Source organism: Salvelinus sp. IW2-2015, unplaced genomic scaffold (genome assembly GCF_002910315.2).
Source record: "Salvelinus sp. IW2-2015 unplaced genomic scaffold, ASM291031v2 Un_scaffold2531, whole genome shotgun sequence".
Classification (NCBI taxonomy): Eukaryota; Metazoa; Chordata; class Actinopteri; order Salmoniformes; family Salmonidae; genus Salvelinus; species Salvelinus sp. IW2-2015.
The window spans coordinates 41,044-144,662 of NW_019943844.1; the positions used below are offsets into that span (position 1 = coordinate 41,044).

Sequence of the window (103,619 nt, forward strand, 5' to 3'; positions counted from 1 at the left end):
GGATCGACCCGCCACATTCCACTGAAAAGGCAGCGCGGCGAAATTCAAAAAATAATCCCGATCGGTTTGATGTGCTTTCACACATTAACAAGTCCAATCAGCAAGATGAAAGATAAACATCTTGTGACTCCGCCCAACATGTCGATTTGTTTGAAATGTTTACAGGCGAAACACCACGCTATATTTATGTTAGCTTTCACCACCGAAGATACAAAAAACACAGACATTTCTTATCTAAGCACAGGTGCTTGCACAAAACCAACCAAGAGCTAGAGCCAAAACCAACCAAACTAGACGCAGAAACAACTTCATCAGATGACGGTCTTATAACATGTTATAACAATAAATTAGTGTTTGTTCAAAATGTGCATATTTCAGGTATATAATCATAGTTTTAACATTGCAAGTACAATACAAATAGCACCGAAGGCAGCTAGAAAAATTAAAAACACCAACGATGAAAATCTAAATACTCATCTAAAACATTTAAAAATCATGTGTAACAGCAATGAAAGACAATCTACTAATTTGATTTATAAAGAATCTGTGACAAGCCAATATTTCAGATTTTTTAAGTGCTTTTACCAGCGAAAACACAATATAGCATATATTAGCGTTACCAATAGCAAAGAACCAACAACCCCTTTATCAGCAGCAAAAGTTAGTCTGCAACAAAAAACAGCAAAAGATGCATATAATTTTTCCACTACCTGCACAAGCTTCATCAGATGAGCAGTCCTATAGACAATCCAGGGGTTTTATACAATACACTTATGTTTGTTCGAAACTGGTGCATAGTTTAGAGCTAGAAATCCGTGGTGAGTACATATGTGAAAAGACGTAGCAACTTTTTTCCAGAATCGCGGATATATTTCTGACCTCACCTATTCTGACCAAATATACTCATCATAAAGCTTTAGCTAAAAAATCAGTGTTGTACAGCAAATGAAGTAAGATATGATGTCATAATACACCCCTCTGATAATCAAGTGATATTTAGAATGTCTGAGTAGTTCTATCTGATGTCATAATACACCCCTCTGATAGTGATACATTTGCTCCATTGTTTCCATGTCAGTTGGTTTCCCACTCTGATGATTTATATCTAACAGAGGGGCTTTAAAGGAATAGCATGGTGACATCTTAGTGGGGCTTGAAATAAATAGGATTATTAATCATAAACTCCTACAGATACAATACACTGCAGCTTTGACATCAAGAAGAGAATGGGCTGATGGGTGGTGGTGCTACTCTATAGGTAAGGCTGTTCAATATGAATGTTCAATACACACAATAGGTTGATCAGTAGCCAGTTAGCTAGCTGCTACAGTCCAATATGAATGTTCAATACACACAATAGGTTGAGCAGTAGCCAGTTAGCTAGCTGCTATGTCTTTAGCAACACAGCTCGCTAACACAGCTCGCTCTCGCTGACAACAAAGTCAAAATGCCCTCCAGGCCTGGTGGTGACAGCAGCACTACAACCACTGTTTACCGGAGCTTCCTGAGGGATAATAATTAGGCTGGAGTTTAGAGACAGCAGCCTACCACCCTGCATCCCACTGCTGGCTGGCTTCTCCAACTAAGCAGGTTGGTCCTGGTTGATCCCTGGATGGGAGAGCAGATTCTGCTGTGGTGTTTGAGGGCCAGTAGGAGGCACCCTTTCCTCTGGTCTAAAGAAATATCCCGGGCAGTGATTGGTTGACATTGCCCTGTGAAGTTTGCTGTCTTTTGGATGTTAATAAACATGTGTCATGACTCTCTGTGGTCACTAAAGATCCCATTGTGCTTATTGTAAGAGTAGGGGTGTTAGCCCTGGTGTCCTGGCTTAGTTCCCAATCTGAACATCACTGTCACCTAATCATCCCCAGCTTACAATTGGCTCATTCAACCCCTCTCCCCTGTAACTATTCCCCAGGTATTTTCTGTAAATGAGACTGTTCTCAGTTGAGTTACCAGCTTAAATANCTAGATCGGATTCTATCTCTTAGATAAAGATTGCTGTTGAAAAGAACAAGATGTACTTGTCTTGCTGGTGTTATTTACCACATGACAAGCAGATCGTTTCCATAGGAGACAGTTATAATCTTAAACAGACAACATAAACTCAGTAAATGATTGATTACCATCTTGAGGATTTAGCTAGTCACAGACAAGGCTGTGCCTCCCAACTCAAATCATAGCTTACATTTCAGAAATGGATTTCTCAATGGGATGTAGCCTATACAGTTGAAGTCAGAAGTTTACATACACTTAGGTTGGAGTCATTAAAATTAGTTTTTCAACCACTACACAAATTTCTTGTTAAAAAACTATAGTTTTGGCAAGTCGGTTAGGACATCTACTTTGTGCATGACACAAGTAATTTTTCCAACAATTGTTTACAGACAGATTATTTCACTTATAATTCACTGTATCACAATTCCAGTGGGTCAGAAGTTTACATACACTAAGTTGACTGTGCCTTTAAACAGCTTGGAAAATTCCAGAAAATGATGTCATGGCTTTCGAAGCTTCTGATAGGCTAATTGACATAATTTGAGTCAATTGGAAGTGTACCTTTGGATGTATTTCAAGGCCTACCTTCAAACTCAGTGCCTCTTTGCTTGACATCATGGGAAAATAAAAACAAATCAGCCAAGACCACAAGTCTGGTTCATCCTTGGGAGCAATTTCCAAATGCCTGAAGGTACCACATTCATCTGTACAAACAGTACTATGCAAGTATAAACACTATGGGACCACGCAGCCGTCATACCYCTCAGGAAGGTGCGAAAAGTGCAAATCAATCCCAGAACAGCAGCAAAGGACCTTGTGAAGATGCTGGAGGAAACGGGTATAAAAGTATCTATATCCACAGTAGAACGAGTCCTATATCGACATAACCTGAAAGGCCGCTCAGAAAGGAAGAAGCCACTGCTCCAAAACCGCCATAAAAAGCCAGACGGCGGTTTGCAACTGCACGTGGGGACAAAGATTGTACTTTTTGGAGAAATGTCCTCTGGTCTGATGAAACAAAAATAGAAATGTTTGGCTATAATGACCATTGTTATGTTTGGAGGGGAAATGGGGAGGCTTGCAAGCCGAAGAACACCATCCCAACCGTGAAGCATAGGGTGGCAGCATTATGTTGTGGGGGTGCTTTGCTGCAGGAGGGACAGGTGCACTTCACAAAATAGATGGCATCATGAGAATGGAAAATGATGTGGATATATTGAAGCAACAAATGGGTCTTCCAAGTGGACAATGACCCCAAGCATACTTCCAAAGTTGTAGCAAATGGCTTAAGGACAACAAAGTCAAGGTATTGGAGTGGCCATCACAAAGCCCTGACCTCAATCCTATAGAACATTTTGCACAGAACTGAAAAAGTGTGTGCGAGCAAGGAGGCCTACAAACCTGACTCAGTTCCACCAGCTCTGTCAGGAGGAATGGGCCAAAATTCACCCAACTTATTGTGGGAAGCTTGTGGAAGGCTACCCTAAACGTTTGACCCAAGTTAAACAATTTGAAGGCAATGCTACCAAATACTAATTGAGTGTATGTAAACTTCTGACCCATTGGGAATGTGATGAAAGAAATAAAAGCTGAAATAAATCATTCTCTACTATTTTTCTGACATTTCACATTCTTAAAATAAAGTGGTGATCCTAACTGACCTAAAACAGGGAATTTTTACTAGGATTCAATGTCAGGAATTGTGAAAAACTGAGTTTAAATGTATTTGGCTAAGGTGTATGTAAACTTCCGACTTCAACTGTACCTAGTATGTCTATGTTGAACGGGTGTTTTTGTTAACCTCAAAAACATGATTCTTATGTATTTGTGACCGGAACAAATGTAATATGTCAGGAATTTAATCTTATGAGCATGTATCAATCAATTATGCCATGTTTGACTGCTTGGGGCTGTTTGGTCCACAGTACCCCTGCCGCTTGATATGAATTAGTCATGTCTGAGTAATTCAAGGCCTCTGTGTTCTCTTGTCTGCTAATTTTGGGCCCTGTTCAAATACTTTGATGCAGCCCATCCTCCCTTAATTTTTTTATTTAACCTTTACTCCTTCCTCTTAGTAATCCCTGATATCACAAGACTTGATAGGTGAAGGCTATGTGATATAATCCTTGCTGATGCAGTGTTGCTAATCAGTTAGTTTATCAGTGATTACTTTAAGGAAGGAAAATATTTCATTTCAAACGGGGCCTTGGTCCCTAGACTGAAGCTGTCCATCCCTGGTCATGCAAGGTAAATTGACAGGATATACACCAAGCTTCCTTCTATCTATGGCCCGAGGATAAAACATTTCACAAGACTGGATGGTGGTTCTCGGGCTGGTGTCAGTGCATTATGACAAATAATTACAAAACTATTCACTCTCAATTTTAAGTGACTCGCTGTGACAATTGAAACCTGATGTACTGCTCAGTGTCTGTGACCAGGGTCCTACAACCGGGATTTTGGGAAAACTTTCAATAAATTCCCTGGTTAACTGAATTTTTCAGCCCAAGGTGTGACCCCTTGCTAATGCCAGTAAAATGTATTGTCTATAGATGGATTGGCCTGTAATAAACGTGTAATTATTACTAAAATGAAAATATATACATATAATGTACAGTTCATAGTTATATATTGTTTTTAAAATGTTTTTTCCTTAAAATAATAAATGTATCTTGTAAACTTGTCTATCTCTACAAAATGTTATTTTTCTTGCATCGACCCCCAGCCCCCCCTCCCCAGGAGTACCCAACATGTTTTTGTTGTTTACGGAAAGACTCGGCGTATCTGTTTAGTACATGTGGCATTGATTTGCTTTAACAGAGGAAAAATAACCCTACCGACAACATTCTTAGCATATTTATCTGGAAGACCATTGTTTGAAACGTGACCTAATAACAAAGTCTAGCCCTAGTGCCTGTCCGCTGATTTAATAAGTGTCAGTTCGCTGATAAACAAGGAAGCTGATGCCTCAGAACCTTTTCCTCCATCCCCCTCTCTCCCTCTCCTCTGACTAATCTACCCCTGCCACAGTGTCTTGTTATTGCCACCCCCTTGCTCCTCCTCCTCTTCCCATGGCCTCCCTCCTTCCTCTCTTCTTTGAAGTAGGCTCTCCTTCCTTTTGATATCTGATCCCTCAACCAGCCTGAAACTCATATGTCTGTCTTTGTTGTATCTCAGAGAGCCTGATCGAATACATTGAAATGCTACCTTCCTTAGGTACTTGTCACTGAATTGACAAGGTTGGATTGCAAACACGTGACAGGGAGGGAACCTTGCCTTCTCACAATACGATCATTTCTGGATCACCTGAAGAAAGGGAGGAGAAAGGATGTGTTTACCCTTTCTGGACACTCATACATGGTGGGGGTCTTTATAAAGACCAATGTCTCATCCTTTTGTGTTGGACATTTGTCAGGCAAAAACCTATATTGGCATATGTTTTCCCTAGGTCCAAATTGTATTAGGAGTTARTTGACACTCCAGAGTWCATTACATAATCATGTAGCTGCCCATGTGATCTGCAGGTCTGCCCTGTGAGAGGTCACATCTCCTGACCTTTTCTCAGTGATGATAAGGAAGTAAGTGCTGAACATTGTCCCTCACCTAATCATTAAAGGGCTAGTGCAGTCAAAAACTAGTTTTTTTGGTGTTTTACATATATTTCCAAGCTGAAGTTGGAATAATACTGTCAAAATTTGGATAATGCCCTTTTAGTGAAAGAGCTGTTTGAAAATACTGCAAAAAAATTCAGCCTGTTTTGGTGGGATGGAGCTTTGGCCTTTCCATGGTGACGTCACCATGTGGTAAATTAGTTAATAGACAAATCAAAATCAAACGTTATTTGTCACATGCGCCAAATACGACAAGTGTAAACCTTACTGTGAAATGCTTACTTACAAGCCCTTAACCAACAGTGTAGTTCAAGAAAGAATTAAGAAAATATTTACCAAATAAACTAAAGTAAAAAATAAAAAGTAACACAAAATAACAAAAACAAGGCTATATACAGGGGGTACCGGTACTGAGTCTATGTGCGGGGGTACAGGTTAGTTGAGGTAATTTGTACATGTAGGGAGGGGTGAAGTGACTATTCATAGATAATAAACAGCAAGAAGCAACAATGTACAAAACAAATGGAGGGGGTCAGAACTTTTTGAGGATCTGGGGACCCATGCCATATCTTTTCAGTCTCGTGAGGGGGAAAAGGTGTTGTCGTGCCCTCTTCACAACTGTCTTGGTGTGTTTGGACCATGATAGTTTGTTGGTGATGTGGACACCAAGGAACTTGAAACTCTCGACCCGCTCCACTACAGCCCCGTCGATGTTAATGGGGGCCTATTTGGCCCGCCTTTTCCTGTAGTCCACGATCAGCTCCTTTGTCTTGCTCACATTGAGGGAGAGGTTGTTGTCCTGGCACCACACTGCCAGGTCTCTGACCTCCTTATAGGCTGTCTCAWCGTTGTCGGTGATCAGGCCTACCACTGTTGTGTCYTCAGCAAACTTAATGATGGTGTTGGAGTRGTGCTTGGCCAKGCAGTCGTGGGTGAACAGGGAGTACAGYAGGGGACTAAGTACACACCCRTYAYGGGCCCCAGTGTTGAGGATCAGTGTGGCAGAGGGAGATGTTTAGTCCCAGGGTCCTTAGCTTAGTGATGAGCTTTGTGGGCACTATGGTGTTGAACACTGAGCTGTAGTCAATGAACAGCATTCTCAAATAGGTGTTCCTTTTGTCCAGGTGGGAAAGGGCATTGTGGAGTGCAATTGGGGCAGTATGCGAATTGGAGTAGGTCTTGGGTATCCGGGAGGATGCTGTTGTTGTGAGCTATGACAAGCCTTTAAACACTTCATGGCTACCAATGTGGGTGCTACGGGTTGTAATCATTTAGGCAGGTTACCTTCGCTTCCTGGGCAGGGGCTATGGTGGTCTGCTTGAAACATGTAGGTATTACAGACTTGGTCAGGAGAGGTTGAAAATGTCAGTGAAGACACTTGCCAGTTGGTCTGTGCATGCTTTGAGTACACGTCCTCGTAATCCGTCTGGTCCCGTGGCTTTGTGAATGTTGACCTGCTTAAAGGTCTTGCTCACATTGGCTATCGAGAGCGTTATCATACAGTCATCCAGAACAGTGGTGCTCTCGTGCTTGCTTCAGTGTTGCTTGCCTCGAAGTGAGCATAAAAGGCATTTAGCTCGTCTGGTAGTCTTGCGTCACTGGCAGCTCGCGTCTGCGTTTACCTTTGTAGTCCGTAATAGTTTCAAGTCCTCCACATCCGACGAGCGTCAGAGCCGGTGTAGTAGGATTCAATCTTAACAAGAAAGAATCAATAAGAAAGAGAGTTCCAAACTTTTTGCCAATAACAGCAGTTTTTAAAAAACTCCACCCCACTCAGACCACTCCCAGACAGTCCAAGCAAAATTCTTGTTTGTGAAATGACTCTTTGCTAAAAAGTTATTTTAGTTGTTTTCAATTAAAATTATCAAAATAATTCCAAATCAAATTTATTTGTCACATACACATGGTTAGCAGATGTTAATGCGAGTGTGCGAAATGCTTGTGCTTCTGTTCCGACAATGCAGTAATAACCAACAAGTAATCTAACCTAACAATTCCACAACTACTACCTTATACACACAAGTGTAAAGGGATAAAGAATCATAAAGATATATGAATGTGATTGGTACAGAACGCATAGCAAGATGCAGTAGATGGTATAGAGTACAGTATATACATATGAGATGAGTAATGTAGGGTATATAACATAAAGTGGCATTTAAAGTGGCTATGATACATGTATTACATAAAGATGGCAAGACGCAGTAGATGATATAGAGTACAGATATATCATATACATATGAGATGAGTAATGTAGGGTATGTAAACATTATATTAAGTGGCATTGTTTAAAGTGGCTAGTGGATACATTTTTACATAATTTCCATCAGATTCCCATTATTAAAGTGGCTGGAGTTGAGTCAGTATGTTGGCAGCGGCCACTAAAAGTTAGTGGTGGCTGTTTAACACTCTGATGGCCTCGAGAATAGAAGCTGTTTTTCAGTCTCTCGGTCCCTGCTTTGATGCACCTGTACTGACCTCACCTTCTGGATGATAGCGGGTGAACAGGCAGTGGCTCGGGTGGTTGTTGTCCTTGATGATCTTTATGGCCTTCCTGTGACATCGGGTGGTGTAGGTGTCCTGGAGGCAGGTAGTTTGCCCCGGTGATGCGTTGTGCAGACCTCACTACCCTCTGGAGAGCCTTACGGTTGTGGGCGGAGCAGTTGCCGTACCAGGCGGTGATACAGCCGACAGATGCTCTAGATTGTGCATCTGTAGAAGTTTGTGAGTGCTTTTGTGACAAGCCGAATTCTTTCAGCCTCCTGAGGTTGAAGAAGCGCCGCTGCGCCTTCTTCACAAACGCTGTCTGTGTGGGTGGACCAATTCAGTTTGTTCCGTGATGTGTTCACCGAGGAACTTAAAACTTTCCACCTTCTCCACTACTGTCCCGTCGATGTGGATAGGGGGGTGCTCCCTCTGCTGTTTCCTGAAGTCCACAATCATCTCCTTTGTTTTGTTGACGTTGAGTGTGAGGTTATTTTCCTGACACCACACTCCAAGGGCCCTCACCTCCTCCTGTAGGCCGTCTCGTCGTTGTTGATAATCAAGCCTACCACATGTAGTGTCGTCCGCAAACTTGATGATTAAGTAAACTTGATGATCACAGTAAAGGTACTTAATATACTAATCTCATATGTATATACTGTATTCTATTCTACTGTATTTTAGTCAATGCCACTCCACATTGCTCATCAAATATTATATATTTCTTAATTCATTATTTTACTTTAGATTTGTGTGTATTGTTGAGATTGTTAGATACTACTGCACTGTTGAGCTGGCACGCCGACTCCAATAAAATCTGCTACAAATGTGTATGTGACCAATAAAATTTGATTTGATTTAAATTATTACCCAGGAATGATTTGATATTGAGAATAACGGCTGCTTGAACCTTTAATAAAAACATACAGTAACCCTTTTCCAGGCAGTTATGGGAAAGAAACCAAGTTCTACTATATTGGCCAAAACAACCTCAGATGTTGTGTACAATGAAAGTGGCTTGTTATCGTGTCTTTGGTTGTGTGGCTTCTTTCTGGGTTCAAAAGTTCCTTACAAAATGGCGAAAGTGAGGACGTGTTTATTTATAACAAAAAGTTTGCGTCACTTCCTGTACCACCACCTCCTTTGTCTGTGCCCCAGGTTTCGGTACGCAAGGCTGGTTATTTATTTATTTCCTTTTTATTTGGAGGATATATTTTCATATATATCCATTACTTTTTCATTTATTGAATGACAGTCGACTCTGAAATATTTATGCCTAAAAGCAAAGCGCCAAAAATGGATGACCTGGACTACAGTAAGTATTTCTACGCTAACGCTTCGCTTATAACACACTCAGCTAGCCAGCTAGTTATAACAGCAGGTATTTCACTACACAATTAGAGCATAGTTGTCACTAAACAATATTAACGTTGTCTGCATTATAATGTACTGCATGGTTGTCATCTTTGTTTGTTATACAATGTTTCTCATATGAGAGTCCCATACAACCGCAGTCAACGTAAACTAATAAAACAGTACTGGCTACCGTTAGCTCGCTAGTTAGCAAACTAGCTAACTCTTTTTAGGCTTACTGGGTAACTAGTTGTAGTTAACTATTTGTAGTTTGACCACTCATCCAAATAGCTAGCTAACGTTATTCATTACGTATTAGTTACTATTTCATGTTAAACCTACCCACTGTCCGTCAATAATCAAAACATTGAATAACTTAGCTAGTTCGTTAGTTATTCACCTCATTCTGAGGGGCGGGGTAACGGGGTTGTTGTTGACTTGCAGATGTCATTTAGCATCCTAAACACATGAACCTGATCGCGGCCTGGTCACTCTACCGAGGTAGTACTGTGGTTTGCAGCAATACTGTCGCCTCTATTTTTGAACTCCAGTCCAGGCTGGGGACCCAAAGGACAGCACATCGTTGTTCCAGCACTAACACACCTGACCTGATACAACTAATTAGATAGTGGCTTGATAATTAGTCTAAACAGGTGTGTTAGTGCTGTGTTAGYAAAAAAATCTATCCTCTGAGCGAAGAAGCTACAAAAATCAGCGCAGCACTGATAACACACCTAATCCATTTAGTTACTTTAGTTGAAAACATCTGAAGATTGACAGTAGCTAGAGAGAAGTGTCATTTGGAATTAATACTTTTTTTAAAACAAATTGTCCTGCATAGTTCACATATGCAGCACCAACAGTAAACATATTTGTTTTATGCAGATCTCTTATCTCTGTCCCCAACTAGTATTTGTCATGTCTAACCACTCCCACTGTCACATTAGAGATTGTCAGGATTCCATGGAATGTTTCAGAGTGAAAGCCCTGCAGCCAGTTTTTCGGCTTATTTGATTTTGAACTTGTTTTTCTTATCTACAGTACTTCTGTTCCGTGTGGATAGGCTACTTCTGTGCAAGACTAGTTGGTTTTCTGAGCTCTGAACTTTTCTTTATCGATGAATAGGCTGTAAGGTTGAGTGCTCCAGTATATCAAGGCTGCAATGAGAAGCACGTCATCAACCGCCTGATTTTCCACACGTTTCCATTTGACTAGACAAGRGAAATGGAGGAATTAGGTACAGGTCAGTGAGTGGAGAAACAAGCAAGAATAGAGAGGGGAGAGACAGYGGAAATTGAACAATGGTTTGGAACATGGGATTGGATATGACTAGTTTTGTGTTTTGGAAAACATGMTTTTTACTCAAACTTCTTATTGTTTTCAGTAAGAAACTCAAAGCATCTTGGAAATGCACAGTAGCAAACAGACTTTGAATACTGTCATGTTTCAGGTCAATTTTAACTTAGTTCTCTCTGTCCCCACCATTTTCCCATTCTCTCCCATTTCCATGCTCCCTGTTTTTCTATCCCCATCCATCTCTTTATTCTCTCACCCCTCTTCTCCCTCCTTTCCTACAGTCCCGGTAGACCTGAGTCCAGAGGAGCGCTCTGAGCTGGAGGACATCCGTCGGAGGAAGGGAGCTCTGCTGCAGGAGATCCAGAGGCTCAGAGATGAGCTCAGAGAGGCCATCATAGAGGTGGAGGGACTGGAGACCAGCACAGAGGGCAGGTGAGAAAAACACACAGATTGTTCCCCTGAATATTTCAGTTCCATTATTCAGTGTGTAGCACAGTCCCTCCCCCCTGGTGTATCTGAAGTTGAATTATAATGGGATGATTAGAGAGAGTCCATGTGACAGCRGTGTTTCCCAAAATAACTTCCTATGCATTCAGGTTACCTCTGCATTTACTCAATATTGCATCTATGGKAATTTCACTTTTWAYMTTWWMMWAAAAATATATAGCTTCCTATTGGCTTCTTCGACTATTCTCCTCTCCKRGGCAACTTCCCCAGGTCATAGCTGCAAATGAGATTGTGTRTTCAGTCAATTTAGCATTTCTAAGAGCTATTTTAGTGTGACTTCCCCACTCTGTCCCCTCCATTACCCTCTAACTGTATGTATAATTGATGGAGAGGTATTGTGTTGAATGAGATCCACTCCTTGTCTTTCCTCCCTGCAGTAAAACTCTACAGAAGAACAGGCATGTGGCCATGGGAAGGAAGAAGTTTAACATGGACCCCAAAAAGGTGAAAAGGGGACATGGAATGGATACATAAATCTGATCAGCTTCACTCTACACCCCCCGCCCCCCCCAACCCCTCTCTTTTACTGTCTGTCTTCTCATCAACCTCTTGAGCGTTTACTCTCTTTTGATTGTAGATTACCCTCTCTCTCGTGTGTGTGTTGTGTGTGTAGGGTATTGTGTTCCTGGTGGATGAGTTGCTCAGACACACTCAAGAGGATGTTGCCCAGTTCCTGTACAAAGGAGAGGGACTCACAAGACTGCTATAGGAGACTACCTGGGAGAGAGGTAACCATTCCCTCTCTCCACTGCTATTTTTTCTTGTTATTGTTGGGCTGAACAGCATCAGAAGTCTACGTTCCTCTTCTCTCCTGTAGGGAGGACTTTAATCTCAAGGTTCTGCAGGCTTTGTTGACCTTCATGAGTTCACTGATCTCAACCTGGTCCAGGCTCTCGGTAAGCTGGGGTGTCCTCTATGATAAGCTCTGACATTTAATAAAAAACAGTACATCAATTTCAAATTCTAGAGGATAAAAACACTACATCAGCATCTTTGTTACCATGGCAGCCAGTGCTCTCTCTCTGACCTTTTGACCTCTGACCTTTGGTTGACCCCTGCAGGCAGTTCCTGTGGAGTTTCCGTCTGCCTGGCGAGGCTCAGAAGATTGACAGGATGATGGAGGCCTTTGCCCAGAGATACTGTCACTGCAACCCTGGGTCTTTCAGAGCACTGGTACACCCACTTACCGTCGTTTATACACCGAGGTCTATTAGCCACTTCTCTCCTATCTTCCGCTCTCTCCTCAGATACGTGCTATGTGCTGTCGTTTGCTATCATCATGCTGAACACCAGCCTCCACAACCCCAACGTGAGAGACAAGCCTGGATTGGACCGCTTCATCTCCATGAACAGAGGCATCAACGAGGGGTGGAGACCTGCCAGAGGACCTGCTCAGAGTGAGTGAGGGAGGGGAACCTAGGAGCATTGGGAGGGGCTAGGGGAGTTCTGTGGAAGTGAGGTGTCGTTGGCTCTTGACTGAGTGATTGTTCATCTTTTTTCATCAGTTTGGAGGGGTTCAGAATGAAGCTCTAGTTCAGATAAAATATCAGTTGTTATAGTGAATCTCCCTGCTGTTTGTCTCTCAATGGAAAGAAAGGATAATCATGCAATATGCATTCAACGAAACTGTCTTTCGCATTTAACCCAACCCCTCTGAATGTTTCTGTCTACCACAGAATCTTTATGACAGCATCAAGAACGAGCCTTCAAGATCCCGAGATGATGGGAACGACCTGACACACACCTTCTTCAACCCCGACAGAGAGGGCTGGCTCCTCAAACTAGGTGAGGTGGCCGTGGCAACGCCGGGTGGTGGAGGGGGTACTGCGCTTCTCTCTGCCGATCACCTCAAGGTAGTTTCAAAACCAAATATGGATTATTTGGATGGCTTAAAACATATTAACTTCTGTAATGTCTGTAACCTCCTGATCGCCCCAGGGTTTTTGGATAGTGAGCGTAAACTTGTGTGCTCTTCTCCTAAGGCTTTGTGCTGTTATTGCCTGCTTCCTTCTCCTCTCAGGTTTACACTAAAGATAATGATACACCGCCAATGTTCTAGGAATATTGCCAGACTTGTTGTCCAGCAATGTTGCCTAAAACATCGTCCATGTTATTGATCTTAAGACTGCCATTGCATGATGGTAAATAGACAGAATTGTCCAATCTGAGGGAGCTGCCCTTGGATTCTCAATAAGATCGTTTGTGTTTCTCCACTATGTTAAGTTAGGATTGGCCACAGTAAACTGATCCTAGATATTGTGTCTATGAGCGACTTCTACATGGAGCTTCCCTCAGTACTCACTCTTTGCATCATGGCAGTCTGAACCGTCTTCTCTTGCATGGTGGGGTCTGTGATCTGTTTGTCACTAATATCTCTGCCGTCTTCTCCCTCCCTCCGAAACCTCTGGTCCTGTTGTCTCTGCTTCTCCCTGTGATTTCCACACTCTGCTGCTGCGCTGTTTCTCAGGAGTATGTACTGGGAGAATGGGTCCATGAGAGACAATATCATTCTCTATGGAACCAAAACGGCCAACCGGCAGTATAGAAGAAAAGTTATTGTCCACATATGCCTTTGACAAACATTAGGTGTCACATATTACCGTGTGAGATGATATGCCATACAAAGGCACAGTAACATTGGACAGTAAGGCTATACAAGCCGTCTGAATAGCTGTAATATCCTGAAGGTGATGTGTAGTAATGGAATATTTACTTCAGTATGTGGAGCAGTCAATGGAATGAATTTCTCCAGTCCAGTTGGTATTCTGCTAACCTCCAGATACACCCTGTCTCATGCCTCTATTGGTCTGTTTGTATTTCAGGAGGACGGGTGAAGACCTGGAAAAGAAGATGGTTCATTCTCACAGACAACTGCCTTTACTACTTTGAGTATACTACAGTAAGTCAACATTATATGCTCAAGTGCCACTGTAGAGCAATGTGATGGAAATGTAATCAGTACAGGAGAGAATATAAACAAAATTGAACGTGGATCATGTTCTGTACTACAGTGTGTATAATTTGTGTGTCAGGATAAGGAGCCCAGAGGTATCATTCCCCTAGAGAACCTGAGTATCCGGAGGTTTTGCCCAGGAAACCTGTGAGTCTTATCAATACATTTAGAATGTCAACATAGGACATGATCACTGCACCATTTCTCCTGACTCCTGCTCTTCCCTCCCAGAACTGCTTTGAGCTGTACATCCCCAACAACCGTGGTCAGCTGATCAAGGCCTGTAAAGCGGAGGCAGACGGCAGAGTGGTTGGGGAACCACAACGTGGTACCGCATCTCTGCCCCCACACCTGAGGAAAAGACGAATGGATCACCACATCAAGTACGTAGGGAGGGAGGCAGGCATGAAGGGAGAGTAGGGTGTATGATGGATACATTTAGAAATGCACATTCTTCTATTCTGTTTCTTCCATCCCTCTCTCCAGCTCTGCGGTCAGCGTGGACCCCTTCTATGAGATGCTGGCTGCCAGGAAGAAACGCATATCTTTAAAGAAGAATGAGGAACAACCGTAGAACATTCCCTTCTTCCTCTCTCCTCATCCCTCCTCCACCCTCTTCATCTCTCATTCCAACATGGGACACAAGCCTTTTCTTCCTCCCTAGATTCATTCCATTCCTCACTTTTCCCCTCTTTCTTTCTTTGTGAGGAGGACTTGTTGCTATCCTGTTTAAGAGACTGGCCAGCACAAAACGGCAGTTCAGGAGTTCACCACTCATCCACTACTGTCTGTTGCTGCTAGCTTCTGATCTGTACCTACCACACTACGAAGTGTCCACTACTACCCTACATACTGCACAGTTAGTTGACTCACTCAAAGCCCCCTTCCGTCCTACACCTCTCCTCCTCACTTCTTTTCCGTGACGTTGAAGTGAACTGTGAAATAAATATGTATTTTATTCAGGGTAGCAAGCAGGGCAACGAACCTTCCATCACAAACAGGCTGCAACTCATCAGTCTGAAGTGACTTCCTCCCATCTGTAACTGATCTAACATTGGGGCAACGGACCAGTGTGTTTCCAACGTCCAGTTTTACCGGTCACTGTGTGAGGACAGAATGCCCGGCGGCTGAGGAAGCCACTTTACCTGTAAGATGCAGCCCTAGTTGTCTGCTGTGTGTACTCTAACTTCTTGGCTCCAGGTTAGCATGTCTCTATGCAGCATTATCAAAGTCCCACTTTAATACTGTAGCCTCTGAAGGAGATGACGCTGGCCTTACTGCTTAGCCTTAGACCATAACAAAATGTCATTCATTGTTAAATTTGTTATGGATCAACCGGGAAATGTTCCCAGAAACTGACCAATAAGGCAACAATTGGCATGAACATAAAGGACGACTCATTGTCAATGACCCTGGTGTTTTCCTTCACACAGACTGTTAATAAACTCCCTCCATGACAGACACGTTAAACTGTTAGACCCACCTCATATAATACGCTACAGTGGGTTTTAAAATTACAAGCGGCAGCTTATTACAATGTTTATACTTTTTTTTTTGTAAAATACTTGTTAGATATTGTTACAAACACACAGATTTAATTTATTGTTTATTGTTTGTTTCATTTTTTGTTTTGTAAGATGCTATGTGGAACTGCATGTGGGAGATGAGAGGTTAATCTCTCCATTACACACAGATGGAACCAGACTGATTCCGTTGTTTAGTTTTGGCGTTTGCATTTGAGAAAGATTGTTAGTGTTCCCTGTTGACACAATAGAATCAACCTCCAATTGGAACATTTAGATTATTCAGGACAGGAGAGTGATGACATCACAAAACATTTTGGATATAAATGTTTAGTATAGAACAGGCATGGTTCTGTGTGGTATGGAACAGGGAATCTTGTCAGTTCTATGCATTCTATTTCTATCTGTACTGTTGATAATGTTGCACCGTCCGGAAGGAACTTCTATTACCCTCTAAGAGCCTGAATGAATGAGGCTCACTGAAGCACAAACATGTGTCCCAGACGCCTGTAATGGCTTTCTTTCAACCATAACCAACATGGATATGTGAAAGGGCTGGATAGGTGTCCTTCATACTGATGCCCATCCAATCCTGTCAGATCTGTGATCTAAAAGGAAAGCAAGCTATGGGTGGTTATTGGGACATCACCCTATGATAAGTCTGAAACGYCCTGTCTAATATGAGAACTGAAATGATGGTTCTGAAGTTGAATCATCAGTCAAGCCAGGAAAAGGCATCKGATTCCTCTTAATGTGATTGAATTGAAAAGGACAACAAACATGGAGCACTAATATATCTTTCAATATTATGTAATWGCTGAAATATTCAAATGTATTGAATGAATAACAATGTTAAGGATACATGTCTAATGATACATTATGCCTGGATTGACTCGTAGATATTTMCATTAGTTGTTTGTCWTTGGATTAACYTTTCATTAGACTGAATATGGAAAATGCAGAATTAGGATTGTCTGCTGCACTTTATCAATATTTAAGCATTATACAGGCTTTAAAGAGCTGTACCTTTTAGATTGGCAATACTAACTGCATCTGTAGTAGCCTCCAGTGGTGGCCAGGCTGTCCTGCATCATCCTCACTGGTTGTGATGAAGGCTTTACAAATCCATATTTTGATCACTTCRAGCTCTGACAACTACAGAAGTTTTACTAAATGTTGTTTACATAGGAAAGTCTAGGTACAAAAAAATGATCTCTTAGTCTTCTCTAGTTATTCTCTGAGTGTTTGGTGTGACAGACACACAGCAGTGAGCCAACCTACAGGCAGGGCTGCTGTACACTACACGATACTGAATCACAGTAGACCTATCTGGGTATTCTTGAAGTGCAAAGTTGCCAAAATGGAGTTGGGATGTCACACTGTTCCAACTCAACAAAGAGACATACTTTTGTGAGAAAGGACACTAAATTAATACTTCTGTCCCCCAGACCCCAACAAAACTACTTCTGTCCCCCAGACCCCACCACCACTACTTCCTGGGATAGTGTTTGATTTAGTATTTATTTATTTTTGTTTTACAGCAATTTAAAGATGGATAGGTCATCTGTGCTATATGTAGCAAAAACAAAACCACGGTACACGGGTGCCAGTCAACTGTTGTGAAACAATAAAAAGTGAACTGAGACAATACTCCTGTGTGTTTGAGTGATTATTATTTGACTTAGTTTACAGATGTCGGCAGATCAAATTCTAAATGTTTTTGTTACAGTGAACGGTATTCCCCAGACCTTTTTTTCCATTGTGACTAGGGTTGCAAAATTCTGGGAACTTTCAATAAATTCCCTGGTTTTCCCAAAATTCCAGTTGGAGATTTCCCATTATAAGCAGGAAATCCACCCAGGATTTGTGGAAAACCAAGGAATTTATTGAAAGTTCCTGGAATTTTGCAACCCCAATTGTTACCCACTTATAGCCCAAGTGTTTGCGTGACCCATAGAGAATGACTAGGGCCCAAAAGGTCGTTTTAGCATGGGCGGCACCATTTTGAAGTAGTCAACTGGGTGGGACTTTCTATGGGTTAAGGAAGGATCACATGATTCCATCTGGGTAATCAGGTGGGATCAGCCAATGAATTATACTCGTGAGCAAGCATTCCATAACTGCAGGTGACAGTAAATCGCCAACCTTGGCTTTATATCTGTTTTAACAACACAGTACAGGTGGCAGTGTGGACACTCAGTTTGTTTGCCAATAGGCAGAAGAAAATGGACTGCTTCAAAATGGAGATGGCTTCAATGGCGCTGTCCATGCTCTCACAGACGTAATGGGACAGATTCAATGATGCGAGGTTGATCTAAATCTATGGTGTGACCCACCAAATATAGACAACCCTACAACCCAGACCAAATCCAGCCATGACCCATGACAAGCTGGCCATGGCCCAATTGGGTCTTGACCCACCGTTTAGGAATCAGTGACTGGGACAGTCTGGCCTATCTCCTGAGTGATGCTGGTACTCAAAGGAGATTGCATGTTCCAACAAGGAAGGGCAGGAAGAGACATTAGGGCACGTGTCAAAATCATTCCACGGAGGGCCAAGTGTCTGCGGGTTTTCACTCCTCTCTTGTACTTGATTGATGAATTAAGGTCACTAATTAGTAAGGAACTTCCCCTCACCCTGTTGTCTAAGACTTAATTGAAAGGAAAAAACAAAAACCCGCAGACATTAGGCCCTCCATGGAATGAGTTTGACACCTGCATTACGTGGAGCAAGATCTTCAGGCTTAAATGTGTGGTCTAAGTTCACACCTGAGCTGTGAGTGCGTGCATACCATCATGGATAACAAGGTAAAATGGGGTCAATCAAGCAAATCTCCACTGTATAGGTCACAGGAGATTGGTGGCACCTTAATTTGGGAGGACGGACTTGTTGTAATGGCTGGAGCGGCATGAGTAGACTAGTATCAAACACATCAAACACATAGTTTGATACCATTCCATTCGCTCCGTTCCAGCCATTATTATGAGCCATCCTCCCCTCAGCAGCCCTCCACTGGTATAGGCCACCCCATCTCTAGTGCTGCCTGCCCTGATGTGGTGACCTGTGGGTACTGTAGTGTGGCCACATTGGGTTGCTGAGAGATTGTTTGTGTGTGATGGGTGTTAGTAGCAGGCTATCAGCAGTGAGGAAAGCAGACAGGTCAAACAAGACATCAGGTGCAGTCTGAGGTCAGAATGGGATTCAAGAACATAAATTGATTAGTAAATAAACAGAAACATCAAGGTTTTTATTTACAAATAGTATCAAATCGTTTCTGATAAGTGTGCAGTATTCACACAGACAACGTCTACTGATAGAAACACAGCCAGATCAAACATTTCCAAAGCRACAATGCTATTACAGCAAATGTTATATTAGCCTAATATAACATTTGAATAAAAAAGGAATTTGAGAAATGTTTTYTAAATTTGGCCATCAAACAACAACACGATTTCAAATAAAAAGGTACATACATTGACAAATAAAGTAGTACAAATGAACACACACTTCTGTTCAATATCACTAAATAACAAGAACTCAATTTCAATGGAACGTTCTTACCTGCTAAATACAAAGTGCATTGTAAATTAAYTCGTAAATCTGTTGCTTGTCTGATTCTTGGTCTAGGGGTGAAACTTGACTCCTACATTAAAAAGAGAGGTAAAGAGAAATGTGGGGTAACTCCCTTACATTTTCACTCCCCTACGTAGCATAATTCATAATACATTAAATCAAGCTTTAAAATGTGTTGTATGTATACTGAACAAAACTATGAACTCAACATGTAAAGTGTTGGTCCCATGTTTCATGAGCTGAAATAAAAGATCCCAGAAATGTTCCATACGCACAAAAAGCTTATTTTTCTCAAATTTTGTACACAAATTTGTTTACATTCCTGTTAGTGAGCATTTCTCCTTTGCCAAGATAATCCATCCACCTGACAGGTGTGGCATATCAAGAAGTTGATTAAACAGCATGATCATTACACAGGTGCACCTTGTGCTGGGGACAATAAAAGGCCACTCTAAAATGTACAGTTTTGTCACAACACAATGCCACAGATGTCTCAAGTTTTGAGGGAGCATGCAATTGGCATGCTGACTGCAGGAATGTCCAACAGAGCTGTTGCCAGAGAATTTAATGTTAGTTTCTCTACCATAAGTCGCTGAGGGCTGAGGAGTATTTCTGTCTGAAATAAAGCCCTTTTGTGGGGAAAAACTCATTCTGATTGGCTGTGCTTGGCTCCCCAGTGGGCGGACCTGACTCCCAAGTCCCTGCGCCCCTGCTCAGTCATGTGAAATCCATAGATTAGAGCGTAATGAATTTATTTCAATTGACTGACTTCCTTATATACACTGTAACTCAGTAAAATCTTTGAAATTGTTGCATGTTGCATTTATATTTTTGTTCAGTATACATATAAAGACTCATAAAGCACATTTCTTTGCTGGGAATTCATGTCTCAGGTAAATCATTGAAACATTTTTCTGAAATCAAAACAATAACACAAAGCTAGAATCCTGAATTGAAACAATAACAAAGGTCACCCCACCTCTGTTTTGGTATAAAGCTGAGATATGGGCCTGGAGAAATGTAACCACTCTTAAATTCATAGACAGAGCTGTGGATGCAAAGACTGACCACCCATGACATCAACATTATCAGTTTTAATGTTTGGAGGCTATACAGTGTTCGTTTACATTTACATTGTTTACAAATATTAGAGTAAAACAAGCTTATATTTTGGGTTCTGATATGGTATGACATTTGAACTAAGCTCATGATTCATTTCTAAGTTATATTCTTCAAGAATCAATGGGTATATATCATTAATTTATAAGTCCAAAAATGGATGTAACAACTAAGGACTCCGGCTTTAAGAAAATGTACTTAATGTACTTATATCACAGGAAAACAGGGGAAAAAATTTAAAGACTAAACAAATGAATTAGCCTAACTTTTCTTTGGTTTCTTTGGTATAGTAGCTGTATGTTTCAATGAATCTTCTTTCAAAGAGAATCCATTGGTCAACCTCACTCTCTCCTACTTATGTAACCACTTTCAAAGTCAATTATACCGTCCCACTATAAGGATGTGTACTATAACAACAATATCTAMTGATCTTTATCAACTATATGACAATATGTCATATTATCCTTGTTGTGACATTAAAACAGCAGTAACATTTTAGTAACACTAATAAAGGGTCAAATAGAAGCTAGAAAAATAGATACATATACAGTGCCTTCAGAAAGTATTCACACCACTTGACTTATTCTACATTTGTTGTGTTACAGCCTGAATAAAACATTGATTACATTTAGATTTTTTGTCACTGGCCTACACACAATACCCAATAATGTCAAATTAATAAAAAATGAAAATCTGAAATGTCTTAAGTCAATAAATAGTCAACCCCTTTGTTATGGCAAGTTAAAATAAGTTCAGGAGTACAATTTTGCTTAAAAAGTCACATAAGTTGCATGGACTTTATTGTGTGCAATAAAAGTGTTTAACATTATTGTTTAAATGACTACCGCATCTCTGTTCCCGACACAAACAATTATCTGTAAGGTCCCTCACAGTTAAGCAGTGAATTTGGCTGTGACAGGAGAAAATTGAGGATGGATCAACAACATTGTAGTTACACCACAATGCAAATCTAATTGACAGTGAAAAGAAGGAAGCCTGTACAGAATACAGATATTCCAAACATTCCAAACTCTTTGGAACACGGCACTAAAGTAATACTGCAAAAAATGTTGCAAAGCAATTAACTTGTTGTCCTGAATATAAAGTGTTATGTTTGGAGCAAATCCAATACAGAACATTACTGAGTACCACTCTCCATATTTTCAAGCACAGGGGTGGCTGCATCATGTTATGGGTATGCTTGTAATCGTTAAGGACTGGGGAGTTTTTCAGGATTAAAAATAAATGGAATAGATCTAAGCACAGGCAAAATCCTAGAGGAAAACTTGTTTCAGTCTGCTTTCCAACAGACACTGGGAGGTTAATTCACATTTCAGCAGGACAATAACCTAAAACACAAGACCAAATCTACACTGGAGTTGCTTACCAAGCAGATGTGAATGTTCCTGAGTGGTCAAGTTATGGTTTTGACTTAACTCTACTTGAAAATCTATGGTAAGACCTGAAAATGGTTGTCTATGATCAACAACCAATTTGACAAAGCTTGAAGAATTGTAAAATATTGCGCAATCCAGGTCTGGAAAGCTCTTAGAGACTTACCCAGAAAGACTCATAGCTGTAATCACTACCAAAGTTGCTTCTACAAAGAATTAACTCAGGGGTGTAAATACTTGTGTAAATGGTTATTTCTGTATATTATTTTCTATACATTTGCAAAAATGTCTAAAAACATGTTTTCACTTTGTCATTATGAGGTATTATGTGTAGATGGGTGAACATTTGTTATAATTTAATACATTTAGAATTCAGGCTGTAACACAACAAAATGTGGAATAAGTCCAGGGGTATGAATACTTTCTGAAGGCACTGTATATATAGTCCATTTCATTATCAAAACATTTTAATTCCATAATAGTCATAACACAGTCTCTGGGAATGGAGGTCTTCAGTCTTTCAGAATAAAAGGAAGGCATAGTTTTAGTCAGGTGGTAATATTAAGTGGAGTGGATCCTCTATCCCGTGTGATCTCATAGTCACTCTGGATCGGAAAAAAATCCTTCTTCGATAGGAGCACTTTTAAGTATGTGTGTGATATGGATCCATTTGTAATGTCATAATAGTTGGTTGCCCTTAGTGACAGGGGTCAAATGGGTACTTGGTGACCCCTCCGTGGAGCTCCACCACGTTCTCGGACCAGGTGATGACGTCCCCGCTGAGGTGGCTGTTGCAGGAGGCCAGGCTGTAGATGTCATGGGCTGTGAGGACATTAGCCCACATCTGGAGGTCAGAGATGTCCCCCATAAACGCCTGCGTGGCGTCGAAACGACCTCCCAGAGTGTCCTGGAGGAGAGAGACAAGGTCATGTTAGGCTCATTCTAAAGTTAGGATTTGGACTTAAGAAAGGAGCCATAAATGCATTTAAACTAAATAATGGGGTTTGTTTGTGGCTAGCTTTGGATCACAGGATGCTGCTGAGGGAAGGACGGCTCATAATAATGTCCGGAACAGAGCTAATGGAATGGCATCGAATGAAAACCATGTGTTTGATGTATTTGATACCATTCCACCTATTCTGCTCCAGCCATTACCATGAGCCTGTCCTCCCCAACCTCCTGTGCTTTGTATGTATGGTGTGTAGTAGTAGGTGGTAGTCTGCCTTCGTTATATGACAAAACCTATCTGCTGCTCTAAATGAGACATGGTCCGGGTTCAGAGGTCAGAGGATTACACAGTAATGACTCTGACCTTAACCCCAACCACGACCACTGTTTCTGAGAGAAAGCCCATGCTAGTGAAGTGACTGCTTTTGTGGTTGGTTAAGGGCAAGCGCACAACAGTCCCTCTGCTTGGGCTGCGTTTACACTGGTAGCCCAATTCTGATCTTTTGCCCAATTATTGTAAATAGCTGAAAAGACCAATTAGTGGTAAAAAAAAGATCAGAATTGGTGTGCCTGTGTAAATATAGCCTTAGAGTTCTAGACAGCCGTGGCGTGATACATAAAGGGAGGCTATAGTAGGATAAGGGACTCAGTCAATAATAGGTGAATTTATGTGCTGAGGAGGGAAGGAAGGAAGGGAAAGGGGATACCTAGTCAGTTGCACAACTGAATGCATTCAACTGAAATGTGGCTTCCGCATTTAACCCAACCCCTCTGAATCAGAGAAGTGTGGTGGGCTGCCTCAATCAACGTCCACTGCATAGGCGCCCGGGGAGCAGTTTGTTGTTGGGGGTTAATGAGTGAGGTCGCAGGGAAAATGGCTTAGTGTGCACTTTTCTTGTCTTGTGTAATGCATTAGCCTTTTATAGACACTCAACAACCAACTGAAAGAATTTGAAGATTACCTGTTCCTGTCCGAGGATGAAGACCCCTCCAGGTTTGATGGGATGCCATGCGGACAGGTTCTCCCCAGAGCCCCTCTTCACCCCGTCCTGGTACGCCTCCCACTCACCGTCCCTCGTCGACCACGTCACGCACACATGGTGCCACTTCCCATCGCTGATAGAAAGGGGCAGAGTCACTGCCTGGGGGGAAGGGAGGAGAGTAGGGATTGAGTACCACCAAGTCGACAGCACAAGGAGATAACTTGTGTGTTTCCTGTAGTAAACAGGTAAAGATTTGTACTACTTGATGACTTGATGTTGGTAGTAAATAAGTGGTCAAAACACTACAGGCAGACAACACCGGCTTTTCGTGACCACAAAAGACAAGACAGGAAGTAGTTGGCTGTTGTTAGCTAGCTACTGTTTTTGAAAATTCTGAATGTAATTCTCTTCCGTCCTTCGTCATCCTGTCTTTCATAGTTAGCCCTTATGCTGGCACCAGTTCCTTTAAGTTTTATGAATACTTTCATGTCGTTGTTCAGCCGTTTATATAACTTTTTAGGAAATGAAAAAGGATCAGGAGAAATTCAGTAGTGATCAGTAGTGACACTACACGCACAAATGGCAGTAGAAATTCATTAGGCATAAAGCAGTAGGCTTTGTGTAGTAATTCAGTAGTGAACATGTAGGAATTGTGTAGGTATGTGTAGGTTTAAAGTAGTAAATACCCAAAAGTTCAGAAGTTACACAGAAGTCATTAAGGGAGAATTATATAGTGATTTCAATAGGAAATGTGCATTGTTCACCAGTGATGAAAGGTCCCAATTTGTCACACATTTACTATTTAAATGACTACATAAATCACTACTGGTTTACAACACATCTCAATAGCAATCAAATAGTAAAATCAGTAGGGTTGTGTAGATCTTGTGTAGTATTGCTGAGTAGTAACTCTGTAGTATTTTTTCATGAGGGCTGAGACCAAGGTTGTGAATTACTGGGGGGGTCTCTAAATTATGCAAATTACCTACTCTCCTGTTTGTTTAAAATGTAGTGGTAAATATGTTTTACAGTGGTAAATATGTAAATAAATGCTTACAAATGAAACAAATACCCTCACCTCTCTGTCATGGTTTAAACCATTTATTTATATGTGGCAGCACTGTCACTCAGTAGTGCTGACTTTCGGCCTAAGGTGAGTTCCTTTACGCATAGATTTTTCTTTGTACTTCCTAATTTTCGCCATTTGTTTGCCATGCGTCCTTGATAAAAAATAGCCTTTATTCCAATCATTAGATTTATCCGTTGATTTATCATTGTTTGCGTTTGTCAGTCAGCTGTTTAGAGCGCTCATTCGTTGTTTTTCAGGTGCGCGTGGGTACTGGTGTTCTCTGTGACCGATGGTAAAAACAGATTCATGTTGGATATTCAACAGATATTTGCCTGTCGTTTTCCTTACGTCCACCAACAGCAGTTAGGGACCATCAACATAGTGACAAATCACATTTTTCAAATTTCAATAGCTCTTTAACCATTTCTCCTAAAACTTCAAAACGGGTTGTAGCTAACTCCATGGCATAGACACACATTGCACACACTTTTTTTTTGTCGGTTTACATCTCACACTATTTAAAATGATTTATTTTAATTTCTTTATTTTAACATCAAACAAGGTTTATAATGTACACTCAGTGGGCCTACACATTGCTCACCCTTTTGTTTGTCCATTTGCATCTCATGAGATTTCGAGAATATTTTAAAGATTCAAATTTCAATAGCTTCTCTTAGTCTTATGACCTACAACCTTCAAACTACTTTCAGAATATCCACCGAATAGCCTTATATGTAGCACAACCTTTTGTTTGTCCATTTTCATCTCACACAATTTATACATTTTCTCACATACATTTTCAATGTTTTTCAATGTTTCTAATTTCAATAGCTCCTTGGTCATGTGACCTACAACCCTCAAACTACTTTCAGAACATTCAGTCACTAGCCTTATATATTGCACACCCGTTAGTTCATCCATTTTCATCTCAGGTGATTTTAAATGAATTGTTCTGTTTTTCATTGTTTCAAATGTCAATAGCTCTCTGGTCATGTGACCTACAACCCTCAATCTGCTGTCAGAATATCCACTGAGTAGCCTTAAATGTAGCACTACCTTTCGTTTGTCCATTTTAATCTCACACAATTTTACATTAATTTGTAATGTTTTTCAATGTTTCTAATTTCAATAGCTCCTAGGTCATGTGACTTACTGGACTCAAACAAGGTTCAGAATGTACACTCAGTGGGCCTACACATTGCACACCCTTTAGTTTGTCCATTTTCATCTCACTCGATTTTACATGAATTTATTTACATTTAAAATGTCAATAGCTCCTTGGTCATGTGACCTACTAGACTCAAGCAAGGTTCAGAATGTCCACTGACTATCCTTCTATGTTGCACACCCATTGGTTTGTACATTTTCATCTCACACGTTTTTTGATTCATTTTGTAAACTTTAGAATTTCAATAGCTCCTTGGTCATGAGACCTACTGTCCCCAACCAAGGTTCAGAATGTCTACTGACTACCCTTCTATATTGCACACTCTTTAGTTGGTCACTTTTCATCTCAGGTGATCTGACATGAATGTTTCAAACTTTCTAATTTCAATAGCTGTTACGGGATTTTTGTGTTTAATGACTAAAATATGTATACATTTGTCTTAGAATTATAACTAAACAGAATACTACTATATTACTGTAAGAATGAATCTTATTATAATCATAATGTTGAATGTTATGTGTTCCTTGTTAGAAAGAATGGGTTTATCTTCAGACAGGCTAGAATGATGTCTCTACCCAGGGAGGGGAAAGACCTTGGGTTGGTTGTAGATAGTTTAACAGGTGGCAGACAGTAATGAGAACTGTACTGTACTGCCATTGTATCCGAGAGGAGGATGGACATTAAAACCTATGACATCATCTTTATTATATAACCTGATGTAAAATGTATTATGATCAGTACTCTCGAGAATAAACGCTATTGATTGATTGATTTTAAGACTGGTTTCTGTCCATTTAATGCTGATAATTATCTTACAAATTCTTATCTATGGGCAGAGTGTTTTAATTGAATTGGTTGATAAACTGGAATCTAAATTCCTTTAACAATAGCTCCTTGGCCATGTGACCTACAACCCTCAAACTACTTTCAGAATATCCACCGAATAGCCTTATATGTAGCATAACCTTTCGTTTGTCCATTTTCATCTCACACGATTTTACATTAATTGCCTGCTCTGCTCCCCAGAAGGACAGTGTCACTCACACCTATTCACTTGGGCCTTCTCCCTGGGGCCTTCCTGAACTCCAGGCAGGCCCCCATTGACCTGGTGACCTCTGACTCGAGGCTTCTAGGCCTACACTCCCTGCCCGCCTGCCTGCCCTCTCCCTGGGTCTGAGAGTGTATAGCTTACTCCCTGGAACTACAGACCTCCAGGCCTCCACACCTACTCTCCCTACCCAGTCAACACCCCTCTCACTAGGCATCACCCATCACCGCGTCACGGCCGGGGCTCAGCCATCTCCATAACCTTGCTCACCAGGCGAACTGGGACACCCACACTTAAGCACCCCTCCCCGGACACTAAGACGTCATATTCCCGCTGTCAGGAACCATGTGCACCTGGTAACCTGAAATAGGCCCTGTGCACCTGGTAACCCGAAACATGCTCTATGCACCTGGTGACCTGCCCGCGTTTTTCCACTCAGAGACTAAGTCCCCACTCCAACCTCCATGGCCCCCAAGTCCGGCCGCCCCTGCTCAAACTCTGAGTGCCCACCGCCTTGATGGAGGCCTCCTCGTGCACCTGGTGACCCTTTGACTTCCACAGCGAGTCCCAACCTGACTCACAGTCCCACCAGAGGACGAGCCTGGCCGGATGGGCGACCACCACCTAGCCCCCTACCTATCCAGAGCCCCATGTCAATGTCTTACGCCTTCTACCTGCCTGCCTGGGCTCTCTCACACTCTGTGTCTGGCCTCTGGTCCCTGGCCCTTCTGTGTGCACCTGGTAACCTGTAAGTAAAGAAGGGGTATGGTGGAGGAAAATGCTTTCCGTCCCCAACAAAAGCTTGGATCGAGGGCTGACTTTCAATAGATTGCAGCGAGTGAGCTGCTCTACTACGTACGAAACCCTGACCCAGAATCAGGTCGTCTACAAGTGATTTAGCACCAGGTTTCCCACAAAATGCTGTGCGCATCAGGAGAGGGGTGGCAACTCATCCGGCCGCACTCCAACCCCGTCACGAACGGCTCTACTCACCTGCCAAAAGAGGCAGGCTATCCTGGGCCATCCGAAGATCTGTGGTGCTACGGTATCGTTACGTTTAGGGGGGATTCTGATTTAGACTCCGCTTCGAATTTAGTGAGCGTGGGTGAGACCTCCCCATCTACAATGTGGGGTATCCCGCACTCAGGCAAGCCTGAGGCCTGGTAGTGTCAGCTAATGGTAAGGCACATGCCATCTCCACATGCTCTCCTCCCACATAGAATGTGTAGAGTTCTGCACCCAGGCAGACCTGAGACCTGGCAGTGTCCATAACCGCTAAGCACATTCCATCTCCATTTAGTGTTCCACTGTTAGCGGGTCCAGCCGAAGCCAGCGTTCGATTCAAACCTTTGCGGTTTACAGTTAGCTAAGTATACGGGGGACGTGTGTTTAAATGTTTCACCATAGCCGCTCTGTGATCAGACTGATGCGAGTAGTACACTTTCATCAGCCTTCTCCCAGGACTTAACTCCCTCATCCCAGCCAAAGCCAGGGATGCGTTCGAGATGTCATTCTCTGATTGGCTTCCTGTCAGGGTCAGAATTTGTTTACAAGAGCCCCGCAGCAAATCATAGAGTTTGGTGGAACCGCCCTCACATTATCATGCTTGACCGAAAGCCCCATATTCCAGGACCGACTACCGCCTTCCGTTAACGATCAACAGCCGTCACCATCTGCAGGACTCTCTTTGTGTACGGACTAGTACCGAGGTAACTCCCGTTTGGCTTGCATCGTTAGCGACACCTGAAAACAGGTGACATACAGGGAGGGATTGGAAGAGCCCTGCTAGAAGGCTACTTCGTTATCTCCCTTACTAAGGCTAAGGACTCTTTCAGAGAGTCATTGTTACTCCTGCCGTTTACTCATGCTTCATTGAATTTCTTCACTGTGACATTCAGAGCACTGGGCAGAAATCACATCACGTCAACAGCCACCTCGGGCCTTCGAAATGCTTTGTTTTAATTAAACAGTCGCATTCCCCTGGTCCGCACCAGTTCTAAGTCAGCTGCTAGGCGCCAGCCGATGCAACCCGCCGGAGACCCAGCGTGAATAGGGCCGGCGAGCGACGTAGCTGGGGAGATAACAGACACCACCCGACGAAGCCCCGCACACAGCCCTTTGCACGAGAGACCGCGAGATGGGCCGCATAACGAACTTCCAACGGTGGCGAGAGGAGGGCGACGGAGCGACTGCTCCCACAGCCGCAGCTTGAACCCAACTTCGCACCCCAGCCCGACCGACCCAGCCCTTAGAGCCAATCCTTATCCCGAAGTTACGGATCTGACTTGCCGACTTCCCTTACCTACATTGTTTTAACATGCCAGAGGCTGTTCACCTTGAAGACCTGCTGCGGATGTGGGTACGGCCCGGCGTGAGATTTACACCCTCTCCCCCGGATTTTCAAGGGCCAGCGAGAGCTCACAGGACGCCGCCGGAACCGCAACACTTTCCAGGGCTTGGGCCCATCTCTTGGGTCGATCCCATTCCAGGGCGTCTTGCCCTTCACAAAGAAAAGAGAACTCTCCCCGGGGCTCCCGCCAGCTTCTCCGGGATCGGTCGCGTTACCGCACTGGACGCCTCGCGGCGCCCATCTCCGCCAGTCTGTGGACATTCTGAAAGTAGTTTGAGGTCAGTAGGTAACAAATTAGAAAGTTTGAAAAATGTATGCAAAATCTTGTGAGACGAAAATGACAAACTAAAGGGTGTGCAATGTGTAGGCTCACCGAGTGTACATTCTGAACCTTGTTTGAGGTCAGTAGGTCACATGACCAAGGAGCTATTGAAATGAGAAAGTTTGAGACATTTATGTAAAATCGAGCGAGAGGAAAATAGATAAACTAAAGGGTGTGCAATGTGTAGGGCCACTGAATGTAGATTCTGAAAAAAGTTTGTACTTTGTTTATGCTCCCTAACTAATTCAACTAGGAATACAAAATGCTGTTCACATCTCCACGTTTATGAGCTTTGGAAAGCGAATTAATATCCAAATCGTGAAAATAAGACATGTGCAATGTTGTGCACAATTTTTCCAACATCATGATACTTATTTGGAGTTTGTGGCTCAAGTGGTTTGAAAGCTTTTGAGGTTTGGAAGCACGAATATCCGTTGAATATCCAACTTGAAACTGTCTTTACCTCGGTTTCTCTGTGCCATCCGTGGCCAAAAGTAGTAGACCATTTATTTCGCTTTATTATTTTCTATCAATATTTGTTTTCTTTCCTGGATCAGCTGATGATGGTAGACAATATCACTAGACAACTAGTCTCCAGCTAGACACCAATGTGCATCCAATCCGTCCAACAAGTAGGCTATACGTTAATGACAGTAGGCCTACAAGGTGACTCTTTGGTTAGAAGAGGATAAATGATTAACGTTCAATGTTCTAATTCAATTGTTAAATGCTTAATAATGATAAATAACACTGTCATCATTTTCATCAATGTAAGGACAGAAAGGAAGTATTTTATGTCACACGATCTGTGAAGACTCCAAGCATTAACTCATTAACTATTGACTAACTCATGAACAAGGGTGTAAAACATGTTTGATTTATTTAACTCATGTATTATCTTGGATGTAGGCTACCTGTTCTGTGTGTGTTCGTGTTGCCTCTGCTGAGAGGGTCGGCTACCAGAAGTGATGTAAGCCTACTGGAAGGAAAACGCAACTGAATGTATAGGGAGCATTACTTTTTTTTGTGTGACCGGCAATAAAAAAAATAAAAAAACACTACATAATTGTCTACCGGTAGATCTATTTGAAGTTCATGGTAATAGGCTTACACATTGTAGCCTAGTCTGGTAAGTTGACCGTGTGTTAGAATGACCAGACCATCCTGTTTATCAGGTGTCCAGACTTGTCAGGCTACAAAAAAGGTCCATTTGTCAGCAAGAAGCATCAATTAATGGAGGCCTAATCAATGGCAATGGCTGAATTTCATTAGGCACACTTCTTGGTGTTTTGTAACACATGTCCATTTCCATTCATCAACTGGCGCCAGTATACAGTTGAAATCGGAAGTTTACATACACTTAGGTTGGAGTCATTAAAATGTATTTTTCAACAACTCCACAAATTTCTTGTTAACAAACTATAGTTTTGGCATGTCAGTTAGGACATCTACTTTGTGTACAGATATGTTTTCTAACAATTGTTTACAGACAGATTATTTCACTTATATTTCACTGTATCACAATTCCAGTGGGTCAGAAGTTTACATACACTAAGTTGACTGTGCCTTTAAACAGCTTGGGAAATTCCAGAAAATGATGTCATGGCTTTAGAAGCTTCTGATAGGCTAATTTAGATCATTTTAGTAAATTGGAGGTGTACCTGCCTACCTTCAAACGCAGTGCCTCTATGCTTGACATCATGGGAAAATCAAAAGAAATCAGCCAAGAACTCAGAAGGAAAATTGCAGACCTCCACAAGTCTGGTTCATCCTTGGGACCAATTTCCAAACACCTGAAGGTTCCACGTTCATCTGTACAAACAATAGTACACAAGTATAAACACCATGGGACCGCGCAGCCGTCATACCGCTCAGGAAGGAGACGCGTTCTGTCTCCTGGAGATGAACGTACTTTGGTGCGAAAAGTGCAAATCAATCCCAGAACAACAGCAAAGGACCTTGTGAAGATGCTGGAGGAAACAGGTACAAAAATATCTATATCAACAGTAAAACAAGTCCTATATCGACATAACCTGAAAGGCCGCTCAGCAAGGAAGAAGCCACTGCTCCAAAACCGCCATAAAAAAGCCAGACTATGGTTTGCAACTGTACATGGGGACAAAGATCGTAATTTTTGGAGAAATGTCCTCTGGTCTGATGAAACAAAAATATAACTGTTTGGCCATAATGACCATCGTTATGTTTGGAGGAAAAAGCGGGAGGCTTGCAAGCCAAAGAACACCATCCCAACTGTGAAGCACAGGGGTGGCAGCATCATGTTGTGGGGGTGCTTTGATGCAGGAGGGTGTGGTGCACTTCACAAAGTAGATGGCATCATGAGGATGGAAAATTATGTGGATATATTGACGCAACATCTCAAGACATCAGTCAGGAAGTTAAAGCTTGGTCGCAAATGGGTCTTCCAAATGGACAATGACCCCAAACATACTTCCAAAGTTGTGGCAAAATGGCTTCAGGACAACAAAGTCAAGGTATTGGAGTGGCCATCACAAAGCCCTGACCTCAATCCTATAGAAAATTTGTGGGCAGAACTGAAAAAGCGTGTTTGAGCAGGAGGCCTACAAACCTGACTCAGTTACATCAGCTCTGTCAGGAGGAATGGGCCAAATTCACCCAACTTATTGTGGGAAGCTTGTGGAAGGCTACGAAACGTTTAACCCAAGTTAAACAATTTAAGGGCAATGCTACCAAATACTAATTGAGTGTATGTAAACTTCTGACTGGGAATGTGATGAAAGAAATAAAAGCTGAAAGAAATAATTCTCTACTATTATTCTGACATTTCACATTCTTAAAATAAAGTGGTGATCCTAACTGACCTAAGACAGGGAATTTTTACTAGGATTAAATGTCAGGAATTGTGAAAAACTGAGTTTAAATGCATTTGGCTAAGGTGTATGGAAACTTCTGACTTCAACTGTACATGCAGTTTGGATGCTGGAATTATTTTGGAGTGGATGAACATGCATAGGTAGCCTACATTTAGAAGTGATTTGTTTGACAATCAGATGAAAATATCATGACTGGTTGTGTTAATGTCACATTAAAAGGTAATACATTTTTTACAGTTTAAATGATGTCTATTATTAGTCCCATAAAAAATAAAAATCTAAATTGATAGAGACCCACGAAAGTCATGGTGTAATTCACACTCTGGCTGAGACTCTCTCCACCTGCTGTCTAAGTAAGCTGCTCTCTGACGTCATCGTCACGCCATTAAGACGGATCACTGGTGTCAGAAAGTCCATTCGGTTAACCTTCGGAGTTACAATGCTCTTCAGTGTAGCCTAGTTATTATATACTGAGCATCTGAGCTACTGAGTCCAACAGGCCTTCTGGGCTAATCCTTTGGCTACAGAGACATGGCTTACATGGCTTTTATTCTCACAGCTGAAGTGTTAAAGCCAAGAGCGTTATATATCATGCACTCTGGCCATGTCCGAATACCCATTCTAGCGTACTATACTGAACAAAAATATAAACACAACATGCAACAATTTTAATTATTTTACTGATTTACAGTTCATGTAAGGAAATCAGTCAATTGAAATGAATTCATTAGGCCCTAATCTATGGATTTCACAACTGGGAATACAGATATGCATCTGTTGGTCACAGATACCTTTAAAAAAAAAGTATGGGTGTGGAGTAGAAAACCAGTCAGTATCTGGTGTGACCACCATTTGCCTCATCCAGTGCGACACATCTCCTTCGCATAGAGTTGATCAGACAGTTGATTGTGGCCTTGTGGAATGTTGTCCCACTCCTCTTCAATGGCTGTGCGAAGTTGCTGAATATTGGCAGGAATTGGAACACGCTGTCGTAAACGTCGTTGCAGAGCATCCCAAACATGCTCAATGGGTGACATGTCTGTTGAGTATGCAGGCCATGGAAGAACTGGGACATTTTCAGCTACCAGGAATTGTATACAGATCCTTGGCGGCGGATGAATGGCACGACAATGGGCCTCAGGATCTCGTCATGGTATCTCTGTGCATTCAAATTGCCATTAATAAAATGCAATTGTGTTTGTTGTCTGTAGCTTCTGCCTGCCCATACCATGACCCCACCACCACCATGGGGCACTCTGTTCACAACGTTGACATCAGAAAACCGCTCGCCCACACGATGTCATACATGAGGTCTGTGGTTGTGAGGCCGGTTGGAGGTACTGCCAAATTCTTTAAAACAATGTTGGAGGCGGCTTATGGTAGAGAAATGAACATTCAATTATCTGGCAACAGCTCAGGTGGACTATCCTGCAGTCAGCATGCCAATTGCATGCTCCCTCTAAACTTGAGACATCTGTGGCATTGTGTTGTGTGACAAAACTGCACATTTTAGAGTGGCCTTTTATTGGCCCTAGCACAAGGCGCACCTGTGTAATGATCATGCTGTTTAATCAGCTTCTTGTTAAGCTATACCTGTCAGGTGGATGGATGATCTTGGCAAAGGAAAAATTCTCACTAACAGGGATGTAAACAAATTTCTGCACAAAAGTTGAGAGAAATAAGCTTTTTATGAGTATGGAAAATGTATGGGTATCTTTTATTTCAGCTCATGAAACATGGGACCAACACTTTACACGTTGCGTTTATATTTTTGTTTAGTGTAAATAGTATGCAGAAAAAAATACAGTTTTATAAATAGACTGACATTTCAAAAATAGACTCCCACAATTCGTTAATTTTGGTACAGCACGTCAATTTCTCTGATTATCAGCTGTTGTCAAACACGTTGGAAAAGATGAAAAGACGAGTGAATTCCACTAGACCAAAGCCGAAATGAGTATGCAGTTTAGGTCTGTAATACACTAGTATGGGTATTCAGACATGGCCACTCTCTACTCAACCCTTTCTCTCCCCGTCTCACCTTATCATCCACCAGCAGCTCCATGGGGTTGTTGCCCCACTCGATCAGCACCAGTTCGTTGGCCTGTCCTGGTACAGAGTAGGAGAAAGGGGTCCCCAGCCCGGGGCCTGCGCCCCCCTTTATCCACAGACACAGGGTGAGGGCAAAGATCTCGTGGAGGAGGGTCGTCTTCACCTTCCCGTACATGTAGTTGGTTCTCATGGGGAAGCCGATCTGGAAGGCATCAGGGGTCTTGGTCTTCTTCCTGCTGTTGGTACCTGTGTGGTGCAGGTTATTCAGTAGAGAGTCCAGTTTGTTGTTGGAGTGCAGGCCAGCCTTGGGCCCTGGTATGCGAAAACCCGTTCTCTGCAGGTAACCATGGCTATCTGCCTCATTGTCGTGTTGCCCATCATCATGGTGATCATCGGGGTGGTCGTCATGGTGACTGTCGTCGTGATGCCCGTCATTGTCATGGTGATTGTCATGGTGACTGTCATCGTGATGCCCGTCATCGTCGTGATCTTCATGGTGCCCGTCATCGTGGTGATCGCTGTCGTCATGGGGATTGGGGCTGCTGCTGAGGGCAGCAGCGGTGTGGTGCATCTGCTGCTCCAGAGCACTGATCTTCCTCTGGAGGAGCTCCTTCAGAGAGCTGGAGTAGYTGGTGGAGGTGTTCCGTGACTGCTGGGGAGGYAGACACAAACACTACCCTTATTTACTGTTGACTACAGTACGTACATTCTTTTTTTATTATGGTTGAGATTGAGAAACAGATTGAGAGATAAGTGAGAAAAGTATTGCTATTTGACAGTTTCTACATCGTTGACTTGTGGTCTCTCTGTGGGACRGTGWCGATAGACAGATGYCACGGGCAGCAGAGGGTACAGATCTGAGATCAGTGTCAATTATCKTGATCTCCACTTACAGCCTGATAATCAGGCCACAAACCTGGACGACAAAGCCTGGATTACGAGAGAAAGCAAGAGAGAGAGAACAGGTAGGAATGATGTGCCCTGCCCAGCTCCATCCAGCTACACTAATTTTACCCATCTACCAAGCTAACCTAACTCTCTCTACCAATCTTAAACTTGCCCAGCTAGCTCTGCCCTGCTCATCTCAAACCCACCCAACCATACCAAACCCTACCAAGCGTACTCAAGCAGAATCCATTTAAACCGTCAGTGCTCAATAACCTTGTCTAGTGTGCCCATTTTGACTTAGACAGGGTGATCATCCAACCCCTAAAGCCACTTCACTGTCAGGCCAGGACCGGTTATGCCAGGGATGCCAGTCTCTCTCTGTGCCAAGACTGTTCTGCTCCAGACAGTCAGACAGGGCTGGCAGTGTAGCAGAGGAAAGGGACAATGGTGATCCTTGATTGTTTTTACAAATAAAGGATTTTGATGCCAGGAAACAAGAAAACTCTTTCTGCCTGTGGCAGATGGTGTCTCGCATGGCAGGGTGGTACTTTCATGTGATTAACTGATTAACAGATGTTATTATCCCGAGCTCTTATTCAGCTTGATTTGTTTATTTGACCAAACAATCCAATGACATGTGCATCACCTGACCTGAGACAAGACAAGGAAGGGAAACGTGGAAACACATTATACCCCACTTCTTCTCTCTCTCCCTCTCTTTCTCGCATTATAATATAGTAATCTGCCATTTAGCAGATGCTTTTATCCAAAACAATTTAAAGTAATCCCTTAATCCTGATTTTAGTCTCTGTCTCTCATCCCTCTGTCATTCTTTTATCTCTTTCCTCATGACCCCATCCTATCTCCATTATCGATTTTCTGTACTAAACGGAACTCTCTCTCACCTGCAGGTTATCCATTCTCTCTTTAAGGGCCTGCAGCATCCTGCCCAGTTCCTCCGGCGATTTTGATGATATCATATCCTCTGGTGTTGCGTGTTTATCCTTCCCCCTGTTGTTATGCCCACTYTCCYACCGGTGCCCRCCATTCCCAGGGTAGTGTCCGGCTGCATCCAAGGCATGGTTGTTGTTTCCATGGTGYCCCTGCTGGTTGCCATGGTGACCYTTGTCAGCGTAAGGCAGATGGCTGACAGCCCCTCCGTGATGAGATGGAGGTRCATGGTGGTCGTTGTGAGCCCCGATGCCCGGCCCAGAGCCCTCACACAGGGTGAGCTTGGCGGTCAGCTCCCTGATGGTCTCTCTCATATCCAGGATGGTCTCTTTCTGCTGCACCAGGCTCTCTCTCAGGTGTAAAATAGTGGTTTTAGCCTCCTCTGTCATTCCCCACCAGCCATTATTGRTCGGGGGCCCTACAGGAGGCGCGTGGTGCCCTGCCCCGCTAGGCCCCATGACTGGCCCCCCAGAGGGGAAGCAGGCAGGGTCGGTATCGGCAGGGACGGGAATYCAGATGAACCGCGGGTGGCCTCCATAGTCAGGCCCTGGCATGGCAGAGGTAGGGGAGATGAAGAGGAGGATGGTGGAGAGGATGAATGTTTGTAACGGRGAYGGTTTAGAGATYCACTTGTGTCCCATTTTCAGCACTCTTTGAGTATGGTTTGAGGTTGAAGAAATAGACTCCATTTTAAAATGTCTGATGTGAGTAAGTTTARCTCTTTTGAATTAAAAGCAGCATGTCCCAGAAAAGCTATATTCCAATAGCTCTGTGCTCTGATACCTCTGAAAGTGTCTTATTTTATGGTGTGGGAGAACCAGGGCTGTTGTGGAAAGCACCTGCAAGAAAAGTATGAGGTTTAGAATGCAGCTGAGTAACTTTTGGTCTAGGACAGCACACAAAGTAGCAGGGACCGGTAGTTCCCCTTCTATTGCTGTGGATGCTGTTTGGAAGACTACAAGGCTGCAGTTGTAGGTGTGGAAGCCAGTACTGTACTCTAGGCAGGGCCGTGCACAGATCTTTGGTGGTCTCAAAGTGAGAAAAAGGGCGCCCCCCTCCAAAATGACCGTCATTCCATTTTTATTTTTCTACTGCTCCTGTAGCCAAATTCTCCATGATTTGTTTTAACATAGGCTTTACTTTTCTACCAAAACACACTCACTCATCATACATTGTAGACTAAGCCAGCTCAAAGATGAAAGGAAGTTAGTTAATTATCTTGCTAGAACCACTACCGCGGTCTATATAGTATCTGATAATCGCTGATGTAGACTAGATGGATCAGCTAGTTAGCTAGACTTTGCTGTCAAAACAAGCTAGTCTTTACTTGATTTAAATTTGTTCTGCTAACAAACAGTCAAACTGCAGTCGCCCCCTGCCCTGTCCCTGACCGTGATGCAACACATGCTACTAACCTACAACTGGCGGTACTCATTGTAAACCGATAGGCAATTCGTTGCATTTGAAGTTACAAGAGAGAGAATAGACTAAATCAAATAAAAAGTCATTGTTTTTTTGTTTTTTTACACGCACGTGCCTGACTGTAGTGCAGTATTCCATCTGCAGGGTTGATGCATTAATTGGCTTTTGAGAGATTAATCAAGGGATTGGCCTGGAATAAAACAAAATCACAGAGTACCGATAGCACGCACACCAGATCATTATAACAAAAACACCAAAAAATAAGTAAATCAGTAAGAAATAAAGTGAGCATCTAAGCCTTCACATTATTAAGAATAGAGTATGTTCTGTAATTATAATGTCGTTTTTACTGGCTGCTTAAGAAATCTCTTGATGATCACTCACACCTTGTCATGCATGTTCAAGCGTCTGCTGCTCTTACTTCTATGACCAGCCCGATCGACAGTTTTCTATTGAGGCGTTACGGTCTACCATAGCAGTCAGACACTCCTAATCACATCTAATCACCATTGGATGTATTTTTTATGTACCGTAAATAAAGATGTGTGGGCACGTGGGGTGACAGCTAAAACCGTGATGGRCACCTGTCGCTCCCAATCCAGACATTGTTTGACCCTGTTCAACTGCAGAGTTCAACTGACAGTCATTCATATGGCCATAAAGAGAGAGAGAGATAATATCTAATATAATATAAGCTTGAAGATGAGGTTTGTGCCTTGATCGCTGTGTAGTTGCGGATGTGAAATGCTTAGCTACGTTGCGGTGTAGTAGCGGCTCAATGGTTTCAATCAGTTTACGTTCACTCGCTTTGAGACCTTGGGTTTGAGTAGTGGTTCCCCTTGCTCTGCAAGCGGACCGGGCTTGTGGAGCGTATGGTACGATGCTTCGTGCGGTGGGCGTTGTTGATGTGTGCAGAGGGTCCCTGCGTCGCGCCCCGGGTCGGGTGAGGGGCGTGCTACGTTTACTGTAACATTGATGCTGTTGCCCGGCATCATTGGTTGCTGCGGAAAAGGAGGGTCGAAAGGGGGGTGAGTGTACCGGATGTGATGGGCTAGCTCGTTAGCGGTGGTGCGCGCTAGATAGCGTTTCGATTGGTTACGTCTTCGCATTGAGACCTTTAGTTGAGTAGTGGTTCCTTGCTCTGCAGGGCCGCGGCTTTTGTGGAGCGATGCGGTACGTGCTTCGGTGGGTGTCAATTGTTGATGTTGCAGAGGGTTCTGGTTCGCGCCCGGGTCGGGTGTCGGGCGGACGCCTAAAGCTCATACTGTTACATAGTGCTAGGGCAAACAAAACAGTGTACACCAGGGGCGGCCCGGAGGCTTTGGGCACATGGCTTGGGGAGCGCATTGTCGAGCACACACAACCCTGTTTCACGCATCTCCATTCTGCTTTGGCTTTTCGCCTACCCTTTATTCTTTTACAGATCTTCTATTAACCTAATTACACTTACTTTTAGGCTTACAGAGTCGGAGAGCAGAAAGTTTTCTTCTGTTGTGCTGTGTGTGTGTGCTGTGTGTGTGTGTGTGTGTGTGTGTGTGCTGTGTGTGTGTGTGTGCTGTGTGGGTGTGGTCTGTTTGTTGTGTGTGTTGTGGTGTGTTGTGTGTCGTGTGATGGTGTGTGGTGTGTGTGTGTTCGTGTGTGTGTGTTGTGTGCTGTGGGAGGGGAGCGCTTAACTTTATGTCGGCTCGGGCACCATTGGGTAAGTGTGCTTGCCGTCGTGATTACTGTACATTAAGTGATTGGGACATTTCATATTTAGAAGGGTTGACACGCAAAACCTGATATTGCTTCATGGTGGGCTCATTGTTTGGCATTAAGTATTGAGTTTACGCCGAAGGACCCCGAGGCATGGACATATCCCCCATTTTCAGGTTGGCGTTGTCCTTTTCCAATCTATTGAGGGCTTTAAAATTTGATTCCAGTCATCTCCTAGATGAAACAATTGACCAATCCTGGCCTCTCACGCCCAAACCAGAGTATATCTGCTTCACGGGAGTTATATCTTGAGTTGAATTTCACTAGACAGGTTTACAAAGTTTGTAGATGACCCCTCGGTCAGTCAGAATGTAATGACAGAGACCCATAGAAACGCTTGTAGTAATGGATAGAAAGCATCACCTTGGAGAGAAATACACCTGTATCTAACATCTAACTGAACTTGAAATAATCAAATTCATTTTGGAATGAAAGTCAATAAATCCAACCTGAATGGTCATAATCTACACATTGTTGAACAGAAAGAAAGTGTCCTTACCTGAGAACCTGTGTGTCCTGCTCCTGTTCCGCTGGTCAGTTAGTTAATCCACCTCACCACATACACTGATCAGATTGTGAGATTTACTCTAGGGGAGTGTGTTAACACATAACACATCTCTCTCTCTCTCGGCTCACCCCAACCTTTCCACAGTCTCTTTCTCTGTAGGCTATACTACATGCTGCAGGGTTGGGATCAATTCCATTTAGATTCTGTCAATTCTGGAAAGTTCATACCAGGAATTGAAAAGGCAATTTAATTTAATTAGTCAATATGGATTTTCAATTGAGAAATTGAATTACGATTAATTTAGTGAACTTTTGTAGTTGAAATGAAAATAACCCCAACAACACTGGTGTTGGTAATACATTGCATTATGCTCAGAAGACACCTGCTGCATTTTTCATTTCCCGCTGTCAACTTTACAGATTGTCAATCCTTGAAATTGACCATGTACTCATCCACAAACACTAACACATACACACACACTCTACTATCTTCACTGCCACACGGGGTGGTTAACCTACATCTTAACAGGATAATTGGCCTGATTAATCTGCCTGTATACTCCAGGCAGTCTGACTGGCAGCCTATAGCCTATAGCCCAGCCCTGTCCAGCACAGAGCCTTCAGACCAACAGATGGCTGCTCATATTCAGGTCAATTAGAGGAACACGCTCAGCACACACAAACAAGACTCAGGCAAAGGCCAGATATACACTCAAACCAAATAAAATCCAGTGGTGTAAAGTACTTAAGTAAAAATACTTTAAAGTACTACTTACAGTACCAGTCAAAAGTTTGGACAAGGGTTTTTCTTCATTTTACTATTTTCTAAACTGTAGAATAATAGTGAAGACATAAAACCTATGAAATAACAGATATGGAATCATGTAGTAACCAAAAAAGGGATTCTTCAAAGTAGCCACCGTTTGCCCTAATGACAGCTTTGCACACTCTTGGCATTCTCTCAACCAGATTCACCTGGAATGCTTTTCCAACAGTCTTGAAGGAGTTCCCACATATGCTGAGCACTTGTTGGCTGCTTTTCCTTCACTCTGCGGTCCAACTCATACCAAACCATCTCAATTGGGTTGAGGTCAGGTGATTGTGGAGGCTAGGTCATCTGATGCAGTACTTCATCACTTAACCAGCATGGCTACCACAGCATTCTGCAGCGATACGCCATCCCATCTGGTTTGGGCTTAGTGGGACTATAATTTGTTTTTCAACAGGACAGTGACCCAACACACCTCCAGGCTGTGTAGGGCTATTTGACAAAGGAGAGTTATGGAGTGCTGCATCAGATGACCTGGCCTCAGCATATGTGGGAACTCCTTCAAGACTGTTAGAAAAGCATTCCAGGTGAAGCTTGTTGAGAGAATGCCAAGAGTGTGCAAAGCTGTCATCGAGGCAAAGGGTGGCTATTTGAAGAAAAAAAATTGATTATGATTTATTTAACACTTTTGGGGTTACTACATGATTCCATATGTGTTATTTCATAGTTTGATGTCTTCACTGTTTTTCTACAATGTATAAAATAGTCAAAACAAAGAAAAACCCTTTAATGAGTAGGTGTTCTAAAACTTTTGACCGGTAGTGTATAAAAAAAAAATATATATATAGTATTATATATATATATATATATATAGAACAAGTATTTGATACACTGACAATTTTGCAGGTTTTCCTACTTACAAAGCATGTAGAGGTCTGTAATTTTTATCATAGGTACACTTCAACTGTGAGAGAAGGAATCTAAAACAAAAATCCAGAAAATCACATTGTATGATTTTTAAGTAATTAATTTGCATTTTATTGCATGACATAAGTATTTGATACATCAGAAAAGCAGAACTGATATTTGGTACAGAACCTTTGTTTGCAATTACAGAGATCATACGTTTCCTGTAGTTCTTGACAGGGTTTTGCACACACTTGCAGCAGGGATTTTGGCCCTCTCCATTACAGACTTCCCAGATCCTTCAGGTTTCGGGGCTGTCGCTGGGCAATACGGACTTTCGGCTCCCTCCAAAGTTTTCTATTGGGTTCAGGTCTGGAGACTGGCTAGGCGACTCCAGGACCTTGAGATGCTTCACGGAGCCACTCCTTAGTTGCCCTGGCTGTGTGTTTCGGGTCGTTGTCATGCTGGAAACGAGCCGACCCATCTTCAATGCTCTTACTGAGGAAGGAGGTTGTTGGTCAAGATCTCGGATACTGGCCCATCCATCCTCCCTCATAGGTGCAGTCGTCCTGTCCCTTTGCAGAAAGCATCCCAAAGAATGATGTTTCCATCTCATGCTTCACGTTGGGATGGTGTTCTTGGGTTGTCCTATCCTTCTATTCCAACACGGCGAGTGGAGTTTAGAGCAAAAAGCTCTATTTTTGGTCTCATCAGACCACATGACCTTCTCCCATTCCTCTCTGGATCATCCAAATGGTCATTGGCAACTTCAGACGGGCACTGGACATCGCTGGCTTGAGCAGGGGGACTTGGGCGCTGGAGGATTTTAATCCATGACGGCGTAGTGTGTTACTAATGGTTTTCTTTGAGACTGTGGTCCCAGCTTCTTCAGGTCATTTGACCAGGTCCTGCCGTGTATTTCTGGTGATCCTCACATTCTCATCGATCATTGATGCCCACGAGTGAGATCTTGCATGGAGCCCAGACGAGGGTGATTGACCGTCATCTTGAATTCTTCATTTTCTAATATTGTGCCAACAGTTGTTGCCTTCTCACAAGCTGCTTGGCTATTGTCCTGTAGCCCATCCAGCCTTGTACGTCTACAATTTATCCTGATGTCTACACAGCTCTCTGGTCTTGGCATTGTGGAGAGGTTGGGCGTCTGTTTGATTGAGTGTGTGGCAGGTGTCTTTTATCCAGTAATGAGTTTCAACAGGTGCGTATACAGGTTGAGTGGAGAAAAGGAGGGCTTCTTAAGAAAACTAACGGTCTGTGAGAGCGGAATTCTTACTGGTTTGGTAGGTGGTCAAATACTTCTGTCATGCAATAAATGAAATTAATTACTTAAAAAATCATACAATGTGATTTTTCTGGATTTTTGTTTTCGATTCGCTCTCCACAGTTGAAGTGTACTATGCATAAAAATGACAGACCTCTCATGCTTTGTAAGTAGGAAAACCTGCAAAATCGCAGTGTACAAATACTTGTTCTCCCACTGTATATATATATATATATATATATATGAGCAGTTTTCATCAAGGATTCTCTCTGTACTTTGGCTCCGTTATCTTTCCTCATCGGACTAGTCTCCAGTCCTTCCGCTGAAAACATCACCCACAGCATGATTCTGACCACACATGCTTCAGCCGTAAGGGTTGGTGGTCAGGTTTTCTCCAGACGTGACGCTTGGCAGTTCAGGAAGAGTTCAATCTTGGTTTCATCAGACCAGAGAATCTTGTTTTTCATGGTCTGAGAGTTCTTTAGGTGCCTTTTGGCAAACTCCAAGCGGACTGTCATGTGCCTTTTACTGAGGAGTAGCTTCCGTCTGGCCACTCTACCATAAAGGCCTGATTGGTGGAGTGCTGCAGAGATGGTTGTCCTTCTGGAAGGTTCTCCCATCTCCACAGAGGAACTCTGGAGCTCTGTCAGAGTGACCATCAGGTTCTTGGTCACCTCCCTGACCAAGGCCCTTCTCACTCAATTGCTTAGTTTGACCGGGCTACCAGCTCTAGGAAGAGTCTTGGTGGATCCAAACTTCTTCCATTTTAAGAATGATGGAGGCCACTGTGTTCTTGGGGATCTTCAATGCTGCAGACATTTTTTGGTACCCTTCCCCAGATCTGTGCCTCGACAGGATCCTGTCTCGGAGCTCTACGGACAATTCCTTTAACCTCATGGCTTGGTTTTTGCTCTGACATGCACTGTCAACTGTGAGCCCTTATATAGACAGGTGTGTGCCTTTCCAAATCATGTCCAATCAATTAAATTTACCATAGATGGACTCCAATTAAGTTGTAGAAACATCTCAAGGATGATCAATGGAAACAGGATGCACCTGAGCTCAATTTCGAGTTTCCTAGTAAAGGATCTGAATACTTATGTAAATAAGGAATTTCTTTCTTTTTTTTTTTTTTCGCTATGGGTATTGTGTGTAGATTGATGAGGGAAAAAATGTATTCATATGTTTTAGAATAAGGCTGTAATGTAACAAAATGTGGAAAATGTCAAGGGTTCTGAATACTTTCCAAATGCACTGTAGTTAAATACGACTGTCTATACACTCAACTAGCTGGCCATGTTTAACTCTTGGTCTTCAACTAATCTCTTGTGGACAGACTAAACACAAACTGTGCATCTGACCAAATTACGCAAGATTTTAGCTCTGTGTTAACCGAGATTAGTCTTCAACAAGTAAACATTTATTAGAGTTCTAACTGATGATGATGTTGACGTCCTGACTGCCACGACTGTTGTCATTCACTGGAATACATAATGGAGTAGAATTGAACTATAATGGTAATTAATCATAGAATTGGAGAGGTGCTTTAATCAAACTGAGTTCACATTTCACATATCCAAGAGAGACCAAGGTTGAATTGTATCTAATAATTACAGAGTTTATTCCACATGAAAGTAGAATTCTGTAGATGCCTTACTATATAAGATGCCATCTGGTCAGGCCAGCTGGCGTTGAGACACCGTGCCAGCACTCACACTTAATCATATCCCATTTGATCAGATTAGGCAGATTGAAGCAGAATCCCTCTCTGAGAGGTGGTGAACAACCTGGTTAGCTTTTATTATCCTCCAACACATGGTACACTCAGGGTGACTGTTCAGGAAATACCTCACACTCTGCACTGTCACAGACAGACAAAGACATACACACTGCACTGTTACACAGACACACACGACATTGCACTGTAACAGGCACACACGACACTGCACTGTCACAGAGGACTGTAACCGAAAAAGAGAGAGACACACACCTATAAGCACATGACATCAATTCTGCCATAGAACATCATGAGAATTCTGGAACACCATGACAATTCTGCCATAGAACATCATGAGAATTCTGGAACACCATGACAATTCTGCCATAAAATATCCCTGGTGGAATTTTGTCATAGAACTTCGTACATATAACCCAATGAGTCAATCCCAGTGTGAAGCGATAAGTCACTGTGATCTCCTTACATAATGAGAGATGAATGCCTGGTTACATACTTACAGATACTCAACGTCAACAAAACAAAGGAGATGATTGTGGACTGCAGGAAACAGCAGAGGGAGCACCCCCATATCCACATCGACGGGACAGTAGTGGAGAAGGTGGAAAGTTTTAAGTTTCTCGGCGTACACATCACGGACAAACTGAAATGGTCCACCCACACAGACAGCGTGGTGAAGAAGGCGCAACAGTGCCTCTTCAACCTCAGGAGGCTGAAGTAATTTGGCTTGTCACCAAAAACACTCACAAACTTTTACAGATGCACAATCGAGAGCATCCTGTCAGGCTGTATCACCGCCTGGAACGGCAACTGCTTCGCCCACAACCATAAGGCTCACCAGAGGGTAGTGAGGTCTGCACAACGCATCACCGGGGGCAAACTACCTGCCCTCCAGGACACCTACACCACCCGATGTCACAGGAAGGCCAAAAAGATCATCAAGGACAACAACCACCCGAGCCACTGCCTGTTCACCCCGCTATCATTCAGAAGGCGAGGTCAGTACAGGTGCATCAAAGCTGGGACCGAGAGACTGAAAAACAGCTTCTATCGCAAGGCCATCAGACTGTTAAACAGCCATCACTAACATTGAGTGGCTGCGGCCAACATACTGACTCAAATCTCTAGCCACTTTAATAATTAAAAATTGGATGTAATAAATGTATCACTAGTCACTTTAAACAATGCCACTTTATATAATGTGTACATACCTTACTTTACTCATCTCATATGTATATACTGTACTCTATACCATCTACTGCATCTTGCCTATGCCGTTCGGCCATCGCTCATCCATATATTTATATGTACTTATTCTTATTCATTCCTTTACACTTGTGTGTAAAAGGTAGTTGTTGTGAAATTGTTAGATTACTTGTTAGATATTACTGCATGGTCGGAACCCAGAAGCACAAGCATTTCGCTACACTCGCATTAACATCTGCTAACCATGTGTATGTGACCAATAAATTTGGATTTAATTTGATTTGAGACAGTAGGTGACATTGACCTGTAAGTCAAATTCACAATCTGAGGCCTGTGTGGTATTTATAGTGTCTGAGGTGCTACATTTGGCCCTGTGTTTGTTTTGGTCTTCTTTACCCTCCACCTTATAATAACAGACTGTTAGATCATGTCCTTCGATACAACTCTCACCCCGGGTCAGGCATACTGGTGATTGTGTGATATAATGAGTATTTAGTATTWMMWWRKCCTGCTAAAGCAGCAGCTACTCTTCCTGGGGTCCACACAAAACATGAAACATGACATAATACAGAACATTAATAGACAAGAACAGCTCAAGGACAGAAGTACCACTGCTAAAACTGCTTCTCTAAGCCAGCCCTGGTATCCTGATCTCACAGCACCAGTGTTCTGTAAACACCAGAGAGAATCTCACAACATCAGGAAGTTAGAGGATACGATAACAGCAACCATTGCTGTCCTTGGTCCATGTGCCTTCAGCAGTCTGATGCCAATATTATCAACAAATAGGAACGTTGAGTCTAACATTTTAGTCGAAGATACTCAACAGCACCGACAGACACTGGCAGAATRATGTGTTTACCATCCGTGTCCTTGGTCCTTCTGTCTGACGTCAACACTATGCATGATCATGTGATGCCTAGCTGCTGTTGAATGTAAACACAACATACAGTAAGAAACCCAGAATGGAAATGCAATAATCATGTGGAGTCCCCCCCTGCTTTGGTTTGAACATTGACCCCCCCCTCTCTAAATGTGTCTTTATAATAATTGACTGTTTGATCCAAGATACCTGAGATTGGCCTTAGGTGCACATTTGACACACTGGGACATTGTCCAGGAAAACAGCTCTAGGTGACCCACATCTAGCGTCACACGCGGTAGACTTCCTTCAAGTTCCAAGAGAGAAGTCAGCCTCAGTAGAACGTGACACTGATGCAGCGGATGTGTGCGATCAGGATGTGACCGAGAGAGGGACAGAGGGAGACATAATAATTCCGAGCTAGTAAGAGCTAGATAGAGAGAGAGACATACTCAGACCCACAAAGAATTCAAAAACAAATCCAATTTTGATAAACTCCCATATCTATTGGGTGAAATACCACAGTGTGCCATCACAGCAGCGAGATTTGTGACCTGTTGCCACAAGAAAAGGGCAACCAATGAAGAACAAACACCATTGTAAATACAACCCATATTTATGTTTATTTATTTTCCCTTTTGTACTTAAACTATTTGCACATCTTTACAACACTGTACTGTATATAGCCATATTATGACATTTCAAATGTCTCTATTCCTTTGGAACCTTGGTGAGTGTAATATTTACTGTTCGTTTTATATTGTTTATTTCACTTTTGTTTATGATCTATTTCACTTGCTTTGGCAATGTAAACATATGTTTCCCATGCCAAGAAAGCCCTTTGAACTGAATTGAATAAGAAACAGACAGAGAAAGAAAGACTGTGAGAGACCTCGAGAGAAAGAGAGATCTAGATGAGTTATTCTGGTGTTTATTAGGCCAGTAGTGCTGCCGTTTGTCAATATGTTGTGCGTCAATCAGTCTTAAAGTAGGCCTGAGGAAGTGAACAGAGACAAACCGCTTTACAGCTCAGATACAAGGTGCCAGGGCACCGGCTCACGAGACCAGACAATCAACCACCTATACTAGCAGGCCAACACCTCCATAGAGCTAGACCTAATGACACAGAACCACAAACCCAGTTTCACATCTATTCCCACTGTAGTTACCAAATGGACCAATTCATGAGCAGCTTCTGTTCTGCTTGTTGCACTGCACTGATTATCGTCACACAACTGCCATCTGTTGGTCAGTGGTAGCTACTACAACKCAATTAAACTGACCCAAAGCTATATGTTTAACCCTAACCCTAGCCTCAACCACAACCCTAACACTCCTAACACTAACCCTAATCCTAACCCATTTTGGCATAACCATAACCCTAATCTTGGCATAATGATTCACTTTTTTTTACCATGGATTTCACTCAAGGAATTACCTCCTGAGGGCAGCACAAGGAAATGGGATCCCTCCCCTAGCCTTGCATAACCCTAACTCTAACCATAATCTTGGCATAACCCTAACACTAACCTTTGCTTTAGACTGATCTTCAACCCTGGCTCAACCCCTTGACATACCAAACTGATGAATCACCTGAAAAGTATTGAATGTTTTTGTTAAAAAAATATATTTTTTAGCCAAATATGTTTTACTCCTATTGATTTATCACTCTCACCCAAAAACATGTTTAAAGTAATAGGCTATAGGCAACATATTTAATATTATGTGATTAATAAACCAAAGGGCTACTGCCCACTTAAGAGAATGAATGGAGGGAATGTGAGAAGGGGGTGGCGGATGTAGGCCAATGATACGTGACTGCGGGGTCTGCCATCCTTGCTTTAAAAAGTTTCAAGTCATTATTCTCTCTACCGCTATTCAGCCCGGGTCCCGTTTGCTCATTGTTATTCTGCCCGAGTGAGTGAGTGAGTGAAGGAGAGGGAGAAAGAGAGGGATAGTGAGCGAGAGAGAGCGTGAACGAGAGTGAGGACATTGTGAGAGAAAGGGAGAGTGATAAAGAGAGACAGAGTGGTAAAGAGAGACAGAGAACGGAAGAGAACTGAGGCTTCTAACCGTAGGGAGTTTGATGCAGCGGTCAGGGGGTTAATTCGCGGTGAATTTTCTGTCCGGGGTGTGCGCGTGAAGGCATGTTGCTAATCCGCTCAACAGTGAGTAGAGGTACAGAACAGCACCAAAAGTCTGACGCCGATTTGTGTGAGTAAAAATTAAAAAAGGGAGAGAGAGAGAGCGAAGGCGGGGGGGAGATTGAGATTTAGTGCGCTGCTGGGTGAACAACCCCCCACTAACGAAGGGGAAAGCAGTAGAAGAAAAGAAAAAAAAAGACAAACGGCGTTTCGGTCATCTGTTTTTTTTTTCAACAATGAGCTCAGAAAAGGTACAATTCCACTTTGTATCAACTATTTTGCTGCTTATCTAACTTTGAATGAATTGCGGTGAGTTTTATATGTAGGCCTAGAGATCAACAGGTGTTGCTGAATGAGGCTTTTGACTGGTGATACTGATTTGCTTCGAGAGTAATGTCTCTCATTTCGTCCACTTTRACYTCTCGATAATTCGTTTAACTTGGTTTAGAGAGGATGTCTCGTATTTTAGTTATGTATGCCAATAAGAGTCAAAGTGATAAACACAACCTCACATCCTCCAATCTGTTTATAATGTTCCTGTTTCACAGACATTTGTTTGTGACATTTGTTTCACCTATGATGTTACATCTCTGTCACATTTGTAATTGTTGCCAAAACCAGTGGAATCACTTAACTGTTGACAAGCTCTGCAGGAGTTTTTCAGTTGTTGACGTTATGTAGGCCTAGTAGCTGTTTCTGAAACATCTTTGGCAACAAAATGTAAAAATTGTATTTCAATACCTATATTACAAAAGCTGTTTCAGGTCATTTGTGTTTTAGTACATTGATTATAGTTTTGCTGTGTAATTCTATATTTGGCTATGTTGTCATTGCATATGAAAATTGGTTCCCAATTGACCAACCTGGTTTGAATAAGAAATTAATAAATAAATAAATTGGACCTTGAGAATGTGCCTCCATCTGCAGAGTAACTTTTCAGTTTACCAAACCCCAATCCTAACCATCAGGACATAAAAAGCATAACTGATTGTAGATCAGCTCTCGTGGGGAACCAGAGGTAGTGTGTTGAGTTGGCTAGAAAGAAGTCCTGGGTTTTTAATTGAACCTCTATTTATCTAGGCAAGTCAGTTAAGAACAAATTCTTATTTACAATGACAGCCTACCAGGGAACAGTGGGTTAATAACTGCCTTGTTCAGGGGCAGAAAGACCGATTTTTACCTTGTCAGCTCTGGATTCGATCCAGCAACTTTTTCGGTTACTGGCCCAATGCTCCAACCACTAGGCTACCCGACACCCCCCAAAAAATTGTTTCTGCCCGGTCAACAATAGGATATTGATCAAGGAAATTCTTCATTGGATTTCTTCAGATATTGATAAGTTCTTTGTGCACTTCTGCTTACTCCAGTCTCCTTTTCTCCTCACACAACACCTGATTTACTTACCAAAAGGCACATCTCAATAGGTGGTCCAGATATGACATGACACAAGTGGGGTGTGGGCCTTTCCTCTTTGGTTCTCTATTGCTCCTCTACTGTTCCTCAAACAAGGGGGGAGTCCAATGACATCACCTCAGACCAACCCTTACAGGAAAAACCACATGAATTTCACGTGATCACATGTGAATTGTGAAGTTAATGCGATAACGTGTGACAACATGGAAAGCAATATGTGATAACATGAAACTATGCATGTGAAAACGTGATCACATTTGAAGTTTTCCAAAAACACATTTTCACATGATTTCATATGTGAAATTTCACTTGAAATCAAGATTTTACACGTTTTTTTCTGTAAGGGTAACTCCTTGAATGCCCTACTCCTTGACGTTTGGAGTTGTGTCTAAAAAAACTAAACAATTTTGCTCCCCAAAAATGACCCTCAAGTGTGTGTACATTACTGTATTTATACTTGGGATATTCAACAGGAAAACGTCAAATTGCTAGAGGACATCTTTAACATAAGCTCAGAGCCTCCTTGAACATTGGTAACAATGCAAAAAGTCCATAGGAGGTCGATTGTACTGTACAGAGCTGTAACCCATACATCTGTGGAATCAAATGATATCATCAGGTCTATTCAACAGCAGCCTGACCGCTCAGTGTTACCCAACACATGTCTGTCTACCCAATGACCATCCACTGACATCAACAAGTGAGCCAATGCATGACATGCTGCAGAATGCCACACACACAGGATGTTGTCTGAAAGGAGCATGTGTGAGCCTTAGTGTAGAGTGAAGTCAGATGTGTGTGTGTTGTTGTCCCACACGAGGACCACCGTGCTGTAACACTAGAGAGAAGAGGCTTGTGTGAGAGCCACTGTACATTCATCATGGCTAGAGTACTGTAGGTTTACAGAATAGAACTTGAATGACTAGAATTATTTCTGAGACGTTCTATAATACCGTATCAGAACTATGTCTATTCTGCCCACTCTATTTCCACCAACCCATGTAATGAAGTGTCATAGGCATGACACAAGTATTGCCTAAAGTGGTCTATATTACCAATCTTCTGATTGTGTCATGTAATAAGTTAGGCATTATAGTGGAGCAGTTAGAATGGCCTGTTACTCAGTGTGCTATAGCTTGCAAGTAAGCATTTCACTGTACCGTTTAAACGTGCTGTATCCTGTGCATGTGACAAATACTTTGATTTGATTGGATTATATGTTAGAGTAACAAATGCTGTTTTTTCCAGTAGGTGCTCCACCACTGCAGACACCATGTATTATACAGTGATACCCTGGTGTATTTTGCTTAGGTCATGTGATCTGTGATACATCTGGACGTCTGTTATTACTTCTGCGTCTGAGTTATGAAGTAAAAAAAACGTAGAACCCCCCCCATAAAACTTTATTACCAAAACGTGTCTTAAAACAGCAGTCAGACCCTCCTTTGATTCCAGGCCCTGAGGTTGTATGTCCTGCTTCCATATGGATGTGAATAACACAGCACTTCTTAACTTTTGCGATTGAGTCCACCAATTACTTTATCACTACCCTACATTAGGGCAACCCAAAGGTTTCTGCTATCAGTTTGTTTCAGACCAGTCATAACCCCTCAGATAAGAACAATGGACTTTTCCAACACCAGGCACAAGTGTCATGGCGCTGAATAAACATTGGACCACAGAGAGAGAACCGTTGCTGAACTGACCAAGCTGTTCGGTGACAGAATTCCCCCCTGGATTAAATGGCTAAAGTCACGCTCAACTCAGCTTTTCCCCTTACAGCCCTCCTTTGTTATCCTACAGAGATTACATGAAAAATGTTGACCCATATCGGATAATGGAGCAGGACAAAGTCAACTTTTCCAGTCGTTAGCTCTGGAAGGTCACCCTCTTGATGAGGAGCAGCCGGGGTTCCCAAAGACTGGCTCCGGACCCACTGGTGGGCTGTGGTTTATTCCTCTTGGGTCACGGCTAGAAGTCTTGGGGATAGACTTAACACAGTCCCAAACAACTCTAAAAGATGGGTCACAGCACAAGCATGTTGGGTATGCAGGGTGGTAGTTTAGGAATAAGCTGTCTGGTCATTGCCTCCTGTATGGATCATAGACCACTGATGAAAACCCTCCATCTCACTCGGTATGGGTGAGTTTGATTTGCCAGGTCACCTCCAAACACCTCAGCCTGAATACCTCTCTTGGTTGTCTGGTTAGACCTCTCAGAAGTTCTTTATACTTGAATTAATTGTACATTTCAGTTATTTAACAGACACTCTTAACCCTAATTGCTCCTGTATGTTCCTGTGGATAAGTGCTTGCTCAAGGGCACATCAACAGATTCTTCACCTAGTCTGTTCTGGGATTTGAACCAGAAACCTTTTGGTTACTGACCCAACACTCTTAACCGCTAGGCTACCTGCCAACACTTGTTTCTCTCCATCTTTGTGTTTCCAGGGGACTTCAGTCTGCTGTTGTAAAGCCTAATACCCTAAGATACAGGGGAGGAGACTACAAWACATAAACATTCTGAAACACCATGTCTCGTTCAGACGAGGTCAACAAGATGACAGAAAACGTGTATAAGGTACAGTGTGTGTAGGTTTGTTGTCTCCAAGAGCAATGAATTAGTCTGTAGATGTAGTCAGGCGAGTGCCCTATATAACGRTTTTGTTGAAACTCAGTCTGCTAGCAGCAATGATCACAGACTGTGACTAAGTGGTAAGTTGAAGAGGAGACATGAATATTGTCTCTTGTTGTCATGTGTGTTGTAGGGGATTCTGGACCAGTTCAACCCCAGTCTGAAGAACTTTGTGACCATGGGGAAACACTATGAGAAAGCCCTGACAGGTGAGAGAGAGAGTGGTGTGCACACAGTATACTGTATAATGTGTGGTATAGTATGTCTAGTGGCGTTGGGTGGGCATGTTSGTAGGGCATGTTTGTTTGGACATTTTAATGATGTCACTCTGGTTTCTGGCATAGAAGCTGCATTCCACGCAGGCCCGATCCTAAAGCCCATTTAGAGGGTCTTTGTTACATGGTGCCCCTCACTGAAAGGTGTTTTCCTCTCAGGAGTGACGGTAGCAGCCAAGGGATACTTCGATGGTCTGGTCAAACTGGGAGAACTGGCCAGCGACAGCCAAGGGTCCAAAGAACTGGGTGAGTGACTGGGTGGGTGTATGAGAGTGAGAGAGACCGGTGGGTGGGGTGAGAAACACTAAGGGACTATGGGACAAGAAGCGAGCTAGAGAGTGGAGGAACGAGAGAAAGTAGGGAGTGAGTGAGGGAGGGAGGGAACTGAGAGAGAGAGCGAGCGTGAGGGAACTGAGGAAGAGGGAGAGAGTGGGGTGATTGTTGAGAGATTAACAACACCACATGATCTCATTGTAATGCTGCAAACAGTCGGGGAGGGAGGGAGAGATGCCAGACACCACAAACTACTGTGCTGTGGGAGAGAGACACACAGCCTTTACCTCATTGGCAGACTCACAGCTGWCATCATAGGCTGAGAAGTTGAGAGATACAATCATTCAGTCAGTTAACAGCTCCAGGTGAGATAAGATACTACTTTATTGATCTGACACCTCAGACACAATATTGCACATACAGACAATGTGAAGTCACAACAAGTGTTTTTTCCCCCAGCCCTTTTATCCCACTCTGTATCCCTGTGTTGATGACGTATTCTCTGTATCCTGTGTCTTCTTGGGGATTCCAGGAGACACGTTATTTCAGATGGCTGAGGTGCACAGGCAGATTCAGGTTCAACTGGAGGACGTGGTAAGTGTTTACCGTGTGTGTGTGTGTGGTGATATGATTGATTGTTAAATATTGTGATGCTGTATGAATGATGGTGGAATATGATCTACAGTTGAAGCTGTTCCATTCTGAGCTGCTGTCACAGTTGGAGCAAAAGCTGGAGTTGGACATTAAATATCTTACCGTGAGTTTATCTATGCATTTTCCTTTAACATATTTCCTTCTCTCTACAGCACAACCACTTTTCTGACAAACTATTTTTCTATCTGTTGCTCTGTCTCTCTCTCAATCGGATTTTCTCGCTCCTGTTCTCTCTCGATCTCAGGCCACYTTGAAGAAATATCAGAGTGAGCGCAAGTCGAAGTCGGAATCTATCGAGCGCTGCCAATCACAGCTCAAGAAGCTGCGCAGGAAGAGCCAGGGCAGTCGCCACCCCAACAAGTACGGAGATAGGGAGATGCAGGTAACTGGCATCCAACAACACCATTTTGTGTCAGTAGTGCTTTGAGTGTAAGGTTTCAACGATGCATTTGTGTCTTTTTGAAACACTTACAATTGTGTTTTGACACTTGAGATTTGTCTGGGATTTTCTTGGAAACACCACCAGACTAAAGCATCTTACTCAGCATTACAAGGCACAGTCAAGTGTTTGTGTGTGTGTATGTACAGTCTGTGTGTGCGGAAGTATGGATGAGATTAAACAGCAATCTGGCTCAGCTGATTTGGCTTCCAGTCCTTACTGAAGGAAAAAAGGGGGATAGGGAAGAGAAAGAGGAGAAATCTTAGGAATGAGAAAACAGGAAATAAGAAGGGGTGGACAATGGAAGAAAAMGTTAAGGAAGGTGAGGGATAATATTTTGTGATTAGGATTTAGTTTATCGCTGCTCAGCAGACAGGATATGATGTCACTTCTTCCTTTTGGTCCCTCTGCTGTGCCTCTCTCCCTACAGTGTATTATAAAGGTCACATATCTCCTACTCCGCTGGCTCTGTTATGCTGCATTCGTTTCTATGTGTGTGTTTACTAACCTCTGTCAGTATGTGGAGCTAATGAGTCGTCGTCAGGCTGAGCTGGACACGCTGGTTGCTGTGGGTTACCGCTCAGCGCTGACGGAGGAGAGGAGACGATACTGCTTCCTTGTGGACCGCCAGTGTTCCGTCACCAAGCTGCTCATCAACTACCACTGCAAGGTACACACACACACACACACACACACACACACACACACACACACACACACACACACACACACTTCCCTGACCCCCATCCATCTGCCAACCTGCCTCTCCTTCCTCCCTGTGTCCAGGTGAGAGAGCTCCTGCACAGAAGCTGTCCTCATGGCAACAGTCATGCTCCCAGCCAACCAGACTACCTGAACGGGCGCTCAACCTGCTGCGTCACACCGCCCCTCAGGGCTCTGGGGCATCTGGGATAGCTGATCTCCTCCGACATGCTAAACTGGTGCTGCACAGCCAGAACAGGTGAGGGCAAGGGTTTCAGTTTCAGTTCATGAGTAGGAATTCACAGACAAATGTTGAATTACATGTACTAGAAATAAAGTGAAATTATTATAAGATTAGGGTATTCTGTTATTTAGACAGCATTCAGATGGTTTTCAGTCATTTAGCAAAATTCATTGTTTCTTCTCATCGCTCTGTCTTATCTCTCTCTCTTACCATTTCTCTCTTTCAGAGCTGTCCTACAGGAGGTGCCTCCTGTTTGAATGGTGCTCCCAGCAGCAGAGACCCATCCCCTCTTCTTCCCAGAGTGACATCCCCCCTCCCCAAAACTCCCCCGGACCCCAGACCTTCCGCTCCCTCGCTGCCACTGGAGGGGCTATTGGAGGAGTGGGGCAGGCTCCCCTCAGCAGACCAGCACGCCTATTAGTGTCTCAGCTAGCCCCAATGCTAACAACAACATAAGTGCTAATGCTATCACTACTGCAAACACCCCTCCACCTCCTCCACGGTTGGCTCCAGCCAAGCCCAGCAGACCTCTCTTCTCCTGGCCAACAGCACCTCCAGCCTTTTCTCCTAGTCTGATCCCCTCCACTGTGCTTTCTCTCAGCCATGGCTCCCCATCCTACTCCTCCCTACAGGCCTGGCCCTGCCGCTGTCCCTCAGTGCCCTCACAGTCCTCCACTACCCCACAGTGCACCTCTCTCCAGAGCCATAACCCCCTCGCTGCACCACCAGGGAGTGCTAGGAAGAGGGAAACACCATTGCTGTCCCATAATCCCATGCTGATGAAGGCAGCGGAGATGTATGGAACATCTACCTGCCTTTGCCTAGGAACCAGTCAGCGAGGGCCGGGTGGGAGGGTTTATGGGTAGGTTTTGATACCCCCTTCGCTTTTTATTTGCCATCTTGTCCATTTCTTTCCAATGTGATGTCTATTAATTCATTTCACATTCTCTCTCTGTCCCTCCCTATCTTCAGGTTCCACTCTGCCCAGAGACAGAGTTCTCCCTCTCTCCACCCGTCTCGTGTGGAAGCATATTTGCCCACGCTCCTGGGGTTCAGAAGCAGTGGAGTGGGCGGGGCCTGCTTACTTCACTTCCTGCCAGGCGACGCTCTCAGCCTCCTCATCTCTGAGCCCAGAGACGGGTGGCACTATGGCCAGAARGAACGGACGGGACGGTAAGAGTRAGAACCCACCATTCAGCTGTACAAAAGCCTACAATTCTTCAAACACCAACTGAGGACTGTTCTYAAATTACATCTTCAGSCAATCCATMGGTTTTCTAGGTTATATACGGATAATACCAAAACAATTCKTCRCTCTCTKCCTTACAGGAAAGGCTGGTTCCCTTTCTCCTACACTCAGCCCTACCCCAACACCTTGGATCCCCTCGACAGCAGGTCTGTCACCATAGAAACAAGAAACTGTTATGATATTGTCATTTCATTCCTCAAAATGTTATTGTCTTAAATGGAAGTCAACTTTGTTATGGTTATGATTAAATCTTGACACTGTAACTCTGGAAATACATCCGCTATGCTGTCCACCCTTCCCTGTATTTACTCTGATCTAACAGCTTAGCTGCAGCGTTGTCAACAACATTATTGTCTGTCAGTACGATAGCGATGTCTACAAACTGGCAGTGATGATTTTGGCTTATTCACAGGAAGCTGAGAGAGGTCACTGACACTTTGACACAGATATGCTGTTTTTTTCTCTAAGTGTCATTATCATTTTGATGTGTCCATGCCAAGCAAAGAGACCAGGCCTTTAGAGAGGAATAAAAATGAATGACCCTCATTCTTTCCATCTGCCTAAGCTCTGTCCTAATCTTCTACCACCTTGTAGGTCCCCTTTACTCTCCAAGATCAACAGTACAGTTGATGAGTTAGCATGACCACTTTCCTCCATTTATCCTCAGTCTGAAATGTCAGAACAATATGCCTGCTATTGTCATTAAGGATATTGAGTTGAGCAAGACAKTTGGAAAATGAACCATTTACCAKTGGTTTCTCTCCAGKTCCRCGCTCCTCTCTAAGGTCAACAGRACCKGTACGGGTCAGTTAGARAAGCTGGTCTCCCCTGGRCTGCCTGCCCTGACCCCTGAGTCCGAGGAGGAGCGCTCYTTCCCCCCTCAGAGGGTCAGCACCTTCCGCCCGCGCCCATACAGCATGGCCGACTCCAACCAGGTCAGCCTGAGGCCGAAGGTCAGAGGTGAAGGGGTWGAGTGGGCAGGGCCCRCTGACCGACCGGRTCTGTCAATGCTGATGCAAGAGGTATAGATGGCTTATAATGACAGAATATAATGTAGATATGATATGTAATGGGTTAATAACACTAGGKTCTTCATCGCTTTTACTACAGCTCTCCTCAGACTTRGCCTCTCCTCCACCCTCCCCAACCTGGTAAATGCATTCATTATATTATTTAWACAGTAGACATASTGCATTGCAGTAGTCACCAACTCTGGTCCACTTTAGATAGATGACTGTCGATAAACGTGTCTAAGCTTCTGTCATGCCTGATATGCACATTGTCTCCCTGGCAGGACCAACCCATTTGCCCATGTCCGGCTCAGAAAGACGGTGACCAACGATCGCTCTGCACCCATCATCGAATAGGACATGGTCTCCTTGAACAGGCAWCCAATGGAGAGGTGTTAATAGGAAACATTCATGTGTTTTGAATTTGTTTTCAGAGTCCAGTAACTGTGTTGGTTGAGTTCTCAACTGTTGAGCCTTAAGAGAAAGCCTTAAGTAAACCTTTCTGTTCATGTTGGTTATTTACAAGTGCTTATTAGATGTGTATTAATCAGGCCTAAGTCAAAATACAGACACTTATGTGGTGTTATTTTGAAGATAGAAGAATCAAAGCTGACATTTGAGTGACATAACAGTGATTGTCAAAGACCCGTTGGACAAAATGAGATCTTGAATAAAAATCCACCATAGTATTTGAGAATTATAGAGTAAAAAGATGAGTGTGGGAGTTGGAATTTAAAAAGCTCTGTGATGTTAGTAAAAACACAAACAGATGGCGGCCATTTTGTCGGCATGTCCAACATTAACATTTGAGCCCTGGGCATTACTGATAATTMTATAATGTTCTTTTCATTTTACAACACTTTTCTAGAAGTAACCTTGATAGAAAATGTTTATTYTGTTTTTTTGTCTGTACCCATTCAGGGACTGGTTCCTGGTAGCAGCCTGTAGTCGGGTAATAGTTTAATGAATTATAGCYTACTTTACTTGTACCATTAGGAATTGTCTTAAAGGACAGGCTCCTGTTTTATCAGTATTCTCATTGAGGAGGATTTTTGAGAAGAGAGTTATGCAGAGATATGTGTGTATGATCCAGGAAAATCCAAACATGTTGAAGAATTGTCATTATTTTTTTTCCATTGTTGGGATTAGCTAGGCAGATGTATTTTCACGATAGATGCAGACCTACCAATCACTTGTTGATTTATCACATTTGTACAACTTAATTTACATGTTCTCTGAATGAAGATTTAAAGAAAAGTGTATTGATGTTGCTTACTGATGTCATCAGCACAATGCTGGGTAGGAAATAGTTCAAGTTTAAACACCAATATTTTTTAAATAATAATTTGTTTTAATGTGAGGTAGGATTTGTATAAGGAATTATATTTTTAAGATCAACTGATCAATTTACAAAGGCAATTGATATGATATGTTATACACAGAAATATGTTGCATTGCAAAGCTATTGCTGCTAGTTTGGGATGTGTAGATTGTATTGAACGTTTACCTTCAAGAGTCTCTGTTATCTACAGAAACGTATTAATAGAAGTAAGAAGGAGCAACAGTACAGATGTAGGATCTTTATTTGATCACTCTTTTGTTGGTGAGAATGTTCCTGCATWGCAGGAAATGCAAACTTGTAGTGTATTTTAGTTTTAAAAAGGCTTCTAAAGTGTGTCTATCAACCRCTACAAAAATMTAGATTAATTCACATTTCTTGTTGCTGCAGGATTATTTTCCTGCAACTGGCTAAAATGAAGATCTTACATCTGTAACAATGCATCCCTGTGGGGTGAACTGTACTTCTATTTGTATTGGACAGGTAGAAGAGGAAAGAAACAGTGGAGGGTTTGGAGGACGGGTTTTCCTGGAAAGTAGGTTTGAGAAATTGGCATTGTGTTGAGGGATAAATGTATAAGAAAAGAGATGGATTCAGRTCGTTTGTTTTTACTAGTGTCTTCTCGATTGATTTAGAATTCGACTCCAACAGATTGTTCARWTCTAGCAGATTTTAGCTGCARGTTTACCAATTGCAAACCGTACAGAACCTTATTTAAAGGGTGAAGACTGATTGTGTTTATGAAGTRTAACTTTGAAAGTGTTGAGGAAAGTATTTGGAAAGTGGAACAGTGTGTGAGCAAGTGTCAATGGTAAACTAGATGTAGAAAGTAGTATTTRTCTCTCGCTTTCTCCATGTCTGGTATCTCTCTAGTCTGTCATCTGGTATCTCGCTAGTGTCTCTGTCATCTAGAAAACTGCAGTTGAGAGATTCAGGGTGGAAATATGTGGCTAGGAAAGTTGAGTTTCTCTGTATGATCWTTATTCTGATTTCCGGACCTTACAGTGTATAGTTCCTTCTCTCCTCATGTTTCTGTATCGTATTAAGTTGCATCTCTAACCTAGCCTGTGAAATGATTGACTTTCTTGCTATGGTAATTCTAAGACTCAATAAATAACATTGCTGTTGATTTAAATACTGAGTATAMTGAAATCACATAGTTGAAGTTTACTTATGTTTGTACAAATTGCAACAACAAAAAAATGTTTTTGATCTTGTTTAATTTTGTTTTTCCTTAACCTTGCACCTTTTCTTTTCACCATCCTAACCTTCTTCAAAATATGACCTTTCAATGTCAATCTAGCTATATGAGAATGGGATCCAGTTGTAAAAGGCAAAAGAAAAATGATGCTGTGGTGACTATTCAGGATCTCATATTCAGGATGCCTCTGTTAGTAGGATTGTCTTAAATACGTGTTTAAGAATGAAACAATTGCCTCTGCCCCTACTTTTATTTCAGTCTTTTAATTTGTTTTGTTATATTCTTTTTTTGTTACTTCATCTGTAGCTTTTTTCTCTTTAAAACAGCATTGCCTTTCTGAGACACACAACAATCATGGTCACAGTATAAAACCTTARAGACATTCCTGATACCACTGTTATTGTATTTCTTTCCAATGAATACTTCAATAAATATGTTAATCACTATACCCAGTGTTCATCTTCGCATTGAACAACCAAACCATTTTGCAGGTATTTGATTTAAAATCTCCTCGGCTTCAGTTGAATTGAGTGGCCACAAATGCCTTATACTCCTTAATCCATAAATCCCTATGCACATAATCAGTACAATTTTACAGTAGGCAATAGTTTCAGTAGTATTTTTTTGATTTTACCAATTGGTAGTTAGTCTTGTCCCATCGCTGCAACTCCCGTACGGACTCCAAAACACAACCCAGCCGCACTGTTTCTTGACACAATTGCCCGCTTAACCAGCCGCAACAATGTGTCGGAGGAAACACTGCACCGTGCATTGTGCCCGAGCTGCCACAGGAGTCGCTAGAGCGCAATGGGACAAGAACATCTCTGCCGGCCAAACCCTCCCGAGCCCGGACGACGCTGGGCCAATTGTGCCACGCCCCATGGGTCTCTCGGTCACGGCCCGCTGCGACAGAGCCTGGACTCTAGTGGCACAGTTAGGCACCTAGACCACTGCGCCACTCGGGAGGCCCCAGTAGTCTATGTTCTTGATGATAAAGCATTCTGATGCCCTGATTATGTTTTTATGTGTAAAAGAAAATTTCCACATCGCATGGACAATAACATTTTTCTAATGTAATCTATTTAATGTATTTTATAAACAGATTTAATTCTTAATACGTGTGGCCATATATGTGGCTGGTGGGGAAACATAGAAAGTCAGATGTACGAAGAGCCTCCAGCACCTCCTCCAAGATAAGGGTGCGGGCTGGACTGCTGAACATCCCAGCCTCCTGGAACTCTCTGGACCAGCCAGGGGCCCCCAAGGAGGTGGTCTGCTGGAAGGGACCCAGTGGGGCCGAGTCTGGGTTCCAGCCTTCAGATGAGTCCTCGTCATGGGAGCTGAAGGGGTCTTTAGGGAAGTCTCCTGAAATACAGTGTAGCATCTTGACTGTTTCTRARGCTGCTCAAAACTCAAAGATTGCTGTAATTCCGTAACTAAAAACTAGCTGGATCGGCATTCAAACRTCTTTCATCWKACCAGTTAACTGTCTCTAACAGGATGTAATAGGTACAGTCAGATACTGTATTCCAGTTCCAGGCACCAGAGTTSCACCACTTCTGTTCCAGCCCAACACACCTGATTCAGCTACTCAACTYAACATTTACAGCCATTGATTAGCTGAATCTGGTGTATTAGTGCTGGGCTAGAATAAAATGTGCAACACTTAGAAACACTGAGCTATAAGCCAGCTGAGATAAAGCTTCTCCAGCCAGCAGCATGCCTCATCTGCACTGAGTGACCGTCTTCCTCCACAGGTGAAGATGACCACTCGAATGAACTCTCAACCACACAGAGGCACTCTATCTGTTTTTCTGTCTATCGCCTGCAGCCCAGCCACCAGCAGATACACACTAGTACCACTGCTTTCCACATCATATCCCAGGAGAAAAGAGAACAAGTGATTGTAGATTCTAGATTTGGAGCAGGTGTTAATTTCAAGCTCTCTCTGTTGCCAGGTTATGTGAGTTCCTCAGTGACCTGAGGTTMGTTTATAAAGGGGTCCTCAGCCCTGTGAGGAAGAGGTGTAACCTGAACACAGACAGAGACACCCCCAGGAGACCCATAGATAAGAGAGAGCAGAGAGCTTTATGGACACAAAGCACAGACCAAAGGTGCCATAATTAACCAATACTTCCCAAACGGGGGATGATATCAGAGGGCTTTGTAATCAGATTTGAATTTTTTTTTTTTTATACATTTTCTGGATGTCAAAGCCACATTTAAAATTCTAATTTCCCACCCCTTTTTTGTGGTCAWCCATCATCTCAAATCCACTTGACTGCCAGACATTTCTTGTGTAATGTCTGAAGTGTGTGTAGGGCTAGTAGCTTGTAGTTCTAAAGTCTGTTGTCTATTGTATAAAAGTACAAAATAGGTTAATGCCGTATACATTGTAAATTAGTAGGTTTCCTAACATTAATTTCTGAATTGAATCAAGGGTGTATTAATCCAATGAGGTTGTGAATACCTTTTGAATAAGTCATTTTATTAAAAAGGAAATATGTGTTGTGTTTCACAATACAATACACATGCTACAATATTCATAAAAATGGCRAAATCATATTGACAACAAATAACATCCCAACAGAATCCAAGAGCAAAGTTGGTGGTATTAAATACATAATCTTTATTGAGGGCCATCTACTGAGAAGCAGACACAGAGAGACAGGAACAATGGGCTGTGGTCTGTACAGGAAAGGGAATGTYGACAGTTACAGGCTTTTAATCCAGTCCAGGTTTGGTCCTTTAGGGTCACAAGGGTGGCTGGGGACATCGTCCATCTTGCCATTGTTTCGCACAGGGACTGGGGAGAGAGGAAAAKGGTTTTGTTTATGCCACCAACTGTCTAGYGCCAGACTTAATGATTTGCTCATAATGGTTTAATGGCTTACCTGGGTAGTTGTATGGCACAGCTGCATTCATCATGCCTGAGTACTTCGTTAAGGGACTCACTAATGGAACAGTAACGGCTGGGAAGAAATACATGAAATATCAATGATATGTTACACCAAGTGAACACACAACTCAATTCAGGGAGGGCTGAAGGGCATTATTTTATGTGTATCATGTAATGTCAGAATCCATTAGGTGTAACTACAGTTGAATTTAGCATATTGTAAGATATGAGCATTACAACCTGTGATGGATACTTTGAGAGATGTACTGACCGAGAAGTCCAATTGCGCAGGCGGCCAATACCACTGGCTCCTTATTCCACGCATTCTTCAGGAAGGCTCCAATTCCTGGCAGGAGAAGCAAACAGACATTTAAGTTACAGCGGGACAAATGCACACTGTGTTATGCATGATCTATGATCCAGTGATTGATGAATGTATTAAGGATATAGCTAGATACAAATAGCTAGCTGGGCTTATATGACTTGAAACTACATGTCATATTCCCATTAGTTTGAGTCTATACAGTATTGTAAACATGACAGCATTGGGCAGATAAATACTGAAGATGAAGCTAGAAGATCAACCCTATCCAACTGCNATGGAACAGTAACGGCTGGGAAGAAATACATGAAATATCAATGATATGTTACACCAAGTGAACACACAACTCAATTCAGGGAGGGCTGAAGGGCAGTGCACACAAGTTTATTTTATGTGTATCTGTTATGGGATTTTTGTGTTTAATGACTAAAATATGTATACATTTAACTTAGATGTTACTGTATGAATGAAACTTATTATAATCATAATGCTGAATATTATGTGTTCCTTATTAGAAAGAATGGAGTTATCTTCAGACAGGCTGGAATACTGTGTTCCTTACAGGACATTTTGTCTCTACCCAGGGAGGGGAAAGACCTTGGGTTGGTTGCAGATAGTTTAACAGGTGGCAGACAGTAATGAGAACGCTAACTATACTGCCATTGTATTCTAGAGGAGGATGGACATTAAAACCTATAACATCATCTTTATTATATAACCTGATGTAAATTGTATTATGATCAGTACTCTCGAGAATAAACGCTATTGATTGATTGATTTTTAAGACTGGTTTCTGTCCATTTAATGCTGATAATTATCTTACAAATTCTTATTTATGGGCAGAGTGTTTTAATTGAATTGGTTGATAAACATAGGAATAAAATTCCTTTAACAGTATCATGTAATGTCAGAATCCATAAGGTGTAACTACAGTTGAATTTAGCATATTGTAAGATATGAGCATTACAACCTGTGATGTATACTTTGAGAGATGTACTGACCAAGAAGTCCAATTGCGCAGGCGGCCAATACTACTGGCTCCTTATTCCACGCATTCTTCAGGAAAGCTCCAATTCCTGGCAGGAGAAGCAAACAGACATTTAAGTTACAGTGGCACAAATGCACACTGTGTTATGCATGATCTATGATCCAGTGATTGATGAATGTATTAAGGACATAGCTAGGTACAAATAGCTAGCTGGGCTTATATGACTTGAAAATACATGTCATATACCCATTAGTTTGAGTCTATACAGTATTGTAAACATGACAGCATTGGGCAGATAAATACTGAAGATGAAGCTAGAAGATCAACCCTATCCAACTGCTCTGTTTACACCAGGGTAAGCAGGACACAACGTTTTGGATCGTTCAGATAGAAATACGTTATGTACAACAAACATGCCTCTCTGACATGTAGAATAAGAATCCCATCAGCTCTAATTAATGGGATTTCTATCTGCAAAGTTCGACAACTGAACGTGGCCKAGGTTTACACTCAGCTCAGTCAGAAGAGAGCYGRGGACTGTGGAATGCAAGCGATTCAGATTGGAGATATTTAATGARCAAACTACTACATTTTGATTTGAGCTTTGACCTWAAAAGGTTAGGTAAAGAATGAAGTGGAGACGCGACATGCAGCTKAWACAAATCGGCTYACACTATGTTYGTCCAAGGTCACATTATTCGWTTGGCATGGTAAATTAAAATATGCATACAAAATTAGAGTTGAATAKAATATTTASTTACAATTAATCATACACTAGCATTATCAGAACACCAYTGTTTGCTTGACAGAGGAATCAAGCATAAAACGAYASAGCTAGCTAGCTTGCTAATAGCAAAGTTCACCCACCTGCCATGTTGCTSTTTGTAGTTTTGCCYGGCTGGGYAACATGGGAYCTGTAGTCTACATAATGTCGTATAATTATTGCGCCAGTTGCAACAACACAAAAYGGTTGTTTGACAGCGTGAAATRTGCGGTGATGCATTGAGCGCTGCAGTCAATGGATCGGGTAAACATYTGTTTAAAGTGTCAGTCAGACCATCCAGATACAGTAGTTAGTCGTAAYTCTTCAAAAATGCTGCGCATGTTAGATGCTTTTCAGTAACGTCGTTAGCAAGTTAGGCTAACATTAGCTAGTCGAATGTGTTGTCATCTCGGTTTAATCGTTTTCAAGAAAAGCTCACGTTAACGAGTTGTGATTTCGTTAACCAAATCAAACTTAGGTCACCTAAATGTAGTTTTATTTGGGGTTGAGGAAGGTGTTGCTGATTAGCTAACGCTGTCTGCAAGCAAATAGTTATTATGGTAACTAGTTATAACATTCCTAAAGATTAACCCCACATAGGAGAGGCGTCCTTTAGTGTTGGGCTAAAGAAAATATGCTGTCAGGTTGAGTCAAGAAAGTAACCCTACCTGTTTGTCAAATGTAGTGTAGATTCGTGACACTGTCTAGGACGTGATTTATGAGGGGGTGAACGATCTTATTCCTCCTTCCACCCCTCCCTCAGATGATGGAGGATTTCTCCGGCCTGGCCCTGCCGCCTCTCTTTGGGGGCCACATCCTGGAAGCAGAGCTGGAGCCAGGTGGTGTGGAACTGGGCCCAGGGGAGGTAAGTAAGAGTTCTGAGTCTGACTATTATGATTCCAGTGGCTCGGTTGGTTGGAAATGGAATATGGTGCTAGAGCCGGGGTATTCAACTCTTACTCAACGAGGTCCAGAACCTGCTGGTTTTCTGTTTACCTGATAATGAATTGCACACCCCAGGTGTCCCAGGTCTAAATCAGTTCCTGCTTAGAGGGGAACGATGAAAGAAACAAAAATGGTGTGCGCTAAATGACAGTTTTTATCATTAGGTAGAGCTTGGCCCTGGGGTCAGCGAGTTGCTAGAGGGCAGAGGTCAAGGGTCAGGAGCAAGGCCAGAGCAGCAGCAGGAGGAGAGGAGAGAATTGGAGAAAAGGAAGTACCTGGCTTTGATCAAGAGGTGTAAGGAGATCGAACAGGTGAGTGACTGTGGGGAATAATTTGTGTGTGTGATTGTACGACCCTGCCAAGTGTGGATTTTTATTGTGACTTTACTATCGTATCTTCAGGTAGTGCTCTATTTAAGAACCAAGTTATATGGATGTGCATCTGTGAACATATAGTTTGATGTTGGTAATGACAGTGCAAACATGTAGCATAAAGAAATGCATGGTAATGAATCCTTTCTAGGGTTGCAAAATGTTCAATACATTTTCTGGTTTTCCAGAAATCCTGTTTGGAGGTTTCTGGATTTCCTGCTTATTCCCTCCTGATTCRGGGAATCCTCCAACCAGGATTTTGGGCAAACCAGGGCATTTATTGTCCGTTCCAGGAAATTTGCCACCCTAATCCTTTCACCATTTTCTCTGCAGGTGAATGAGAAGATCCTTGGTCGCCTTCACCAGGTACAAAGACTAACACGTCGCATGAAGAAAGAGAGAAGGTAAAAAAGGACTGAAGCTCTMTCTGTCCTTTCATTMGTRCATGTCTTTTTRAGTCTATGGTCTATTGGCCTCTCCATTGTAAATACAGGCTAGCTCAACTACAACAGCAACTGAACTTTCCTACTGTAGGTTCCTAATGAAGACCCTCGACGCCCATGGAGATGACTATAGAAATGCACAGCTCACCATATCGCTTGAGGTGAGAATGAGATATTCAAAAAGTGAAAAAGTGTTTCTTTAATAATAAACCAGCAGAGTTCCATGATATACAGTTATAGTATATTGAAATGTAACAACGATTCATTATTCAATCTTTCACCATTAACTTTGATGGTGATGCAGAAGATGTCAACTGGGAAGGTTTTCTGTTGGAATGAAACTGGAGAACTCTTCTGAAACTGAGTTTTCCCCCAACATACTATGTCTTTATACTCAAAGCAACACTGTTGTTGTTTCAGGAAGAGTCTGGTGCCCATTTAGACATCGGCCCTGGAGCAGAAGATGATAGGCTAAATGACCTTCCTAGCCACTCCCCCTCTGTCCCTTTCCAATCCACAGTGGGATCCAAGAAGAAGAGGCATCGAGTTCRAAAACAGGAGAAAGACCCACAGGTGTGTGAGACGCACTCATAAACCTTGAGTGTGAAATTAACGTGCACACCCAAACTAAATGAATGAACAAAGACTGTAATGGTGAAATGTTTGTGCGACTATGTGCAGAGYAAGGTGACGGCTTCTCCTTTACACTGACAGTGCATTGCGTATTCTATTCTGTGCATYTGGAACAGATTGCACTGCAGCYTTCTCCAATCTGGCAGACGACAGATCTGTCAGTCTGTTTCCCTACAATGGTTCTGTTGTTAACACCATCTTCACTCRTCTCCACAGACTGAAGCAGACATCRCCATGTTGGCAGAGACGCAGTTCAGTGACTTTCCCAGCCCAACCGCWTTGTCTCACTGACCAGGGGAATGGCCGGCTGCTAGTGGGAGGAGAAATGAGGCAGCATTCTGTTGCTTGGACTCCCACTTRCCCAGARGTGATGTCACTGAAACYCATACAGCCAGGGCTCTTTGGGATGTTCTGAAAGTTGTARTGGGCTTGAGTTCTGAAATAATGGAATAGGATGAAGCTACACCTGATCTAAGGTTCTACTACATGGATGCTGTCTACAGAACCTTGCAGATAGAAATGAAAAACATAGTGGATAAGATTATCATTTATGCACAACTATGGTCTATGGAAATGGCTGAAGGTCTTGACCATGGTAATCCACCCATTCTGCTCGAGTAGAGAATGCATGGTCCGGTCCTTGCGGAAGTTACATTGACAGTACATGTATTGATGTGAACCTTTTATCAGGATACTCTGAACATGTTTTATGATTGTTTGTCGACGTGATGCTTACTAAATGTTCCGTATAAAATGTTTATTCAGAACTTCAGGATTCWGTTTTTTATATATTTTACCATTGACCCATCAATAATCTGATAAACCAATCACAGGAAAGTATACCTGCGGAAGTTGTCCAACGACGGTGGATAATTTGGTCCTATCATAGCTTGGAGGTAGGGTTTAGGGCGGAATCCACATTTTGTGGGTGGGATTTAGRTACCGTCCATCTTTAGTGTACTGTACAGCCAGATTGACGAAAAGAAAACACAAATTGGAAGTAAAGAAGACTGGGGAAATAGTTTTAGTTCTAATTGAAAGAAACAAACGAAAAGCCCAAACCCTAGGTAAAAGTCTAAAACAAATGTGAATTTAGCTGGTTGACACAGTTTCCCTAATTTTCATAAATTACCAGCTAGCTAGCATTGTGATTGCAGTAGCTAGCTACATTTGCTAGCATTATAACAATTACCAACATAACGTCAAATGTGCCCAAAATATAATCGCAATATATACACTTAATGCATAATAATGCATCGAATAGCAATTGCATTGGAATGAGTTGTCGGAACCTGCCAAACAGCATGTGAATTGGCTACGTTAGCTAGCTGGCTAATGTTGCTGACATTTCCAGCGAGACATCTATTGAACTGTTTTACGATTGATGAAAATAGTGATGTACGTTAAAATTATAAGCATGTTAATTCTTTGCTAAACCGAGGTACATTTCGCTGCAAGTGTTTGTATTGTCTGTAGCTACTTGATGCTAGGAAGCTAGCTAGGGACTTGGATGCAGTGCAATCAATGTTCATTGTGTCTGTTTGCATTATGTTTTTAGCTAACGTTAATATGTTTTAGCTAACGTTAATATGTTATCTCCTTCTATCAATGAAAGACGGTATGAGGACATTGTCGTAGTGAAGCCATGGCTGATAAGAGAAAACTCCAAGGTAACTGTAGCATAGAGCGATGATGGACGTAATGGACTGGACACTGACCTCTCACACTCTTTCGATTATCAGTTATTTAAATTATTTGATTAATCTTTGAGATTCAATGTAATATGTTAGTCCAGTAAAATAGATTGGCATATTTTCATAATGACCTCTTTCTTTCCTCTCCCCAGGTGAAATTGACAGATGTTTGAAAAAGGTCGCTGAAGGCGTAGAACAGTTTGAAGACATTTGGCAGAAGGTGAGGACTCCTTAACACTATGCATTGCATATTCACTGTGCATGAAACAATGAWTTGTCTCCTATCAAACAAACTGATCTTTGTCACTTTGTTTCACAGCTTCACAATGCAGCCAATGCCAACCAAAAGGAAAAATATGAGGCAGACCTTAAAAAAGAGATTAAAAAGCTACAGGTAAGACTAATTGCTTACTAATAGTAAGCAATATATGAAMCTGTCTTAATATCCCATGTTGTCTGCTRACACTGATAAAGCTATGGGTCTTTACTTAAGTTCTAATTGTTGTTTTCTTGTCATCTCTCCTGCAGCGATTGAGGGATCAGATAAAAACATGGGTGGCATCAAATGAGATCAAAGACAAAAGGCAGCTAGTGGAGAATCGCAAGGTCATAGAGACGGTAATACTCTCCAAAATAGCTTCTTTGTTTAACACTGATAGGAGAAAAGAGCGGATAGGTCTCCACCATATTGTGTTTACCTTTCAACTAGGGCCAGGACGATACCAGTATTGCGATACTCGTTAGTACCGTGGCAAGGAATCGAAACACGAAACAGATGTAAAAAAAAATATTTATCATTATCTTGTCCAGAGGGACATTTATTTATTTTCCAAGCTATAGCACACAATGTTTTACATACAGCAGGGTTTTAAAGGACCATAGCCATAAGACTGCTAAATGGTTCTATGGGCTATCTGCATTAACCCTATCTTAAATCCCAATTCTATTTGGCACATGCTTTGTAAACAATCGGTGTAGACTAACAGTACAGAGAGAAAGTATAGAAAAATAATAACATGAGGAGTAAATACACAATAGGTAACAATAAATTGCCTATATACATGGGGTACCAGTACTGAATATGTGTAGGGGTACGAGCTAATTGAGGTAGATGTGTACAACCGTATACACTGAACAAAAATATGAACTCAACATGTAAAGTGTTGGTCCCATGTGTCATGAGCTGAAATAAAAGATCCCAGAAATGTTCGATATGCACATAAAGCTTATTTCTTTCAAATTTTGAGCACAAATTTGTTTATATCCCTGTTAGTGAGCTTTTCTCCTTTGCCAAGATAATCCATCCACCTGACAGGTGTGGCATATCAAGAAACAAATTAAGCAGCATGATGATTACACACTTGCACCTTGTGCTGGGTTCAATAAAAGGCAACACAATGCCACAGATGTCAAGTTTTGTGGGAGCGTGCAATTGGCATGCTGACTGCAGGAATGTCCACCAGTGCTGTTGCCAGAGAATTTAGTGTTAATTTCTCTACCATAAACTGCCTCAAGTTGTTTTAGAGAATTTGGGTGGGTGTTGAGGAGTATTTCTGTCACTAATGAAGCCCTTTTATGGGGAAAAACTTATTTTGATTGGCTGGTCCTGGCTCCCCAGTGGGTGGGCCTGACTGTCAAATAGGTGGGCCTGGCTGCCAAATGGGTGTGCCAATGCCCACCCATCCACGGCTGCACCACTGCCCAGTCATGTGAAATCCGTAGATTAGGCCGATACCCTCCCAGGTCCACCCATGGCTGCACCACTGCCCAGTCATGTGAAATCCATAGATTAGGGCCTAATGAATTTATTTATTATTATTATTTATTTCCTTATATGAACTGTAGCTCAGTAAAATATTTGAAATTGTTGAATAACTAGGCAACAGGATATATAATAAACAGTAACAGCAGCGTATGTGTTGAGTCAAAAGATTTAGTGCAAAAAGGATCAATGCAGATAGTCCGGGTAGCTATTGGTTAACTATTATTATCTTGCACTGACTATGCACACTCACAATACTATATATACTCACTATACACTGAGTGTACAAAACATTAGGAACACCTTCCTAATATTGAGTTGTACCCCCTTTTGCACTCAACAGCCTAAATTTGTCAGGCATGGACTCTACAAGGTGTCAAGGGTTTCACWGGGATGCTGGCCAATGTTGACTCCAATGCTTCCCACAGTTGTCAAGTTGGCTGGATGTCCTTCGGGTGGGGGACCGTTCTTGATACACACAGGAAACCTTTTAGCGTGAAAAACCCAGCAGCGTTGCAGTTCTTGACACACTCAAACCGGTGCGTCTGGCACTTACTACCATACCCTGTTCAAAGGCACTTAAAGCTTTTGTCTTGCCCGTTGTCCCTCTGAATGGCACACATACACAATCCGTCTCAAGGCTTAAAAGTCTGTCTCCTTCCCTTCATCGACACTGATTTCAAGGGGATTTAACAGGTGACATTAATAAGGGATAATAGCATTCACCTGGTCTGTCATGAAAAGAGCAGGTGTTCTTAATGTTTTGTACACTCAGTGTATATACACATATACTACACTGACACTCACACAGCCCACACACATTCACATACACTACATACGCACGCATACCAACACAACACACTTTCACACTCATCATTTTCTGCTGCTACTCTGTTTCTTATTCTTACTATTATCTATTCTGATGCCTAGTCATGTTGCCTTTTCTGTACACATCTATCTCAAATACCTTGTGCTGTACCCCTGCACATTGATCTGGTACTGGTACTCCCTGTATATACACTATATATACAAAAGTATGTGGAACCCATTCAAATGAATGGATTCAGCTATTTCAGCCACACCAGCTGCTGACAGGTGTATAAAGTCGAGCACACAGCCATGCAATCTCCATAGACAAACATTGTCAGTAGAATGGCCTTACTGAAGAGCTCAGTGACATTCCAACAAGTCAGTTCGTCACATTTCTGACCTGCTAGAGCTGCCCCGGACAACTGTAAGTGCTGTTATTGTGAAGTGGAAACGTCTAGGAGCAACAACGGCTCAGCCGTGAAGTGGTAGGCCACACAAGCTCACAGAACGGGACNGTGAAAAACCCAGCAGCGTTGCAGTTCTTGACACACTCAAACCGGTGCGTCTGGCACTTACTACCATACCCTGTTCAAAGGCACTTAAAGCTTTTGTCTTGCCCGTTGTCCCTCTGAATGGCACACATACACAATCCGTCTCAAGGCTTAAAAATCTTTCTTTAACCGGTCTCCTCCCCTTCATCGACACTGATTTCAAGGGGATTTAACAGGTGACATCAATAAGGGATCATAGCATTCACCTGGTCTGTCATGGAAAGAGCAGGTGTTCCTATGTATTGTACACTCAGTGTATATACACTACACTGACACTCACACAGCCCACACACACTCACATATACTACATATGCACACATATCAACATAACACACTTTCACACTCATCATTTGCTGCTGCTACTCTGTTCATTATCCTTACTATCTATTCTGATGCCTAGTCACTTTGCCTTTTATGTACACATCTATCTCAAATACCTTGTACTGTACCCCTACACATTGATCTGGTACTGGTACTCCCTGTATATACACTATATATACAAAAGTATGTGGACACCCATTCAAATGAATGGATTCAGCTATTTCAGCCACACCAGCTGCTGACAGGTCGAGCACACGGCCATGCAATCTTCATAGACAAACATTGGCAGTAGAATGGACTTACTGAAGAGCTCAGTGACATTCCAACAAGTCAGTTCGTCACATTTCTGACCTGCTAGAGCTGCCCCGGGCAACTGTAAGTGCTGTTATTGTGAAGTGGAAACGTCCAGGGGCAACAACGGCTCAGCCGTGAAGAGGTAGGCCACACAAGCTCACAGAACGGGACCGCCAATTGCTAAAGCGCGTAGCTCCTAAAAATCGTCTGTCATTGGTTGCAACACTAACTATCGAGTTCCAAACTACCTCTGGAAGCAACATCGGCACAAGAACTGTTCGTCTGGAGCTTCTTGAAATGGGTTTCCATGGCCAAGCAGCCGCACACAAGCCTAAGATCACTATGTGCAATGCTAAGCGTCGGCTGGAGTGGTGTAAAGCTTGCCGCCATTGGACTCTGGAGCAGTGGAACACGTTCTCTGGAGTGATGAATAAAGCTTCACCATTTGGCAGTCTGACAGACTAATCTGAGTTTGGAGGATGGCAGGAGAACGTTACCTGCCCCATTGCATAGTGCCAACTGTAAAGTTTGATGGGAGGAGGAATATTGGTCTGGGGCTGTTTTTATGGTTTGGGCTAGGCCCCTTAGTTCCAGTAAATTGAAATCTTAACTCGACAGCATACATTCTAGACGATTCTGTGCTTCCAACTTTGTGGCAACAGTTTGGGGAAGGCCCTTTCCTGTTTCAGCAGGATAATGCCTCCTTGCACAAATTAACGTCCGTACAGAAATGGTTTGTCGAGATCGGTGTGGAAGAACTTGACTGGCCTGCACAGCCCTAACCTCATCCCCATCAACCACCTTTGGGATGAATTGGAACGCCGACTGCGATCCAGGCCTAATCTCCCAACGTCAATGCCAGACTTCGCTAATGCTCTTGTGGCTGAATGGAAGCAAGTCCCCGCAGCAATGTTCCAACACTAGTGGAAAGCCTTCCCAGAAGAGTAGAGGCTGTTATAGCAGCAAAGGGGGGACCAACTCTATATTAATGGCCATGGTTTTGGAATGAGATGTTCAATGAGTAGGTGTCCACATACTTTTGGTCATCTACTGTAGCTTCATTCTTGTGTATTTTATTCCTCCTGTGTTACTATTTTTATTATTATTTTTCAACTCTGCATCATTGAGAAGGGCTCGTAAGCAAGCATTTTACGAAAAGTCTACACCCGTTGTATTCAGCGCATGTGACAAATAAAATTTGATTTGACCAAAGAGTTTGGTCTGCTTTAGTTTTTTTAAATTTTTGCCATGGAAAAATTGTGTGATATTGGTATCATCACAGCTCTACTTTCAACTCATCTCAGTGCTCATGGAGAGGGTATGCGATCCTGTCTGACATAACATCTGACATTCTCTCCTTAGCAAATGGAGCGGTTTAAGGTGGTAGAGCGGGAGACAAAGACGAAGGCCTACTCTAAAGAAGGCCTGGGGCTCGCCCTGAAAGTGGACCCAGCTCAGAGGGAGAAAGAAGAGACGGGAAACTGGCTAACGGTAACAGCCTTTGAGCCGTTGGTATTTTGACTCATGCATAGTGGTAATGTCTCCTGAACGATGGTTCAGGGGTGGATGGTTCACACTGGCTCTGCCTTATTTTCTGGGTGGTGATCTGTTCTTCTTTTCCCCCCATTCTCTCTTTTTCTCCCCCAGAATACYATAGACACTCTAAATATGCAGGTGGACCAGTTTGAGAGTGAGGTGGAATCCCTCTTCATTCAAACCAGGAAGAAGAAAGGAGAGAAAGAGGTCAGTCTCCTTCCATCTCATTTCCTATACATTAACTATTGCTGTGTATGTAGTCTAATTAAGCAATCAGGCTCGGGGTGTGGTATATGGCCAATATACCATGGCTAAGGGCTGTTCTTACCCATGACGCAACACGGAGTGCCTGGATACACCCCTTAGCCGTGGTATACTGGCCATATACCACAAACCTTATTTTGTGGTATATGTGCCTTATTGCTATTATAATGTGCCTTATTGCTATTATAAACTGCTAACCAACTTAATTAGAACAGTAAAAATACATGTTTTGTCATACCCATGGTATACGGTCTGATATACCACAGCTGTCAGCCCATCAGTATTCAGGGCTCAAACCACCCAGTTTATAATAATGAATCAGATATTGGGTTGGATGATGTTGCTCCTAGACTCTGATCTAAGGTCAGTCTTGCATTTCCCCCTAAAAGGATTTGGGGAAGGCAAGTTGATCTGACATCTGTGCCTAAGAATGACTTCCACCTGCATTACAAAAGTCACCCGAACAGTTTATAACCACGTGTGCCTGTTTCTCTGGCTGTCTCGTAGAAGCAGGATCGCATTGAGGAGCTAAAGAGGTTTATAGAAAGGCATAGGTACCACATTCGCATGCTGGAGACCATCCTGCGCATGCTAGACAACGACTCGGTGCAGGTGGACTCCATCCAGAAGATCAAGGACGACGTGGAGTACTACATGGAGTCGTCACAGGACCCAGACTTTGAGGAGAACGAGTTCATTTACGACGACCTGGATCTGGAGGACATCCGTGAGTCGCCCATGGACAGCCAGGAGCTCGATGACGAGTCCTGGGATGATCATGATGATGATGCTCATGCTATCAGCTGTGGGTCTGGATGAATGGTCCCTCATTGAACGTCTGTTGGGTCTGGGTGGATGGATGTTCTRTAATCAACATCTGTTAGCTGGGTTGACTGTCGGTTTAGAAGAGCTTGATCTGTGGTGTTTCTGTGGCTCTGGATGTTGATGATTGTTAAAAAATATTTATATATTAGATTTCCTCTGAAAATCTTATCATTGAAATAAACCAGTAGCCTTTTCTCCCTGATTTATGCCCTTCACTCTTTCTATCCCTCTTTCTCTCCCTCTCTAGCTGCAGCGCTGGTGGCCAKCTCTCCGACGGGCATGGGGAACATAGAGGATGAGATGTTCCTCCACTCGAGCAGCACTCCCACCTCCACCACCTCCTCTTCCCCCATCCCTCCATCCCCGGCCACCTGCACTGCTGTAAGCACATCTGCCTTCACTGATTGGTCGTTTGTATAGAAACTACAATCACTTACTTGATCAGTGTCATAAAGTACATTGATACTTACACATGCACTGTTTGTGCCTGCATGTGTTCTGCAGGAGAACTCTGAGGACGATAAGAAGAGAGGGCGGTCGACAGACAGTGACGTTAGTCAGGTGAGACCGAGCTTCTACAATATATGTTTATAGCTCAATAGAGAASTGGATTTCTTCAGAAATGTAGTTTCTCTGTTTCCCTGTTCTGTTTGTACTAAACTGATGCTSTGTCATTTTCAGTCTCCTGCGAAGAACGGCACTTCCTCCTTGTTGTCCTTTTCCTCTTCCGCCAATTCCGGGTCCTCTTCTTCCTCCTCTCTTGTATCCATGGCCGCCGTTGTCGGAGGCAACCCTGGGGTTCCCACAAGCAACAGTCTAATAGGAAGCTTCAGCAGCGCCGTGCAACAACATCAGCCTCAACCTCCACAGCAACCAGTCCTGCAGCCACTGCTACAACCACAACAACCCCAAACAAAACCTTGCACCCCCAGCCCACCCAGCCACCCCCTCCTCTCCACRGCCCCCTCTCTCCCCACACCCACTACACCCATCTCAGCCTCCCCAAACTCCCTGCCCCAGGTCTCGTCTGGTCATATCCTCAACTCCAGCCTAGGCCTTGGGTTGGGCCTGGGTAAAGTTGGCATGACGGGGACAAGCAGTGCCAACTCAATGTCTGGTCTGGGCCTGACTGGGATGTCTGCCTCTCTGAACACCATGGCAGGCCTGCTCTCTGGGTCCACCCATGCCCCTTACGCCCAGGCAGCCGCGTTGGGAGGCCTGGGTCTGAGTAGCACCACCCAGTCCAGTGTCTCAATGGAGAGCTCCTCCATCCCCACCTCTTGCTCCAGTGGAGTGACCACCAACGGGGCTGGGACAGGCCTGGGCCTGCTGGGGTCCAGCCCAGCACACGGCTCCCTGACTGGGGGGATCCTGGGCCTGGTGCCTGGGCAGAGTGTGATCCCTGGGCCCCCTCTGATCCCTCTCAGCCCGGTCGGTGCTGCCCCTGGGGGGGCAGTGGGGATGATGGGAGGAAACGGAGGAAGCATGGGGCCAATCGGAGGAGTAGTTGGGTCGAARGCAGCCCCTGCCAGACCGCCCAGTGGACTGAAGCAGAACGGAAGCACAAGTATGTTCACTTTGTCTGTGTGGCTGTCTGGGTTTGTATGTTTCTTTATGCACCTTTTCTGGATTTGGGATTGACCATTAGTAGTAATGTTTCTGCCGTCTTTCCCATGGCCCAGGTTACAGTGCTGTGGTGGCAGAGAGCACAGCAGAGTCTGCCTTCAGCACACCCAGCCAATCACAGAGCAGCCAGCCTTCCTCGCTGACCTCATCAGCCAGTCAGCCGTAAGTGATATCAAATTCATCCAAGACCACAATCATCTGTTCATTTTTTTAGATGATAAAAATGTCCTTATGTCTTCTCTCTCCRTCAGTATGGACAACGGTCCCAGCCTCATCAGCTCCATCACCTTACCCCCCAGCTCTCCGTCCCCCTCGTTTTCAGACAGTATCCCCGGTGGTGGGAGTCTCCTCAACGGACCCCACTCCTACACACAGGCCTCTGAGGGCCTCAAGGTGAGGGGAGACAGAGGGAAGGACAGACAGACAGGGGTGTGAGGCTAAGAGATGAGCACTTTGTCCTGATGTTCTTAGATGGCCTCCTCTCCTACCACTGTTTCCCTTCGGCTCTGAGAGGTTTTATACAGTTCAACAGATGGATGGAGACAGCCATTTAACAGTATGAGAACACAGTGTTTAGTGAACACTAGAACCTCCACGGCAGCCATTTTGACCCAATTGGGGTTGTCTATAATACGAATACAACTTGGAAACAAACAAACTCACAAAAATACTGATAGTTTGGAAATTAACACAATTTTCAAAACTTTCTCAGCATAAGAAAAATAAATTCACAAAATGTGCTGTAGATCACACAACTCCCACACCATTCACACCAAATTGTCAGCTATTCAGGAGATTTCCAATGATGAAGCATCTCCTAAATGAAACCTTGTTTCTTTTATTTCTTAGTTAATTAACATGTATAATAGCATTGTAATAAGGTTAGAATAACCTGTAGAGACTGCCCTCTGTCCCCAGCTTCCTACAGACCTCCGTCAGATACTGATGGAGACCAGAATGTCAGCGCAGGRCCCAGAGCCYCCAGGGGCCATGGCTACAGCCACTAACACACGAAAGAGAAAGCAGTGTCAGGTAGAGACCCACACACACACGGAAATATACACATTCATACTCAACTTACACACACTCTCACTCCTAAACACATCCACAAAGCCACTAAAACAGGAAACAGAAAGWTGACACAGATTTAAATACACACAATCTCTAACTCTGACACAGACACTCTTACACACCAYAAATATAGAAGAAGTTTGAGGTAGTCAGATATCAGTGCTAGAAGAAAAAATCTGTGTCACAGGGAAATGGACATTACCAAGTGGKTGGATTAGTTCCTCCACCACACACCAAGAACATACAAGATATATGTTTGAAGAGCCTGTATTTGTAAAGATTGTGTATAGTGTTGAATTAGTAAGGACTCCATGGGATCTTGAATTGGCAGGTTTATTTGGTCATTGTTGGTGCAGTCACTGTGGCTGGCCGTGGGGGTTCTAGCTGCAGGTAGGAGTGTGTTGCTTCACACCATACAGGGAATGGATGGTGGACTGGTACCAAGCTTCTACTAGTATCTCATGGTGGAAGAACTGTTGAATGGTGTATTGGTTTTCATAAATTCACAGTTTTTATATTTGCCCCTTGCTCTTCCAAACTCTCCCTCACCACACTCTCTCTCTCTATCTGTTCCATCCATCTCTCCTTTTCCCTCCCTCCCTCCCTCCCTCTCTCTCTCTCAGGCCCCGGAGCCTCTGAGTTCTCTGAAGGCGATGGCTGAGAGAGCAGCATTAGGATCAGGTCTGGATGGAGAGATCCCCAACCTGCARCTCACAGACAGAGGTCAGAATCAACTCAATTAACAAGTTRCAAATCKCATCTTTAAGGCATTACACAAATAAACATTCATGCAATTTGACAAAGCACATGCCAGTTGCAGGTGACATAATTTCTAATTGTCTGTCTGTGTTGATATCCCCACCAGCTGTAACTCAACCAATCCCCTCCTGTCTCTCCTCAGACATCTTCTCTGGTTCGTCGGCTGCCCCCGGCACGCCCGCGGCCCCCCAGCCCTCCCTGTCGGAGGTGAGCATCCCCCCTTCCCTGGGGGTGTGTCCCCTGGGTCCCACTCCGCTCTCCAAGGACCAGGTGTACCAGCAGACCATGCAGGAGTCTGCTTGGACACACATGCCGCACCCCTCAGACTCCGAGAGGATCAGGTAACAGAACGCCGTCCGCCGGACTACTGGGGTGTAGACACTGGGCTTTCTCTGAGGAGATATTAACATGCACGTCTGTGCTACTCTCTCCTGTAGGCAATACCTGATGAGGAACCCATGCCCCACCCTGCCATTCCATCATCAGATGCCCCCCCACCACTCAGACTCTATAGAGTTCTACCAGAGACTGTCRACAGAGACTCTCTTCTTCATCTTCTACTACCTGGAGGTAACACACACACCATCCCCCATCTGTCTGCTCTTGCTTTGCCACTGTGGGGTCCAATTGCTCACTCTCTCCTTTCTGTGTTTCTCGTTTACTCTCTCTCAGGGCACTAAAGCTCAGTACCTGTCAGCCAAGGCTCTGAAGAAGCAGTCGTGGAGGTTCCACACCAAGTACATGATGTGGTTCCAGAGGCACGAAGAACCCAAGACTATCACTGATGAGTTTGAACAGGTACAGTAGAACCTTGGTACCTCCTGTGCTGTTAGTGTTGGAGGCACCATGGGTCTGTATAGAACAATGAGCCAATGATGAGCCAACATAAAGAGTAAGAAAGAGTGGGTGATTAATACTGTCCTCCTCCCTCAGGGCACTTACATCTACTTTGACTATGAGAAGTGGGGTCAGAGGAAGAAGGAGGGGTTCACCTTTGAGTACAGGTACCTGGAAGACCGAGACCTGCAGTGACAGAGMGGCGGAGAAAGAGGGAGGAGAAACGTGCTGCTGTTGACATTCCGAGACTGAACTAACTCCATGCTGTGGATAGAGATTGTGATGTGTAGTAGAACCCTGCTCCTAAAATGGAGGATGTTGTCTGTATAGGCTGRGTCTAATGGCACCCTACTCCCCACATAGTGTACTACTCCGGCCCAAAGCCCTAGTAGTGCACTACAGTACGTGGGGAATAGAACCCCCTACCTATAACTGGCCCTGGTCAGAAGTAGTGTACTAGGGGGGAGTAGGGAGTCGTTACAGATCTGTGCCTGTCTGAGCACTCAGTTTGTGGCATTACATTAGGAAGCTCCACGCATGTTCCCCATGTTGTTTTTGTTTTTCTTTCTGTTTCAACAACAAACTGTACTGCCCCCAACTGGAGTATAGAAGCCTTGGACTAAACAACAAGCAAACATACATTGGATTTGGTTACAWGTGAAAAAAGCCCATCTTGCTTGAATTGACTGTAATTAGTGGTTTAGAATGGAGACATARAGTTGTCTAGCTAGCCAGCAGACAGGGCAAACTGGGCTCCTTTTAAGATGTTATGATGCCTGTTGATTAAGGTCACTATTAGGGATAGTGAGTGATTATCAATAGTTTTATTGATGTTGTCTTGGTCGATAAAACACTGATTGAGAATGACCACATGGCCTCTTCCTTTTGATGGGGATAGAGAGGCATTATTGGACATTGGATTAAATTGCTATGCAATTGAACTGGTCTCTGCCTCCCTCTCTCTTTACAAATAAAATKTTTTAAAGTTTAACTGTGAAAGGAAACGCATCGTCATTGYGGCATTATGTTTGTGAGATTAGCTAATAAAGGATTTGTACCTGAAAGAAGTAGGGTTGTGTTGGTTGACATGAACTCTGATAATGTTCCTGGTTTCTATACCATGASGCACCAGCCACTATTGCCCTTCAAAGTAGAACTACTAGTGGAAGGATGAGAACAGTAGAAATAGGAGAATTCCCTTTGAGTCAGTGTATTTACTCAAAAGGGTGTCAACAGTTCTCAGCCTTGCATGTAGTKATCTGTTCAACTCAATTTTATCCTGTGTTATTTTAAATCGCTTCCAAAAGACCCTTATTGAAACAKAACCTCCTGATTCCGCTATTCGGMGCTCTGTTCAATCCGTATCTCAAAAGTTCAGCGCTAGAGTCTAATAAAAATGTTCCCGCGTTGGCAGAGACTGCATTCACGATAAAATGCTGCACATGTCGCATCAATCGGAATTACTTTTACTGCGCAATTTGTAACACTTCAGCGGTAGATTGAATAGAGCGTCATTCACTGATTGCAACACTGCATTCAATTTACTACTCGTTGATACCAAGTTAAATTGTTTACTGAAATACTGTTTTCATAYAATATGAAGCATGCATCAACCATTCAACCTAAAATGTTCTGAAAAAGCTGGTGAATTTAACTTGGTGGTTAGATGGATGAATCAATTGTGTATGATTAAACTATCATGAGCGGTCTCCGGTGATTTAATTCATTTAGAGGTTTTTCCTGAAAGATTTTTGGAAAAAGGAATCGAGAGAAGGTGAGTTTTGCCGTTTATAAATTCTATTTTTGGGCTTTTGAGAAAGGGAAGGCTGAAATTTTAATTTCTCAAGAAAATAAACTATTTACAGGATGTTTTATCAAATGAAGTCATGTGGGTAAAAACAGGATTGTAAAATTTCAATAAAATACTTTTCTGAAATTGTGACGACTATAAATGTCATGTGTAACAATTATTTTGTATTAGAATATCCATAAACCTATTTCATAAATAGCAAATTCCAAAAAACACTATTCGATGTTGCTCAAAGCAACATAGGGTAGGCCGTCATTGTAAATAAGAAMTTGTTCTTAATTGACTTGCCTAGTTAAAGGTTAAATACATACTTTTTTTTTTTACAAAGCAATCCAATGCTAGTGCATTCAGAAAGCTTTCAAACACCTTCCCCACATTGTTACATTACAGCCTTATTCTAAAATGGATTAAATACAAATTCTCATCACACAATATCCCATAATGACAAAGCGAAAACAGTTTTGAAATATATAGTACCAGTCAAAAGTTTGGACACCTACTTGTTCTTTACTATTTTCTATGTTGTATAATAGTGAAGACATCAAAACTATGAAATAACATATGAAATCATGTAGTAACCAAAAAAAGCATTAAATCAAAACATTTTATATTCTTCAAAGTCGCCAAGAGTGTGCAGTTGTCATCAAGGCAAAGGGTGGCTACTTTGAAGAATCTCAAATATATTTTGATTTGTTACACCCTTTTTTGGTTAATACACGATTCCATGTGTTAATTCATAGTTTTGATGTCTTCACTATTATTCTACAATGTTAGAAAAGTCAAAATAATGAAAATTCCTGAATGAGTAGGTATCCAAACTTGACTGGTACTCTGTGTACACAGACATACATTTGTAAAAACCCATTTCTGCTTTGTCATTATGGGGTAGATTGATTAAATTGAGGGGGGAAACTATTTTAGAACAAGTAACGTAACAAAATGTGGAAAAAGTCACTAAATACTTTCCGAAAGCACTTTTGCAGTAATGAGACAAGGAAGTATTAGTTTCATTTTATTAAAATGGAACAAAATGGAGTCAAAATGTAAGAAAAAAAGCACAACATGCTCTAAAACAAATATACAATCTAAATATATTTTCTTCACTGTTATGGTCAATCTTCTCCCCATGGTTATGCAATGACGCCTGATCAATCAGTCAGTGTGAATGCATTTRACTCCATCTGCATTCATTTTGCAATACAAGTTGGTATGTCTGTATATCAGTCTCTCCTGTGTGTAAGTATATGTGTGGATGTGTATGATAATTGGATGTGTACTCCTCACTTTCCCTCTCCCTCCTTCTTGACCTTGAGGAACTCTGCCATGTTGGAGAAGTATTTCTGGTTGGCCTCAGCCACCTTCTTCTCTGCTGCATGCGGGTTCACGATCTCCAGTCCCTGAGGAARACAGAGTTCAGTTCAAGTACAATTCCACCACAAACAGAAACGAGGAGTCCACCCCTGCTGGTAAATGCTAACGTTACTGGTGACGAAGTGCTTTCGTTTGTTGAAATTATAAAATTAAATACGTGTAGCTTTTTCTCATGTGAAAACAAAAACCAATTAGGCCTACCTGTAGTGGAGTGAAGGCTACGCTGGAACTTGTTCCTGAGGAGTTGTCTCTGACCGAGGACCTCCCGCCGACTGTYGACCTCCCGCCGACTGTGGACCTGCTGCCGACTGTGGACCTGCCGCCGACTGTGGACCTGCCGCCGTACGTCATGTTCTGCTTCTGCAGCTTCCTCTGTAGGGACTTGGATATCCTGGCCTTGGTGGCCTCGTTGACCTGAGCCTGTCTGACGCGTCCGCTGCCCGACTTCCCCAGCTGGCCCAGACTGAAACCCAGGTCCTCCTGGTACGCATCATCCTCAATCTGAGAGAAACAGAGACAGAGGGTGGTTGGTTAAAAAGACCAATACATATTTATTGTAATTACACATAGTAAAATAWAGTAACAGCMGTCCTGAAAGACAGATTAGCTGTTCTGACCTCTGCGAAGGTCATCCTGTTGGCGTGTTTCCTGATCTCTGTCAGACCCAGACGCTCCTTCATCTTACGATACCTGGACAAGGACAGACAAAAGATGAGACCATCAATACTGTTTAACATTGCACTTTGAAAAACATTACAACTCTGGACCAGTTATCTACACATCCCTACAGTAAATACCTCCGCCCTCCTCTCTTCTTCCTCTGTCCGTCCAACGGTGCTGGCAGGGGTTTGACAGTCTTCACCGGTGGAGGCTCCTGCCATTTATCAAACTTCTTCTCGATCTCCTCTTTCAGGTCATAGCCCACCTGCACAGAGAGAATAAGACCAGAGTTAATATGTAACAGACSTTTATATAGCCCTTCTTTCTTCCCTCTTCCAGTCCTCACCTTGCCGTCTGCACTCTCGTGGAAGCTGTCCACTCGGGATGCCAGAGTGCACTTAGCTGAAACCAGACGTGCTGCCTTTCTCCTCAGGTCCTACAACACAGGGATAACTCTTGTTAYCTTAGGTAAAGCCACAGTCAAACAAAGCTCTTGGGAACACAGCGCCAAGTGTGGTGCACTGACCGGGGGTAGAGTCTGGACCACATCACAGTGGTAMATGTAGCCGGTGTGTGGGAGCACAGCGGTGCTGCTGAACCCTGACAGGGTCCTCTTCTGGGTTCCCAGTAGCATCAGGTTACAGGCTGGCATCTTAGACAGGTTGGTCAGGCCCCCAGCAATACCTACCACCACAGGGAGGAAGACSACCTTATGATTGTGAGAATCCTGTAAATTATATAAAAAAKWAAATCCTTATAATCACTGACCCATYATCTTGGCTGCYGTCGAGGCGCCAACGATGACTGACAGATTAGGAGCGATGAACGACATCCTGGACTCCACATATTCATAGATCCTGTGTTTTGATTGGTTCAGCTCTAGCGCCATGTCACAGGCCTCCTCCAACCTCTTCAGCTCATCCTCACCCAGCATCGTCCTGGAAACAAGTCATGTTGATAATACAACATCATTGAGACGGAAAGGTGGTCTGCAACTAAATGGATGTTACAGTTCTTTTTTGTGTAGATAATGTAAAGTCTATTGATCATATTTCTATCGGAACATTCTGTAAATGTCTGCTCCACCAAATAAGTTCTCGGTCCATTGTGGGACCTCTCCACTGAATCAACCCAGGTGTCCCTGCTCTTACCCCTGTGATGTGTCCCCTGCTCTTACCCTGGTGGGGAGGCTGTGACGTGTCCCTGCTCTTACCCCTGGTGCGGAGGCTGTGACGTGTCCCTGCTCTTACCCCTGGTGGCGGAGGCTGTGACGTGTCCCTGCTCTTACCCCTGGTGGGTGGAGGCCTGTGATGCGTCTCTGCTCTTACCCCCTGTGTGGTGGAGGCCTGTGGACGTGTCCCTGCTCTTACCCCTGTGTGGCGGAGGCTGTGACGTGTCCCTGCTCTTACCCCTGTGTGGCGGAGGCTGTGACGTGTCCCTGCTCTTACCCCTGTGTGGTGGAGGCCGTGACGCTGACCACCATGATGGTGGCGTTGGTCAGGATCTGCTGCAAATTCTCGTTGTTCTTACACTTGTCCAGGTTGTTCCCCAGCTCCTACACACACGGTGTTCAGCCCAACAGCAGGGACATGAATAGTAGACAAGAGTTTAAAACAATGTAGACACATTTTGATGTGGAAGAGAATTCTCCTCTAACATCAGCTCACCTTGACAGTGCGGACGTAGTCCAGAGAGTTGGGCACCAGGGACTCCAGCTCAGGGAACCTCTTAGAATACTTGTCACGTACAAACTTGTGAATGATGTCTGACAAAGACAAACAAAGACACCGTTAGACATAACGCAATGCAAGCAAATTACAGCAGCATATTGACACACAATCACTTATGGACATAGTGGACTCACTCAGCTCGTTCTCAATTTCTACTGTGAGYTTATTGGCAGCAACGATCAGCTTGTATTCTGGGTCTGCCTCCACCGGCCCGGAYACTGAAGAGAAAGGGAAGAGAGTCAGTAAAACCACAAGATGGAGGATCAGAAACCATTGAAGTAGAATCAGTATCCATTGTATTCAGAGTAGAACATAAACCACAGAACAAGACATCCAAACATAGAACTGCTGTGTCTTCAATAGGGCGCCAGGTAGCCTAGCGGTTAGAGCATTGGCAAAGTAACTGACCCAGTAAAACAACCCTATCCGGTGTATGTGACAACAAAAACAATCACCTTCAGAGTTCTTGCGCTGCTTCTCGACATAGATTGCAATTTTGTCCATGATCTCTGAGAACTGTAAACAAACAAATTGTGGGTTTTCAAAACAAACCTTGGAAATAGCTTATATGTTCTAGAACAGGGGTTCCCAGTCCTGGGCCTCCCCTGGGTGCAAGTTCTGGTTTTTACCCAAGCACTACACGGCTGATTAAATAATCAAAGCTTGCTGAGTTGGTTATTTGAATCAGCCATGTAGTGCTAGGGCAAAACATGCACCCACGGGGGGCTCCAGGACCCAGTTTGGGAAACCCTGTTCTAGTATATTGACTGCACGCAGCTCCACACACACTGCCCTGACCTGTTTGCTGTTGCGTAGTTTAGCGATGGACGAGACACTCTCAGCTCCGCTGTAGTCCACCTCCATCTCCTCTGGGATGTCCTCCAAACCTCCCTCTGCCTGTCCCTCCCCATCACTCTCCCCCTCTTCCCCCGGGTACAGCCCATCCTCCCCCTCATCCCCNTCCTCTGGGATGTCCTCCAAACCTCCCTCTGCCTGTCCCTCCCCATCACTCTCCCCCTCTTCCCCCGGGTACAGCCCATCCTCCCCCTCATCCCCTGCCTCCTCCAGATCAGCCAGGAGCTCATCGGCCAGAGACATCTGCAGGAAAGGAACGACAATGTGGGACAAGGCTATGTGACACGTGGAGGGATATGAAGTCAATTCCTAGCTAGCCCACAGCTGAGCGCGCACTCGCGCGCACACACACACGAGTGTAAATGACAGAGTAAAAATGTAAGCAAAGGCTAAATGTGAGAATCTAGAATCTTTACCATAAAAACAATTGGTTATGGTTAATTGATTAATTTATAACTAGCTAACGTTAGCTGGGCGCAGCGTTCTAAGGCACTGCATCTCAGTACTAGAGGCGTCACTACAGACCCTGGTGCGATTCCAGGCTGTATCACAACCGGCCGTGATTGGGAGTCCAATAAGGTGGTGCACAATTGGCCCAGCGTCGCCCGGGTTAGGCCGTAAATAATAATTTGTTCTTAACTGACTTGCCTAGTTAAATAAAGGTTGAATCAAAAAAAATAAAAAATAAAGCTGGTCTCGCTGGATAACCGTGGCTTTAACAGCAGTTAGCTAGCTTAAGTCTATAATATAACAGGGAAACGTTCACAAGTTAGCTGAAATTATACGGCACAAACTTATGAGAACTTACCTTCGGAGTTCGAAACTCCTACCGTCAAAAGAAACACTACAAATCCAACAACTTTCGAAATGCGTTCGACGTTAAAAATGTTTGCTTCCGTTATCAACGTCGCCTCTATAGCGAGTCGCAGACGAAAGGCATCACCATAAATAATCCAATGGGTGGTCAGAGGTTTGTAACGTTGAGCCTTGATCAAGGCTTTATGGGAATTGCTGTTTTTATCCGTAATATATGCCAGTATCAGACCTGGATAAATGTGAATGGTCTTTATCTCACTCATATTTCCAGTCTTAATGCTTTCTATATTTAATGGCTAGTCATTCCGTGTTTTACTTTGGGTAGAGTATTTTGGAGATGAGTTATTCACCCTATCCTTGACCATCCTTTGTCCCAATTTCATAATAAGCATCAGGCCTCCATAACCAGAGATGGGGGATGGGAAATAAGATTAGCTATTGATATGCAACATCCCTTGAGCCATCCATTGTTAGCTACATAATACAGTAGTTTGATCCTTCATTGCAGAAAAAAATGCAATAAAGCATCTAGAGAAGACCTACTGTTTGAACACCAGTCCAGTCTCCTTTGACAGCAAAAGGAATACTCTGACTTAAGAACATAAGACAGTACAATTTATTTTCATCAAACAGTTCAATAAATGTTTCACAGTTTTTATGTTGTTTTTATTTCCCCTGGTTTTATACAGTATCCCANCCTCCCTCTGCCTGTCCCTCCCCATCACTCTCCCCCTCTTCCCCCGGGTACAGCCCATCCTCCCCCTCATCCCCCGCCTCCTCCAGATCAGCCAGGAGCTCATCGGCCAGAGACATCTGCAGGAAAGGAACAACAATGTGGGACAAGGCTATGTGACATGGGGATGGATATGAAGTCAATTCCTAGCTAGCCCACAGCTGAGCGCGTGTGCACACACACGAGTGTAAATGACCTAGAGTAAAAATGTGTGCAAAGGCTAAATGTGAGAATTTAGAATCTTTACCATAAAAACAATTGGTTATGGTTATTTGATTAATTTATAGCTAGCTAACGTTAGCTGTGGGGCAGCGGTCTAAGGCACTGCATCTCAGTGCTAGAGGCGTCACTACAGACCCTGGTTCGATTCCAGGCTGTATCACAACCGGCCGTGATTGGGAGTCCCATAAGGTGGCGCACAATTGGCTCAGCGTCGTCCGGGTTAGGCAGTCATTGTAAATAATAATTTGTTCTTAACTGACTTGCCTAGTTAAATAAAGGTTGAATCAAAAACATTTTTAAAGCTGGCCTCGCTGGATAACCGTGGCTATAACAGCAGTTAGCTAGCTAAGTCTAGCTAGTTAAATAACAGGGAAACGTTCGCAAGTTAGCTGAAATTATACGGCACAAACTTATGAGAACTTACCTTCGGAGTTCGAAACTCCTACCGTCAAAAGAAACCCTACAAATCCAACAACTTTCGAAATGCGTTCGACGTTAAAAATGTTTGCTTGCGCTATCAACGTCGCCTCTATAGCGAGTCGCAGACGAAAGGCATCACCATAAATAATCCAATGGGTGGTCAGAGGTTTGTAAAATTGAGCCTTGAGCAAGGCTTTATGGGAATTGCTGTTTTTATCCGTAGTATAGGCCAGTATCAGACCTGGACAAATGTGAATGGTCTTTATCACACTCATATTTCCAGTCTTAATACTTTATATATTTAATGGCTAGTCATTCCGTGTTTTACTTTGGGTAGAGTATTTTGGAGATGAGTTATTCACCCTATCCTTGACCGTCCTTTGTCCCAATTTCATAATAAGCATCAGGCCCCCAAAACCAGAGATGGGGGGTGGGAAATAAGATTAGCTATTGATATGCAACATCCCTTGAGCCATCCATTGTTAGCTACATAATACAGTAGTTTGATCCTTCATTGCAGAAAAAATGCAATAAAGCATCTAGAGAAGACCTACTGTTTGAACACCAGTCCAGTCTCCTTTGACAGCAAAATGAATACTCTGACTTAATAATATAAGACAGTACAATTTATTTTCATCAAACAGTTCAATAAATGTTTCACAGTTTTTATGTTGTTTTTATTTCCCCTGGTTTTATACAGTATCCCATGAAACCCATTCTTTAAACAATACAGGTTTTATGTTGTTTTTATTTCCCCTGGTTTTATACAGTATCCCATGAAACCCATTCTTTAAACAATACAGGTTTTAAACGGATGTTGAAACAGACTAAACAAAGGGACTAGTTGGAGCTTGACTGCATGATGGGTTGCTATTAGTAGAAAATGAATGTAAATCAACAAATACATTAACTTTTGGAGATATTTACCGATGAGAAGCTTCCATTTTATCATGCTAAGATACATCAATTGTCCTCAAACAAAGTAAAATTATGACAAGACAACTATACATTGAATCATATTAGAAAATAATGAAACATGTTATATATATATATATATATTAGAGCAGGGTTTTCCAAACTCAGTCCTGGGGCCCCACTTGGGTGCACGTTTTGATCTTTTCCCTAGCACTACACAGCTGATTAAAATAATCAAAGCTTGATGATGAGTTGGTTATTTGAATCAATTGTGTAGTGCTAGGGCAAAAACCAAAACATGCACGCAGAGGGTGGCCCCAGGACAGAGTTTGGGAAATCCTGCTGAGGACACAAGTTAAAGACACAAGTTAAGCACAGAATGGCAGTTATAAAGACATGAAATTATACAAAATATTTTTTGGGGTTGGGGAAAATATCTTGCTTTATTTGTTATGAAGAATAATTAAATCGAGAAGCTATTACTTAGATGCATTTTGTCCCAAACAATTCTGAGAGATAAATGAATTGCAACAAAATAATTAAACAATATTTACAAAGCATGGAAATCATTTAAAAATAAATAATGAATAAATTAAATAAATAATAGCTAGAGATAGTCTTTTAGAATAAAAGTATATAGAAACTTAGCTTGTTTTCATCTTTTCGTGCAGTCTAAGAATACATCTAAATTAAACAGCTTTGAAATTATATTGTATACACTTGTATCACTATCTTTGTACAAATGTTGAATGAGTACTCTCAAATACAGGAGTTAAGATTGTTTTCTGGCCCCAACTGCTGCCTACAAGTATGACTGACTGCAATGAAAATCGTTTTTACAAAGTTAAGATTTCAATCCAAGCTTACACATAGACAGATACATGACTAAAAGAAAGRGCATCCCCCAGTACATACTGGGTAAAGACAACCGAAAGAAGCAGGTAAAGAGAAGGTAAGCTGGTACACAATGACTCCCATTGCATAGCCGTCAAATTCGTTTCAGATTTTACAAAGCTCCAGARTCTTCTTCGCCTAGGACAAACTGCCTTTGCCATCAACCACTTCCAGCCAGTGTCTATAAATCGACCCTAGGATACAGTGGCAAAGGGAGGAGTTATTATATCAACAACCTTTCTCGTACAAGGACTGGTAGCTGGTTAAACCTGGAATGTGTCCAGCTTTTAGAACGGGAGTCTTTTCTTTCCGTTGCCTGATCGATAAAAAAATAGCCTCTGAGAATGGTTATGGTTGGAGGGGAATCCACTGGCCASTCTCAGAAGGTTCCTGTTCTGAGGGTTACAGAACAYCTCAGAGGATTCCGGAACCCTGCCTCACACCAAGTGGGGGTCATCGGCTGGGCTGACGGTAAAACGCGAGGATGTCACTGGGTTGGCCCCCACGGGCGACCTCGGTTTGACTGACAAGTCCCCTTTTCTTTTGGAGTCTTTGCCTTTGCTGTTTGCTCCTGGTAGAAAGACAGGAGCATGGTGTAAGTAAGGGAATTAAGGAATTACTATACTACAACTATGCCATACACAAACATACTGTACTASGGTTGGAGTAAATACTATTTGAATTCAGGGGATACATTCTAACACATTTCATGAAATCGAATTGACCCCTGTGGCACAAGACATAAACAAAAGCATACAACTGTAAATGTTATTAAAAAAATATATGTACGATAAAAACATTACACAAATGGTATATCATTAGTTAATATACTCTATACYTGTGTACAAACATCCTCTTGTAGAACCGAAGCACAAAAAGGCCCACACTCCCAAGTTAAAAATAAACTTTCTCTCCTTGCAAAGCTTTGAACTGTTCAACTCTGCAGGCTGACAGAGATCATGAAAGTAGATTATTTTGGTGTTGATGCTTTTCTATATACAGTCTATTCAAAACACCCAGAGGGGATCAGCCAAAACTCTCATTATTCTGTGAAATGAAGCGATCAGTGGGAGAGACTGAGAGCGGACGGCTTCTGGAGATAGGGTGGAAAACACATCTTAGACGTGCATTGTTGAGCACCAGATTTATGTCCCCACTCCATTCCCCATGTCACAGCGTGTGGGGGATAATTACAAGAGATACATTTTGGGGGTGCATATTTAGAAAAGGGGTTGGTGTGAGAGGTTCTCAATTTCAGTGAGTGGGGATCAGATGGGAGCTGTCCAATGCTTGTTATTCTAGTGATTTTATCAAAAGCTTTCTATTGGCTCTGAGAAGGGAATGATGTACAGGACCGTTATATGGTTTCTAATAGCAACATGCATGCATACGTAGTACGTACCATGTAAATCAAATTTAGTGCTTTTGTTAGGAGCTGGAGCTGGACTGGTYCGGGTGGAACTACTCAGCTCACTGGTTGGAGTTTCCTGTTTCAGAAACAGAGAGGAAGAGTCAGGGACTGAAAAGGAGCAGAGACAGTACATGTACATCCAATATAGTGAAAGTGTTAAAAGCCCAAGAGTAACATGGGACTCAATATATGAAGGGGGGAAAAACTAAACAAACACCTGATCAAAGAGATAGACAGTGACATCATCAAAAAAGGACACGTTTCTCCCTCTGTCTTTCTCTTTGTCTATCGGTTCCCTTGGTGACTTCAGCAGACTCCTGAGCCCCACCCTTTTGCCAACYTCTGTTTCCGTGACAACAATCACCCTCCTGGAGCCTTCGTCTTCCTGRTCTTCTTCCTCATCCTCATCGGGGTCACTTCCTGGGGACGCACCCCTCCGTCTCCCACTCCTGTCTCGGTGTAGCCTGCCCTCTCTGAACCCTCCCTTGGGACTGGAGGAGAGAGGGAGAGCAAGAGGGAGAGGAGGGAGGGAGAGGGAGAGAGACAGGCGAGCCAGTTTGGCTGTGAAATAAAAGAGAGGAATAGATAAAGTCAGACATGAAAGATGATGTCAGAAAGCACCAATCTATCCATTAGAACATGTCATTTACACACCTGCAGAGTGGGAGAATGTGAACAATGCTGCATCCTATTCATACACATTTCACACACAAAAAAGTCTGGAGGTACCTTTCATTGCTTGGTTTGCCACAGYCTGAGGGGGTGTAACTTCTGGCTGCTGGATCACAGTCAGTGGTTCACTGTCAGTCGCATCAGACTCACTCTGGGGTTCAGAATTGGGTTCGGTGTCCGGCTCCTCTTCGCTAAGAACAGAAAAAAAGATATCTTCTTTTATTATCTGTCTGCCTGCCATCATTCAACACAACAGTTTGATAAATCTCAAAATACATAGAGGGCAGTGGAGGTTACTGAGGGGAGGACAACTCATGACAATGGATGAAACGGAGCCAATGGATTGGCATCAAACCATGTGTTTGATGTATTTGATGACATTCCACCGATTCTGTTCCATCCATTACCACAAGCCCCTCCTCCCCAATTAAGGTGCCACCAACCTCCTGTGATAGAGAGAGCATACCTTCCTACATCCTTCACACTGACTGTGTCTCCGCCCCCATCGAAGGGCTGGTCCCCCCATGGGCGGAGAATGACGCTGTCGCTCACTGTCGCCCCCCGGAGGACGTTCGTTTTAACATTCTCACAGAGAGAGAACTGCAGTCTCTCCTCACACACCTGAAGAAAGGGAAACAMAAGAAGATAYTAGGMGTATGAATGTTTAAACATATTCAGGAWAATGGATATTGTAAATTGTGTAGGCTTATACTTTCATACATCTACAAAGTTGTGCAACTTGGGGTTAAAATGCAAGGCTAATGCTCACCTGCATCATTAGGCCATTTTTAGTGGGCATCTTGGAAAGRGACCTCTGGTCRTTGGAGTCAGGAGAATGACATGGTGAAAMGGCTGATGGGAACTGTAGTTCACYCCTCTCCRCCTGAGGTGAAAGTTTAGCCCCAGTTGGGATGTCCTGGACCGCCGATGGAACCGACCTGYCCAGCCAGTCAGCGCTCTCAGAGATTCCGTCAACTTCCTCTTTCAGTTCCACTCTCCTCTTCCCCTCAGGCATGGAGGTCCCACAGGTCTCTTCACCTTTATCGCTCTCTCCAGAACCCTTAGTTTTCTGCTCAGGCATCTTCTTCATAGACTCCAACAGCTCCAGATTCCCRAGGAAGAGGTCACCCAGGGTGTCCTCCTCATCCCCAGATATGCAGCACAGCTGCTCCAGTTTCTCAAAATCTTCCAGAGGCTCCTCYTCCAAATCCTTCCACTCAGAGATCAACAGCTCTGGGATGGTGTTGAGGGGACTCTGGGGGAATGACGGGAGTGTGGTGGAGGTGGTGGTTGTGTTTTTCTGGGACAGGTTATTTCTGTCKTCCTCGGACATGTTTGATGTAAGGRGGCTCTGGTTCTGGCTMTCACCTGAGAATAATGGAAGTGTTGGATGTACAGGTGAAAGGTCGAGGTTTGCAGAGATCCCTCTGCTGTGGGTTGTYGTGGGTGGTAAGGGGGGRGGCTCTMGGATYTCAGTGTGAGGAGMGGGGMSSATTMTTGGGTCTCTCTCAGCACTGGTAATGAAATCTGAGCCTAAATAATCAAGGTTTATAAGACCGCGATCGTCGTCTATTTCTATGACAGAAGGTGGGGGACTAGGAAAAGAATCATCTAAACTCTGCAACCTGTCTTCTTGCATATCAAGATCTATACTAGGAGGAGGGCTGGGAAAGTCTACAGAACTGAACTGAAAGTTGTCTCCTTGTGAACCAGACAGATCTGTACAAGAGGCTATATCCTCCAAGTCATTATCATTGGGATAAGACACCGGGTCACATAGAAGAGATATGTCTKTCAAATCCTCACCTGTGTTTACAATGTCTACTCCCCCTTCTRTGTCCTCKCCCACAAGCTGGCGAGTAGAGTCAGCTTCTTCAATGCGTATGCTTGGCTCAATATGTTGTAATCCTGACAAATCTACCTGTGGTACTCCAGTGAGGCAGATAGATACACCCAAATATATACTCTTTACTGTGGGAGCAAGATGGTTGTCTAATTCAAAGTCCTGTTCTTTTTCTATGTTATTTTCAGCCATTGCCCCTTCTTCCATTTGGARTTCACTGAGATGATTCAACCTGTTGAAGTTCTGATTTCCCTCATCTTGAGCAATGTTTCCATCCAAGTCYTTTAGAAGAGATGCAGTTTGACTTTCACTGTCTCCACCCGTCTCAGTGAGTGACCTGAACTGCCTCCCTCTTGCAAAGGTCTCATGCTCTGGGATTTCTCGGTTTTCCACCTCAACCACTAGCTGAWCACCTTCAACATTTTGCTCATCATTATCGTCAAACCTATCTMGATTTTCTATATTTTCCTCTTGCTGTACATCAAGTGCCTGGGATAGTTGGCTGTCAATGCTACTGGAGAGAGCCTGTTTCTGGGACAACTCTCCCTTTATTTCCAGGTAGGCTACCCGTCCCTGCCTCTCGTCATTAGAAGTATCTTCACTATCTTGGAGGACYGCTGGATGAGGCTCACTCCCCGCCAGTTCATCGTTCTCCTCAGCCTCCCAGAATTCCCGGCCTACCACCAGCTGCTCCCTCTCCTCCCAGGTCTTTCCGAACGCTGAGAAGAATTCCAATCCGAGTTCAGCTTCCTGGWTTCTGTTCTCCGGCGAGGCCCACTGGTCGTTCTCCGATGGCCACAGGTGCAGGTCTCCCTGCTGGAAACGGTGACAGTCGAACTCGCCCCTCACCACTCCTCCCCCTCTCCCCTCCCCCTCCTCCAGAGTGTTCCACAGCTCTTTAGCCTTCAACTCCAGATCCTCAGGCGACTCCCTGTCCACAGTCTCAGCAGACCCATCCCTGCTCAAAGACCCACTCTGGCTCCCCGTCACTGGTCCTCTTTGAGGAGATTTCTCCTTCATGGCATTACACAGCTCTCCAGCGGCAAGCTGTTTCCCTGTCTCTGATTTGGCCTTGGCCCTCTCGTCTTCGCTTTCCTCTGAGTAACACAAGTTTCTCAGGCCAAGCTCATTGGCGTCGGTGTGTTGAATCTCCAGACCTTGCCCATCTTCTCTTTCAGACCCCTCAGTGTCCCCCTCGGCCCAAAAAGAAGAGGCCAGTTTGCTCTCTTCGTCATTGGTGCTCTCTCCGTCGTTGGGATCCAGTACTACTGGAATATCTTCACTGAGTTTGACCTCGCTGGTTTGAATACCGTAGAACCTAGATAGCCTGGATTCTCTGTTATCATGGTCMCCATGTAACGCCGTCACTGGTTCCGTAGTGTCTTTCATGGAATTATCATTTTCTCTCTCTTCAATACCTGGGAGTTCTTCATTCTCAAGTTTGTTATCCTTTGTCTGAATGGCAGATATTAATTTCAAACAATCTGTCTTAGTGGTACTATTAGAAGGCAATGTCAAGTCTTTGTCTGTGGAGTCATGGAATCTAAAATCATTCGACTCCACATGAGAAATCACACCTTCTGTGTAATGATTACAAATTTGAGTTCCATCATTGTAAGAGAACRCTTTGAGAGGTGCATCATCTAAATTAGAGAACAGCTTAGCTATAAACTCATTGTTRTCCTTGGTCTGTGAGTTATCAGACAGTAGTCCCGGATGGACTAGGCCTTTTTCATCTGACTCTCCACTCTCATTGTGGAACATTCCAGAATCTTCTCTCTGTTCTGATTCTAACCCTGTTTTATGTTCTACTTCTTTCAGACTGAGYTCYTTCTCCTGAATACTTGACATGTCTTTATATCCARCATCACTGTTTTGAGAGATATCCTGCACATGAGCATTCTGTTCAAGAACTGTCTCCTTTTCCCTCTCAATGTCAATTCCCTTATTTGAAATCCTCTTCAAGGGACTCTTTCCCCCGGTTTCTCCCTCATCCTCTAATTCTGTCTTCTCTTCTATTCCTGTCAGCGTCCCCRTCTCTCCGCCTCGTCCGCTGCCGGGTCTGGTCACGCTCAGTCCATCACTGCCCTTCCTGCTAAGCCCKTCCCCTTCCCAGTCACTGTCAGAGAAGTAGGCGGAGTCTCTGTGGGGGGTTTCTGTCCCCAGCACCCTCCAACCACCTGGTCCTTCACCTCCAACACACGGGTCACCTGGGGTCAGACAGTCGGCTGAACTGGGGGTCAAAMATGAAAGGAATGAGTCTGAGGGGGTCATGGTGGAGAGAGAGAGGTCAGAGGATGGGTCCCAGTCTGGGGTGGTGGGAACGGCTGCAGGGCTCTTTTGACTTGGGTCTGACCTTCCTTRTTGGTTGATCTGTGAATTCTGTTTGTTGATTTGTAAATAGCTTTCAACATTTGGGTTATGTGACTGAGCAGTAGAACAATGTGATGTGTCGTTCTTCATTTGACTGTCACAACCTTTTGAACTCTCTGACCCTTCTTCCTTGTGATCTTTAGATTCAATTTGACATGCTCTATCTGTTTCTGATGTCTCTGTTGTTAAGTCATGTAAAATGTCATCAACAACTTCCTGCTTCTGACATCCTTGCCCTGTATCTCTGACCTCAGCATCACCTTTCATTCTCTCACAATTCCTTTCCKCAACATTATTCTGACCCCTGCTCTCTTTCTCATCTACAMAAATAGYTGACTCATCATCACAGGGTTTCTTTTCAGATTCTTCCACTTCTCCAGTAACACTGTCTTGAGATAAAGACTGAACTTGAGCTTGTCTTGAGAGCTCGACCCTTTCTCTGYCTCTCTGTGTTTCTCTTACAGGTAAGGCTGGACCTTCTGAAACGTCCTCCTCTGTTTTTGTACTGGGGAATGTTTGGTAAAGGAGGAGGCCATTTTTTGGCATTATCTCTGAGAACACAAAGTCACCAGGCTGGGGCTGAGAGTCTGGGTGAGAGTTGGTGTCAGRGGTGGGATCTGTGAGTGAGCTGGGTGAGTCCTTGAGGCAGGTRGTGTGTGTGGGACAGTCCTCTTRCTGTTTGASAGACTGTTTATTTGATCCTATTTGCAGTACTGGYATCTCAGGCCGTATAGTGACCTTTATCTCACTCTTTTTTGCCCGTTTAGTCACTTGGGCGTAAATGGCCTCCGGTGCTACATCGTCTTTGCCTCTGTTTGATGTACGTATGGAACTCTCTGATTGGAAACGGATGGTCTGAGAGGAGTCAGGATCTATGCATATTGACTCGTATTCTGGTGACATTGGAGTGGGTGACTGAGACAAGTCCTCGCAATGCTTGTTGGAGGCGGTTGCATTTTGTCTGGATATGATCTCCGTCAAAAAGGTCTCTGCTGATTGGATCTCCTTCAGGAACTCCTCTCTGGTCATRTGTCCCTTCTCTGTCTCCTTCTCRGTCTCCTGTGACTCCGACTCCTGCCTCCCCACTGTGATTTCGGAGAGGAGGGATCGGGATCTCCTCATGCCCCTGGAGTATGCCTCCTCGGCCTCAGCYTAGGACGGGAGGCCSGGGGCGCAGGTGTAGGTGTAGAGACGCGATRGGGAGCCAGGAGGGTGGAGGAACTTCACCGGATCTCTCTCCATGCCTGCATCCATCCTTCCTGTGTTTGTGATCTCAGTGAGGAATAGATCTCTCTGGGTGGAGCCTTTCCTCACCCTTTCCACCTCTGTCCACATCTGTGTGTTTCTGTKTGGCCCCAATGTCTGTTCTGCAGAGCCCAGCTCTGTGACCAGCGACRGGGACCGACGCATCCCCCCTCTCAAGGGCTGGAGGAAGTTCCCTGACCTCTCCCCATCCCTTTTCTTCTCCCGCTCTGTCTCTCCCTCKCARGAGGTCCTCCCCTCCTTGGACTTGGCATCKTTTGACTCTGACACACTAGAGATCTCAGTCAGAAACAGGTGCATGGGGGATWTCTTGGCGTCYGTTACGCTATCCGCCTGCAGTTCCGCGTCCTCCCTCCAGATGGCAGGCAGGATGGTGGCGAGGCGCGACTGGGTCCTCTTCATACCCCTGGAGAAGAGCTCGGCTGTGGCCGGATCCGCATCCTCTGACAAACTAGAYGTCGGGACGGTTGTCCCTCCCCCACTGGYTTTCTCAGGGGACATAAAGGGGGAGTCATCCTCATCTGAATAGYTGGGACTGGAGGATGAGTGCCTCTCAATTCTGGGGACCCCGGACTCYGAGTGGGAGATGTTGCGGTAAACAGGGCGAAATACGTTCTGGCGTCGTATTGGAGAGTCAAAGTKTTTTGAGRGGAAATMGGATGTTCCCTTTGTGTTGTGCAAGGATGCTGTGRGCCGTACACCACCTTGTRGGTCTGAGTAGTCACAGGATAGTGGGTCTCTTTGAGAGTACATCTGGGGCTTACTGTATCTGGAGTAGCTACCTACACCATAGCTGTAATACAGGCCCCTTTGGGGCTTGTAGTGGGGTGGGAGAGGGGGAGGACATGTTTGGGGAGTGGGGTAGATGGGGTGGCTGGACTGGGGTAGGGAGGGGGAGAGTGACGGGGAGGGGGGCATGGTCTGACGAGGACGTTGGAACCCTAAGTGATCATATGATGATGGCAGGCAGCTGCCCATCAGAGGGTCCATCGTTTCTATCTTACCACTCATGGAATAGTGACCCAGCCCAAGCCCTACTCGGTGGTAGCCCAACGGAGGCGCAGGGAGGGGGCGCGAGTGGAGGTGGTTGCCRGAMGAGGTTGACATAGAACGTGGCTTGGGAGGCAGGACAGGGGCCTGAGAACCAGTGGATGACCTAKTGTCTCCTTCACCCCCCTCCTCCTCKTCATCATCTCCTAAATCCACCACAGAGAAGTCAGTCACCCTACTGGAGGTGTCTTTGAACTCTGCCACCCCAGTGTTGGGGACCCTTAGCTGGARCTCGCTGGATCGGACGGTCTGGATGGATTTCCCACCTCGCCCAGTGTACTCCTCATCAGAACTGTACGGCGCACGTTCTTTGCCCAGCATTCCGCTGCGTATCTCCACTAGCTCCAGATCTCCAGGACYSAAKGAGTCAGAACGGAAAGAGTGCGCTTTCSCTTTAAGAGATGGGGACTTATCRTGAGGGGTGTGCTCCTCCAATCGGATGAAGTACTCGCTGGCGAGGGAGGGGCTACGTGCACTTATCACAGGMACAACAGTGGGTGTGTCRAGMGATTGTCTGTGGGAGGYGTTGACCGTCGGGATTGGCTGGGGAGGAGGAAGTGYTTGGTAGCCCCGCCTCGCATGGGCCTTCTCCCAGAAGTACTCAAAATTTAACCCTTTACTGGTCTCCGTGACTGTCAGGATGTCATCGAGTTCTGTGGAGGATGGGGTGATGCAGTTCCCCACGGSMTCCAGTAGAGGGTAGGAGTTCCCCCTGTAATCCTTCCCATACTCCCTCTCTCTCTGTCGTTCACTCGCTGCAGCCTGGAAGGCCGGAGGACGGAGAGAATCCCACCGTCTCTCAAATGACTCATCGCTCTCTCCTCTTCTTCCTCTCCCTTCCTCATACTCCTCGTCCTCATCCTCCTCGTCCTCTCCCACACCTCCTTCGGAAATCCCTCGCTCAGCGGCCAGAAGGAGGAGAGGAGGAGAAATACCTCAGCGATGGAGGGGCGTTGGGAAGGGGGGAGCCAACAGAACTGCATGATCTCATACCTGGAAGAGGAAAGACAGGAAAGACAAACACAAAGATAAGGGGTTTGGAAATGACGCAGACAATTACATTGATGGAAGCTACAACTATCTGCAATATTAAAGCTGATCTACCTCCACCCCAAAAAGAGAAGGTTTGAGGGGATCATATATTAGCTTTGACCTTAATGATCTATTGACAAAGTAGGCCTTTAAAGTAACACATCTGTAATTGACTACTTTCTTCATCAAATGCAGATATCTTAGAGAACCAAAAGTCAAGAAATGGCCCACTGACCAGTAGTCAGCGTGGGAGAGTTTGAGCCGTGGCTGGGCCAGGGTGATCTGTCTCTCTTGATGACGAAGGTCAACACTTCCTCATCACTCAGGTGCCTGTGAGGCTGAGAACCAAACTCAAACAGCTCCCAGATCACCACCCCAGAGACCTGGGAGAAAAGGAAGAGAGAGGGGAGAGAAATGGGAGAGAGTGGGGGGAGAGGGGAGAGAAGTGGAGAGAGAGGAAGAGAAATGAGAGAGAGGGAGAGGGGGAAGTTGGGGAGAGAGGGGAGAGTGGGGAGGGGAGGTGGAGAGAGAGGGAGAGAAGTGGGAGAGAGAAGGGGAGAGAGGGAGAGTGGAGAGAGAGGGAGGAGAGGGGAGAGAAGTGGGATAAAGAGGGGAAAAGAGAGGGGAGGGGGATGTGGGATAAAGAGGGGAAAGAGAGAGGGAGATACACAATAGGAGTAGAGAGAGAGCGTTTGAGAAGTAGAGAAAGTAATTCAAATTAGATAGAAATACAGAAATACGCTTATTGAAATATTCAGTTGTTTATTTGTCCGTTTTAGAGGCAGGTTGTGTTATGGTACGTACCACAGATTGCTGGTCTTGGTCTGGTCAGTGACGATCAGAGATCCTCTGTACTCCTCCAGCAGCTCTGGCGCTATCCACCTCAGGGGAATCCACAGCTTGTCTGATGTTAGGTAATAGTCATCCTACACAGATAAACACACACAGAGGGATGCATGGACTTGAAGATAAGCCATTTGGGACATCCAATATGTTAGGGATAATCAACAAGGGGCTATGTGTTCTCTGGAAGATAATGAACCCCCTGGAAGGTGTGTTCCATGACACTCTAAAGGAGCGGAACTGACCTTCCACAGAGTTGCATTATTTTGCAGAGAACGCATAGAGCCCCGAGTTGATTATCCCTTTTATATCATGCCTATAATTTAAAACATTTATAGCTAGAAATGTGTTCATTTGCAGGAAGAAAAAGTGTTCAACATCCACTGAAGTATCCACTGAAGTACCAAGTTGACTATATAGAGACAGTAGTTGCCATAGTAACCAAACAAACAGACTTGCTAGTTTAGCTAACCAAATTTGAGTCCTAGCTTGCTATTATGAAAATCGAATCCAACAATGCCAATAATGTTTTCAACTTTTGCTTTCAAATGCAGCTCAAGCATAGAGCATGTAATAACTATACCCATTGAATTCTATCGTGCAAATATACTGTGGATTATAGGGAAAGAATGCCCTCTCTAGAATGCCCTACAAGCCAATCAGAAACGATTATTCATCAATGCCATGGTATAAAGGGGTATAACTTGTCTACAGATTGTGGTGGTTCAAGCAAAGTACATAGGTAAGCACACACACACACACACACACACGCCCACACACACACACACACACACACACACACACACGCCCACACACAAACATACCTTGTAGTGGTTGTGAGACAGCCCATAGTCTCCGATTCTGACAGTGAGGTCAGAGGTAAGGAGACAGTTCCTCAAAGCCAGATCACTGGAGAGAAAACAATCATAATCCCTTTACTATCAATCACTCAATTACCAACCAATCAATCACTGGAGCTATTGGAACCCCACTGGKGCCAGAGAGAGCCAGGATATGACCTCACAGACCTGTGGATGTAGTTYTTCTCGTGGAGGTGCAGCAGGCCAGAGGTGATTTCAAACGCCATCCTCTGCAGGGTCAGCATTTCCCGGGTCAGAAGGTCAGGGGTCATCCCATCTGACTTCCTCTGGGCTCTCAGGTACCTCTTCAGGTCACCCTGGTAACACATCACAAATATAATNTCAGGGGTCATCCCATCTGACTTCCTCTGGGCTCTCAGGTACCTCTTCAGGTCACCCTGGTAACACATCACAAATATAATACATTTATTACACCATCAATGAGTGTTACCAATATCATTAATTTATTACACCATCAATGAGCATTACCAATATCATGTACAGTATGTGATACTTAAAACAATCAGAAGAACAATTAACATAGTTTATGACTTTGACCAGACATATTGAGCTATAAATCAAGTACATTTGTACATTTATACTGGAGAAATACCCTCTCCTAAGTGTTTTCCTGAACCTGAAGGTCCTCAAAAGCAGAAGGGGAATTGGAAATGAGTTAATATCATTAGAGAGATAGAGGTTGTACTGGTGGTAGGACAGGAGAATAAGATACTTCAAATGATAAAGGGATGTGTGTTTCAATGTACAGAGGATTTATAGTTTATGTTCTTCTGGTAAAGGGCTGCGGTACTGTTTCTCTCCCGTCCCTGGTCGTTAATTGATCTGTTTGAGTCATTGATTGGCCAGAGAGTCCAATCACTTGGGATTTCAGGTCTCAATCGGTCTTTGATTAAAGAGCAAGAATGAAAGCAAACAAACAGAGGCAGCAGGTGTTGAGTGTTGGAGCTGGAAACGACTGGCATAACATTATACTACAAAAGGTATATCTAAGTGTGAAACGTCACCAAGTATTTACATGGTTATTTGATGGGGGAAAAGGAAACTAACCAAACATATGTTTCCATGTACGGAAGCTATAGTCTGGTGTTTGTCACTTAATTGATCCATTTGAATCCTTTATTGACCAGTAACCAGAGAGTCCAATCAGCTGGTTGCTCAGGTATCAGTCAGTCTCTGATAGAAACACAATGAAACCAAATAATCCTAGAGGAATGGAGTAAATGTATCCATTCCAAAACAAAATGGCCTCTCTTTGGATCTCCTCTACAATGTGCCCTCCTCTTCTTCTCCATCCCATAATAGTAGTAAAAACAACATGGCCCTCACCAACTGACAGAACTCCATGACCAGCAGGAAGGGAATGCTCTCGTTGCATTGGCCCAAACACTGAAGGATGTTGGGATGTTGGAGACTCCTGAAGGCAAGAAAATAGAGAGGGAGAGAGAGGGGGGAGAGAGAGAGGGGAGAGAGAGAGGGGAGAGAGAGAAAGATGATGAAACGAGAGAGGCAATGCAGCAGAGGATATGCAGTTAGAGTGAGCGAGGGAAGATCTGTCTGTTTTCTTTTCGTCTCCACTTTCTCACTAACAAACCCACCTAAGTAAAACATACACAAACAAATGCGCCAGATGTTCTCTCCCCTCTCTTTTCT

The 103,619-nt window shown here is 43.5% G+C and overlaps 6 protein-coding genes, 2 long non-coding RNA genes and 2 pseudogenes across 16 annotated transcripts; 6 read left to right on the plus strand and 4 right to left on the minus strand.

Annotated features, from left to right (window-relative positions):
* Positions 1–9,965: 9,965 nt before the first annotated feature.
* Positions 9,966–12,168, plus strand: LOC112074185 (cytohesin-2-like; annotated as a pseudogene).
* Positions 12,169–12,945: 777 nt separating this feature from the next.
* Positions 12,946–14,499, plus strand: LOC139022521 (uncharacterized). Its single transcript, XR_011476920.1, has 3 exons — positions 12,946–13,034; positions 14,072–14,148; positions 14,282–14,499. It is a non-coding gene; the product is annotated as an uncharacterized lncRNA (long non-coding RNA).
* Positions 14,500–14,534: 35 nt separating this feature from the next.
* On the plus strand, positions 14,535–15,775 carry LOC139022620 (uncharacterized). The gene is made up of 3 exons (XR_011476921.1): positions 14,535–14,585; positions 14,689–15,349; positions 15,724–15,775. It is a non-coding gene; the product is annotated as an uncharacterized lncRNA (long non-coding RNA).
* A 4,603-nt stretch (positions 15,776–20,378) lies between these two features.
* Positions 20,379–49,048, minus strand: LOC112074186 (neuronal pentraxin-1). Its single transcript, XM_024141396.2, has 5 exons — positions 48,958–49,048; positions 36,398–37,282; positions 34,594–35,256; positions 23,723–23,902; positions 20,379–22,719 (listed from the first exon to the last, which is right to left on the minus strand). Exons 2-5 carry the CDS (start codon positions 37,130–37,132, stop codon positions 22,510–22,512), a joined length of 1,788 nt encoding a protein of 595 aa, XP_023997164.1. The 5' UTR covers positions 37,133–37,282; positions 48,958–49,048; the 3' UTR covers positions 20,379–22,509.
* On the plus strand, positions 48,684–60,909 carry LOC112074193 (BAR/IMD domain-containing adapter protein 2-like; annotated as a pseudogene).
* A 2,161-nt stretch (positions 60,910–63,070) lies between these two features.
* On the minus strand, positions 63,071–65,688 carry ndufa3 (NADH:ubiquinone oxidoreductase subunit A3). Of its 2 annotated transcripts, none has more exons than XM_024141407.2 (4): positions 65,538–65,688; positions 64,684–64,758; positions 63,356–63,433; positions 63,071–63,267 (listed from the first exon to the last, which is right to left on the minus strand). In XM_024141407.2, the coding sequence occupies exons 1-4, from the start codon at positions 65,671–65,673 to the stop codon at positions 63,176–63,178; spliced, it is 381 nt and encodes a 126-aa protein (XP_023997175.2). In that variant the 5' UTR covers positions 65,674–65,688; the 3' UTR covers positions 63,071–63,175. The 2 variants fall into 2 exon arrangements, with proteins under 2 accessions (XP_023997175.2, XP_070296521.1); XM_070440420.1 differs by lacking the exon at positions 64,684–64,758 and adding an exon at positions 63,632–63,706 and having other exon boundaries at positions 65,538–65,561.
* Positions 65,608–68,592, plus strand: tfpt (TCF3 (E2A) fusion partner). 3 transcript variants are annotated; one of them, XM_024141406.2, is made up of 7 exons: positions 65,608–65,697; positions 66,197–66,298; positions 66,543–66,689; positions 67,083–67,153; positions 67,284–67,353; positions 67,613–67,765; positions 68,042–68,592. In XM_024141406.2, the coding sequence occupies exons 1-7, from the start codon at positions 65,689–65,691 to the stop codon at positions 68,114–68,116; spliced, it is 627 nt and encodes a 208-aa protein (XP_023997174.1). In that variant the 5' UTR covers positions 65,608–65,688; the 3' UTR covers positions 68,117–68,592. The 3 variants fall into 3 exon arrangements, with proteins under 3 accessions (XP_023997174.1, XP_023997172.1, XP_023997173.1); XM_024141404.1 differs by having other exon boundaries at positions 67,713–67,765; XM_024141405.2 differs by having other exon boundaries at positions 65,661–65,749; positions 67,713–67,765.
* Positions 68,593–68,675: 83 nt separating this feature from the next.
* cnot3a (CCR4-NOT transcription complex, subunit 3a) lies at positions 68,676–81,116 on the plus strand. 6 transcript variants are annotated; one of them, XM_024141399.2, is made up of 19 exons: positions 68,676–68,721; positions 69,441–69,495; positions 69,672–69,739; positions 69,839–69,913; positions 70,048–70,137; positions 74,620–74,748; positions 74,905–75,000; positions 75,565–75,862; positions 76,130–76,263; positions 76,387–76,443; positions 76,564–77,449; positions 77,565–77,670; positions 77,760–77,901; positions 78,427–78,540; positions 79,203–79,302; positions 79,481–79,679; positions 79,776–79,908; positions 80,011–80,136; positions 80,272–81,116. In XM_024141399.2, exons 2-19 carry the CDS (start codon positions 69,471–69,473, stop codon positions 80,368–80,370), a joined length of 2,877 nt encoding a protein of 958 aa, XP_023997167.1. In that variant the 5' UTR covers positions 68,676–68,721; positions 69,441–69,470; the 3' UTR covers positions 80,371–81,116. The 6 variants fall into 6 exon arrangements, with proteins under 6 accessions (XP_023997167.1, XP_023997166.1, XP_023997169.1 ...); XM_024141398.2 differs by lacking the exon at positions 68,676–68,721 and adding an exon at positions 68,754–68,892; XM_024141401.2 differs by lacking the exon at positions 68,676–68,721 and adding an exon at positions 68,754–68,892 and having other exon boundaries at positions 75,565–75,784.
* A 1,868-nt stretch (positions 81,117–82,984) lies between these two features.
* On the minus strand, positions 82,985–87,506 carry prpf31 (PRP31 pre-mRNA processing factor 31 homolog (yeast)). The gene is made up of 13 exons (XM_024141408.2): positions 87,410–87,506; positions 86,545–86,844; positions 86,202–86,262; positions 85,881–85,964; positions 85,684–85,781; positions 85,465–85,571; positions 84,785–84,954; positions 84,543–84,700; positions 84,363–84,452; positions 84,154–84,281; positions 83,974–84,046; positions 83,558–83,857; positions 82,985–83,382 (listed from the first exon to the last, which is right to left on the minus strand). The coding sequence occupies exons 2-13, from the start codon at positions 86,842–86,844 to the stop codon at positions 83,266–83,268; spliced, it is 1,686 nt and encodes a 561-aa protein (XP_023997176.1). The 5' UTR covers positions 87,410–87,506; the 3' UTR covers positions 82,985–83,265.
* A 3,285-nt stretch (positions 87,507–90,791) lies between these two features.
* lmtk3 (lemur tyrosine kinase 3) lies at positions 90,792–102,277 on the minus strand. Its single transcript, XM_070440421.1, is given in 10 exon segments — positions 90,792–91,172; positions 92,004–92,088; positions 92,230–92,573; positions 92,742–92,875; positions 93,151–93,305; positions 93,454–100,148; positions 100,481–100,628; positions 101,046–101,171; positions 101,913–101,997; positions 102,117–102,277. Coding segments are annotated over 10 exon segments (8,067 nt in total). The 3' UTR covers positions 90,792–91,038.
* Between the last annotated feature and the right edge of the window lie 1,342 nt (positions 102,278–103,619).